Below are 144,179 nucleotides of genomic sequence, written 5' to 3' on the forward strand. Positions count from 1 at the left end.
CAATGCCTTTTGTTCCACATCCTTAATATCTTCCAGCACTTGCCAGGGTATGTTTGCCACCAGATCATCTGGATGGCTGTACAGTCCCTCACCGGCAAGGTGGTTGGTAGTTAATTCTGCCCTTGCCTCATTGCCAGCGTATTCGGTAATTAGATGGTTTACCAGGTGCTTCCATTCCCCCTCTCATAGGGTATATTCAGTGCATGATAGCAGCACTGTCATAAGATGTTTTAAATCATGGGGGGTTAAAACATGTGCAGTAAATGTGGCCCTCACCAAGTTGTTAAAGTAGAGTGAATCCCTCCCATCGTCTCTTGTGGCGTTGTAAAGTTCTTTAATCTCCCTGTAAATCATGGGCTCATACCTGGGATTTGTCCCCCTTCTCTCATAATGCACTAGGGCAATGATAAATTTAGAAACTAACTGCCAATCTCCACTCTGGACTGCATCTCTCCTCATCTTATCCCAGGGGTCTTCTGGAGCCAAGGATGCAACCGGGGAGTGTAAACCCTTTTCAAGGGAGGAAAGGTAACTTGAGGGAAGAGAGTTTGCGTTAGCGATAGGGTAACAGCTGGGCTTGATGTCTTGGACTGTGGGGGCCTGGTTGTTACCAGAGGGTGAGGCCAAGGGCACAACCATTTTGCTGTCAGCTGGAGTGGAAGGGCCTTGATCTAAAATGATGGACATCTGGGGTGGAGTTTCAGAGGTGTGGCCCAGGGCAGAGGTGGAGGTGGACTGGTGAGTATTAGGGGTGTGATCCACAGTTGAGGGGATGGAGTTCAAGGGTTGACAGAGACAGTTGTGGTGGCAGGAACTTGAGAAGCCAAGACGGCAGAAGGATGGCCAGGCTCCTAAGCCACATCAGGGCTCCTTCCATCGTGGGTATCCGGGGCACCGTGCTCAGAGATGGTGTGGCCAGCGCCATCTTGGACCATTGTGGAAGGTTCAGGGAGGTTAGAGTTCAGAAGGTTTCAGGTTAGGGGGACCAATGGATCTTTTTTTTGACGTGGTGCTTACTCGGGAAGGGTCTTGAGGATAACATGGGACAGGGGGAGCAGGTGGGGAGCAATGGGGTCCCTCTTGATCAGGTGTTGGTATAATTTAACTACCACAGAGTCCCAGAATTCAATGTTACAAAATTCATTATCAGAGGCATTGGGAAAATTTTTGGAAATCCACCTCACCAATGATTTAATTTTTTGAAAATTCCTTGTCATGATCATGGAGCTTTAATTTAAAACATCCATATACACTCCTTTCTACTCAGGACCTATGACTGCGAATTTCCTTCTCTCAATGCCTTAGGGGGAATAGCCACTGGAACGCTTCAAATCAATGATGGGACTTGGGCCTGTATTTTAAGAACACAGTGGCAAAAATGGGCTATTAATGTCCTGCACGTCCCCAGCGCACCTGCTTTCTGCTGCAGGTGCACCTGTTGCTGTCTTTGCTGCTCTGGCTGAGGTCCCTCTCCATCGACAACACAATCTGCCAGGCCTGGCACCACAATTCTAGGAAGTGACTGGCCTACCCATTGGCTCACCCAGCTGATGTGACAAGCACAGGAAGCCCTGAATATTAGGCTCCCTCTTTGGGTGCCACATGTCGCAATGAGAGCAGCTGCGACAATCCTTTAAAACCTTAGGGTTCTCTGACTCCAGGGAACCAAGGCCCAAATAAAATGAGTGGGTACAATGGAGTGCATGAAAAAGAAACACTTAAATGAGAAATAAAATAGGGATGATGCCCATAAACTGTGCACAGTATAGGGACAAACTCCAAAGACCAGGACCTGGGGCAGACACAACAATATATAGGGTAGGTCTGAGGGTGGGGTCTGAGGGCATGGGTCCAGTCACAAACTAGGGTTAGAAATATGCAAAACACTGCAACAAATAATGACCGATCAGGGGAGGTAACTGGGAACGTTTTAGAAACGTAACCTTATACAGGGTGACTTAATTAATGTGTTAACTACCGTAAGGCCTTAAAGAAGTGCTTCCCAAGGCGTGAACTTAAAGGCTGGTGATTCAGGGGTGAAGTCTTTCTGGTCCTGTGTCCCAGCAGGGTTGAGTCCCACACTGGTTGCACTGGTTGCCTCTTCCCCAGCACATCTCTGTGCACCTCAGCTGCTCCTCTGGATAATGTACATGCTCATCTTCCTTACCTGTGCTGATACACAACAACTAATCATGGAGTTCTATGACTGCATAGACTTCTCATTCCCACTGTTTGTTTTCCAGATTGCACCCTTAAAACTTGTAATTCTGAAAAGTATCCTAGCTTTAGGTTAACCTAGCTGATGCACTTTAGGAAAAATTACGTACTCTGCATTATCCTAATTTTTTGAAATAACAGTGAGTTTTCTTAATTCAACTAGTAACATACAATAACCTTGTTCATTAATGATTATTGATGACAACGGTAATTTGTTATGACAGTGTGATTGCAGTGTATGAGCACACATGTGCACACACATGTAGGGGACTTAACATACATAGGAAAACTCTAAATACCATTCTTTAAAAATTATTTATTCCTCATAAAGAAAGTAGAAAGAGGATCTTCCATAACCCTCCCATATTTGCAGTAGCCAACACAGATTGCTGTATTCAATCCCCTACATATAGACCACTATAAAATTCATGTGATTAGGAAGAACATCACATACAGCCAGTCACAAAGTATGGAATTTTACTCCAAACACTCATAAATCCATTGTGTCTGCTCCATTTTAAAGGGCAAAACACACATACGCTGTCAAAAAAGGAAAGAAGAAAGAAAAAGGATAAACCACAAAATTTTCATTCTGTATATTCCTTTGGTTTTTCCCTTAAAATTCCCATGTGTTCCTGATTAGGACACATAAAATCTAGAAAAATGAATTAATTGCACACAAGGATAAAAAGAAAGAGAAATACTTTCTAGTTCATTAAAAAAATCCCCAACATCTTTTCAAGTGGAATGTTTCTGACAAGCTGTGTTGATCAAGTATCCCAGACTGAGGGCAGTTACAGCTGTAAGTGTGCCATGCAATCATTATCTAGGTACTGAGAAAAAATTGTGAGACACTTGAATTTCCATGAAGATAGGAGAAAAGAAAAAAAAAGCCCAGAATAAAGCAAATAAATGCCCAGGCAATAAATCCAAATAAAGTTTCAGAACATTAACCCAATAATAAAAACATGAAAAGGTGGAAGACTACGACTATCCCCAAAGACGTCAGTATGGAAAAGACAGTTCCAGCCTTGAAATGTTGCTTTGCATTTCATAAAACTATTTGCAACTGTGTAGAAAATTTCAACACATATGCAAATGGCCACAACTATTTGGAAAACTTGATAGTCTATACATGTAATAATGTCTTGAATGATCCTATTAAACATTTGTTCATGGTATCAGAGGCGTATCCAATTCAAGCTAATGATTTCAGTGCAACAGAAAGCAAAAGATGCTGCAGTCTGTTGTGGCTGGTTAATAAGTCAGATCACAACAAAGAAACAATTTATATGCAGCAGTATTTGCATTTAAGAAATTCAGTCTGGCCTGAAAATCCCCCCACTATTTTTTGTATAGGCATTTTTTTCTAGAAAAATACAGGAGAATTCACTTTTCTGAAATAAAGATTTACTGTCTGTCAATCTACTACTGTACAACCTACAGTATGTTTTCTTTGGTCAGGAAGTGTCCCTGTAAAGATCTCCACTCAATATATTTACTAAATGTGTGATAGGGCTCTGCTGATTAACTAATGTAGTGTTACATATATTTTTACAGAAGATATTAGACCATCAGATATCTTGTAAAAGATTGAACTCTAAAGGCCTCTGGTTGAAAGAAGAGAAAAACAACATAACATTCAGATTGTCCCTCCAAATCACTTCTTCATTGCAGCTGGAATCCAGGCAATCCTACTTGTACTTCTAATTAAGGACTGCAGTTATAAAAATGTTAAGGATTTAAGTATGTGCAGTGAAATATATGTAGTTTTGCCCTTCAATTTTCTCTTCTCACAGTACTCTGGCAAGAGGAACAAGATTCTTACGTCAACTGAAATGGAAAAGGGTTTATACAGTGCAATAATGCCTAATTCTATTCCTAAGCACTTTTACAATTTGCTTCTTCCAAGAGCCACTCAATTCCATTTAGCAATCCATCTAAAGTTGCAGCTACAGTGTCCTGCATCTGTGAAAATTAAAAAAAAAATAAATTAAAAAGTTAATGTGTTAGAGATAACAGCTAACAGGATCCAGCAGTATTTTAATATCACTCTGTGTCTATCTGTTAAAGAAACACTCATATCAAAGCTAAATTTTTATCACTAAGGAAAGTGCCTTTACACAAAAAAAGTTTTATAAAAGTAAGAAAACAAACGAAAAAACCCCCTCACGTTAGGAAAGCTTTCACTCTTGGTATCACAGTGAATTTTTTTTCAATTGTTCCATCAGCTGTTTTGGAACACTACACTTACTTTACAGATGGCAATCCACTTGAAAATTCTTCTTGTAACTCTTAAAGCAAAAATGCTGCTAGCTTTAGACTTCCATGCTCATTATTAACACTCAGATTTTGTAAAATCCCATTCAGTGGCTATTATAAATGGTGTGATTTGTAAAAAACCTATGAACATTTTCCTTATGAAAACAAAGGAATTATCACAAATCAGGATTTTTTTCTGATTTATTCCTCAGCTACACAACATCAACAAAAATTAATTCTGTGTGGCTGAATCATGCTGATAGATACTGTGCTTGACAAGCATAAAATAACAGGTTCAGGACCCCACATACTAGGCAAAAAACTGTCAAAAACTGAAGACATCATGCCAAGTGAGTGACAGTAAACAGTGTTTTTAAAATGTCCCAGAAAACTATCTTCTGTTCAAGGTTGTGACTCAGGAAATTTAGATTTAAATGAACTTAAGCTTCCTTATTCCCTTCAAGACCATCATTAGTCCTTCCTTACATTCTAGTTCCATCTGAAGTCTTTTGTGCACTTTTGGGCAAGTCACTTAGCTCCTTGTGTTCAGACAGGCCAATGATTCATCTCAGTGGATCAGAGGAACAAAATCCTTCACTTAAATGGAAAGCTCACATACTAGTGTTGAAAGCTGCACACTTCCTTTGGTAGGTATAGTTAAGGAACCTGAGAGCCTAAATTAAATTTAAAGCACAGAGAAACAGAAAGTAAAGGTTTAAGAGCAAGTACCATCCAGGGCTGATGCAGCAGATTTAGTTGCAACTGATGTGCCACATAAACACATGGAATTCTTTTCACACCAACATGAGACACGCAGGACAAAACCAACAGAGGTCTGTTCGGAGGCCCAAGAGCTGGATCAATCATTGCCAAAATACGAGCCAGCTCCTCCTGACGATCATGCTCTACGAAACAATTTTTAATATATGAATCCTAAGGATATGCAAATACAATGTGTTTTCGGTTTTGGGTTGGTTTTTTTTGTTGTTGTTCTTGTTTCAGAGGTGATGAGACAGAGGGCTGGAAGGGCCAAATTATCTTGTCCTGTTTATCACAAGACTTACTCATCTCCCTTTATGTTACACAGATACTGATGACATTTAGGTGTTATTTAAATATCTCCATAGATTCTACGGGCAGCCTATTTCAGTCCTAATGTCAGAGTGTTTTCTTAGTACCTCACAGAGACCAAGATTGCAAGCCATTCAGAAATACTTATACATTGTACAGTCAGCAGCTCTTCCCTACTAAATACACTTTTCTCTTAGTGTATCCCTTCAAAGATTTTTGCTGTCTCTTTTCTGAGCTAGCCCTTTTCCTACATTCAAAGCTGATGAATGTAAAGACAATTACCATAATTGTTATTTGGATTATTATCTTAAATAACTAAAGTGATTTAGACTGACTGCATTTGTTACTGTTTTGTGTGGGGAAGGTGGTTTCCAGGCTATTACAGCACAAAGTATTTTCAGTTTTCTCCTATACATACCCAAGATTTTTGTTTGTTTTTTTTTGTTTGTGTTTTAATCCAGGTAATTGTGACTTAGATAAATGACTTAAACATGTGACTTAGATAAATGTGCTATAAACAAAACAAGGGGCTGTAACCCCTAACAGGTTGATGAGAGAGTGTCTAGGATAGGAGACCTCTTCATCACGATAAGCCATGAAGAAATAGCAGATTTGGAAGAGTCAGAACATGAATTCTGATGTATTGCATATTCTTTGAAATCTAACACTCCAGTTATTCACAAAATTTAAATGAAGAGAAACCCTTACCTCTGTGAGCTTCTGCATTAGCAACATAAATGAATCCATCAACTACTTCGCACACCTTCCTCACTTGAGCTATTACACTGTAGTGCATGGCTTGCTGATTCCCTGCTGTGTTGTTCTCTTGGTAAAACATCTTATTCACAGCAACAGCTTGCTCCTCCCTTGCTCTCCTCCTTTCCACACTGGAAGATATTTCGTTACTCAGATTAACTGAGAAAGCCAAAACTGAATCTTGAAAGTCTAGGTGGTGCAGGGAAAGGACAGGAAAATGGGCTGAGCCAGAAAAAGAGTTTGATTTCTCCCTGCCTGTTCCTGCCCTCCTTTCTTTCTGCGTGCACATACAAAGACGGTGAGCAAGATGCTTATGAAAATACAGCCCATAATGAATTTATAGAGTGCTTTAAAAGGGGATTCAACCAAGGTATCGAGATGGATAGAAGCACCTGTAATGTACCTGTTGTACATCTTTTGGTACAGATACTGTTTGGAAGCACTTTATTTTTCCCATGTGAAAATTTAGTGGTTGAAAAAAGAAAGGGAAGGCAAAAGCATGCATTGAAACTTCAATTTATAATGATATCCATGCATGAGAAAGTGCACATGAAAGTCACATGACAAGAATATGAAGAAAAGTCTAAAATAGATGAGAAACTGTACTTTTTGTTTGGTGGAGAATGGCTCTTATCTTACCTTGTGGTGGAATACAGTGTCACAATATTGAATTTTTGATTGTTGCTAAACTGAAAACTGACTCCTGATCCAATTCCTACAGAGACAAAAATGAACCTATGAGATTACATATGAATACAATTAAATGGTAGTTCAAAATATTCCAGTGGTGCCAAAAAATGAATATATTCAAACCTAGATACTGCTGTTAGGGATAGCAGATTTACTATTTTACAATTAAACTTTATACATGCTCCAATTGATCAGACTTTTAATTTCACGAAAATCCAGTCAATGGTATTAAAACCATTTCCATATTTCTGATTATTAGACTTGAACCTAGAAATCTGAATCAGAAATGAGCCAGACTTATTTTTATTAGCTGAAACTGGCATAGAAAAGGCTCCAGTCTGGTTATGACAAGCTGCATTCAAAAGGACATATGAGAGAAATAAAAAACCTACTAAAACAATTGTCACACTTCCTATAAATACAATTTAATTATTCAAATTCTGCTGTGCTGAAATAACTGTTAGTTAAAAGACAACACATTGACTGAAGTAAAATTAGACTTTTAAAGCTACTCTTTTAAACATCAAAAAAAAAATCCCTCACCTGCTCCTGTAACTCTTCTAAATAAAATTTACATCATTTGATATCAGAATACCAAATCATATAAGGATCAGCCTTGAGTTCCTGTGTAAAATCACAAGTTTTTAGCCATTTACTTCAAGCAGTACTAAAAGAAAGGCCTGTCTGCATTTATCACTTACAACAGCAGCAGTAACATGGAGCTTTGGATGAAGATGGAGCAAAATGAGTCTTCTGACAATGTCAGAAATTAATCGTAAATTCACTGGAGCTATTAGTTTGTCCCAAGTGTTCCCTGCATTTATTCTTCTGAACAAATCAGAGAGATAATGGTTTGTTTTTACCATGATTCTACTGGTAAAATAGATAATAGAAAAGGATACAAAAAAAATAATTTTCTTCATTTCTTCCTCTAAGTTTTTTGTGTTATATCTATTTACAAAATAAGAAGGCCAAAAGCCAAAACCATCATTACCATGAATTTGTCTATGAGGTAGGCCAGCTACCAGCAGAATTTCTGGGCATGTCATCATCTTTTGTACTAAAGAGTTGTCCAGCTCTTCCAAACCTGGCCCAAACATAGCAAAGCGAGGTTCTGCCTGAGTGACCAGTGATTGCAAAAAGGAAGTCACAGCCCCATACCGGGGGCGGCTCGATTTCAAACTTCTTCTACCCTGAGGACAGCTCCTTTTATATCTGTGTAAAATAGATGCAACTAGAAATTAAACACAAAATACAAAAGAGGTATTAATCAAATAAATTAATTTAGGTCCCACACTTGTTATGCTTTGCTATGGATACAACTCGAAGCATAAATCAAAAATTATTAAACTGATTGTTTCAAGCACCAGTATAAAGCAGGCAAAGGCACTGGTTCTTTTGAAGTCCAAATACTGACTGTTTGGACCTCAGTGCACTTCCACCTACAGATCTTTCAGTTTATTTAAAAATAAAATTAAAATCGCTAATTCCCCATTCTCACTGAATACACAATATAGGTAAAATAACATTAAATGCAGAAGAGTCACATTAAAAAAAAAAGAAGATTAAAAAATGAGCCTTGTTGAGAACATTTAAAACCTTAATTAGACTGCTTTTGTGTTTATAACAAGTAATCACCTGAAAAGAACCATTTTCCCTGTAGGTACAGAGCATGCAAACTGTAAGGAGACAAGTGTTGTCTGCAAACTTATATGCTTGTTTGGTGCAGATGCTAGAAGGCATGGAAAGACTGGTAATTGAGGAGGAGAGTAACAGTCAGACATCCTAGAACAGCAGCTTCAGTCTGCTCCTGGAGTCATGGTAGGCTGCTGCTGGACAAACCTGTTCAAGGAAATATCAAATGTGGGCTCCTTTGTACCCACACTGAAATGTTTCAGTTGAGATCAGCAAAACTGCTAAGAGCACACAGACACAATGGAAATCAGTGAAAGGTGGCTTCAAATAGGTGATTCAGAACCAAACAGATTTAAATCCTATTTCAAAATCAGTATATATTTTGCACATCAGATTCTGGGTGTACTGTTCCCATCTGTTAAGAGAAGATGAAGGGCATAGAGATAGCAGAAGTTACTGCACTTATTACAAAGCAACATGTTAAAGACTACCTTTGGAATATGTAACTGCAAATAAATCAAAAATCCCAAACAAATCCATAGATCACTACTGCAAATTACGGGAATTGAATGAAGTTTAGAAAAGAAGTCATCACGAAATAATCTACTTATTTCAAGAATTCTTCTCAGTCATCCAAATCCAGTATTTATTGTGTTGCTAGGCTTTTCAACTATACTAGCTGAAACCAGTGTTTGTCTTAAAGCCTTTGACAATCAGAGCTAAAATAATACAACTTGTTGTTCTGTGCACATTCTGTGCACTTTTTTATTATTAGGTCTTCCAAGTAAAGTGAAAAAAATGAAGACTCATTTCACTTGCTGTAGTTTGAAGACTTCTCAGTACTTTCATGAAAATATGTGCCATGACACTAAGACCAAAGAACACTTCTTTATCAAGATCAACAGTGTGCAGTATTTCTGTGCCACATAAGACACACAGTTTACAAAAAGCTTTATTTTTTTATAACATTAGCATTGTCTTTTTTACAATCTTTTACATTCTTGCTGAGTTCCAAACAGAAATAGCTGAGCAGACCATGGAGCGACAGGAAATTGTATTTCCAAAATAAACAATGGATTTGACACACATAAAAATTTAAACAGCAGCTTACAGCAGAGCTTTATTTCTGTAAATATTAAACATGCCTGTGGGCTGAGTATTACTGCTGCAGGCAGACTTGAAGTCATGTAAGAGAATACAGAGATACTTACACTGCCATGTAATCATACAGTGCATTGTCGCTGACCTCTGAAAAGGCTTTATTAAAAATCTCCTCATCTGGAAGTGATTTCCAATCAACAGATGTCCAAGAGGGGAGATCCCGCAGGAGAAAATACCTCCACAACAACGGGTCTTGCACAGCTGCCCTCCAGTAACAACTCGTGCTTCCTAAGCGGCACAAATCTTGGGGCGAGAGGAAGGACATGATGTTCAGCTGCACGTCGATCTGAAAACCATTGAAAGCAGCGGTTTAACGGCTCATGAATTCAGCAGTGAAGAAGGACGGGGTGGGATGCAGCGCTTTGCCACCCCCCCCCCCCCATCCCCGCCCCGTGCGACCGGGCCCCACTCACCGGCAGCGTCTGCAGGGCGCTCGCTCCCTCCGCATCGTCCGGGGGCGCCGGGAGCGGGTCGGGCGCGGTGTCGCCGCGCTCGCGGGTGCCCCGCATCCAGCGCTCCCGGAGGACGCGCAGCCCGCCCCGCACCGCGGCCTCCAGGCCGGCGCCGCGCTGCTCCGCCGCCGCCGCCATGGCGCCGCCCCCGCGCGCCGCCGCGCACGCTCCGCACCGCGCTCCGCCAGCGCCCGGGCGCTGCCGAGGGACGGCTGCCGCACCCAGCACCGCACTTTGCACCGCAGGCCAGGAGTCCTTGGAAGGCGTGTTTTTAATGCAACAGAAGTATACATTTCGGTTGGAAAAAGAAAAGAAGTGAGTCACGGAAGAGTGAGCTCTCATGCCACAGGTTTTCTTCTAGCACAGACAACGCCGCGGATCTTAGTTGTGGGATTTCACAAAGTAATGCAGCATTTGTTTTGCAGTTGTTGTGTTCCACCCTTGCCCTTTTAAGGGTCCCTCACATACGGCCACATACTTTGTTAACATGTTTCTCCCTGTTTCCTGGAAATCCAGCGATATGCTCTGCGATCTGCTGCCCACGTCACCGTTAGACAAAGGATCTATTGACTCGAGGCTTTCCTGCTTCCCTTCTCCACAGTGTTTCAGTCCCCAGTAGCACATTTCTCCACTGTACATCATTGCCAGTAAGTGAGTGTCACTAAATATACCTGCAAAAGTAATTTAGATCAAGTACTTTATTATTCTGCTATAAGGAAATACACAACTTGTTAATTTTTTTTTTCAGTAACGCTGGGGGGAAAAAATTGCCAAAAGACTGTGTACGTATATAATTATATAAAGTTCAGAAGAAAATCTGGATCAAGATCATGCTCATTTCTTTGTCCACTTTGGCCCTCCGTAATGTTAAAACCTTTTAAGACTGCCATATAAATATTATTTCTGTAATTTTGTTTGCCAAATTATCTCATAAAATTTCAGTATTTCTTTACAGCCTCTTTAGCGCAGGCATGGCTGCACACACTTACTTTAGAGTATTTCTGTGCCTTCTACAGTTTAAGCCTAAAACATACTGTTTGAGGTCATCTTAACTCAGGTTAACCAGCAGCAGCTTTAGTACTTGAATTCAAAGGCACATGTGTGTCTTTCATGAAAAGAAAAATCCTGCTAAATAAATCCATACCTTGACTTTGCATTATGGAGCTATATAGCAGCAATGCCACTTTCAGATCAAAAGAAACAAGAAGGTGCTGCATCCTGCTACAGTCAGAGTAGAGCTGTTTTTGAGTGTGCTCAACGTGGACCTCACGTCCTCAGCACCAGCTGTTTTACCTTACAAATCCCCTCCTGCTGTATCACTCTACCTGCATCTCACACATGCAGCCTAAGATCCTCCTGTAAACACTCAGTAAGAATGAAACTTACATAGAGATACATAAAGTGGTGACAGAGAATATTTGCCAAATCTAACCAATTCTGCATATAGTTTTTTATGTGTGTGAAGTCTGTAATTGTGTTTGTACCTGTGCTGTCCTACAGCTAAAAGGGAGGACCAGTAACGTGAACCTCTGGCACCCTCTGCAGTCATATTTGTGCCTTAAATATCTATCAGTTGTGAACTGGATGGTTTTGAAATACTGTGTATAAACACTGCCAGTGTACAACACTACTGTGCATCAAACACTGCCTCAGTTCACCTCCCTCCAGTGCACTCATGAAACAGTGGGAAAATGAGCCCTGGCACCTCCTAGAATTCATCAGTCAAAAAAGAAAGCGGTGGGGTTGCACTGTTGCCTGTTTATTTGCCACATTTATTATCTTCTTGTTCTAAAAAGTGTCAAGTCTTGAATATAAATTAAGTCAAACAATAAAAATATGAAAAAAAAAAGCATATATAAAGCATATATATTTATAAAGTGAAGCAGTTATTAAGTGGAGTTAAAAGGTTTTTTGGAGTTGTTTTTTGAGTTTTTTTACCTTCACTGAGTAATCTAGCTGTGTCTTTATCTTGAAGTGAGATGTCTTCATCTAGCTGAAGAGGGCATCTAAAGCTAAGCATCTTCATCAAGTAATGAACTCCATCATTAAGACACTAAGTACAGTTAAAAATAAGGAAAAAAATAAGTTCTCATTAAATTAATGATACACAGAAATACTTCTTCCTATGAAGTCCCCAAAATCCTAACTAAAGAAAAAACAAAACGAAACAAAAAACCCAGCCGTATTTTAAAACTGAAGAGTCAAACTTTAAAGCTGTATTCACAAGCTCACAGAATATTTTCATCTTCTTTACCTTTTTAAATGTGGCAGTGTTTTCTTGTAGCCATTCACTCCTTTCTTTTGCTGTGTGGCAGTACATGTAAAGCAGGGCTCCTTTTCTCCAGTAAAGACATTCTAACAACTCTACACCAAGGATGTTGATGGGCTGAAATAAAATCCAGCAAACTGGTCTAACACAAAAATAAGTCACCTGAACTACTCATATGCACTGTCACACATGCAAACACTGTGTAAATCTCTTACTTCAGATGTTGATAGCAACACTCATTGAGGTAAGACTAGCCTAACCTAACACTGTAGGTCAAACAGAATTGTTAACTGCCTGTGGAATCACAAAACGTTAGCAAGAGAAATTCTGAGCACACAACAAGGCATTTGAAACAATATTTTCAGGAATCACTATTTAAATGCCAAAAAGACTGGAAAATGTTTCAAAATACTTTCAATACTGCCCATCAAAATACTACTGTCCCATTTCAGATTTTTCGTTTTTAAATAATGAAATAATTCACCCTCTGGCTACTCACTTCTTCTTTTATGCTGCATTCCCTCACTAGGTCTTCTGGTTCTGAAAGAACAGAAATAAGTTCTTTTAGCTTTTGCAAGGAAGATTCTTCTGGAAAATCTTCATCCACAAGCTGGTTTTCCTCAAAATATGTAATGTCTAGGACAGCCTATGAAAACAAGAACATATACAAAGTAGAAATACGACCATCAAAATAATCAAAATAACACAGGAAACTCGTTAGTTTATAAAACATTACAATTTGAAGGTATTTTTTAACATTTAGTTCACTAAAGGTGAAAGAAGTATTGAAGATGACTGATGGTGAATGTAAAACCAAACCCCCTTCTGTCCCTAAAATAACAGCACAAACGACTACACGTTATTCAAGCCAAAAAAAGATCTGTACTTCACAGACACTCACCACACTCCCCCAAGTAATAGAGACGCCTTTCGGCCCCACCCTCTTTTGCACCAAGCCGTCTCCCACTCCCAAAATACATTTTCTTGGAAGGGAGCTTGATGTCCATACCTGGGTGTAGAGCTGAAAAAGCGTGGAAGGATGTTCTTCCTCTTCGTTGCAGAGGTCCATCAACTTGTCCAGATTAGCAGAGCCTTTCGCTAAGAAGGTATCTGAGGAATGAACACAATGCTCCCTTAGCACATATAAGCACTCAGCAGGAGCCTCGCACACCCTCCTTTTCCACATGGCTTTATCATCCATCCTTGGGGCATCTACAAGAGCGGCTGAATAATACACCACTTAAGCAGGCCATTCATCCTGTCAGACCGCACCTTTCATGATTAAATTAAGGCCATCCGCGGCCAGGCTTTGATGCTCCCAAGCACACATGCCGTTTGCCCCCGCCGCCCCCGTCCCCGCCGCGCCGCTCACCGCGGGCCCCGGGCGCCCCGAGCCGCCGGCCCAGCGCTGCCACCCGCGGCCGCAGCGCCGCCACCGCCATGGCCCGTCCGCGCGTGGCCCCGCCGCGCAGGCGCAGCAGCGCGGGGCCGGGGCCGGGGCCGGGGGGCGGCTCCGGGGGAGCAGGAGCGCGGCCTGGCGCTGCCGGCTGCAGCCCGGGACGCCCAGCCCCGCCGGGACGCCCAGCCCCGCCGGGACACCGCCGCCCCGCCCGCACTACGCCCATTGGCTGCTGGGACTGCAGTTCTGGGCTCGTGTGGGCGTGAAAGTTCTTTCATAACAGACGCGTGTGGCGGGTGCAGTGCTTTTTCCGTCCCCGGATAGAGTCCTTAGCGTTACTCTGTGTTTACAGTATTTATAGAATCAATTTACAGGTTGCAAAAGATCTCTGGTTCAATGACCGAATATCACCATGTCGACCAGACTATGGCACTGAGTGCTATGTCCAGTCTTTAACACCTCCACGGGCGGTGACACGCCTCCAAGGGCAGCCCAGTCCAAGATCTAATCGCCCTTTCCATGAAGCAGTTTGAAACAATGTTTTGTGAAATACTTTCTGAAATACTTAGTGAAGCAGTATTATGTCCAACCTAGACCTCCCATGGCACAGTTTTTGAGATTTCCTCTCCTCCTGTCGCTGGTTGCCTGGAGAAGAGGCTGACTTCCACCAGGCCCACAACCTCCTACCAGGTAGTTGTGGAGAATTATAAGGTGTCCCCTGAGCCTCCATTTCTCCAGATTAAATACCCCTCAGCTGCTCCTCACAGGTCTTGTGTTCCAGACCCTTCCCCAACGCCATTGCCCTTCTCTGGACTCACTCCAGCACCTCGATATCTTTCTTGAATTGCAGGGCCTAGAGAAGGGTTTGAGGTGCGGCCTCACCAGGACAGAGAGGGACAATCCCTGCCCTGCTCCTGCTGGCCACACTATTGCTGAGCCAGGCCAGGATGCCATTGGCCTTCTTGGCCACCTGGGCACAGCCTGGCTCATGTTCAGCTCCTGCCACCAGCACCCCCAGGTCCTCTTCCACTGCAAAAATGTGATTGGGGTTTTGGCCCTATCGATTAATGCTTTCCAGCCTGACTACAAAATTGGTGTTGCCCATAAAAGAAAATGAAATTAAGGCAGCATGGATCAAACCCACACTTGTTTTTCAATAAAGGTTTTTTTAAAACCACATTCTAATATTTACTTAAAATGCAGAAGTACAGCTGTGAAAGTACATTAAATCATCCTGAAACTACATACATTTGATTAGAGAAATGAAACACTTGCTTCAACATTTTGTCCAGCTTTAAATAATACCCTTTGTGAATTTCATAAATGATAAAGTTTCCATACATGAGGAGAAAACAGTAAGTTTTCATTTTAACAAAATCATGCTACTGTGTGACATTCAATCATCAAATATTTTGTGTTGTCTATTTATAAAAGTACTACATTTCACTGTATTGTTTCCCTAGCCTTCTCCATATCTTTAGTTGCCTGGAAAAAGCTAATACTTCAGTCCCTATTGTAGTAATGTAAAACAAATTCACACAGTATTCAGAATTTTAGCAACTTGAATATTTTTTAAAAATAATTGACTAAAGACATTTTCCCATTCTGAGGTCATATGCTGTTCATTCTGTCATTGCCTGTGTTCCACCAAAGTACCTAAAAAAAACCCAACCAACCAACAAACCAACTAACCAAGCAAAACTCACCACGCCTCCCCCTCCCTGCTTCCTCCCCCAAAAAAGTGAAAAAAGCTTTTCTCACTTTAGAAGTGAAAAGCTGTCTACTTACAAGCGGAGTTATTTTTGCTGTTGCCTGTCTTCTGCCTTATGAAAGAGTTGCCAAATAGATTAAATACAACAAAAAAAGTAGAACCTAAAAGGAAAAATTGTGGTTTCTTCCCAAAATGGTTTGATTTTAGAAGAAATCAGTGTTTTGATTGAATATGTATTGTTTATCCCTGCATAGTTGATAATCAGATACAATTTTTTATCAAAGGAACTGTTTTAAGAATACCAAAATATTCTGGTAGCTAACCTGTAAGTAGAGGAGACGATGCTTCATGCCTTAAGTACAACACTTTCCATGTTGTCAGCTTTGAGACTGATAAAAGCTTGTGAGATTGAGACATCCCCTTCTTCAGATTTGCCTGATTTGTCCTTACTTCTCTTCAGTCTCCAGCTGTGATTTAAGTGTTGCTTCTTTTCATACCTAGTCAAGTGAGGAGGTGCATCAGCCCTTAATAGTGAATGAGATGTCATGCAGCCTTCAAGATGTCTTATGTAAAAAAAAAAAAACCAACAAAACTTAAAGAGCTGTATCAACCTAAACCAGAGCAAAACACCAAATGGTATGTTGACTCATTTGATAAAGGAAGTGGTGTTTCTTCTTCTTGTTTCTCAGGCACTGCTGCAGCTTACTTTAATTGTATTCATTTTAAAAGCTAGTTGTATATGCAGTGACTGTTTTTTCCCAGAAATTGTTATCCACTCTTTCTGTAAATATCCAGTGAAATTGTTTTGACCTTATCAGTTGCTGAGATCAAAGAGGTGTGTTTCTGTTAATACCAAGCTGGTAAAGTAGAAGGTGCTACAAAGATTTAAAAAAGTGGTGACACATGCTCCTCTTGGAAGATTTTTAGTGTTTGGTTTTTTTATTTCTCCCAACTTGATTTTATAATGAAATATGTGAGGGGGCAGAAGACATCTCTAGTGGCATTTTTTTCTTGGTATTTGTTTCTTTCATATCCTACATTGTCCGGCTGGGAGCTGTTTTGTGAGGAACAGAGATGACAGGATTTCTGGGCAAGTAGCTGAGGGACTGCAGAGCCTGGAAGAGGGTCTTGGCTGAACCAGCATGGAGTTCTGCCTCTTCTCTGCAGTTGGCAAGTCCTCACCCCAGGCAGCCTCTACCTCTCTCCTGCCTGGATTGGGCTCTGAACAGCCTCGTGCCCATCCCTTCCCCAAGCTGTATTCCTGTGGGCACTAAACCCCCAAGCTCTGTTTTGTAGTTCATGGAGCTGCTGTGCTAGCCTTTTCCTCACACTTTGGAAAGTGCTTTGGTTTGAAGACTGGTGAAAGACAAGGTATTTGATTATTTGAGGGAATGGTGACCCCAATTGCCTTATTTTTTGCTTAGAACCTGCTTGGATAAATTCCCTGTGGGATATTTCAAGGACAGTGGACTGGTTTGGGGTTTGCTACCTCTCACCATTCTTCTCAGAGATTGGGAAACATAGCATTCAAGTTTCTAGAGTTTCATGTAAAGGTGCATCAAATATTTTTCTGAATATCCCATGTTTAAAAAGAAATCCTTTCTGAGTGACACTATAAATTATATTGAAGCAAAAAAATGTTTCACTTCATGTTCTAGGGAACAGTTATGATAAAATTATCTCTGGTGAGGGAATTCAGGTGGGATTTGTGCTTTTTCAGTGCCTAGCACTACCTGTTTTTAAGGCTACTGTTATCAATATGGAGGGAGTAAGGTGTTTGCTATTTAGAGGCATGCTCTGTTCCTAAATTGATGGAAGAATAATGGGAATAACATTGTTGTGTGTCAGCAGTGTGGTTAATGGAAGAGGGAAAGTTCATATTATTTTGTCCTTCAGGGGCATTGCCACTACAGTTCTGATATTTTGGGTTTGTGTATAAATATATCTCTGTGTATATGTGCATATATGTATACATGGTGCAAATGTAAAGTAGATTCTGTTGCTTCTTTCCTTCCAAACCACGTGGCCTTATGGAGTCTGTGTGTAAATGTGTGTGCTGTTGGAGAACAGGCTGGTTGTAATTATACACTTGGGAATTATTTTTGTCCTGTAGTATTCCATCAACACTTGCTAACTGCCCTGATATGTGTAACTGTGAAACTGGGCTAGCCTGACATCTCCAAATACCTGAAAACTTGGAACATACTAGCATAAGTAATGTCTTGGATATACATAGTTACTTGGCTTTAGTAGCTCTGGGACATATATTATTTATATTGAAGGCTAAAGAAATAGTGCTTAAACACAAGAGAGTTTTTTCTTTGTGTATTTAATATTATTTAAACCAGGGAAATTACTTTAGCTTTAATCAAAAATACAGTATTGTCTAAGAAATGCAGATTTGCACAGCAGTGGTTGTTAAATTTTTATCATTATTAGGAGCTTCAAGACCTTTAATTGTGCAAATTTTCTTAAACTGTTACACTTAAAATAAATAATATTTATAATAAGCTCATACAAATTCTTGGGGAAAGGAGCCAAGAGAGGAATTTTGGCATGTTCAAGTGAACTGTATTATGTTCACAGAATCACAAAATACCTCAGGCCGGAAGGGACCCATGAGGATCAGCAAGTTCAATTCCCTGATGTCCGACCTGAACTTCCCATGATGCGGTGTCATTCCATTTGCTCATGTCCTGCCGTGGGTCACCCGAGAGGGAAGATCAGTACCTTCCCCTCCTCTGCCTCCCTGTGCCTGGTTAGGAGGGTGCAGATTCCTGTGAGGTCACCCCTCAGCTTTCTGACTGCTAGCCAGTTTGATGTCTAGAAAGAAAGCTAATTTACTTCCAGCAAATTAGTCCTCTGATCAGAGGTTATGAAGCCTGATGATCTCTGGATTTCTTACTGCTTGTTTTGGTTATGAATTGACTCCTAACGTTAAAAGGAAAAAAAAAATAAAATTAAAAGGTTGTGTGGAGGTGGAAGTAGTTAGTAATGGAAAAAAATAATGGAATTACAAAGACAGAAAGATTAGATCAGACCTGATAAGACTCAAAAGCTCTTAGATTTATCCCTTATCTAGCAGATTCCTAACAGTTTTAGAGTCTGTGGTCAAAATTTGTGTTTAAAACTAACAAGGATGGTATCACGGATGTTAATACAGATATATTTGGCTAGTTTGTGTTTGTAGCAAATAAAGCAGTATAGCATGCTTCAAGTGCTGTATGAACTGGTAGAACTTATAAGACTGTATTTGGTACAGCATCTTAGAATGACACTGAATTATTATAATTTAAAAAATAAGTATTTGCCCTTATTTTGCAAGTATGAATAATTAGTTGAGGAATACAAGAAGAGTTGGTTATAAAAATACTTAAGTAAAGATTAATTTATTAAAATGTGTTGCAGAATTTGGTCCTTTCATCACTGAAGCAGACATTTCTGCTCTTGAATATAAACAAAACAAACATTTGTATTTATGCCCATAAAATATGAAACAGGGGTTTTTATTTAATGTATATGTGTTTCATATGTTTGTTGTAGCTAATAATATCTGTAATAAGATCTGGTGGTCAATAGTATGATATGGTAATCACCTTTCAGACACTCTTCAAATTCAAAAAAGGAGATATATGTTCTGTCTCTTTTACTTTGTGGCTTTGCAATTACCAGGGAAGGAGAGTAAAACTAGAATTTATTCAGAATAATTCTAAGGAAGTGGAAAATAATTTCAAATATTTCCTTCATGTTTGTGGGATTAAGGACTATGAAATGATTTCCAGAATCTAGAGTCATATGGAATAATGTCATGGGATTATTCATAATGTCATTATTCATGACATTATAAAGGGCAGTATTAAATTCAGACATCCCTCTTAAAATTAGGCTATGTGTTTAGTCTGAAATTGCTCCATGTGAGAGCATTTGATACTCACATTGTCAATGCCAAATGTAAAATCAGAGAAGGGTGATCTGTAATGGAATTTTACCTTTGAGTCAATAGATGAGAAATATATTTATTTTGGAGAGGCACGTGAATGCTAATGATTAGTAGAAATTGCAGGTGTGTCATATTTCTGTTTGCCTGATCTTATATGGCTGTTCTTTGTTCTACCTGCTTTCTGTTTTGTTTATAGTTCAGGTGGTGCCCTGACAAAATGTGAAACAGCTGCTTTCTTACAGCCTGCTACTGGAACAATGTGGTACTGGATTTGAAATAGGTTCTGAACATCGAAGGTAATTTAGCACTTTGATATCTGGTTGTTAGAGTGGCATGCACTGAACTTTGGTATTGGAACTGCTGTCCTCTAAAGTGACCTCCCTAGAACAGGGGAGCATTAAAGATTAACATATAGGACTTTTTTGCTGTTTGGTGGAGATCTGAAGTAATTTCTTTTCAAAAGAAATTACCTCTATAAGTAATGAAATGGTTTATTTTCAACAGGCAAAAAAACTTGCGTTTTTCTATTACATGATTAATGAACAAAGAATGGTGTGTACACTGTATGCCTTAATGCAGACAAATGCTGCACCTGCCACATCTCATTTATTTCCTTCTGTCAGTGTTGGTCTAGGAGAATTTGCTTATATCAGTCTTCAATCTAGTCTCCAAATGTTGCAGATCACTGTGTTTGTAATTTATGGTATGATTTCACAGTGGACTTACAGCAAACACAGAAGTAATGTTCTTTGGTCAAACAGACTCATCAGTTACTGCATGTTCCCATCTTTAATTGTATTAATTATAGAGTCATGTGATGGTTTGGTTCACAACATCAGCTTTCTTGTTTGACTGAATGATGCCCATTTCTTGTACAGACCTGGTATGCAGCTGAATCATCAAGCTGATGTGAATGTCTGTAAAATGAGACTGTAGCTTCCTTCTGAAACTGTTATGTGTAGTATCCCCAGAGAGAAACTTTATTTGGCTTTTACTGAAGTTTTTTTGCCTCTGTAAGAAGTTTTATACAGTTAATTCCCTTGGATCATAGCAAAATTAAATCCACTAATTGGGGTGTTGTATTAATCTACATAGCACTTAGCACTAAAACTTTTCTTGTTCTTCTGGGATTTGTCTTGAGGGAAAAAATCCCAAACCAGCCAATCAGCTATCCTGAAAGGATAAGAATGCAATGGATAAGAATAAATGTGTGCCTGAGGTATACATGATACAGGTGTCATGTCTTAGTCTGGGAAGCATTACTCTTAGAAGAAAATTAGTTTAATCAGCTACTTTGGTCTCTTGACACTTCTTCCCGCTCTCCATGACACTGACTTTTAAGTGGTGCTTATGTGATTGCACCTTTCAGATGAATGTGGCTGGAAGGCTCATCTGTGTTAAAAGCCTCACAACCTCTTTTCCAGTATTACAGCTGGATGTTCAGCTATGCAGATCGATGCAGTGCCCTTGCTTGAGCAAGAAGTCCATGTTTGTTGTACATTAAGTGTGGAGGAGGATATGAAGTGTCTGTGGTGTTCTGGTTGGCTTGCTGGAAATCTGCTACCTCTGAGTGTGACTGCCAAGAGTACATCCTTGAGCCTATGTTCAACTAAATAACACATCTTTCAACACCATAAGAAAATAAATATAAATATACTGATTTTGATGACCTAATCTTGTCATAGATAATTAATCTGTTACAGTGTGCAACTGTTGAAATGGCAAACTATGATAATGATAATCAAGGTTTTACCCTGTGAAGTAAACAAAAAATTTGAGATTGTTGACAAATTTTCTGATTCCTGTCGTGCATAACTTGTAAGCTAAGCAAATTCTTCAAGTGATTTCTTATATATATAATATATATACTCAATATAATTGTGCTACAAGCAAAAAATATCATGCTTATCACTTGGATAAAAGATCTAGTCATGTGAATTATACATTTTTAAATTATGTGAGAGTCTTGAGACCTTTTTGCCATTCCCATAGCAATTAGTTTCAATCCAGTCTGGTTACCATTACTGGTTACCATTGCTGCTTAATGTTCTCTATGCCAAACTTGCTACAGAAGTAGTGGTCCATTGGTGCCTGCCTACTCTGAAGTGAGGACAGGCATTGGTGCTGAGAAGACGAATGTCTTCTCAGACCTCAAAGCCATTTTCCACGGGGTGTCACCAACATGCTCAGTACAGTCCAGCTTTTAACCAGGACATTTCATGGAAGTGATGTCAATGTGAAATGATTTCATTTACTGGAACTGCAAAACTCCAAAACCAGAGCATGGAAGTCTTCATCAAACTGGCCCGTGAAACAAACTATCAGGATTTCTGATGAAATGGTGGGATAGGCTGAAACTGAGAGCCAGAAACCCAAAGAGCTTTGCAACAAGCAACTGTGTGCTTGTAAATGCAGGGAATTTGCTGCTTAGGCTTAGCAGGCTTCAGAGATCCTTCTGTGTGTGTATTTGTAGAACCAGTTTTAAAATCAGATTTGCTTTACCAAAACCAGGTGACAGCTGAAGGAAAACATAGTGCTCTAAGGCTAATGGATTCTAAGAGGCCATTCAAAAAGATGGAGAAATTAATTGTAGGAGTAATTAGGAGTGTAGGAATGATAGGTGATTTTAAATCATCTTCCAAAATAATTAACAGCAAAAGTTTCATATTTGCCATGTATCTTGTGGGCCAGTTTATATTCCTTACTAATTCTGTTAATTTGCTTGTGACTGAGAAATGAGATGTCACTGTAAAGGACTCTCTGCTTTTAGACATGCAATTTTTGGACTGTTGAGAATACTAACCAAGCCATTGATAAGCTGCCACTGTGAGTGGGAAGCTGTTCTGAACTCCAGGCAACTGCTCATTCTGCAGCTGGATGGACTAGAAGAATTAGGCAAAACAATTAGCATCCAAACCTTTTGGAAGATGGATTGGTACTTGTTTGTGTTTTTTTGGTGCATGCATAGAATTGTCTCCCTTGTCAATAGGTGATAAAGTAATTGCAAGGGCTTAGATTATGTGCATGAGTTTGCGTGCTAGATTCTTGTAGATAAGAAACGGTGCTTTAATTAAGCTCCACACTCATGAAATAGATGGCAAAGTTCAAGTTTCAAAGAGGAAACCACAGTTGCAGGTAAAACCTGCTGACTAGGCAGGTGTTGCCTTTCTTCATTTACAGCTCTGGCAGCTTGGCCCTGTAGCACTAGTAGGTGTAGGATAGGGTGTGTGCATATGGTCTGTTTACTGTGTACAACCTCTGGAAAAGAATACCTGCATAATCTTATTAAGGCTCTGTGTTTGTTTTGTATGTTCTCTATCAAATGGAAGGAGTAAAATTGGTTAGCTAGCAGTTTTACAAAGTCTACCTCGGTTCTGTTTTTATGGTACATTCTGTTGCTCTTCAGGTTTATTTGAATGAACCCTCTGTGGCTTATTAATGTAACATTGCATTGCAAAATCCAGAAAAGCCTGTTACTGTAGTGCTACCAAACATGAACTGACTTGCTGTGTGACAGTTTCTCAGGATTCCTGTTTACAGTTTTTTGTTTCTGTAGCCACTTCTGCTATGTTTACCCTTACAGCACCATTGGTATGGAGTGTAAAAAACCCCATTCTTTCAATTTGACCAGAAGGTGTGCGGGGGAAGACTTTCCAGTTTTGTTGCATTCTTGCAGCAGAAAATTCCTGGCAAACATGAGGAGGCAGAGGGTAGTGGCATTTTCTGAATAGGCATTTATCCCATCCTCCTTAAATATCAATACTCAAACATACAGAACTTGTGTAGTTGATGTCTGCAAAAGTGCTGAACAGACATTTTGGGGTTTCTTCACTCCTGCTGTAAAGGAATGATAAGTCACTTATCCTTTCTCCAGAACTGTTAGACATACTGACTGTCACTGTCAAAGGTTATTGCACTTAGACAGTATTAACACCAGTTACTAAAAGAGCAATATGTAATCATGAATAGAAGTGCCAAGGATCATGCTGAGTAATAGACTCTGTGGTTCTATTTAAAGAAAAATGACACCTTAAGTGCTGTATGATTAAACCTTGTAAATACTGTGCTTTTGAATTGAGATGCAGCATTTGCAGTGGGGAGAAAGTTTGAAGTTCTGTCATTTTTTTAAGACTACCAAACTGCAGTAACTACTTAACTGTCAATTTAACTGATGATATTTCAGTGGCTACTTCTCAAGTGCTGTCAAGGTTAATAATTTGCTTTGGTAACATTAATTCTCAAATTTTGCAGAGCATAAAATAGTCAGTGGCTTCTAAGAAGTTCTGCATAGTTGCTTATCTCAGCTTGTAATAATATTACATTATTGACATATATCTAACAAGATATAAAAGCTTCTGTATAATTTATATGAAAGTAGGGCATTCTACCTAAAATAGAGTCTGGTATAAGGAAAATTAGGCAAGTATGAAATCAACAACAACAACAACAACCTTATGACTGTTTTTCATTGTATGGAACGCCTCCTCCAGTTAGTGGGGGGTTTTGTTTGTTTGGTTTGGATTAATTTATTTTAGTTTTATTTTAATTTTTTAACTTTTAAATATTTTTATTAATTAGATGAGCTCTAGTATTCTGTAATATTCACTGTAACAAAAATATTTGAAAACTTACTACTGTCTGCTCAATAAATCCTTTAGGGGTAAAGAACCGCTCTTGCCAAAGGGTTGTTGGTTCTTCCTTATTATGTAGCTTCACTGTCCTTTCATAGTTTGGTATCCCTCTTTACCTTAAGCTTAGGACTATAAAAGGAAGGTTAGCAAAGAGATTCCTCAACAGGTTCAGGTGTTGTTTCCTTCCAAAACCTTGTCTCTGTGCTTCTCTCATTTGCTTTACATTTCCATAACCATCTAGAAAATGGCTTTTAGGGTTTGGGAGGTTTTGTTATTGTTTGTTTTTCAATTTGATTTTGTCTTTTGTATTTATATTTAATTATGTTTGAATTTTCATTTGTTTAATCCCTATTGACTTTTAACATATATAGTTTTAATCAGACTTGTAAATATTGATTTTTCTTCTTAATGACATTCCTTTCACTGGAATCTTGTTAATAAGTTGAGTATTTAAGTTCCCATGGCTTCCTAGTGTGATCATTAATCATGCAGGTAGCAGCCCTTTTGTCTTCCCCTAGTATCCTGTAATTGCTATGAGTTGATCTTAAAATTGTTGAATGTGTTGCACAGAGCTCATAAGTATTTTCATATTCTCATCATATTTGTAATTATTTAATGCTTTTAGTTCAGTATCACAAGTTTTGTATCTTCTCTTTGTTTTCCCTTTAGCACTCCATTCTCACAGGAATATGAGGATGCCATGAAATAAGGTTTCAATTATCTTTGACTTGCCATCCCACGTCAAGGGAATCAAGTTTGTTGCACTTCTCAAAGATGAATGTTACAAGTGCTCTTGAATGAATCATAAAAATAATACTTTAGTATTTTGAGTAATAATTGAAAGCATTGAAACACCAAACTCTGTTTTTTTATTAGAACTGGGGCTTATTAACATGTTGAAGATAAGTTTAGCTGTTGTCTGTGTCTTTACCTGCTGCATCTTAAATGAGCTTTCCCTTCTCTGTAGCTCCATATGTGGTTTTCATGCCTCACTAACTGAATTTTCCCATCAAGTTCCACTGGGTCTGAAAGAAAGGTAAAATGCTAAATTTTAATTACCCAAACCTGGGTCAAGCATAAATGAATTTATGAAAAAAAATGATTGAGAAACAAAGTCCTTTACCTCAGAATTCCAGTTCTTCCCCCTGTGCAGGTAAATCAAACCTCTGAACTACCTTCTAACTCTTTGATGGCTTCTTCAGACAACATTATTTCACTGTATTGGTGTGCTGACTTTGACATCTTATGCTTGGTAGTAGTATAAGTAAGCTGGTGTTATACAGTGTATATAATGATTAACCTGTGGTAGCTCCAGAATGTCTACCTGCTGACTTGTTCCAGGCACCAAGGGCTCAAAACTCTCCTCATTTGTAAATGCTGTTGAATTTGGAAAATGTTTTGACTCACATTTACTGCTGTCATGTGATTTACTTCACTAAAGAAAATAATGAAAAATTCTTGATCATTTTAGAGACTTGTTTCACAGTGGTTGTTTAGTTGTAGTTCTCATTGTGTGAAAATCTTGCAGACATCTTAAAAAAATTGATGATCTACTGTCCTTTCTAAACTACTCCAGAACAAATTATTTTATTATTATCATTTCTTCCAGTCATATTTGGAGCTTTTCTAAGCCAAAAAAAAAGCTTGCAGTCCAAAGTTTGAACTTTGCAGTTTTTTAAGAATTGCATTAATGTAATGTGTAGTACCTGATAAGGAAAATTTAGTTAATAAACTAATTTATGTAAGTAGAGTAACCAGTTTTGCATAATAGATTTTCCAAGGAGGAATTAATAGTCATTACTATATGTACTGCATGCAATTAGCCCCCTTCCTTCATTTTGCAAGGGAGAACACTGCTGGAATCCAAAATAGTGCAAACTCCATGCAAAATAAATGCTAGCTGGGTATTTAAAAAGTACTCAACACTGAACACTTTGATGGTTCTAGAGTGCACACTGCTGGTTTAAAGGAAGATAGCTTACTGAACTGAAGAGAATAAATTTTCTTTAGGTAAGTTTTTCTATGCTTAGGGAAATTTTGTTATGAAAGGAAACATGACTTAAAGAATTTACTTGTTTATACGAGATCTAGGTAGAACCAAGGTTCAGAAATCCAGTGAAATTTTATACAGGTGCTTAGTCCCAGAAGAATACAAGCTGTGCTGTTTATTTTGGTTTTAGTTCATTATGCCCCTGTAATTTGTAGCTTTTTTCACTTGGAACCATCCTGGACTTAACTGGCTAGCTAAGTACGGTGAATAACTAGAAAACTACTAAAAACCTTCACAATAGTGAAGGTGTCCTCACCACATTTCATTGGTATCTGCAAGGTTTGCCTGTTATGTGAACTATAAGTACAGGAACCAGCGTTTTCAAAATGCTTATATAAGAGAGTGGCATGCCACAGGCCACGGACCACCACCAGCAAGGTGGGACCAGTGTTCTGAATAAAATGGGGGGGTTCTGCAGAAACACTTTGTAGACCAGCAACACACTTTGAAGACATTGTTTTCCTTGTAACTTATTCTTCCGCATGCTGATTAGCACAATGGCAAATTACAGTGAGGCTGGCAGCTGTGTTGGAAACTGCCTGGATACAAGACAAGGGTCAGCATGACCTGCCAGAAAGTGTGACCTCCCGTCATGTGCGTGAGAAGAATTTGTATTTTCCTGCCTTTAAACAGCTTCTCACATTTTTTTTTTTTTTTGTGAATCCTTCTGTTGCATTGGGCATCTTTAGGCATGCACTAATCATTTGGGGTATTTTTAGGAAGTGTAAATAATAGCAGAGGCATACTTTGAGTTTTCCTTCTAGCAGCAGCAAAAGGGCCAGCAGTTCACATCACGTGGCTGCTGCTTCAAGTATACATCTATTCTAGTAACATTTTCCCACCCAAACATAGCATCCCGGCGCCCTGTGGAGACCATGTGCTTTTTGGAGTCTGGGTCACCCTGACACTGAGGCACTGGAAATATAACCACATAGCCTCTGCCCTTTGCTTAATTCTTGTGCTGCTAGTCCTTGGTCACAGTGACAACACAGAAATTTAAGCCACCGTAACTTTACGGGGCGAACAGCTGAGGTGGCACATCCGAGTTGTCCATCTGTGGAAATCGTGGTAAGGGAAACAGGAAAAAGGAAGGAAAACCAGGAAAAACTCTTGTTCTCTGAAGTGATTGTAAGATTTTGACACTGATGTGCCGCTGGTTGACAGTTTGCTCACCTCTGTTTTGCGCGGGTTCTGATGTTTTTTATGAACAAACGGCTGACGATGGAGCGGAGGTATCAGTGGAAACTACAGGAGGGGGGGCTGCTCCCTCCCATGGGACAGCGCTCGGACCGAGTTGCCTGTGCTCGGCAGCCGCGGGGCGGCTGGACAGCTCTCCCGGGTCCCGGACGGAGCCGGCTGCCGAGGGGAGAGCGGAGGCGCTCAACTCTCCGGCCCCCCTCAAGTCAGCAGCCCCGCCTCGGGCGCACCGACGTCAGCGCACGTCAGGGCCGAGCCCCTCGCCTTCCCTCCGCCCGCGGGTTCCGCCGTCCCGCCGCTCCTGTTCCCCGCGCCCCGCGTTGTGCTCCCGCAGCCACCGCCTCAGCCCGGCCCGGCCCCGGACCCCGCTCCTCGACAGCCACGCAGCGCGAAGATGGCGGCTTTCAAATTCCTCCTGCCGCCCCTCGGCCGCCGCATCCTCCTCCCCGCAGCGCGCAGGGCTGAGGTAGGGGCGAGGGGCGGCGGGGAAGGCGGGTCCGAGCCCCTCCGCCTCGTCCTGCCCCCCGGGTGACCTTGGCGGGGACCCGGCTCGCCGGGATCGGCGTGTGTGGCGTGTGTGGCGGGGGGTAGCCGAGCCCCGGGGTGGCGGCCGCCCTACGGCCCCGGAGGAGTCGCTTCCCGCCCCGAGGGAAAGCGATGTCTTTGTTCTTGAGGGGCTTGTCCCGCGGCAGCCCCGCGGGGGGGAGGAGGGAGGGCAGAGCGCGGCCCCGCAGCAGGCCCGGGCCCGGCGGCTGGTGGGGATGCGGTGACCTTGAGAGGCTGGCACAGAGGGTTGGCTTTGAGGTTTTTTAGTCTTGTTTTTATATTTAATTTATTATTATTATTACTGTTCTTATTATTTTAGATGACCATAATTTCAAAAGGCAGCACACTTGCAGTGTGCTACTGTATATTCCCATGTTGCTCTCATCGCCTCCTCTCCCGGAGGTGGGCAGCAGGTGTGCGCGGCTCGCTGGCAGCCCCGCCATCTACTGCTATCCATAAACGGATGCTGTGCAGCCATGCAGCTACCTTCCCATGGGAAGCTTCTGCCAAATCTCACGTATTTAATGGTTTCCAGCCCACATGTAACTACAGCAAAAATATTTTTTTATGTCTTCAGCCAGAAGTGTCATTGTGGCTTTTCTTTATTTTACTTGAAAAAGCTCACCTTCTTATGCCTGTGTTTACTACTACTGATATCTTTATGGTCAAATCTTAGCACTCTCAAATTTTGTTTTACTAAGTAATACTTCTGCTTTTCCAGATAATTAAATTCTGTTGATTATTCTAGGAAGGAGCTCATCTGTGCCCAGGTTACTTTTTCAAACCTGCCAGAATTGCTGCCAGTTCCTGAGGTCTTAGCTTACTGCCTTGGTGTGCAGGGAAGCATGGGTGATCCCTGGTGCTTCAGGTCCCTTAAAGCCCATTGCTCTCAAACAATGGGGTGGGTAGGAAAGAGACTAGGAGAGGAACGTATCTAGGATAGAAGAGCAGATACACTTGTTAGAGACATCCTACCTGCAAATGTACACTTGTGTAACACATACGGCCCTGTTCACCACTGTTGCACGCAGTTGGGAAGATTAAAGAAAAGGTACCACGTGGCCTCGGAAATATTTTCCTATGTGTGGGACACAGCAGAGGCCTGGCCTCCCGCCAGCCCTGGCCCTTGGGCCTTCTTGCAGTCCTGTAGTACTGTGATTCCCAAGGCTGCTTACTACTCCTCTGGACCTGCTCTGACAGGTCCATGTCAGACCTTCCTGTTCAGAGAACGCCAGCTCTGGATGCAGTGCTCCAGGTGGGTCTCAGCAGAGCAGAGGGGCAGAATCCCCTCCCTCCCCTGCTGCCCACGGGGCTCTGATACAGCCCAGGACACGTTTGTCTCTCTTGGCTGTGAGTGCCATGGCCAGGGCATGTCCAACTTCTCACCCACCAGCAGCACCAATTAGTCAACAAGTTCCTCTCCCAGTCTGTACTCTGGCCTTATTTCCCCAATGCAGGTGCAGCACCAGCCTTTGGCCTTGTTGAACCCTATAAGATTCCTATGGGCCAACTTGAGCTAGTCCAGGTCCCTCTGGATAGCATTGCATCCCTCAGAGTTATCAGTTGTACTGGTTAGCTTGGTGTCACCAACAAACTGGCTGAGCATGTAGTTGATCTGTCTTTGTCACTGAGAAATGACAGCCCCTGAGAAGCACCATGCATCACCAATATCCATCAGGACTCTGAGCCATTGGCCACTTCCCTCTGGATGTGGCCATCCAGCCTATTCCTCCACCATCCACCAAATCTATGCAATCAAATCCATCTCTCTCCAAATTAGAGAAAAGCATGTTGTGGGGGACTGTGTCAAAGGCTTTACAGAAGTGTGCAGATGAATCTGTAGCCCTTCCCTTGTCCACAGATGTGGTCACTCTGTCACAGAAGGTCACTGGTATGATCAGGCAGGGATTGCCCTCACTTGCTGTCCTTGTACTGGCTGTCCTGAATCATCTCCCAATCCCTCCTGTGCCTTAGCACAACTTCTAGGAGGCCATGGCCTTCCCAGGCACAGAGGGGAGGTTGGCAGCTTGGTAGTTCCTGGGGTCCTCCTTTTTTACCCTTTTTATAAAGATGGGCACAATGTTTCCCTCAGGGAAGTCTCAAGGGACTGCACCTGACTCCCTGACTTTTCAAGTACCATGGATCAGTGGAGAAACATTCGTGGTATAATTCGGCATGCAGAAGGTTGTTGCAGTTTCTCTCACATGACATTGTTTCTTATGACCCATGTACTGATTTTTTATTGACCCTATCAAAGCAGAGGGACATCAGTGTCTCCACTGGGAAGGAGGTAAGCTTCCGTTCAGAAAGGTTTTCTTAATATTCAGTATAAACTCTTGCAGCTTTAATTATAAATAGAGAACAGCTTGTGTAATATTGAAAGAGAGACAAAATTTGTTGCCCTGGCTATAACTGTAGGTAACTCTTCAGGTAACTCTTCAGGGAAGAATTGGACTATTGTCTTCAAAATGTGTAATTACCTTGTTTATTATTGTTTCTCCCTTTTTCACAATATAATTTTTTTTCACTCTTTCTATCAAGCTAGAATTTGAAAGGCCATTAGGTAGTACTTTAGCTTCCAGATTTTCTGAATTTATTGAGACTGTTTCAATGTAGTGACTTAGGTGTCAATTTTTTCTTCTGGTGCCTGAACGAATATTTGATTATTTGTTGTAATGTGTGGTATTTGTAGTAAATACTTAAAGATAAAAAGATGACCTAGGTACATAACAGTGCATACATAAATTATGATGACTACTGTGTAATGGCTTTGTACTGTGAGGTCCAGGTTTGGGGGTGGGATTTGTATTGATTTCCCTCCATATTTCTTTCATTTCTTGGAGTCTCCTTGATTCTGGGCTGTTCTTCAACAACATGAGTATCTCTAAGACTGCATTTGAAAGCTCCAAGATTGCACAAGGAAACTGGGGGAGGGTTCAGTCTGTGGAAGGGTATCCCTGCTTACCATACTGCCAGCACAGTGCTGTCCTTCCTGTTGTTCTGTGGCTTCCACTAAAATTTTGTGGGGGTGTTACCTTTCTTTCAGCAGTTTCTGTTTATGTTTAGTGTTGGGATGCCATTGAAGCTCATATAACAATATACAGGTTTAAGGAGTCTGTGGATGGCTCCAACTTGTGCTGAGGGATTGCATTTGTAGATATGTTTTCAGAAAGGCACCATTTGTCAGTAATTCAGGATGTAATTCTCTCGTTTTGGAGACCTGCACTGTGCTTCCCCCCCTCCTCCCGCCTTCTCTCTATTCCCCCTCCCTCTTTCCCTCCCCGTTTAGTATTTAAAGTAGCAATATCTTTTTGTATCTGTTTTTCCCCCTATCTAGCCAGAGGCATGGTCTTCATTACAAAACTACTGTATGATGCCTTTTGTTCATTCACTTGTTTCCTTTACTGTTGTTGCAGATTTGTGGATGCTATTTTTCTACCAGCTGTCATCGCAACACCAAATTTTACACTGATCCTGTTGAAGCTGTAAAAGATATACCCAATGGGGCAACTATACTTGTTGGTGGTAAATATTTAAATTCTTTGTGGATGCAATCATGTTATGTTAATGAGATACTTTTTACTCATTTATCTTGTTTTTTTACTGTTAACTGATTTTAGAATCCATGGAATTGAATGATTTTTTAAACAAGTGGTTTCCTACTCTGCTCATGAGAGGCATACTCCTTCAGTATGGAGAAAATCCAGGTTGTGTCATAGGGAAAGAAAAAGAGCCTCAGAAAAATATTTTTTTTTCTTACTAGCAAAAACTGGACTCTGTTTGAATCCAGAAAATGAGCTTGGGAATTTTCAAGATAGCATTCTTATTTCTCATAGTGAACAAATACAATTTGGCTTGATTATTTCTCTATATCCTTTGACTGCTTTGTCTCTGGGCCTCTTTGACCTTGAACAAAGCCTGTTTCTGAGTTAGGAAATGAAGATAATACTTATCTATGTTACACTTAATGCTTATGTGTGGCATTTCCAGAAGAGTCAAGAAGTTGCGTCATACTAACTTTCACTGTGACTTGAGCTTTTGGATATTGTAGATGATAGCTTTCCACAATTTCATCCTGTTCAATTTGCATTTAAAAAAAGTGGTTTATCTATTTCTTAGGTTGTTTTAATATTCCAAAAGAAATGAATGTAACATTGTAAAGCACTTCAATGGAGATATGTAATGAGGCAAAAATCCTCCTGCAGGAATTTTTCGTTGCTGTTGTTGTTGTTATTGTTGTTGCTATTTCATAAAGAAAAGATTTGAGACCAAGATAGGCTGGCCTTGATGATCTCAGTAGGTCTTTTAGAACCTAATTGATTCTGTCATTCTGTGGAAAGGTAATGCTTGTACTGTGATGTGCTATTTCATTTTAGATGTATTTGCGTAGGAGTACGTACTTTTAGGAGTCTTGCATAATAGGTAGGAATGTGAGGCTCTTGTGCCTTGGTAGAGATCTAGATTATTGTGATTCCAGGCAGATATTATCCTGAGTGTGTTCAGACTCCCAGTTGAACAATGTAATTACAGGCTAAGCTGTGGGATGTGCAGCAAAGATAAGAAGGTTAAGTGGGTAGGAAGAGAAGGAGGAAAAATGAGTACAGGGTTGAGGACACACGTAAGGAGAGCTGTGGTCATGGAGCCCTTTCCTAAAGGCCCGCTCTGGTGCGTAAAGAGCTTTCATCCAAACTGGGAAGTGTCTTGTGAGTGGGAGATTCCAGTACTAGAGGGCAACTCTATCTGGAAATGTTGATTTATTTAGCTGACTAAGGAGCTTGTTCTACTCGGAAAAGATTTTTTTATTCCCATAGTTCTGAACATTCTATGTTCTTTCAAACACTTGTTACATAAGCAATTTTCTTTTATTTTGTGTAGGTTTTGGATTGTGTGGGATTCCTGAAAACCTTATTGGGGGTTTACTGAAGACTGGAGTAAAGGGAATAACAGCAGTCAGTAACAATGCAGGGTAGGTATTCCTATGTCTGTGGTTTAATAAGTACAGACTAAAGATTCCAATTACATGAAAATGCTGATATATAAGAAAAAGATCTTTCTTTTCACCATCATAATTTTCATATAAACCAGACAGCTTGGTTTAAAACTGTTATTTTTGGAAGTAGCCCAGGAAGTTCAGTACTATATGTATGCTTGACTTTGTCAGGGACCAGTTGTCATGCCGTAGAGCGTTGCAATTATATTACTATAAATATTTATATTTAATTTTTTGTATATTTAACTGGTTGATTGTAACTGGAAAGTCTAACTTAGAGGCTTTAAATGTAGTATCAGTGATTTTGTGTGTATATGTGTGTTTTTGTGAAGTTCCAAATAGGGATATATTTTTTAAACTCAGTTTGGTGCTTTCTGACCCTCTTACTGTATTTCTGTAACTTTATAAAAACTCCAAGCAACACAAAACCAGCAGAGAATATCTATGAAGAAAGGATGGAGAGTCTGTTTAATGGGTCTTCAGATTTTTGATTTATATTTTTAAATGTTTGCCCTTTAAGAAATTAATGTGGGGCTGAAATTGAGACTACTTCTTTCATGTATGATTTCTCATCTTCTCATTCAGGCTAAATTGTACACAAACTGTTTACTGTAGTAAACTCTACAATATGTAATGATCTCCATATAGAGAGATAACTACAACTGCTTCTGTTGAAGTGCATTGATAAAAATATTAATGAAATCAAATAAAAATAGTAATATGCAAAACACTAATTGCACATTAATTGGATAACGAATTCTTTGTATTGGTATTTGATACATACACAGTCAAACTTAAGCTGTTTAGAATATTGTGGGAAACAATTTCTGATGGATGATGAAAAGAAGACAGAAATAATTTTGTGTGGAAAGATCAAGTATTAGAGTAGACATCATTGATTTTTCTCATAGTCTTATTTCTGAATAACACATATATTCACAGATAGAGATATTGCATAGATGTTTCTGAGGGGGAGGTGATAGTCTGAATATGAGAAAAAGTTGAAAGAGGAGCACTGTGGAATAGGATGAAAAAGGAGACATTTTGTATTGTATTCTGAATATAGTTGCTGATGTTATAGGTTAGAATTATTCTTTGTTGACATAATGTTGACTTTCCTGAAAGTTCTTTGGGTTTTGAGGTGGAAGTGATTTCTGTAAAACTCTTGGTTGCTGGCAGGAAAGCAAAATTTAATCCCTGTTTTCCTGAAACTAGTTTTGTATGAACATTCATAAAAGTCTGGAAAGTTCTTCACAGAACAGTGTAACAATTTGAAAATGCTCAAGGGCATCTAGAGGTTTTTCTAAAAGTCTAGTTTGTAAAAATACAAGTTTTACTGTCCTGTTGAATAGTGTAATTTATTTTGAAATTTAATTAATAATAAAGTAATTGCTTCACCTGTCTTTTTATTTACTGTATTACTAGTGTGTGGAACAGCCTGCTATGGTTTGATAGTGTTTAGGAACAAGGTTGAAACAAGGTGGAAACAAGGCTGAAGGTTTATTTTTTATCAGAAATAAAGTCAGAATTCCCATCACAGCAGTTGATACCATTTCTAATTTTCTAATTAGCCTGTCAAAATGCATACTTTTCTAATGCCATGCATCTTCTTAGCATCTTCTAATACCATGTCCAAAAGTATAATGGTATTACCAAATATTGCAGGACTACTAAATGCCTTTATAACTGAAGTATCACGGCAATCATACACCCTACAGCAGTCAGTATTCAGTACAGTACAGTATTCAAAGGGTGAATTGTTCCTGTAATGTTGAGGTGTCAGGCACCTTCTGGGATGAATAATTTGCCACTTCCAAATTGCCATATGGTTTAGTGTGCTTTTCTTTGGTGACCTTGTGCTGCAGTTGATGCCTGGCTGTGTTTCAGTTTCTTGACTGCAGCTGCTTTCTTTTCTCCAGCTCTTACAGCAAATAGGAGGTAATTGGTCAGGTTTTCTTGTCCTGCAGGGGTTAGCAGGCAGCTTGTAATTGGAGCAGGGAAGGAGCCAAGCACAAAGACAGGCTATTCTGGAGAGCAGTGCAGCTACATGGATTAAATCACATGCCTTTCAGTATACGAGAACCACGGAGTGTTACAGAGCTGTCTGTTTATAACTAAAATAGCAGCAATGGAGACAGCAATTCGCTTACATCTAAGGGAAGGCAGTAATTAGGAAGTCCTGAAACATTCTTGCCAAATTTTCTAGCTGGAAACAAGGCTCAGCAGAGCCTAAAAATGCTTGGCAGTGTCTGGAAATAACTTTAAAGGACTAGGTTGTTCACAAGTTCACATCCTACTTACTGTTCTGTGCTGCAGTGTAATTGGGAGGAGAATCTTTCTGCAAAAACTTGTTCAAATCATGTAATTGCTGTCAGGTGAAGTCCTGGTTTTGTCCCGTTCAAGGCTTTTCAGTGACAGGTTGTACAGTAGTGTATGGGGTGCTCTTTGTCTTTGAGACCCTGCTCAGCTTATTGTCTGCTGCTGCACATTATGCTCATGTTCATGCTGTGTGCTAGCCAGTGAAACAGCACCTTTAACAGCAGTTACTCTTTTGCCAAGCCAAACAAGGCAAAGTGTTTGAAAGTGAAGCAGTTCAAATATCCAGTACCTCTGGTATTTACACAACTTGCTGCAGGGGAAACTGAAGCTTGTGAACCAGGGCAATAGTGCAATATAACTGCAATAGATGGCAGACGACCTCTCATACCTTCTCTTATAACTTGTTTTGTTTATATTGTTCATAGTGTAAATACTTTATTTACACTGTGTTTTTGTAAGCCCTTTAAATTGAGAGTATTCTCAATAGGCTACCAAAAACCATTTTATAACAGATTATCTTCATTCTTGTTTTAATTTGGTTCGTTCCACATTTGCCACATTTATATATAAAAATAATAAATAAATGAAAATTAATGAGTATATAAATAAATAAATAAATAAAATCTTGTTTTAAGCATTGATTCAGTAAATTTCCAATACAGCTGTGATTAGCGTACTGTACCTTTTTGGCTGTTTTCTCATCTCCATGTAATTTCATGTTGTATACTAATTTCAAGTTACTTGGAACCTGGAACTTGTATGGTTTGGCTCAGCCTTTGCTAAGACTTTCCTAATGCAGGCTACCTGTTGTTTCAGGACCTGTGTTGCAACAAAAACTATCAACATAGCCAAATATTTTAAATGAAAATAAAAAATTTGCATTGAATTATTATTTTTAATTAATTGTGCTTAATAAAATGGATAAATAATTTTGGCTATAATTACATACTGAAAACAAAATTTTCATTGTATCTACCACCTGAATAGGCTGAGTTTTGCAGAATGAAAATGAAGCCCACTATTTGTGATAGCTGTGTATGTGGTCTGATTGCTTTTTTGAATTTGGGTTTTGTTTGCTTATGAGACTTACAAATGCATCCTTTTTGAATGCAGTAGTGTTGAACAAAAGGTTTTCACGTACACTAAAATTAGAGAAGTTACAGTTAAGATCTTAATTGCTAATCACCTGGGTGATCATCTGACAGGAGATTGACAGCGTCTGTCAGATTATCACTGATTCAGACTGTGTTCTTATAAGACGTTACCAGCTTTTTGAACCTTTAGTATCTGTATTCTTTTTTAAGGTCTTTTAATGTTACAATGTTACACATTAGGAAGGAAAAGATGGCTTTGAGATAAGCATTTGCACTTTTGAGCATGATGCCCGAATGCCATTACTTAGCTCTTTTAAGCATAATACTCTTGTTTTCCTAGTGGGTTGGGCTGTTTGTGCTTCCCAAATCCCTAGAAGGCAGTACTCTATGGGATCAGATGCAGTAGTAAACTTATTGCACCCCATATTCTAAGGCACAATAGATGTCTATATTCTTTGCAATTAAATAATTTGGATTTAAGACAGGTTTGATAAATATTCTGTAAGTTAAAGGTTATCTCATTTTTCAGTCATTGCTCTGAATAGTATGTTTCTGTTAAAACCAGAATATATCTGCCATCTTTGCCATGGATTCCCTGGTTTTTCTTGCATGTAACTCACGTGTCTTAATTCTACAATTATTGTTACTAAAATATTTGTCTGTCTGTCTTTCTGTCTGTCTGTCTGTCTGTATTTATATTACTCACACTTATTAAAAACCTATTCAAATGTAAATGTGTATATGAAAAAATACCATCATGTGGAAATTGCATTTTAAATTCACAGAAGGTTATGAAGTTCTTCCATATAGTATTATGGAAGTATATTATACTTTTATATATATTCTACTATGTATAGTATCATGGAAGTATATTATAATATTGTTTTAGTGGAACGAATTTGATAATTGTTGGATTCAGAAAGTTAAAATGTAACTGAAAATGTCTGAGGAAACTTGCAAAGAGGCTTGTATGTACACAGAGATGGGATCAAGTGGACCTTCAGAGTATTTTACATTGTGTGTGTCATTTTTGTATATTCATAAGAAATTTTTCAAATATCCCAAATTAAATACTTTAAGAAATGAGAAACAAGGTCACCAGTGACTATGACCTCTCTTGGTATAGAGAGAAGAGTGGAGTTATGTAAAATCCTGCGCATGGCAAGTTGCCAAAATCAGGAGACTATATATTTCAGTGAATTTGAGTATTTCAATTTGATTTTTTTTTTAAAAAAAATCTGCATTCTTTAGAAAGGATTTAATCAGATGCTTTGTTACAGCTGTTAAATTGCTGGCACTGTGTGAACTGCAAATCCCTGAAAATCTGCCTAGGTCATCTAGCTAATTTTAGTGTGGAGGTTATTTAGGATTTTGGCAGGGCAAATGTGTACTAACTTTGTACTACCTGGAACTATGGAGAAATCTGTGGAGATAAATTTCTTGTTGTAATGACAAATGAGAAAAAAATAGATATAGAACTCAGGATTGCTGAAGAATTGGTTATAGAATAGCAACAATGAAAGTTCTCCCTCCCTCCCTCCCTCCCTCCCTCCCTCCCTCCCTCCCTCCCTCCCTCCCTCCCTCCCTCCCTCCCTCCCTCCCTCCCTCCCTCCCTCCCTCCCTCCCTCCCTCCCTCCCTCCCTCCCTCCCTCCCTCCCTCCCTCCCTCCCTCCCTCCTTCAGAGAGCTTCATCCTCTCTTTTTTGCTTTCCAAAATTTCTAGGAAAAGAAGGTACCTGAAGACAGTGACAAGACATTTCGCTAAAGAGAAAAAACAACAAGGCAAATAAGCATTAAACCTCTGAATATCTTACCTTTCTGTGAGCTGAATGTGTTTTTCTCTGTCTTTTAGTTAACTCCTATTCCTCATCTTCTTGTTCTTAGTACCCTTCTGGAAGTGAGGGACAGAGAAGGAGAAAGACAGTATCATCTGAGCTGGCTGTTTAGTAACCTTACAGTGTAAGACATGGGGAAAATATTATGGGACATTGTCTCATTGTTATGAGCCAGCTGTAAGACTGGAGAAGATGAGTTATAAAGAACTGTTATATGACTGATTGTCTAGATTAATTTTTCCCTTGGTGTGCTTGCACTCTTCTTCAGTGTCTTCCAGCAAACACCATCTAGTAGGCATTTACTCATTTTCTGCACAAAGGCTGTTAGGGATCTCTCTGGCGCTGCCAGGATTATAGTTTTTTTTTGTTGACCTTAGAATGTGTGTCCCTAAGAACTCAGGTGGTACCTCTATCCACATAACTTTCATGCTGGTAAAGTTTCCTGCCATAGTCACCCCTGTGAGCCTGAAAGCTTAAGTCTCTGCTACTAAGAAATGCCACACAAGTAGTGATTCCTCTTAGTTGGGAAGCATATCTGGTCTTCCTTAGGAATTGTGGATCTATCAGCAGGCATAATTGCATGTAACTTGTAGCATACCCTTTTGAAGACTGAAAAGCTGATGTTGCAAATGAAATTAGCCTCTCACCTTCTACATGGAGAAGGTGGGGAGGAAATTGTTTCCTTTCCCCACTTCTAGCCTATTGCCAAGAAAATTTCTAGAACAGGTCCATCTGTTATCAAGTTTCATGCTTCATTTTAACTCTTGGAGCTGATGAATGCCTAAAGAGACTCCCTGGTCTATCTCTAGAAGCTGACTGGTGTCTTTACATAAACTGTTTTCCAGGAATAGAACGACCATTTTTGTGCATTTTTCTGCTGCAACAGCTAGTTGCAGAAACTTTAGTTTCACCTGAGATGGAGCCTTGCCCCTGGATTCTTATTGCATGATTTTCCTTCTCAATCTGTAGTCTTCAGGGGTAATTTTTTTTTATCCTGCTATCTTTCCAGTCCCCAAATTATGACAGGAGAAAAATGAGGTGGTGTATCATGTTAGCTTTTTCGCCAACATGTTTTAGTTCTCCAAAACTCAAGGTATTCATGTTCATATTTCATAACTAATGATCTTTGGTCATGTGTAATCTCCCAGGAATATCAGCTTCTGGAGAATCTAAGAAATTCAGAAGGAGGACCTCATTCTAATTGATGCTGCTTTCCATCCAGTAAAGGCAGCCAGTCTGTTTTGACCACACCCACATTTTTAAGTAGCAAGTATTTCTTTACAAAGGGGGAGAGAGAGAGACAGAGAGAGAGAGGGGGGAGGGTTGTAATTGTCTTGTGATGTCTCCTTTTACTCAACCCCCTCCATCAATAAGGCATTGTATGTTTTGTGCCAGAGTGTGTGACATTCCAAGTAGCCTTTTTTTTTTTTGCAAAAGAATGCAAATTTCTATTTTCTGCTTCATCTGGCTGTGTTGGGCTTATTGATGTGTGAGGCTTTTATGCTGGAAACTTAGGTAATCTCTTCTTCCCTGTGATGCTGTAGAATGTGTTATGCTTGAGCCACCAAAGAAGAAGGGCTGGGAGCAGCAGATTATTGTTTAACCCAATCTGGAGTGAAATACCGACATGTTGCCTTTGACTGCTTCCAGTATACTGGAAATGTGTGGGTTAGATCTGTCTGGGAGACATATTTGGCTAATTTTTTTTAATTAGAAAAGGCAGACATACTTTCTGACAGGAGGTTTTTGTAGGTCTGAGAGGGACAAAACAGGAATGAATGTGTTTTTAGACAATCAGAGCTCCTTAATTTTTCTTGTCTGCAGCAATAGTTTGGGGAACTTGGGTCACTGACATCCTGATGAATGCCTAGTTAGATCTCCTTTCCTTTATGTGTTTCATGTATTCTGTTGATTCACTTTTCATCTTAATACAGAAAGGGGAAACTTACAGAAATCCAAACATTTCTGAGGGTAAAAGAATGCATTCAGTGTCTAGCACTAACATGTACTTTCCCTTTTCTGACAGCACACTTGACAATTATGTCAACTTGTACCACGCCTTCTTCCTTCCTATCAAGGGCAGCACATTTTTATTGCATTTACCTTTGTTTAAATTTTTAAAGGACTGAATCCAGCTTTCAAAATAGGGATTTTGAGTGTATTCTTTTCATGCACTCAGTAAATGTTCTTATTTTGTTTTTATGATTGCGGTTTGATAAGCAGAGCATTGCCTGCAAGGCAAATATTTTATAGGTAACATTTTGACGGCAAACATAATTAAAGCTGAAAAGTTCAAAAAGCTCTTGTGCTTAAAACAACACAATCAAGAAAGCAACAAAATACAGAAAGGGAGAACTAATAACTTAAAATTGCCATGGAACTGTTATATTGAAAGAAATTTCCATAAACCAAAGGGCTTTTGAAATTTATAATCTGGGATAAGATGTCACATGAAAATCAAAGGATAGGGAAAATAGGAGTGAGGATAGTGTTTTCTGTGTGAAATATGTGTTTCTTGGGACACTGACATGTAACATAGGAAACATAAAATAGGCTGAAGTGCTCTAAAAGGGTGTTTGGAGGGAGATTAAAACTGATGCATGTGAAAGCAAAAGGATTATTTTAACTGGAAAGCTGAATACAGATTGCATCCTCAAAAGAGATGGATGGCAGTGTATTTTCTTTAAATAAATGTACATCTAAAAAAACCCTTTATGATTAATGGCAACAAGATTTTTGTGATGCTGCTATGAAGATTAAATGCATGTGGGAGTTGAAGTGATTTTGTGTTACCAGGCAGGCAGAGCCTCCTGGTGCATGGCTTTTGAAATATGAAATTCCTGTTCTCATTGTGGTAGGGAAATAATGTACATGACCTGTGTGCTCAGTAATAGACCCTCACAGCAATTCTGTTTTTGAACAAATTTACTACATTTGAGGAGAGGAGAAAGAAAGAGTGACTTAAGAAGTGAAGAGCAACTTGGCATGAATATGACAGAATAACCTTTGTGCAACTTTCTGCGTAATTTCTTCATAACTACTGAATTTTATTTGATAGAAGGTGCCTCACAATAGTAGATCAGGGAGTCCTGTGTTTCCATATGGAATCCTGCAGGATTATATGCAAAATCCTGCTAAGGACAATATGCTACAGTAGCTGCTTCTGAGACTGTAGGAGTAAGGATTGTGGATCTTAGTGAAATGAAGCAGAAATTTCTTTAACCATTACAAATCTGCTCCTGACCCTTCCCTACATAAATGCACACAGTATTTCATTGTCTTCATGCAGAAGTGTTTGTTTCTATTTGGTAACTTCCAAGTTTTGTAAAGATAAACACAGTGTTAACCACCTGAATGATACGCAGAAATAGTGAACTCTGGCTTGCAGGCAGTTCAGGAAGTTCCCCTTGTTCTTGCACCGGAAAGCGCTGCACAGTTTTGTTTAAATTCTGTACTCTTGCCACACAGTGCTGTAGGTACACCAACCAATTTAATTGCCATCACATGTTGGCTGGTCTTTTACATTTGTTTACTACCTTTTATAATGAGAGGTCAGAGTTTGATGGATTTCATGTGAGAGGAATTGTCCTGCTTTGAATTAATCTATATAGGAAATTATGGCTTTTTTATTTTTATTCTTTTTTGTAATCTCGTTTGCCCACAAGACTCCTCTTTCTTTTCTATTCTCAGCTCTTCTAGTTTCAAACTGGAGGGTTTTTTTCTTGTGAGGAGTTAGAAACATGGGTTGTTTCTAGGCAACGCACATTTTAGTCCCAAGGCTTTGGCAGCAGAGCACTTTGGAAGTTGTATCACGGTTAGACTTCTAACTTTTTTTTTAATTGGTCAGAGTTAGGGTGAGCTTTTATAATCAATCAAATTATTTTGTATCTAGAGAACATAGAGTAAATTCAGAGAACCAGATCAGAGAAGCTTGTTTCACTTCCTCTCATCCAGTTTCCAAAATGCTTGAGTATGCACTGAAGTGGGCCATCCCCTTAAAATAGTCCTGACCTTAAAATAGTGCTCGTGATGCATGCAGTTGCGAAGGCATTGGGATTGCATGTCTGTCCATGCAGCTCTCGGAGTACTGTGGTTGGAGATGAAGAGCTGGTGCTGGTCCTACTCCATCAGCCCCTCTCCCTTCCCCTGCAGTACTGCAGCCTGTGCTATGGCAAGCATTACCACTTTTATATTTGAAAATTAATACTGCATAATAGTAAAGTTTTTTAATCTGGTCTTTTTTTGGAGCTCTTCTTCATGAAGGGTGTTTTCAACAGGATTCATATATTGTAAGCACGTGTGTGTTAAGTACAAAGTGCTGAGTAATTGATATCCTAAATGATTATTTTAATATTTTTCTCTATTTCTTATCCTGAAATGTCAAGCCATTTCAGGATAAGAAATGTGGATAATTAAGTCATATTGAATTGAGAACTCATGGCAGATATACATCATTTTTTGTGAGGTAATTTTGGATCATGGTGTCTTTTGTGTAGAGCGACTGGAAGGTCTGAGTTCTCTGCTTATATGATACAGAGACCAACATAAATGTGGAGGAGCTTCACACACATGTACCAGTCTGCTGGAATCTTGCATAATGTGCTGGAAAAGTGAAATAAACATGTCTTTATAATACCATCTATGTTTATTTCCATATTTCTTTGAATTGAAGTAGCATTTTTTATAGAGCAACCTTGGTTGCAGGAACTCCTGAAAAATGTTCCTAATCCAATAGTACACAATATGGCATGATAAACATCATGGAGGATATCAGAATTTTAGAAGCACTGGCACAAGAAAAATGTTTCATACATCATCTCTGGCATTCAATTTCAGATGACATAGACAAAAAAAATCTTATTTCTAGTGCTGAAATCCTTTGTTAGAGTAGGTGATTATTTAGTAAGAGATTAAATTATTTACTATAGTAAGAAAATTTAAATACAAACATTTTCTTACCTCATATAGGAACTAGCATTATAAATGTCAATGTCTTTCTCCTTGGGCTGCTAAGAAATCACTTCTTTTTCCTAGTGAGTAGGAGTGTAAACAAAAATATGACTATTCACTCAAAGCCATGTCTGACTTTTTATTAACTTGGTAAGGCTTTTTAAAGAAGCTGATATGTCAAATAATACCACTTGTCAAGCTGTATATTGTTAACATGTGAAATGACTTTAAACAGAAGTTTTGGATGTATTCTGTGCCTTGGAAGAGATGAAGTCTGAACATTGAGGTCTTAAATTTTAATCCTAGCTTTGATGCTTTACCCTCTAAAAGCTGGAATCTGTTTTTTGTCTTCAAATCCTTATGTGTGGAGGAGATAACTCTATTTTTTCTTATTAAGTCTTTACAGCTTATTAAGTGCTTTGTTTGCATCAAGATACATTGATGTATAATACAAAATTTATATCAAAATATATTGTCTGGCATTTTCTACACAGTGTTGACAATTTTGGGCTCGGTCTTCTGCTTCAGACAAAGCAGATAAAACGCATGGTGTCATCGTATGTTGGAGAGAACGCTGAATTTGAACGCCAGTATTTATCTGGTGAGCTTGAAGTTGAGCTTACACCACAGGTAAGAGAGGGGTGATCTCTTTTCATCTTAAATACTGAGTAGAATAATGCTGACATGTTCTTATAAAATTGTTTTGCAATCCAAATGTTTTGCTTGTGTGCAGAAGGCACTTGCCATCTGTGGTGGCCTGATCATGACTGGACTCCAGATGCTCACTAAAGCCTCACTCTAAACTCCTCTCAGCTGGACAGGGGAGAGAAAATATAACGAAAGACTCATGGGTTGAGATAAATAAAGGGAGAGATCACTCACCAGTTACGATCATGGGCACCATAGACTTAGCTTGGGGAACTTAATTTAGTTTATACCAATCAAATCAGAGTAGGCTGAGAGAAGTAAAACCAAATCTCAACACCCTCTTCCCCTACTCACACTTCACCCCAACCCTCCTTTCTTCCCAGCTGTAACTTAATTCACAATTTACCCACTCCCTGCTAGTAGCACAGGGGGAGGAGGGAATAGGGGGTTGTGGTCAGTTCATCACATGTTGTGCAGCTTCTTCCTGTTCCAGAGGACCCCTCATGCTCTTCTGCCATCCAGTGTGGGTCCCTTACACACGGTGCAGTCCTTCAGGAACAGGCTGCTCCAACATGGATCCCTTGCAGGGTCACAAGTCCTGCCAGCAAACCTCCTCCAGTGTGGGCTGTTCTTTCCATGGGGCCACAGGTCCTGCCAGGAGCCTGCTCCAGCACAGATTTCCCATGGGGTCATAGGCTTCTTTCAGGCATTTACCTGCTTGGGCATGGGGTCCTCCAAGGGCTGCAGATGGATTTATGGTCCCATGTGGCCCACCGTGGGCTGCAGGGTCACAGCTGCCTTACTGTGGTCTTGCCACGGCCTGCAGAGGAATCTCTGCTCTGTCACCTAGAGTACCTCCTAACCTTCCTCCTTCACCTCACCTTAGTGCCTGCAGAGCTGTTCCTCTCACATATTCTCACTCCTCTCTGCTCTGGATGGGTATATATCTGTGCAAGAGGTTCTTCTTCAATGCTCTGTCCCAGAGGCACTACCACTGTTGCTGATGGGCTCAGCCTTGGAACCAGCTGGCACTAATTCTTTGAACACTGAGGGAAGGTTCTGGCATTTTCTCACAGAAATCAGCCCTCTAGCTACCAAAACCTTGCAAAACCAATACACCATTTTAGGGTCATGCATCTGTCAAGAACTGACTGTCTGTTACATGTGTGAATTCCTTCAATGGCATTAATTAATTAATAATAGATTGTATTCATCTGACATATATGTATATATATATATGTATACGTAGATACATATACATACGTAGATTTTTTTTAAGGTTGTAGAAAAAGTCATAAAATGTGCTCAGTGCTGTAGCACCATGTAAAAGGAGTGAAGTCAAGGGGCTACTCTGTTCCCATCTTGGTGACAGGTTTTGGGAATGTTGCCTGTGCAATGCCTGCCATCTAGTGGGCAGGAATCAAATTCAGAGATTTCCTTCATTTTGAGGCAAAACCCTTTTTGGCTTGTTCATTAACTCTTAACAAAATTAACCTGTGCATACTGTTAGGAGTTAATTTAAAAATTGACTTTGTAGCACCGTATTTTTAATTATTTTGCACTGCCAAGTTACCCAAATAGCATGAATGCAATCAGATCCTAAAATCATGGATATCAGTTACGTTCTATTGAGATCAACTTCTGTGAAGTTGGTGCTCTAACTTTAAAGCCTACAGCATGTTAGTGTGTGGCATTTTCAGAGGAGACACATAAAATTTGGGCTTTAAACAGCTATTTATATAAGTTTCTGGGAAAAACAGCTGTGCTAAATTTTTATTAAGAATAGAATCTGGAGCTCCCTCTCTTGTGAATCTCAAGAATCACAGAATGGGTCAGGTTGGAAGGACCCACAGTAGGTAATTTGGTCCAACCTCTTTGCTCAAGCAGGGTCATCCCAGAGCACAAAGCACAGAATTGCATCCAGATGGTGCTTGGTTATCTTAAGTGAGGGAGACTCCACGACCTCTCTGGGCAACTTGTTCCAGTGTGTGGTCAGTGTCACAGTAAAAAAGTTCTTCCTCCTGTTCAGGTGGAACTTCCCATGCATTGTTTCTGCCTGTTGGCTCTTGTCCTGTTGCTCAGGATCCCTGGACAGAGCCTGGCTGCCTCCTCTTGGCACCTCTTCTTCAGATGCTTATAGGCATTGTTGAGGTCCCCTCCCAGTCACCTCTTCTCAAGGCTGAACAGGTTCACTTCCTCAGCCTTTCCTCATAAGAGAGAAGCTACTATCCCTTAAGTATCTTTGTTACCCTTCACTCCAAGACCCACTCCAGGAGTTCCATGTCCAGAACTGGACACAGCACTCCAGACGTGGCCTCACCAGGGCTCAGTAGAGAGGCAGGTCAGCTCCCATGACCTGTTGAAGATGCTCTTCTTGATGCACCGCAGGACACACTGCTGCCTCATGGTCAGCTTGTTGTCCACCAGGACCCCCAGGTTTTTCTCCACTGAGCTGCTTCCCAGCAGGTCAGGCCCTGGCCTGTACAGGTGCATGGGATCATTCCTCCTCAGGTGCAGGACCCTGGATTTTCCCTTGCTGAATTTCCGATTGTTCTTCCCTGCCCATCTCTCCAGCCTGTCGAGGTCCCTCTGAAGGGCTGCACAGCTCTCTGGGGTATCGGCCGCTCCTCCCAGCTTTGTGTCATCAGTGAAAGTGCAGAGGGGGCATCTGCTCCCCACCCCCAAGCCACTGATGAATAAATTAAACAATTCTGGCCCTGGGGGACACCACTAGTGACAGGCCTCCAGCTAGATCCTGTGCCACTCATTGTAATGCTCTGGGATCAGCTGTCCAGCCAGTTCTCAATCCAGCTCACTGCCTTCCCATGCAGTCCACTCTTCCTGAGCTTGCCTATGAGGATGCTGTGAGAGAACGTTTCTTAGAATTGAACATGAGTGGAAAAGTTCATTTTATACCCAGTCAGCAGACCTGAAAATAGCCAGACATTTGTCATGTCTGATGTTTCAAATGTCACAAATCTCAAAATGCATTTTTTCCTATGTAATGTTCGATACTTTCATTGTGAGCTCCTTGGACATGTAGTTGGCTCTGTGGGCTACAGATAAGCTATGCAGATCCAGCATGGAAATAATGGGTCTACAGTATATAATAGGAAACAGTATGGTGAATTAATTACTTGCTAGGAGATGTGGGGATTTGAAATATTTGTGTCAAGAAAAAGAGTCTTTCCTAAAATAGTTTGGTATAACCTTAGGCAAAATGGGAGACTTTTGTGTTACTGTTGCACAATAAGGAAGAGGTCACAGTGAGATCCTGAAATGCTAAGGCTTCTTAGAGCACAGGATTCTGTATTGTTGCATGGTTTGCATCTGCCTCTTGCTACCATTTTGAAAACAACCCAAAAGCCATTGTGCTTCTTGCAGAATAACTGGGGAAAATAAAATCTGTATTGTAGAGGCTGCTAAACTGGATAATTGACCATGATGTTCTTGTCTTGCTTTAAATCCAGGAGAATATTAAAAAAAAAAAAATCCAGGAAATGACACTAATCTAATGAAAAGCAAGCACACATCTTTGGCTGTAATCTCCAGAATTAGGAGAATGAGGAATTTTTGCTGTTAGTGTTCTGTACTATAGCTGGACATAGAGAAGAGTGCAGACAGGGTGGTCAAAGAGACTATAAAACTGCTCTGTTGGCTTTTTGGTATTCTTGGCACAGGCAGCCCAGATCACTGAACTCCCTCTTCCTTTCTCAATCTGCCATACTTGGCTGTTTCAGCTAGGAGTGGGTTCTGAAGTTTTTCTTAGAATGTTGAAGAATGAACATCAATGTTTAAGACTGTTAGAGAAGAAAACCCTTCTAGGGTATGTTGCCAGGTGGGAAAGAGGAACTCTGTACTATTCTCGAGAATAATGGGATGGAAAACAAAGTGAAAGAGAGGAGATACAGCCAAGTGCTGGCCCCTGGTATTTGGCATGTAGTTGTATGACAGTGTTATCTTGAGCAGTTAATGATTGTATGTCAAGCATTTCTTGCCATATCCAGTACTAGTCTCACACAGGAAGCTAAAATGTGAGGAAGGAATAGATGTTCACATGTGTCTACTGTGTCCAGAAGGAAAAGCTACAAATGACAGGATATAAAGTAAAGTTAATGCAAATCATTCATCGAAGTTTGATTTTTTGTTCCCAAATGATGATTTCTTAAATGTATTTTCCCTTAGGGTACACTTGCTGAACGTATTAGAGCAGGAGGAGCAGGAATCCCAGCATTTTACACCAGTACTGGCTATGGGACGCTGGTGCAGGAAGGGGGTGCACCCATCAAGTACAACACAGATGGCACCATTGCTATTGCCAGCCAGCCAAGAGAGGTAAGAGGTCTGATTGCCATTAGGAAGCCTTCAGCATTGAAAAACTAATTTCTAACATATTTATAAGATAAGCAGGAGTTTAAGAAGGAGTTAAGTTTAACCTTATAGTATTCAGTTAACTGGATGTCTGTGGTACCAGACACGTTAGCTTTGCTTCCACTTTCTTACTGCTGTCCTCTGTAACATATTAGAAGTTTTTAGAAGTTCTAGAGTGATTTGGCATCAAGACCTGGTCCAAGTGAAAGCCTACCTTGCTAAGTTACTCTTCACTTGTCCGTTCTCTGACCAGGTTTGCTGTGTATTCAAACAAAATTTTGTTCCATGTGACTGTAGTGCATAGAGCTGTTTGAGAACAATCTCCTGTTAGTGAGGCAGGTGCTCTTTAAATACTGCCCCATGCAGTAAGCAGCCCTGCAGCTGGACACGGAGCTTCAGTCTTATGAAGAAATGGGGGATTCTCATGTTAAACTGGGAAGAGCTCAGTTGACACAAATTTCAGGAAATGCATTTCCCAACATTTGAAATGCAATTTAGTCTCCGTTTTTAAAACCATGAAGAAATAGACTGTGGCTTTCAATGGAGAAACAAGGGTTTCATTTTGAAATCTGATGTAGAATTTGGAGAGGGAAGAGATATCTCAGTGCCACAATTTTTCTTGAAGAAATGGGTGGGGCTAATATTGCGTGGTCCAATTAGGCTGCATACAACATTAAATTTCACCTCAAGAACATTTCTGGGGTAAAGGTAATTCCACCCTAACCCAAGGGTTATTTTATTTTCATGTATAAAATAGATACTGTCTTTTATATTCCCTCAATTTTTTTACTGCACGTATCATTATGATGTTCTACCATTTGGAGGAGTGTTTTGTTCATTAAATAGCTTATCATTTTAATAACATTTTTTTTCATTTGTTTTTCTTTTGACATTTGTGGGAAAATCCCCCTTACTCTCCTCAGTCTAATAACTATGGGGTGCGAATAACGTGACCAGCATGATTTGATCAATTTGATTCTCCATATCCATTTTGTGTGGAAGTGACATTTTATAAAGGCTCAGATCTCATTTTATGGTACTGGCAAACTGATGTCTGATACTTTTCTCATACTTCTTTCCCCTTTCAGCAATTTTAACAAGCTCCAAGTAATATTTTGTGTATACTCTTACCTTATACACTGTTAAGAGAGGTATTCTTTCATATATCCTCTCTATAGGATTAAAAGACCAGCTCTATCCCTGTTCTATACTTTGGCTTTAGGCACAGTATCATTCAATGCAATTATTGCTCATAAATGCAGGGAAAACCAAATGAAACTCAGCCAGTTAGATGACATGATCTGAGTAGTCTATCTCAAATTCATTTTGGATTTGGGATTTCTGATGGTGAGCAGTGCTTATGAACTTTTTCAGTAATTCTGCTTTAGCACTTCAGTTTTTCGTTAGCTGGTAGATGTGCAGGACAAAACATGTCTAATTCCAGTAGATGGAGCAGGAGGAATATGTATTCTCATGATTTCTCTAGAGATACTATGATAAAACTGGGGTTTATAGCCTTTCCATGCCCCTGTGTTATGATACAGTTTTTCAGTTAAAACTTAACAGAGTACAAAAAGAAGTTGAAATATGATAGTCTGCAAAATTAACCCGTTAAACAAATATTATGTGTGAAGTCTGTTGGAAGAAACCTACATCTCAATTTTGTACTTTTCTCTGTAGGTGAGGGAGTTCGATGGCCGGCACTTTATTCTGGAGAAATCGATTACAGGAGATTTTGCTCTTGTGAAGGCATGGAAGGCTGATCGTGCCGGAAACATAATTTTCAGGTAGGACTTGTTTACTGGTGAGAAAAGATTATTTTACCATTTAGATAATGAATGAGAAGGAGAATCCTGTCTGCTGTGTTACAGCAAAATAATGTTTTACTGATTCCACGTTCTTTCATATTGCCTTTCCCTACTGTCAAATTACACTGCTATAAAACACCAAAATATAATTGCTCTTTCTGATTACTTTTGAGACTTCAAACACAGCTATGAAATAAAGCATTCATAGTTAAAAATGAGTCACAGCAGACCGAAGCTATTACGATGACTGTTGCGAAATTTAGTGACATTTTCTTTCAATTTTCATGTTAGTTTGGTTCCCTTTTATTGAGCAATTAAAGGCTAACCCAAGAAGTACCGGTTCATGTACTGATATGTATGTCAGTCTTCTGGCTAGTTAGTGATGGGAAAACTGTTTCTGTCTAAAGAAAACTGTGTTTAAAGTTGATTTCTTCTCAGTGGTGTAGGAAAAGGCATCATATGAATATAAACATCTTTGCAATGAGAAGTTTGATGTTGCATTGCTGAGAAAATCTTTTATATGGTTGGCTCTGTTTGTGTTCTGGTTTGTCCTGATCTAAAGCAGGAGAGAGGTTTGCTTATGTTTAATGCCTGGCTTTTATTTGTTTGTCTTATGGCTATCAGATGAAAAGGTAAGTGTTGTAGTTATCACTTACAGCTTATTACTCAGCACATGCTGATTGAGAGTCTGTCTTTGTATTAGAACAAACAAGGAGTTGGAAAAATAGCTGAAAAAACGTGTATATAAAATAATACATTTTACCCCATGAAGTATTGCTAAGTAATGCTTTTCTTTATGTATATATATGTGTCTATGTGTGTGTATTTATATATCCACATAATTAATACTAAATTAAAATACTTGAAAATTAATAAATAAGTTTTTGTTTTGCCAACTCTTGACATCCTGACTTGCCCACTGGCAAGACAATATGGTTTCTGATTGAAAGCTGAACTCTTCTGTGTGTTTGCAGATGAATTTGATGGCTGCTAAACTGCTCTCCTTAGGCTCTGGTATAGTGAATACAGGAAACACTCTTCCCCCTTTGCCTTGTCTTTCTTTGATCCTGTGCCACTACTCTCTGTGCTTTTATCCTGCATCTTTCTACTGATGCACAGTAGATACCTCTCAAAAGTTCTTTTATTCTCCACAGAAACAGACTGGTTGTGTTCTCCTTTTACCCTCTTCCTTTATGTCCTGTTGCTCTCTGTGACTTTCCTTCTTCCTGTTCCTTTCAGGAGTCTTCATTATGTTTCCCACATGCACACAATACAGCTGATAACAGATACTACTTCCATCTGTAGTGAAGATCTAAAAATCTTCACTCCTCCCTTTAACTGTAACTAATTGAAGATGGAAACTAATCATCATCTGGTGTCCTAGTCCATATAGAATATTGCTAGCTCAGAGGAATCTGCTTATGATAAACAGTGAGGTATTCTGTTTCTGGATGAGACATGATTATGTGATAACATATAACAGAGAAAAGGATCATCTTAAAACTTGCCATCTGCTAACACTTTCACAGCAGTGTGGTACTATCCATAGTGTGTTTCCTCTGACTCTGTGATGCCCATAGCAATGGTGTGTCTGCCAAATTGTTAATCACCTTCAAGCTAAGAGCTTTGATAAATTTAGAGGATGTACTTTAATACATTTACTTGGACCACAGGCTGGCATTAATTTTTTCCTATGCTCATACATCAAACTATTCTGTTTTCTTGAAATTCAGAATGACACCAACTTCTTTAGAAATCTGTTTTTAAAACTGTTTGTTTTGTTTGTTTGTTTGTTTTTTAAAGTTATTTGTTTTTTAAAGTCATACTTCTTGAGCCCCAGATATTTGTTCCATATAGCATGTTGTGGTGGCTTTCAGGTATCTTCTTGCTTAGTGGACTATTCTGCACCACTTAGCAGTGGTTAGCTCTTGTCTAACAAAGGTCTTAACTTCCCTTGGGGCTTTGCTCATTAGGGACAATATCAGAGTGTGCCACTGCTTCTGTGGCTAGTCAGAGAATCCAGAAATGGCCGGGTTTGGAAGGGATCTTATAATCCAGTTCCAGCCTCCAGCTGTGGGCAGGAACACCCTTCACTGGGTCAGGTTGCTTAGAGCTCCGTCAAGCCTGGCCTTGAACATTTCTGGGGATGGGGCATCCACAACTTCTCTGGGCGAACTGTTTCAGTTCCTCATCACCCTCAGTAAAGAATTTCTCCCTGATAACAAATCTAAACCTCCCATCTTTCAATTTGGAGCCATTCTCCCTTGTTTTGTAACTATGTGCACTTGTTACAAGTCCATCTATGTTGAATACTCTCTTCAGGTACCGAAAAGTTGTAATTTGGTCATCCGGAAGCCTCCTCTTTTCCAGGCTTAACAATTCAAATTCCTTCAGCCTTTCCTTGTAGGAGAGGTTATCCAGACCTCTGATCATCTTGATAGCCTCTGGACTGGCTCCAGCAGGTCCATGTCCTTCCTATGCTGGGACCCCAGCTCTGGATGCTCCAGCTGGGTCTCAGCAGAGCAGAGGGGCAGAATCCCCTCCCTCCCCTGCTGCCCACGGGGCTCTGGATGCAGCCCAGGACACGTTTGTCTCTCTGGGCTGTGAGTGCCATGGCCAGGGCATGTCCAGCTCTCACCCACAGCACCCCCAGGTCCTTCTGGGCAGGGCTGCTCTGGGTCTGTTCATGCCCAGCCTGTGCTGACACCAGGGGTGTCCCAAGGTGCAGCACCAGCACTTGGCCTTGTCAAACCTCATCAGATTCCAATGAACCCACTTCTCAAGCTTGTCCAGGTCCCTCTGGATGGCATTCCATCCTTCAGGAGTGTCAACAGCACCACCCAGCTTGGGGTCATCTGCTAATTTGCTGTGGGTGCGCTCGATTTCTTCATCTGTGTCATTATTGAAGATATCAAATAACACTGATCCCAGTACAGACCCCTGATGGACACCACTTGTCACTGATGTCCACTGGGACACTGAGACATTGACCATTAACCTCTGGATATGACTGTTGAACCAATTCCTCATCTACCAAACGGTCTATGCAATCAAACCCATGCCTCTCCAGATGATGTGGTGGGGCTGTAAAGCCATGTCAAAGGCTTTACAGAAGTGTGGAAAATTACGCCCATGGCCATTTCCTATCCATTGATGCAATCACTTCATCATAGAAGACCATTATATTGGTTAGACAGGAGTTACCTAACTAGTGTGAAGTTTTGCTGGCTGTCCTAAATCACCTCCCTGTCCTCCCTGTGACTTAGCACAGCTTCTAGGAGTATGTGCCTTGATCTTCTCAGGCACAGAGGTAAGGCTGACAGGTCAGTAGTTCCTGGTGTCCTCTTTTATATAATTTTTCAAGATGGGAACCAACTTTCCCTTTTTCTATCACCTGGTACTTCATCTGACTACCATGACTTTCAAATATCATGGAGAGTGATTTGTCTGCCTCCTTTGGCTCCCCTCCCTTTTCATCTGGTACCATTCTGCTACTTCTAGCTCAATGTATTTTGACTTTACAAGCAAATATGTGGCTTGTTGGTGATGAAAATAGACTATTAATGAAGAAGCAGAAATGCTGAAGGGTTAACCTGAGTTGGAGCCTCCTCTGTCACAGTCATGTCAGGTAATCTCTTCATGCTTCAGCTGGTTCTACAATATATAAATTCAGGTCATACCTGAGATGTCTCTGCACCTTCATATCATTAGGTATGTAGTGGATATAGTTTGTTGTTTTAGTCTGCTATGAATTAGTTGGCTATGCTTTGCCTCTGAGAGAAAAGATATCATGCCTTTGGGCCAGCTTAGAAATCCAGTGAAACAATGGAACTTTGTAGATGTTGCTGAGGGTAGATGTCCAGAAAATTTTCTTAAGATAAAAAGGCAACTTTTTCTAGTTATTTTTTTTAATTTCCTGCTGCTAACCCCTTAACATTATTCTGTGCTGGAAAATATATGTAGTGCTTCTGGTTTTTTTCCTCCTGGATGATGTGCTCTTTAGAAATAAGGCCTTTGATCCCATAAAAATTCTGGATAGTGTGTTCTTTAGAAATGAAGCCTTTGATCCTGTAAAAGACTGCTGCTTCTGAAACAACTTTACTAACCCAAGGACAGTTTAAATGGCAGAAGCTTTTATATATTATGTCAGATTAGAGACCATTAGCTCTTCTTAATGTCAAATTAACATTGAAATGTTTTCTTGTAGTTCTTCCCCTATGTGAAAATAATTTTATATCAGTTTCTTTTACTGGCAGAGTAGCCACTACAATTTTTAGAAAGTCTTTAGCTCAGAAAAGTAGTTACATTGTGATGAAATTTTCAATTATTAGTTTTGTCATGTTCTTTTCCCCCATCTGTATCCATTTCTCAGCTGTTTTAATACACCTTTTGTAACTCTATTTTTCTTTTCATTTGCTACTTTTCTTAGCTAAGAGTAGTTTTTCCTGGATCACTACTAACTAGTAGTGTATTCATCTCTTGGGGAAGGGTATACATTCATGCTGTGGGTTTTTTTCTTTTTTTATTATTACATCCTTTTGGTTCTGTACAGCCACCAAGAAGACCCATGGGCAGAAGATATTTATAGACTCATAGAATATGTTGAGTTGGAAGGGACCCTCAAGGGACCCTCAAGTCGAACCCCTGGCCCTGCGCAGGACATCCCAAGAGTCACGCCACGTCCCTGAGGGCATTGTCCAAACGCTTCTTGAGCTCTCTCAGGCTGCTGCTGTGACCACAGCCCTGGGGAGCTGTTCCAGTGCCCAAACACCCTCTGGGTGAAAAACTTCTTTCTAATAGCCAACCTTTTTCTAGCCCTCTCCTAACTCAGCTTCAGGCCATCCCTCGGGTGCTGTCACTGGTCACACCGAGCAGGGATCCGTGCCTGCCCCTCCCTTTCCCCTCACAAGAAAACTGTGACTACAGTGAAGTCTCCCCTCAGTCTCCCCCGGGCTGAACAGACCAAGCGACCTCAGCCACTTCTGATTTGGCTTTCTCTTAAGGCCCTTAATCATCCTTGTGACCCTCCTTTGGATAATCTCTAATAGTTTTATACCCTTTTTATGTTGCTGTACCCAGCACTCGAGCTGAGGCCGCCCCAGCGCCGAGCAGAGCGGGACAATCCCCTGCCTTGCCCGGCTGTCGATGCTGTACCTGATGCCCCCAGCACACGCTTGACCTTTTGTTAGAGGCTTCACAGGTTCTGAGTATTGCCAATAAAACGGCGTTTCCCCGAGACACGTGTCTTTGGGTGTAGCTTTGGTGGTGTCGGTGTGCGCGCCGGAGTCCGGCCAGAGGAGCCCGGCCTGAGGAGCCCGTTGCGGTCGGGCCGTGGCGCGTCCCTGCCGTGCTGCCCCGCAGCCAGGCGGTGGCAGCAGCGCCCAGGCTCCGGGCGGCTGCGGCGCCGGCGCGGTCCTGCCCCGGGGCAAGGAGCGAGGGGAGCGCGCCTTGCAGGTCAGCCCTTGGACTCCCTCGTCCGAAGGGCTTTTTCCCAGCTTAAATGATTCTGTGAGTCTGTGAAATAAGGATGGTCGAGGAAAAAAGAATGCTTCCGTGTAAAAACGGTGTGGGAAAGGAGGTTTCATCTTGTTTTGAAACCCGGTTTCATGGATTTGAATGAAAAATTTTAAAGAATTCTGCTTTTTAACAGAGAAAAATGCTGAGAAGGTACCAGTGAAAAACCAGTAAAAACTTCATAGTATTTCTTAATTATTAAATGTGCCACGCAGTTTTGTTTGGTTTCTGAAAAACTCATTGAGTGGCTGACACAGGACACTTGTTTCCCCTATGCCCAGGAGGATCTTGGTGCAGCTCCCAACACAGGTATACAGGTCAAACGTTGCTTTTGTTCTCTAGAGGTTCTTTTTCCTTGGTACAGAAATGCTTTGTGAGAAGGCTTAGGGTGAATGTCAAAGTCTTACAATAAGTGCCAAAACTGACACAAGTTGGTTGGTTTTTTTTGCGTGGGGTGGTTTTGTTTTGTTTTGTTTTGTTTTTTTAATTAAGATAATTGGATTACATTTACTGCTGGGTAAAGTGCTATCTCAAGTCCTAGTCTGAGTTAGGAAAGCATACTTGAGCGATTGTTAGGCCTGGTGCTGGTCCCCTGTGGAGATTAATTTCGTTCTTTGTGCTGTGAAATAATGGCATTGTACAAAGTCCAGCTTGCTGCTGATTTTGGATCCAATAAATGAAGATATCAGTAACATAACCAATTTCAATTAAACAGTGTGCTGAATGAAAGTCAAAAGAGCTGTAATAAATACTTTCTAATGTAGCAAAATATGATTTCATTTCAGATGCATCTTATGCAATTCCATAATACTTTCTTTTCTCCCTTGTACTTTTTTTTTAATTATTATTTCTTCAGCTATTTGGTAAAATTTTTTGTGATGCTTAAAATACAGACATTCCTCTAGTAGTTTATCTCTGAAAAGTCTTACGTTGTACTATTACAGCCTTTAATATTTATTAATTTTCTTTTTTTTTCTTTTCAGGAAAACTGCAAGAAACTTCAACCAACCTATGTGCAAAGCTGCAAAGACAACAGTAGTAGAGGTAGGGAATTGAAACATAGTAAGCCCTATATGGGTATAGTTAACATACCCCTTAATCTTACATGGTATTCTGGAGGCAGGCTGGGGGAATTTCATTCAGATCATTGCAGGATTTCAAATCAGGGACAGCGTTCTAGCCTCTCTCCTTGGGTTGCCTGCTCCTGACATTATGCTCTGCTTTGGTGATTAATTCCTTTGTTGCTGTTCATCTGCTGCTGACCACGACTTTGTGTTCACTGTGATCAGCCTTTGAAAGGGAAACAAAGCAAGAGCCTTCAAATGTCTTAAAGTAATATGTGGATGGAAAAGGAAAAGAGGCTTAGGCTGTGCTTGGGAAGATTCACATAAGACTTTATGCAAAGCTTCTTGAAAATAGAATCAAGTATGTAACAACGTAGATTAGGCAAACCATAGAGCTATCATTGTTGTGGTCTCTAAAATTTAATAAATTACATATATATCAGTCCACAGTGACATACAGGCATTTGGCTGTGTCTTGAGAAAGAGGATGGACTACCTAATCTAGAAGTTTCTTCCAATCTTTTTGCCCTTCTTTATTGAAAATGATATTTGAAAACATGAAGCAGCCTACACTGGAAAAATATTGGTGCCTGGAGAGTTGCTAGGGCATAGCAATAGGTAAAAGGTAGACTGCTCTATTAGTGTTTTCTTCACTCTGGTAAGTTTTTTTGTATGCCTAATAAAAGCTAAATACAGTTTGGCAGTAAGATCAAGACGAACCCTTCTAGATTATTTCTAGTAAATGGTTTATGGAAGAGGCTTTTATTTCTTCAGGGTTTTTTGTTTGTTTTGTTTGGGGATTGGCTTGGATTTTTGTTTGTTTGTTTGTATGTAAGATGTTATTTGGAAAATAGATTTGTTATATAAGCGTCTCTGGATAATACATTTGACAACTTCAGTTATTTCTTTGTGCCTTATAGAACTATCACAAAAAATACCATGGTATTTGCCATATGACTTACAGTGACAATGCAGCAAAACATTTTCATGTTTTGGTTTTTAGAAAGGTTTCAAGCCTTTCTCTATTTAAAAATTAAATAAAGACTCCTTCTTTCTAGACACTTGTCCTTCATACCTTGTTCAGTCTGGCATTTAAAGAATTTAAGTAGATCAAAGCCTTCCACCTACATTACATCTCATTCTCTCTTTCTGCTCTTCTATCCACGTATGATAGCATAGAATTTTCTTGTCAGTGAGCAAGTGATGTGACATCGTTCTTGTTGTAATGCCATTTATCAGTTGTTAGTAGATCTGCTTTGTACTGTGTCCACTTTGAGTCTTATTGCATTTTCAATACCATTTAAAAAACTGTCAATCTTTGTGCAAGATGCGTTATTAATATTACTTTACAATTCTGGTTTTTATGGACAAAATTAGATGAAGATGCAAAACCACGGATTTAGGACAAATAGTTTGAACCATCCTTGACTTAACTTCTAAATACCATTCTTTCAAAGTGAAATTCAGCATGTTGTGTTAGGTTTAAGAGTTAAAACCCAGGGAATCAGAAGAGGTACTGTCTAGTACATCTTCAGTACTGAACACTATAAGCTGTTTTAGCTCATCAATAGGGAACTGAGGCAACTAAAAATTTTAGTTTTGCCTGGCTCCTTTGTTAATGTTGTCCAAGGCTGAAGATTGAAATCTTCAATCCCACTTACAGGGAGAAGAAAAAATTCTGTGTAGGGTAGTAATTCAGGTACTGCCTTGGCAGCATGGTTTTCTAAATTCTGGTGTTTGTTCCCAGCTCGGTTTCTGTTTATCACTGACTGAAAATTTAACTGAATTTAAGCAGACAGTTCTAGTCTCTAGGAGTAGAGACTTGAAGCCAGCCCTTCTCCTTTTCATCAAAATAGCTACAGGTCAGGCTTGTCTTCAAAGATAAAGTGATTAACTGGGGTTTTCAGGATTGTTTCCCACTTTTCTTAGATATACTTTAATTTCTGATCATTGATACAAATCTGGAATAGCATTTGGCATAATAAGATACTAATGAAATATAAACTACTGGAAATCCAATCTCAAGATATCTGTGAACTTGTTGAAAATAGGAAGTTACTATGTCCTGCTAAATCAATCTGAAGAGCTGTGAAATCTGACATGCATACACAGTGGAAGACTTTTTTTTTCTATACTTAATGCTGCTGTTCCCTAGTTTTAGTCTGTGTGGTGTTTTATACACTCTTTTATGAAGTCCAGACAGACACTTAATAATTATAACTATTCAGAGGCAGACAAATTTTGTGGATGTGAAGGATAAGAGAAAAAAAAAAGAGATAAGAGATCAAAACCCCCACTTCTCAAATTCACAGACTGATAGCTATTGTTTGCTTAAAAATTTTCCTGTATTGTGAGAAGAGAGATTGGCTGTGCATAGAGGCATAGGAAGAAGCAGGAAGTCAGACTGTACTATTACCTTTTATGTTTGGGACACACAGTGAAGAATTACTGATTTTTAAAATGTCAGATCAACCTTTCAGCCTTGTTTATTTTGAATAGGGAAATGGTCAGAAGTGGTCATTCATTACTCATTTTGGGATCAGTAATACATTAATTGTAAGCTTCTAATGAAATGCAAGAAGTGCTTACTAATCTGCACAAATTTTTTGAACTGTTGCATGCATCTCTTTTGTTTATCTAAGAAGGAGTAGAATCTTCTATCAAGATAATAAGGATGGGTTATCTGAGGAACAGGTAATTGCCTTTAAAAATCTAACTGTGCCAAGTCCAATGGAATTTCTACTTTAATTTGAAGATGACCCATTATTAAAGGTCAAAAAAAATTTTTCAACTGAATTGCATGATTCCTCTTATTTGGAAGTTAACCTTTACAGAGACAAATGCTAAATAACGTTTGCAGCATCTGTTATTTTGGCTTTATCTATATGTAAAAGTGAAATGATGCAGGGAGTTCATCTGCTTCTCACTTTGGCTTGCAGAACTTGCAGAAGTTAAGCATGCAGTCAGACCTGTAGCTTTGTTTGAACCTGAGGTCTCACACACACACACTCAGCCTGAGGCTTTCAGGTTTTTTTCAGATCTATGAATACTTTCCTGCTCCTGTAGCAAAGATGGGAGAATTGAGAAATTGGCCAATACAAAAGGAACTAAATGGTCAGAAGTTACATACAGGTTACCAGCCCTTGTAAAGATTGAGAGGAAGAGCATGGCATGTCAAGAAAATTGAGAGATTGTGTGGTATCATAGATGTGGTAACACAACAATGTTGAATGAAGGTCAAGCTGAATTGAGGAGGTGCTACTGCTGTCATGACCTTCAACAGAGACATTGAATTTTGTGATGGGAAATGAACTGTGAGGCAGTTTGGAGTTGTGGGGAGGCCTCTTGGATGTGTACCAAGACTCCTAGGGCAAGGGTTGTGATAGCAGGGTGCTTCTTAACATGTGCATTTCCCTGTAGAGACACCTCCGAGCAGAGCCCCACTGGGGCTTTTGGTCATGACTACTCTTTTTTCTAGGGAATAGGGTCTACCCAAAGCCACAGGAGAAAACATGGTGTGACCTTGCCACATGTGGTGTCATGACAGCATGGGAAAAGGGTGATGTAGGCTTGGGCTCTTGCTTTCTTCTGCAGAAGAGTACATAAATGTCTGTAACTGTCCAAAATGACCCTGAGCTCTTATCTGTTTTCTTGTTATTTTCTGCTGTGAGACCTGATGAATATTTTTCCATGGTGAAGTGGTTTGAGATCTTAGCCACTGCCACAGTGAAAGTGTTTGGTTGTGGTAATGGTCAGTATGTTTAGAAATATTTATTGACTGGCTGTTTGAATATCCAGTTTGAATAATTTTCTTGTTCAGATCACAGAAGATGGCTAAATATATCTCCTTGGGTAAATAGCATTTACACCTCAAATAATATCAGGGGAGGGAAAAAAAGAGAGTATACTTTCTCATAAAAATGCATTAAATAAAAATCATTAAGCCCTGCATTTTATCTCTGGTTGCCTAGTAACAACACAGCCACATCAGTGAGCACCATTTTCTCAGGTACAATGAACTGCGTGGCACTAAGGGACAGAATCAGACTGAAATAAGCTATTTGTATCCTGTTATCTGTACTAAATCATGGCATTTGGTTTTATTGAGGAAACTGAAAATGAACCTTTTTTGTATGTCTATTCCTCCAAATGCTTTAACAATGGCAAAACTTTCCTCACATGCACAATTCTGTTCTGAGGAACTCTTCAAGATTTTTGCACAGTGACAGTTTACTATAAAAAGCCTGTAAGTACCACTTTAAAGTGAAACAATCAACTAATAGAATTGTTTTATTACCTGTGTGCTCCAGCTATGGAACTCAAAAGTGAACCCTGGTAGAGGATGGGCTTGGGATGGGCACAGACTTTACATTAGTGTGTGTTTCTGTGAAACCACAGATCAGGATGAAGGACATAGAATTGAAGTCCTTCTGCGCAAATGCTGTAACCACTGAGCTTTTGTGTTGCTGTAGCTTTTGCTGGTATTATTAATTGCTCAATGATGAGTTTGTGTGTGCTTAGGCAATGATTGTGAGGGAGTGTCCCATGGATCTGCAGTGGGGGAAAGGTTTTTTTTGAGAATCCCATTTGTCACAGGATGGACACTGAACTTTTTAGTCCTGCTAAAAAGGACTAAAAACGTTACCAGCTGCTTTTGGCACAAGTGACAGTAGAATTCTAGTTGCCAATAATATGCTCCTATACATTATATGTGTATCTGTATATGTATGTATGTATGTGTATATAAGTATGTATATGCATATGCGTATGTATGTATGTATATATGTATATTATAAATATAGAAAACTTTGTATCTTGAACATGTAGGTAGTTGCTAGCCAGGGCTCTTGACTGCATAAGTGTATTTACATGCCTAGGCCTTGGCTAAATCCTGAGTCAGGGATGCCTGTAGATCTGAATTTAGATAACCCAAATATAATCTATAGACATTACAATAACATTTCCCAGAGGAATCTTTGTGGAAAGAATTGAGTAGACACTTGTGGAAGAGCAATTTTGAAGTACAAGCTCATGATCCTTAGAAAATACAGAATGGAATATAGCAAAATATCAGGACTGTCTCTTAGGGATTCTGATTTCATTAAGCTCAAAGGCTTGGATTGATGAAGCCTTCTTGGAGGTATAGCAAAGAAGAAATGAAGTTAGGGAAAGAGTGTCTTAATGAGCTTGAGAATAAAATTTTCCAACATGGAGGAAGTATTGAAAGAGCAGTAGGATTTTCACCTTGATCACAATCATTGTAATCTCAAACACGATAGAAAGTGAGAGCCAAGATCAGATGTCTGAGATTAAGCATTACAAAGCCAAAGCAAACCAAAAAACTTAAGCTTCTAAGAAATATCATGCCCAGTACAAAACAAAGAATACTTGAGAGTAGCAAGAATACCTACATAGTGCACTGGGAGACCAAGAATACTTCACCATGCAGTGAAGGGACTAAGATTATCAGATTCATAAGATTACAGTGCAGGCTGAAGTGTTTAATGCCATTTCTCCTACAGTATTGAGCAAAGTTAACAACCAGTTTGTTGGCTATAATGATGCCAATCATAAAAAGTTAAAGAGCAAATCAGACAAGGACTGGAGCTGAAATTCAGGGACTACTAGTATTGTTTTGGAAAAGCAGCTCCTAGACACATTTGCACACCCTTGCCACAACAATTTTAGTTTGCCAAAAAGAATCCCACCCCTCAGACTTGAATACTCTTTTGTTGTTTTATTTCCCTTCATTGTATTTGATTCCTTGCTTCTGTGTGTGCATATGCTTATTAAAAACAGAACAGGAAAACAAAACATTTGTACAGCTGTGGTGTCGACCATCTTAGAATGATTAGAAAAGTACTGGAATATAAGTAGTATTGGCCTAGAAGGAAGTTTATATAGTAGTTCTTGTCACATTTAGTTAACATACTTCTGATTCATGGTATGATTTGTTGGTGTGTCCCCTGCCAGGCCAGGAGTTAGACTTGATGATCCTATTGGATTGTTCCCAACACAACATATTCTATTCTGTGACTCTGTTCTATTCTATGATTTCCAGGGAAATAAACTTCTTTAATAGTTAATTTTGATATGTGGGGTTTGTTGATGTTTTTCATTTGGATGGGTTTTTTTATTGTTGTTCTTTTATTTCCTGGTTGTTGTTTTGGGTTTTTTTCCCCCCCTTACAGCTGTTTTTCTTTTATATATAACATCTAATTAAACGGCTTCAGATTTGGCACTTCATTGCTCAAATAGTGAATATTAAGTAGTTAAAATTCATAGCAGATCAAATCGTTGCTGGCTGCTGTTCAGGTAGTTTTACCTACTCATAATATACTGCTGGAAGATCTGAATTCGTTTTTCTTTTATCTGTTTCTTACATTTTATTCCTTTCTAAATGATACTTTCTTGAATGCATATCATGAATTTTCTCAGCGTTCAGCTTCATAAGTTCATTGCAGATGTGAATATAATCTTCAATGCAAAAAAATCCTTTTATCCTTGTCACATATGTTAAGAACAAATATTACATTCAAAAAGAGCAAGAAAAAGCAAGGTCGTGGTTGATCAGTAGATACTGTAGCTTGCCAGGAAGTCAGTGTGCTGGAGAAACTGATGGAAAGCCTCTGTTTGCTTCTAAAGCTAAATCTAGAGGGTTTTTCATAACATTTTATAGAAAGCCTCATACATTGTGCATTTAAAGTATGTTTAATGAACAGTACTCATGTCTTCTATCATGAGAATTTGAAAACTAAATTTACAATACTCTAAATTTAACTTTTCAGCTCTGCTTTGTGTATGAGATGTGTAAATCAATCAATGACTTACCTGTCATTGCATTTAAAATCATGCACTATTATAGCACTGAAAAAATGTGAGAGTTTTAGGCATGATCCAAGGAATTTACAAACATATATCCTGGTATCTTAAAGCATTAATTTATTTTCTATGCTATTAACATCTTTGATGAAGATTTCATGAGTATAGAGTGATTTAACATTTAAAGATTTAACATCCAAAATGAAAATCTTCAAAAAATTGCATTTTGAAGTGAAGAAAATATATCTTTTCAGGTTATCAACATATGAGATTTGAAAAGCTGCACCTCGTAACTATTGCTGGAGTGAAAATTTGTGAATAATTGAATCAGTAGCTCAGATTTTAGCAGCATCCTTTTAGCTCATGCAGCATGCCTCCTTTGCAAATGCTATTGAATTACTCAGTAAAAAAAAGTGGGAATTTGAAGAGAAGTAACAGGTTGAGATAACAAGACTGGCTTAAATCACGCTGATTTTTCAGTCTGCAGACAATGGTAAAAGAATGAACAGGGACAACAGAGTAGTTTTCCATTGTAGTTGTTTTTGTTTCTTCCCCAAAACTTAATAAAGTTCTGTTATAGAGAACTCACACTCAGGGTGTTCAGTGTGTAGAAATGCACTCCCATTTATATTCCCATGAATTAGAGGCTAAGATCCTTAGTTTGCCACTTCTGATTCATCTGGAGAAAGCAATAACTAAACAAATCTTAAAGCCACTTCATGTTTGAACAGGTGTTCCTGGGATTTTATTACAGAGTAGCAAACAGACTCCTCCTTTTTGTTAACCTTTCAAGTAAGTCAAATGCATTTTACCAGTTTTCTTCTTCTTTTTGAAAAAAGTGGAGAAAGGCAAAGACATGAGCAGTCTTTGAGATTACAGAGTGAGCAGAGTGAGTTTACCACAGTTTGTCAGAGCATAGTGCTGGTAATGCCAGATTTGTGGGTTTGATCCCCATATGGGCTATTCACTTACAAGTTTCATTCCATAATTCTTGTGGGTCTGTTCTGACTCAGATGATTCTATGAAATAATCTTGATTAGAATGGGGGAGGTATGTAGCCATTTGGCTATGTAAGCAATGGGATGAGGAGCACTTGTGCTCAAGACAATATTTCACCATTTCTAGTGAAATCAGGATTTTCTTGTTAGGCTATGATAAGCAAAAAATTCCATTTTTATAGTTTGAAGGACTGATTAAAATTTTTGTTTCAGATTCAAATAATAATAAAATGCTTTTATAAAGCACTTTATTCTTGTTTTTTTTTTTTTTTTTGATTTCCATATGTGTCTAGTGCTCTCTTTTCCAGGTAGATTTAAGGAAGGATAATGATTAAGTGCAAAAACTTTGATTCTTAAAATTTTTTATTGACAATCTCTTTATTTCCCACATATCTGTGCTCTGTTCAAAGTGTCTAAACCACATCAATTATTTTCTTTCTCTCAAACTTTTCCTTGAAAGGTACCCTGACTACCTTCTTGCTCAAAACTGCATAGAAGTTTATTTATCTTGAATATTTTATGGGGTTGGGATATCTGATGTGATTCTGAAGGTGAAATGGACCACACTAATTCCTTGTTCAGAAAAAAAGCAGTAGCATGTCAAGTACTTCTCAGAACTCTTTGCAGATCACCACTGTCTCTAATGAACAACTGAAATAAAGAAAACTAATAGATGTGTGCATAGACAATGCCATTTTGGGATGAAGTTACCTTTTTGCTACCTTTATTGAAATATCTGCAGGGTTTCTTTTTCTTACTGGACAGAATAAGCAGCATAATTAACTGCATATCAGCTTATACATTGTTTTAGTGGCATTACCTTGCTATATATCTTCTTCTGAGCATGCTCTGGTCTGATCCTTAGTTAAAGATAGTTATTGAATCTGAGGGGGGCTTAGTTGCACTTAAATAGACTGTAAAGTACAAAAACCACCTTCTGGGAGAGTGCAATTAAATCTCTGATTATTTTTTTTTATTATTTTTATTTTATTTTTCTACATCTTGCCTCAATATTTGAATTCCACTTAGTTCATTTTTGAAAGTGAAGCTTAAATTTATTTCCTGACCTTTAAGTTACGTTTCTTGGAATGTGTAGGATATGAGAGCTCTTCTAGTCTCCTTTCATTTGTCATTTCTCTGATGTAAGTAAGAAAATAAAATCTTTTGTTATGATTATGGTTGGGGTTTTGGGGGGTTCAATTATTGTTGGTCAAATGTGAATAATTTTATCAAAAAATATCAGTTATTTATTTTTACATTCTAGTAAGTTCAAAGGCCGTAAGTCTAAAGCAATTTGAAAATAAGTAACAAAGTACAGCAATAATGTATTTAAAGCAATGTGTGTTTTGTTTGCAAAAGCAAACAGAGTTAATATTGTTAGCAGCTATTCTGTTCTGTAGTGGAAGTACTTGGGATGGGGTCAGTCCCCTTATTCAGCAGAGTATGGATTTAACAGGTTCTTCTGCTGTTAACTGGCCCTTAGCAAATGAACACCATATTCATTGATTGTGGGAGTTTTGTTTGTTGTCTTCTGGGTCTTCTCCCATTATTGAATTCTATGACTGAAGAATAATTACATAATGTAATCTAAAAAGCTATTTTCCAAAATTTCCATCTCCAGATATAAGAAGATTTTGTATATAATCCACATGGATGGTTGTGTTTTATTTTGTGTGAAGAACCTAGGTATTGAATACAAATTGTGTGCTTTGTTACTTCATTTCATCAAGAAAGCAGAAGTCACTAAAGATGATCACAGCCAGCAGGAGTTCAGTGATGACTTACAGCAGAGCAACCACAGGGTTTAGGAAGGAATCACTCCCTGGGTGTGCCTGCTGTAGGAGCCTGGATTGTTTGGTAATGCCGGGGCTGCTGGACTGCTGGATCTTAAAGTAATTTCTCATGCTTTCAATTCCGGTAATTCTACCACAAAATAATAGAATAAAATCCAAAGGAATGGACTTAAGGAGATAAGAAAACAGCTATTTTTGCTTTTACTTCACTTTCTGTATCCACTTTTTGGTGGATACAGAAATATATAGATATACTAGTGCAAGTCATCAAACAAGCAAGCACATCAATTTAATGGAGGAACTTTCTTGAGAAATGTCAGTATCTTCAGATGTTGAACATGTTCTTAAAACTTAAGATTATTGTGTATCCTCACTGGGCTAATATGTGACTGCCTTAAAAATTTCTGAAGTGTAGTTCTAGGTGTAGGGGAGAACCTCTTCAGAGACTGGTGGTTAAATTTCTCATCTTTTCCATGCATGCACATAACTTTACATACACATAACCTTTGCAGGTAATAAAGTATGCTTCCTCTTTTCTTTGTGGTATTTATCCTGCAGCTGCTGTGTATGAGTACCTAGAGCAGGTAATTTACTGCTGTCTGTTTTCTTCTCTGCTGTCAGCAGTACAGCATGGAGGAAGATGTCAAATGCGGGGAATGGAAAGGGGCCGTTGGAGGAAACAGGCAGCAGGTGTGGAGAAGTGTGAGAGGAGATTAAGCCTGAGGCGACTGCAAGTGGAGGTGGTAATTGAGGAGATTTAGAACAGAGAAAACAAAAGTGAATTGAGTATATTCTAGCGGGGGCTCCTGATTTAGGAGGATCTGTAGCCACGTGATGAAAAACCTGGAGACAAATGTAGGAGATTTATGTCAGTTTTGCTTTCCTAATCATCAGAAACAACATACTGGCAACAGCTCTCACTGTTTTTCTCTGTGGTGATTACAGAGGATGAGAGTCTACTAGAAAGAAAGAAAACACATAAAGGTACATAAGTTCTTCAACAGCATGAAACAGACAAATAACGAACTGCTGTGTGCCGTTCCTGTATGGCACAGAGAAGGGAGCACACAGTGAAATTACAAGAGATAATAAGAAATGTTTTTCATAATAGTTAAATTTAAGAAATGCATCAATAGAGTCTCTTGGGTTTTAAGAAAGTAATTAGTTCCTGGCTCATCAGAAGCTATGAAGAAGGTGATGTAGGGCCACCCTCTGACTGAGGGCATCCTGAAATTGACATTGCTAGCAGCTGGGAGAATATAACCAGAAGAACCATACTGCCTTTTAAGATCCTGTTGCTGAGAAGGAGGGCTATTTGGCTAAGTATACCTTCAGTGTGACCCAGTCCAGACTTACTGTGTAAAAGGTTCTCTAACAAATAAGAACTTTACAGATTTTTACTGTGTTCCTGCCCCATGGTATGCTCATGAAAACATTTATTTGAAGTCTGATGTGACCATAATGTGGTAATTGTTGACCAAGATGTTCCTTTATAAGGCTATGTGGTAACTGCTTGAGTTTAAAATTGTAAAAGTCTCTTTTTCAGAATGGATATTGACTGGCTGTCATTCCATTACTGTAGGATTTTGACAGGAGTAGAAATTTCATTGTCTGTATGATCTTACAAAAGGAAAGAGTTGAACTCAGAAGATCCTGTTTCATCTCCCTGCTTGCAGAATTCAGTAAACTGCTTTGCTGTTTCCTGTATTTAAGAAAGTTTGCATAGTGTGTTCTTAATTTCTAGTGAACTGTTTTCAGAGTGTATCTCACACTTTTAAAATATCAAAGCTTTTTGTGAAATTCAGTCTAAACAATTAATAATTACTTTTCCCCCCTCATTTGTCATTAACCATCATGAGTGGTTGATCAGTTTCTGTGGCCTTGAATGCAGACACATAAAATTTATTCTTATAGCCCTTATTATGTACTTTAAGATTTTTTTAATTTTAAGTCTTCATAAATGTTATAATGAATTTAGCAGTGACATCCTGACTCTTCCAGTATTGAACTGATGATTTGTACTGATGAGTTTGTCTTGAGCATCTAAGTGGTTAAATTTTATTTCATTCCTCTTGTTGTTTTGGACATTTAACCAATTGTAATGTTTTAATTTATTAATGTTCTGCTAGGAATGACCATTATTTCATACTTGAAGAACTGAAGAGAACTAAGATAATTAAGGTGTTGATAGAGAGATTTGATAGAGTTAGTATAAAAATAAGCTACTTAAAATTGCATAGGTTTGTTCAGCTCTGATTCTCCCCCATCTCTTTCTTTCACACACAAATGTTTTTGATTTTTTTTCTGTAATAAGGAATTACATTGTAATTTCTGGTTATAGCTTAATTTTATGAAAACTGGGATAAAAACTAAACCAGCTGAAAACATTTAACATATCATAAATTACATAATTAGGCTGCAGATATAGATAAAGGGAACAACGAAGGCCTTTTTATTTTTGAGTATTTTGGCATGAATAGGTTGTTGTTGTTATTTCCCTACCAATTTTTAGTAAGGAATCATCGTTTTTATTTTTCTTACTAGAAGGCCATGACTATCACTGTTCCCTTTTTCTCTCTGGAAGCCTTCAGAAATTCTGAAATAAAACTAGAACAATAGCTGATTTTCTGTAAGGAAAAGGAATTCAAATTGCTTTACAAAGGAGAAATAGATATAAATTACAGAAAGAAGTGATATTGTGAAGCAATTGACCACTGCTTCTGTATGTGCTGATACCAAAAGGAATGACAGAAGGCTCTTGTGCATCATAGTGGAGAACAGCGTTTATGTTCTGGGGGTACTTCCAGATAAACCAGCAATGAGAAAGGACTGAATCCATGCATCCTCCTTCCATTGTCAGCAGTCAGAGATTTGCAAGAACACTATCCACAGGAAGAAACCTCCAATTTGAGTAAAGCATCAGAGCCTTCCCAGAAGACGGAAGTCAACCCTCATGGTCTCCTGGAGTTACTTTTTAGCTCTAACTGTATAGCAAAGATTTAGCATTTTCTGTCTTTTTGCACATTGATGAAATGAAGCTTTAAGATGAATACATGTGATCAAGGCAGTCTAAAAGGTACCAGAGGATTTTGATTTTCTAATTACAAAGAGTGCAGGAGGTGGTCTGCCCTGATTAGTTCCCTCTCTATGCTTTGACAGATTTGGTGTCTCTTGGGTGGGATGACACATAATGATTTTTGATATTTACAAAGATTCTTCTGTATGTTACAAAATAAAGCCTGAGGCAGGGTAGGTACAGAAAAGAACAGAAGCATAGGTAAGATGAGAACAGATCAGGAGAAAAACTCACACACATCCTTTGAATTATTAATACGGATATGCTCCTGCCTTTCTCCTTGAGGCTCCGTCCACAGAGCAGACTTATAAAGAAATATGAAACCTGAAAGGGAAGTGAATATGCCCAGTGATGAGACTATTAAATTTGCAGTATCATTCTTGTCTAGGAAGATACTCGGGCAATGCCTTGTGCTGGCCACAGGCACTAAGGTGCTGATTCCCATAGCCATCAGATTTCCTGATGTCACTTCAGCTGGCACAGCTTCATCTCTGGCAATGCTGATGGCAGGCAGCCCATATACGGTGCCTCATCATCCAGCTCCCTGGGAGAGAGAGCTGGAGCACTCAGATGGCATTTGTACTTCCCCTGTGTAAATTCTCCCTGTTCCATGTAAACGTGCTGATTATTTCACTTGCAGAACTGGAAGACAGTTTTTCATACATCACGTGCAAATTCTTAATTTCTTTTCAAAATTCCTCTTTACTGCTGTGGAGATATTTGAACATATTTAATTTTAGTTACATTTGATGCATATTCCACATAATGGTAGAACATGGGAAGGTGTTCCAGTCATGAGGGATCCTTAGGCTTATCTGAAATCCCTAGGACAAAATACAGTTTGTAGTGTTTCGTTCATTTAGGATAATGCTTGGAAATAATAGAGGAAAAGCTATCAGGCTGACTGCTGTGTCCCAAGAGACAAAATACAAACCAATTAGCAGAATGGCGTGACTGATAACAAAATCCAACAATTTATTGTTGGATGAATAATTTATTCTGTGTATTCTACGGGGGGAGAGGCTCGGTGTGTCAAGTTTTCTGACAGCATAATTCTGTTCAAGCTTGTTGAATTGTGCCAAGATTTTGGTTTTATAATCTCAGCTGCTGCAGCAAATAAATGTAGTTATTCTGTGAGAAAGTTCAAATCAGGAGCAACTGGTATTCCCCAGGCCTAGTTTTTCATCTGATAAGTGAAGACAAATTTAATTAGAAAGGGTGAATTTGGGAATTTTGCTGGTAGCAGATCATCTGCTTGCCTATTGCTTCATTGGAAAGTCTTGTCTCCTGCTTCTCCCTTTTGAGGATGTTCTGACAGTAGTCACTGTATCACAAGTGCAGTGTGCTTCAGCTGTGTGCATCAGGACTTTTTAACTTATCCTATACTTGACTTGGTCTCCATATTAATCTTAAAATAAGTGTAGAAAATTAGAAACATCAAGTGAGATGGATGTACCTTCAGCATTTTTTTATGAATACCCAAATCAGAATTTCCAAGATACTGATTTGAGTGTCTCTCCTTATCTTGTGGATAAGGGTTTTCTGGATGTGGAGCTCTGCTCACCATGAGCACTGGAGATGGTGTTGCTGTAGCTGTTACTGCCTTTTGCTTAGGATGTTTGCCTTGCAGATTTCACATTTCTGTCTCTTTAACCCAGGACTTTTTTTAGGGATCATCTGAACCTGATCCTCTGATCTTTAGTTTTTCAATTTTTCTTCACCTCCTCCTATTTTTAGGGTGGATTGGTTGGTTTCTTTGTTTGTTTATTGTCGCATTTTACTTTGTTATGTGTCACAAGGCACAGTAGGAAGGTAATTGTCTATCAGATGTACTATAGATTTTAGTATTGATCATATTGTCCAGTAGGATGTCAAATTGAGTTTTAAACGCTTTAATGTTGCGTCACTGGTGACAGCTGTTCAGAGATTTACACTTACTATAACCCAGGTCTTGTTTTGGGGGTTATTAGGCTTTGTACATTCCTAAGAGTTTAATGAATCCCTGGTGATAAAGCAGTTTGGAAATTGTCTTTTAATCTTTGAGTACATTGTTATGTCCTGTGTAGTAGATTGTTGTATGTTATCTTTGACTGTTGTTCTAACATTGCATGTTTTCCCGGTGGTTGGATGCAACTGCAAACAACACTTAGTGTCTGTTTTGTGGCAGAGTGAGTGAGTGAGTGAGCTCTATGTACCTCAGACTTGTCAGGGAAAGCACCAGCCATGGCTGAGGGTCTGTGCTGCAGGTATCTGTCTTTCAGCAGGGTCTCCAACTAGATCACCCCCAACTCAGGCATAGAAGGAAGGAAACCCCTTCTGTCTGTGGTGTCCCTGATAGGTGACATTTCAAATCTACTACGTGTGCATGGGTGTAATTTTTGTGCTGAATCTGTTTCACTAACTGTAAAGACTTCTAGATCTTCATCTTTTATCTTCTTTCTTGCAATCCATTATTACAGTTCAAATATTTTCTATTTTTGTTTTGAGTACACCTTGGAAAAAATTTTATTCACCTTCTGTGTTTGTATCATCAAAATTAATAAATCTGCCTTATTATTTTGATATTTTGTTACTACTATATTGTTTTCCTCTGTTTGAGCAGACATCTTTTGTAGTTACGAACAACTCTGATGTAACTGTACACAGTATGTTTCTTCAAGTTTGCCATACAAATGGGCCTATTAAAACATAAATTACCTTCACTTTGTATGAAGAAATGAAAGAAAAGGACAGATAAGCATCTAAGTTAACCTACTTTAAAGATGGTATCCATTTTGTCCTATTCCTTAATTTTCTTGATGTGATCTGCTGTATATTTAATGTTTCATTTCAAAACTTAATTGGTATTAAAACCTCTCATTAAGTAATTTTTTTCTAAATATTTTCCCTTTTCCTTTTCACTCTGTAGGTAGAAGAAATTGTTGACATAGGAGCATTTGCCCCAGAAGATATTCATGTTCCCAAAATCTATGTTGATCGTCTGTTACAAGGAGAGAAGTTTGAGAAAAGAATTGAAGTAAGTAGCTGAGCTTCTCAGTCACAACATATTTTAGCTTGGACTGTATTTAAAATTTACATGGTTTTTAGTCTAGCCACCAAGTCCTAGCACTGAGAAAGTAGTGTGAGAAAGACCCATCAAGTTTTGCTAAAAACTGGAGCTTAGGTACGTACTTACATAGTTAGGTGGGGGCCTGTTGGTTGAGCCTTCTTACACTTCAGACCCTATAGTTCAGTTCCTGAATAATTTAGAGCAATTGCCTGCAGCCCTGAATAACTTTACTGCAGTTGAAAATCTAGTGGAAAATGCTACTAAATTCTCCTTCCCTCTCTCGGTTCACCTGCTGTAGACACAACAGAGGAACACCTAGACAAGGATCTGACTTTGACAAGTAGATACTTTGTTTTCCACTGGATAGCTTTTAATGTGGGCATGCAGGACCAGCCTCAGTTCCTTTTATGCTGTGTACTGAATTATGTTACGTTGCAAAGGTTCTGGAAACCTTTGTTCCCTTTTCTTTAATTGAGAACTTTTTGAACTGGTAGCCTTTCTGTTCTGAGTAAAATATGTCAGTAGCTATTAAAATTGCTGCAATAATGTTCCACCCTGGAAACACCCAAGAAAACTATGATAATGTGGCTGTTCTTTGTTTCTGTAGCTTTGCCACACTCAGGCTATGTCCCTGTATTCATTTGGGTGATGTGACAATGCTCTTACAGTGCAGTTGAAAATTCTGTATTTCTTCTGTCTCCTGATACTCTGGAAGAGGGAATTGCACAAAATGTCATCAGAAAAGCTGGTAGAATGGAAAATATATCACATAAGGAAAAAAAAATTCTGCAAGAAAAAAAGTGCAGAAAGGAATTGTAATAATTAAACTTCTGTTATTAAAATCAAGTCACAAAGTCCTAGGAAGTCATAAAAGACCTTTTCTCCAAGCATTCTCTTTTGTGAATACTAAGGTTAAGAAGCATTTTTTTCATTCCATCTGTTCATTCTGCAAAAGTATATTGCATATTATTGAGTAATTGACTGCAAACAGATGTGTCAAAACTTTTTTTTTGCTTCTGGTTTTGTTTGGTTAGATTGCAATTAATGGCCTGATCTCTTCTTCTGAATGGCTGCATTATCTCCCTGAAAAGCTTTTTATCTTTTATGACAAATATTTTTTTCATTTATTTAATAATTGCTTCTGCTGCATCTTGGCTGCATAAGTGAATACCTCTTTAGTCAATACCTACTGAATACCTGAAGAATACCTACCTAGTCATCTGCCCCCTGCCCTATCTGCTTCAGAAAAAAAGTAGGGCAGGGGTGAGGGAAAAAGCTACTATAAACTGCCAAGCAAAATTGTAACTGAGATTAATTTCACTTATGCAATATTGTAATTCTAGCAGCAGCACCTTTCACTAGGTATAGGTATAGGGAGGAAATGGCAGATTTATTTACTTTTCTGTTAAATTTCATAATTGAACTGGCTGTACTCAGAAAAGCAGTGAGTATAGTAAGTGGTGAGGGAAGATGAGGAATATAAGAAATAAAGAGAAGTTTTACTTACTGGCTTTACTTACTTTCTTACTGGCATTGAATAGCAGTTCCTGCCTAATATGGCTCAGAAGTCGTCTCTCTAGCATCAGCTAGAATTTCTATCCAGCCTTCTCTTTGCTGTGTAGAAACCCTCTGTAATTGTCCTTATTTTATCCATAATCCACAAGTGAAGAAATTCTAGGGAAAATAGCCAAGGCATAAAAATGAAGTTGATGAGAAAGTCAAGAGGATTGATATTGACTGTTTCTGATGGCTAAGGGGAAAGTGACTCTGCAAAAATTCTTTTGTGGTGATGAAAAGTAACAGGATGATTTTTTCTGATGTGTTAATTGTAGCCTCAAGTAGGAGAGGATATGAAGACGTTGCCCAGGGAATTTTATATGCATATGAGAAATGTGCAAAGAACATAACCTGTAGATAATAATTTTAAAAAAAGTTGCCATGAACTTCTTGAATGTCATGGCATTTTCACCTACATGTGATTTACAAAACATGAACTTAAGATGAGAAAATATCAGGAAACAACTTCACGGGCTTTGCAAGATTATAGAAAGTTAAGTTTGAAAATTTTGATTCTTTGCTCCCATTATCTTTAGATGAGTGGCATTTGTCTGTCTCATCCTTACAAATCTAGAATAGCTCATTGAATTAAATGAATGCAGAAAGGGAGCAGTATTTGTATTTTTGGCTGACATTTTACAAATCTATTTAGATATCTCTGGGGTAATTAATCTCAGACTTGCTAGTATTTGCACTAGTGCTTGGTGCCTTCTTCAGCACTTCTCTGTGTATCAGGCTCAGCAATACAAAGAAATAATATTTTGCTCTGTCGTTGGCAATATTTGATGACTCTATTGGCTTAGCTAAGCTTGAATGCATAAAATAAAAGGTCATTTTTTTTGTAGAGGAAGATGAATAAATAACTTTATTCTTAGACCAAACATTTCAGATTTTGTGTCTTGAGAAGCAAGAATCTGTATTCTAATCTTTACTTGGGATTCCTTCTTATTTTGCAGCGCTTATCAATCCGAAAGCCTGAAGACTCAACAGCCAAACAAAAGAAAGGAGACAATGTGAGGGAGAGGATCATCAAACGGGCTGCTTTAGAGTTTGAGGATGGCATGTATGGTATCCTTCAGCTGTGCTATAGGTTAAAGTGATTGTTGACTAGAATAAGAAACCATCTTGTTTGTTTAGAACAAATTGAGTAATGTGCTCATTGTCTTTGCCATACCCTGTGATTTTCTCATTTTATTAATACCCAACTGAAATAGAAGAGATGGTATGGTATAAAATAGGTGGAGTTTTTACGTCTGGTGGCTTTATTTGCAGTTGAACGTGTCACAAGAATTTCTTGAAAAAGTTGGAAAAGAGGCTTTATTTGCACTGTTGACTTTCTTGTCATGTAAAGGATTTGACAGAATGCAATTAGACAGTCCAAATGTGAAAATAATTCATCACAAATATGAGGTATCTAAGTAAAAACGAAAGTGTTTGTCAAAGGAACAGTACTAATCTACTCATAGTACAACAGCAATTTTTGAAAATTTACGGGTTTGCAATAAGTGTTTCTGCCTTAACCACTTCTTTTCAGCTAATCTGGGTATTGGAATCCCACTGTTGGCCAGTAACTTCATTAGTCCAGACATAACTGTTCACTTACAGAGTGAAAATGGAGTCCTGGGTTTGGTAAGAATATATCTTGGTCAGTTATTATAGTGTTTTTATTTTGCTGTACCTGGGTTTTATATTCTGCTCACCTCCAAGTTGATTATTATATTAAAAAAAAAATGCAGTATTATCATAAAAATTCTCATGATTCTCATGTATTATCATAAAATAATTAAAATATTTTATTATTTTAAATATATTATCATATTATTATGTTATTATATTATTATTTTATTATAAAATATGCTGCATGGAAGTTTTTTAGGGAATGCTCATTTTATGATTATGGTGCTACTTTGCTAAGGATGTCCTTAAGTACATATGTTTTCGGACTCAAAACCATCAAGACCAAGCATTGTAAACCTGGGAAAACAGAATTTTAACTAAAGCTTAAAGTGAAAATTATTTTTTTGTCATATGGCTTAATGAAGTTGCAGTTATGACATTTTTCTGAAAAATGTCACTTTAGTTAAGAACAAAAAGAAGCCCAAATGAAACTTCTCGCTTCATGGTTGTTTAATAATTCTAACATCCTTGAACAATATGTCCATCAGCCCTGATATGTTACTTGATATAAACTATGACTTGTAATGTCAGGATTCTTTTCTGACAAAAAAATAAAATTCTGATAAAAAAGATTAAAAAATGCATGTCTGCCGTGATATGGTTTTGGTAATCAGCATTAGAAATACTATGGTAATTATTGATTGTATTTTAAAGGTATTTTATTATAAAGCTTGACATACATCTGTATTGTTTTTAGGGTCCTTATCCACTTGAAAGTGAAGTAGATCCAGATCTGATTAATGCAGGTAAATAATTAAATTTAATTAGTGGGAAATTAATAACCATATTTATTTTAAAATTTTCTTTTGATACCATATTTGAACCTAGAGTCCTGTTTTATTTGATAATAAATATTAATATATTTGTCTTCTTTTAAGTGGCAGTTTTGCTCTATGGAGAGAGACTCTCTTCTAGGATGATGAGTAAAAGTTCAAATCATCCTTTTCAGAAGCAAGATTGTTTTGTGCAGCCTATAAGGGAATATGGATTTGTTTTCCTGCTGCTTTTCACCTTGAGTCTTCTAAAAAATGGTTTTCAATGATTTATGCTTGAGACATGTTTTAAAACATCCTGTGTATAATGGCCTGGTTTATTCTCAGCCTGGAATATAACTCATTTGCATTCAGAGAGGGAGTGGTAGCCAAGGCAGGGGAAAGAGCTGCCCAGATGGGACCTGGCACACCCAGGTCTCTGCTGTGGGCAGCTGCTTTTGCCACTTTTAGCAGGGACTGGCCATTCTCACATACTGTTGTTGCCCAGCTGTTTAGGGGCATTTCACCTCAGAAGATGCTATTCAATGTAAAAATGTAAGTTTCTTATGATTTAGTGCACCTGATTTATATTTTTATCATGGAGTTGTGCCTGTGTGCATTCTGTGTCTCCATGTAAAAATGCACTTAAATATTGCATTGTGACAAACAGAAGTAGGCCTTGTAACTTTGTTGTTGATGTTAATGGTGTATGTTACAGACCTGACATTTTAGACTTATATATACATTTAATATTTTTTGTTCAAAAATACACATGCATACATACATGTATGTATACACATATATGTATATAATGTATATACATATACATGTATGGGTGTCTACATATGTATGTATACTGACAGTACCTTTCTTAATGGCTGTTGGCAAGTACAATTAAACCCTGAAAAGTCAAAGGAATTAAAGCACTGACATAAAATATTTTTAATCTAATTTAATTTTACTTTTATTTAAAATCAGTCAAGCAATTGTTCACTGACTTGGAACATTTGCTGCTTGGCTCAGCTAAATGATACTTTTGTAATGCTATGTAATTGCCTCTGCTACTGTATTTTAAATGTGGAGCTATTTGAGGCCATTTTCTGGTTTGAAGTAAAAAATTAATTAAGAAATTGAGTCCAGCATTTCACCAGTATATATGTAATTGTTTGATAACTACATGAAGGAATGTGTCAGAGGAGTCACTGGAAAGAAAAAAATATTTAGAAGAAAAAAATACTGTGAGTGAAATTATATGCATGCACATTAGAATTTAAGTTTTAATACAGGTGCTTATGAAAAATGAACATATTAACAGAGTGACAGTGAAAGAAATATCCAAGAAGTTCACAAATTCTCTGAAAAAGTTGTGCTTTGAAATCGAGATGATCTTGAATTGTTATTTATAGTTGATAATTATTCTTTGAAAATTAATATGGAAGGGATGAAGCTAACATAACAGGTCAGAATGCAACATGAAAAATTAGATTGTTGTAGTATTGCAAATTTGATGTTAAGGAGCTTAACATGCCCCTCTGAAGTTGCAGTAAACAGGACATGGGATAGACAAACATCAGACCTACCACGAAAATAATTATTCCTGTAATTGCTGAAACAGTCACATGGGTTGGATTAGGACCATTCTAGGTGCTTTTCACTCAAATTTTTAAAACCATGTGAAGAAAACGGAAGCTGAATGGAAGAGGAATAGAAATTAATCTTGCTGTCATTCATTAACTGGAATGATCCAGTATCAGCCCCAAAGTTCAGTTTAAAGTTTTTAAAACATATACCTGATTTCGGCTTTTGCCAAATTTCTTTCTGCAAATGTAATTGTATTACTCTGAAGTATGTATGGGTTTTTCTGTTTGTCCCATTTTTGTAATGATATATGAAGTATATCTTGACTGTAACTGGAAGATTGACCACTGTGTTACAGCAGAAATATTTAAAAGTACTGACCTTCTGAGAACATTTTAAGAAGTGGGTAATGTGGTGCTCTTTTTACATTATTCTGTGCTCCTACACCTGTGTGTCTTTATTCTCATCATTACCTTGTCACTTTATCCCAGACTTCTCTCTCCATGTTTTTGCCTCCAAACCCAGATTGTTTTCTCTCTCACTGCCTTGGGTGGGTGCCCTGTAGGGAAAGATAATTCAGGCAGTCTCAGCAGGTCTGGGTATTAGCATGGTGAATTATTGAGAAGTGCTCACTTTGTATGACCTTAATTCTGTACTATTCTATTTAATTTCCATACAAATGGCATGAAATACAAGTCAGATAAATTCAATAATTAAAGCACATATCTTAGATCTCTATTTTAAAGTTCTATGTGCTGTTCCTTTCCCTTTTCCCATTCTATTTGTTAATCTCACTTTGTTTTCTGGTAACTGTTTAATGATGTATCATTCCCCTTCCCCTTTATTGCCACACTGTTTCTTCACTATGTCACATATTGCTAAAATATTTCGTTTTTTTTTTTTTCTCTCAAGTTTACCATGCTTGTTTTATACTTTTCACCTTCGTTTGTGTTTCTTCTGACTTTTCAGAAGCACCTTGTCTAAATGTTTGTTGCTTAGACTGATTCAAAGAGCAGGCAGAAGAGGAAGTAAAGGGACCTGAACAGAATCAAAATAAGACACTTCCAGGTGTGCTCCATTGCTTGACTCAAGCATTGTTCAGAGAACAGTACAGCACACAGAAGCACATTTTCTTGTGCCCTTTAAAAAAAGCAAGAATAGGCTAGACCTGGCATTCATTTTTTATGTATTTTTCATCATTAGCACTATAAACTGTTCAGTCTGATCTGCTTTCTTTTCTTTGCAGCCTCTCTGTGTCCTGAAGACTTAATCTTTCTCTGTTCCAAGAGACAGTTAGTTCTCACTTTTTCTGTGAATGGAGGAGAAAGCTAAAGTCCATAGATATTTCGTACACTCTGGTGTTCATGCTGGCTTGCCTGGAACTGCTGGTGGTCAAACAGCAGGCAATCTTATCATTAAAAACTTGGAACAGACTCCTTCACAATTCAATAGGATTGATTAGGTTTACATGTGGCATAGTAAGTGTAATCAGGTCTGTAGCTGTACTGAATCTAAAGGAATTTGATAAGAACTTCTTATTTCTTGTTAAATGGCTGTGGCTTCATTTGTCAAAGAAACAAAATACATACTGTAGCTTATTTCTTTTACAGGTAAGGAGACAGTCACTGTTCTTCCAGGTTCTTCCTATTTCTCTAGCGATGAATCATTTGCAATGATAAGAGGGTATGTAACAACACAAACTGATCTTTTTAAAACAGGAAAAGAATAAACTGCGTCAGTGGCTGAGCTCATTAGTATTTCTTCCAAATGTGGTTAGCATTTAACAGCCTGTAAAATTATCATGGACTCAATCAGTGATGGTTTACAGAGAGTTAGATCAAGCTACTGGAAATAAAAAAACACTGAACTAATAGATACCATGGTGATGTTTGTGCCTACCACCACCTGGCCATCTATAAACACATTTATAATAATGTTTTAACAACTATTTTTTGGTCATTTCCAAGTATCTAATCTGTATCTGTACTCAGTATATTTTCTTTGCTCAGCTTGCAACTGTGATCCTCATTCCACCTCCTTAATGGAAATTCAATGTCTGCACCTGTTTTTTGTTTGTTTTTCGGAAAGGAGGTTGGATGCAAACAAACGCTAAATCCTAATGGCTCTGAAAAGATAATGGGTGTTTGTAAATATGTTAAAGAGTGCACTAAAAGGTATGAGTTCAGAGATGATTGACTGTGCATGCAATTAACCAAACCAGACAAAAGTAGGAACATTTTTGAGGCTCAGTAGGCATAAAGAGACATTTGCATCAATGATACATCTAGGGGGAAAAAAACCTCAAGTACATGTACAACAAATAGTTGCTACCTTTGTCGTATGCCACCATTTTTAAATTGATGTAATGCGAATTAACAAAAGCTTGTTAAGATTTGTGGGCTGTTACTTGAACATGATGTGCTAATTACACACTTTCTGTTACCAGAGGTCATGTCGATTTGACAATGCTTGGAGCTATGCAGGTGTCTAAGTACGGTGACCTGGCCAACTGGATGATTCCTGTAAGTAGGTTTTTGAACTACTGTCAGTGTATTGTGTTTAGGATAACATAAACGTAGGACCAGGTAAAGGAGAAAAGGGCAGAAGTAGAATGGGGGTTGTGAAGTGAAAAGTATTAAAAATAGAGGATATGTGTATTTCTCCTGCATACTGCTGGCACCAAGCAATTCCTTATCAGAAGTCAGCCTTCTAAAATTATGCTTGCACATTGTGAAAAGCAAAACATTATTTATGCGAGCCTTTTTTTTTTGCTTTTTATGTCCATGCCTTTCAAATGTCACTTTTTTTTTGCTGAGGACTGATGCTTTTTCTTGACAGTGACAACTCTTGTATGGTTGTACCTGGAGCAGTAAGTTGAAGGAAAGTATAAACCAGCATGTAGTTCATTATAAATTATTAAAAAAGCCTACATTATTTTTCTGTGTTTCTGTCAAAAGATTGCAGCATTGCCCTTTCAAATGCATTAAGAAAAGAGCAATAATACTGTATTTAGCCAAACAGACCTTTAGATTTCAATGATAGAAATATAAACTAATTCCAGCATTATTTAAGCAGCTGATAACATTAAACCATTCTTTGAACTTTATGTTCTAACATTAAACAACATTAGTGACTTTCATACTGTTGACAAGTTTGATATTTTCAATGACTTTCAATATGGAATTTTCAGATATACTTTGTATCAGAGATGTCTAGGAGCAAATTTTCTTATTAGCCTTGTTTAAAGTAATGAGATGTATTTCTATCTGTCTGAGCAGTGTTAAAGGCATTGGGAAACAGAAAGATGATTAGAGGAGGACAAAAACCCCAAATGAATGTCCTTGTCTCTTTGAGAAGCATTAGTTGAGCCCAGCAGTCTTTGAGCAGACCTTTGAGCATGGAAGTCATGGAGCCGTGGCTGGAGCATAAGACACTTTTATTGGGAGGGGACAGAGTCTGACATGGGAACCATACAAGCAGATGTGGCAGAAAGGGTTATGTGAAGGGCTAGTCCAGGTGTCTGTGTGGGGAATTGCAGGGAGTAAGAAGGATTATGGCTAGGTCGAAATGTGCCTTTCAAGATCTGAACTATCAAGATGAAGATGGCATTTTGTAATAATAAAAACATTCATTTATATGTGCATTTCTTGAAGTGTTGAAGCTAAGATTGACTGTAATCTCTCTCAAAATGGTACAGATTTACATGTTCTTCCCTCAGTGCTTTATGTTCTCTTAAAAGATAGTGATTTTAGATTTTCATTCATATATATTGAGAAGATTATTTTTTTTATATCTGGTATTGCTGATTTTACCTATGAAGTTGCCTCTCTGTTCCGTTCTACCCCAAATTTATGAATAACAGGTATGTTTTCAAAACAGGAAAGTATAAAATACAACTTTCAATACCGTTTGACTTTTTGTTACCTTTGAGATGTACCTTGTTACTACATACTATAGTATACATCAGATGGATCCTCATGACTTTTTGCTGTCATCATTTTCCACTCTTACTGGTCTTTGGCTGTTTGCAAATTTCCTCTGCAGTGAGTTTGTATTTACTTGTGAGTATATATGCCAATGACACTTCATATATACAACCAGGAGCCTTTCCAAGCAGCAATGATTTCTCTTTGGTTACTTTTATGGAGATCTGTTGGATGGATGATTCTTAATCTACTTTATTGATGTGTTGCTACTATTCTACAGTACAGATTTTTCAAATGGGATTAACCAGCCCATAGATGTACATATCTCCCTGCTTTTCCTGTAAATAAGATGATATACTCTTGTCAGTTAAATATAATTATAAGCAAGATGTGTTTCTTTTTCAGTCACAAGATCTGTGTGTGGGTGATACAAAGATTGACTTAGCTGAAAACTCATAGTGTAAGGAAACCACAAGCTATATTTTGTTCAAACATTTTTCACTTTTCATGTAGTATTGGTTAAATATTTCTTACACACTGTAGCTTTTGGATTCTTGTATTGATGATATTTGCAGTATTTCAGAGGCAAGTAATGGCTCTATATATTTTGAGTAAGTACCATTATGAAGCAGTCCTTTCTGTCCCCATAAGAGCTTGATGACACTAGAGCCCTAGTGTGTGCATGTGTGTGTTTACTTGCACTTATTATTAGGAACTGAGCTGAGGAAGTCTCATTGCAGTAATTACAGCCCTTTCTTTGCTCTTATCTGCTGACTTTTAATGGAGAGAAAAATCCCATGAGTAAAGGAAGGAGAGGGTGTGAATATTTTAAGCACATGCAGTAAACAATGCTGTTTCCTTAGGCAGAAGTTACTTCCTAAACACTGGCATTTATTGGTAATTTTGTTCCATTAAGCACTACTACTTAATGGCTTTTTGTCTTCCTCACTTTGGTATTTCTCCAATTAACAAGAGGGCTTCTGAGGAGGGAAAGGAGAAGGAGGCAAATTTCTGTGAATCCCCTGGGAACAGAATGCAGTTGTGAGAAGTTAGGCAAAAGAGGCTGAAGGGAAACACAGAGGTCATGATCATGGAGTAAGGCAGATTGCCTAGAACAGATAGCCCATAGCTGCTGGTTGCTACTGGAGCCACTCTTCATTTCATGAGCACAGGACACTTGTGAGACAGCACAGGGCAGCTTCCTGGCATGTACAGAGCAGCAGCATTAGTTGTCTCACATGTATTTTTAGAAGTTGTATGACTGACTGCACTTATCCCTGCATGTATTTGCTTTGTTTCAGTTACTTTCAACTAGTGTATTTTTTAAACCCTAAGAATAGATACATTTATGAAACAGTTTCTGCTGCCCTTCTGCCCAGGCCAAGTTTAGTACAAACTACTACACCTGCAGCTTGCACAAAGCAGTGCTTTATTTTCCCAGTCCTTCCTAAGAGAAGGCACGTAACTATAACTGTTGTTGTGACGTGTATCAGAGGCTGGGCATAGGTCAAAACAAAACACCAGAACTTCTGCCATGTTCCCTTGTGACATCAAGGCGTCTGTCTTTTTCTGAACAACCCATAATATTAAACAACCCTGATATGACTACTGATACAGCTGACTCTCTGTACCAGCAGAAAAAGCACAGAAACAATAGTGGAGGGTCCCTGCAGCTGGAAGTTGATGAATCTGAAAGCACAGAATGGATGAAATCTCTTTATGACATCAGATATATCAAAATATATCTAATACATCAAAAATATAATTGTAGTAAATCATTAGTGAGAAGGTAGTGTACTCAGGTGGACTGCAAGGATGTCATGAGGTTATTTAGGGAGAATATCAGAAGAGTCAAAGTCCAACTTCATTTGGCTACTGCCATAGAAGACAGTAAAAAGTGCTTCTATAAATACGTCAATAACAAAAGAAGGGCTAATGTAGTTCTCCATCCTTCATTGGAGGCAGGGGGAGACATAGTGACAAAACACATGGAAAAGGCTGAAGTACCTTCTGTTGTCTTAGTCTTTTATGGTAAGACCAGTTGTCCCCCAGGTACTGAGCCCTCTGAGCTGGAAAACAGGGACAGGCAGCAGAATTAAGTCTTCGCACTTCAGGGGAACTGGTCACTGACCTGCCACACTACTAAGACACAGTCTACGGGACCAGGTGGGAGCCACCCTAAGGTACTGAGGGAACTGGTGAATGTGCTCACTGAGACACTTTCCATCATTTTCCAGCAGATCTGGTTAACCTGGGAAGTCCCAGGTGGCTGGGGATTGGCAGGTGTGATGACTGTGTACAGAAGGGCCAGAAGGAGGATACAGGGAATTCCAGGTCTGTCAGCCTGTCAGTGTTAGGGAAGATCATGGAATAGATCATCATGAGTGCCAACATGCAGGGCCTACAGCACAACCAGGGGATCAGACAGATGTGTTTAGGAAATGCAGTTCTTGCTTGAGAACCTGACGATCTTCTATGATAGGGTGTCTGGAATGGCTCTGTATGTTGTCTACCTGGACTTCAGTAAAGCTTTTGAAATCATTTCCCACAACATTCTTCAGGACAAACAGGCTGCTCATAGCTTGTATGGGGGGACAGTTGGCTGGGTAAAGAACTGTGGATGGCTTACTCCAGGGAGTGGCACTGAATGGAGTTCATCATTCTGGGGCTGATCACTGGTAAAGTTCCTCAGGGCTCAGTATTGGCACCAACCCTGATTAATATCTTTATTGATGATCTGGACAAGGGCATTGAGTGCACCCTCAGTCAGTTTGCAGCTGACACCAAGCTGGGGGGGACTGTTGATCTGCTGGAGGGCAGGAAGGCTCTGCAGAGGGATCTGGACAGGCTGGATTGATGGGCTAGAGCCAATGGTGTGAAGTTCAACAAGGTCAAGGGTTGGGCCCTGTTCTTGGGCCACAACTGGCAGGGCCACAGGCTGGGGCAGAATGGCTGGAAAGCTGTCCAGTTCTGGAATGACTTTGAGGTGCTGGAGCACATCCTCAAAAGAGCAACAAAATTGGTGAAGAGTTTGGAGCACAAATCTTGTGAGGAGCAGCTGAGGGAGCTGGGGGTATTTAGCTTCGTAAAAAGGAGGCTCAATGAACACCTTACCACTCTACAATTCCCTGAAAAGAGGTTGTAGCCAGGTGGGCTCAGCCTATTCTCCCAACAACTGATAGTACAAGATGTAACAGCCTCAAGTTTTTTCAGGAGATTGGATATTAGGAACACTTTCCTTACAAAAAAGGTTGTCAAGCACTAGACCAGGTTCTCCAGGGAAGCGGTGGAGTCAGCATACCTGGAGGTATTTAGAAGATGTGTCGATATAGCATTTAATACCCACCATCAAAGGGGACTGAGAACTGGTTAATATACTGGATTTGTGTGAGTTCCCAAGGGCAGACAGGGTATATCCAAAGGTGCAAAAGAAGCTGCCCATCTCCTAAGGCAGGAGGCTCAAAGCCTAGTGTCCAGAAGTTAACAAGCAGCAGCCACAGAGGTGGTACAGGACCTGACACTATTTAGCATCACTATTCTCTACAAAAAATACAAAAAGAGAAAATAAACTTTTTATGTTCTTCTACTGGATTCTAAACTCATGTTTAGATTGCTAAGGTAGTGCAGTTAGTTAGCACTAAGAAAAGAAGAGAATGATGTAGTTTGCACAGGAGGTGCAGTTTGGATACATAAATCTGTATCATTCTTTGGAAAAAAAATCCTTAAATTCTAGATTCAGCAGCCCGAGATTTTAATGCTCTAACTTGGACTAGCCCAACCTAAAGGATTAAAACGTTAAGAATTAAATGAAACTACAAAAAAATTCTAAGCTTTATCAAAGAAGATTATCTGAAAAGAAAAAAATGAGGAAACCCATTCAAATTCAATAATAAATCTTTTAATTTACAGTCTGTAGAGATTAGTATAACTTAAGGTATTAAGAATATAATTTTATACATTGTTGGTAGTTTTTCTACAGAGCTTCAAAGTACGTATTTTGCACCTCATTAGTTAAGACATTTTTAATGTAAAGGTAAATTGGCAGAGACAGCCTACTCTCTGTGTACATGAGGGTCTTTTGGTTTTAGTTTTGCATTTAGATGTTTGTAGTGCCAAACCTGGAAACAGAGGGCTCCACACTAAGAGTTTTTCTTTTACAAAATTACCATTTTTAATGATGGAAGAAAGGACACATATTGCTGAATGCATCCCTGAATGCCTGAGAGCACTGTAGATCTTCTCTGAGGAGCCCTACTGCAGCCTATTTGTCACTTTGCTTGGATAGGAGTGTTTTTGCACAAGGCATATTTTCATTTTAAATCCCATTGTCTAGTTACTCTCCTAGTTCTCCTTGTGTATCTGTGGCACTGACTGCATAAAACAGTTCTTTGTTTCAAGCTGTACAGCATTGAAAGAAAAGTATTTTACCTATTAACTATAAAATGTGTGAATGACTGCAGATGGGCTAGAATCTGTATGAATAGAAAATATGTAAGTTAAATATGCTCAATGATTTGGTTTCTCTCAGTAATATCAAGTTGTCTGATGTCTAGGACTACATAAGTGGGGCTATGTAGTTCAGCAGAGGAGAAGGATGGGACATGCAGTTACCCAGAGTCTTCTTGGAAATCTACTTTTCAATGGGACATGGTTTAGTATGAAGATGTATTAGGTTTTTGCAGACACACATCTTGAAATTATACCTACAGTAATATATCAGCTTACTGCTTATCTCCCAACAAACATGTGCCTGAAAGCCCTGCAGAGCCTTTGCAACACAAAATTATCACTATTGCAGAAGTCCTGCAGCCAGAGAGGAGAAACTGAATGTATTATGTTGGCTCTACTTCTTCCACCTTTTTGAGGGCTTTTTCTATCAATTTTTTTCATATTTATTTCTCTCCAGACTGCATGGAAGGAATATAGGAGCTCACTATTGGTATTTTATTCATACTCTTAAATTTTAAGAGTGGGAAGTGGCAGCTTTGCTTTCTCTATAATGAGAGCAGCTGAAGAAATTCTGCCTGTCTCAAAAATACAAGCATATGTCAAAGGACTTCTGATCTGTGGGTTAGTGGTGAGAACTGTTACTATGATATGGAACCATCACTTTCAAGTGAGACTAGTATTATGTTGGCAGTAAAATTTAATTACTGCATGCTATGCTGTGTGTTTTGGAAATGGTATGCAAAGGTAAATGGACAGCTTAATTGTCCCATTACACTGAAAAGCAAATCATCAAAATTCATCACTGTAAAGCAAATCCATTTCAATGAAGCGTGTCACAGACTGTTTTGCATTGCTCCTGAGATGCAGCTTCTCAGTGTATTCATTTGAATTTTACTCTGTCGTTCAAACCTGTTGCCAATGGTTATTTCAAGTTAGGTTCATGGGAGAAAAAAGGAATGAAATTTTCCCAAGTTTCTTTGCACTTGTTTCATGCAGCCTTAATTTTCTGATTATGGAAAATAAAAATATAAATATAGTTAGTGCACATATTTGTGTATGTTAAATTTTAGGGAAGAGTTATTATTATAGTTTGCCAAAAAAAGAAGTAATTCAAGAACTTATACTCCATTCTTTCAGAAATTAGACTTACTTTTTATTTTTGCTTTTCACTATGTGTTTGTGTGTGTCTTAGGAGATAAGATTCTTCAAAACCAGGCCGTTTCTTGTATGGCTAAACCATACAACTAGGGCTTTTTAGTATCTTTAAAAAAAAAACAAAACCATTTACCCTGTTGTGCATGTAGAGTGTGCTTAGTTTTGTTGTATTCTGCCAGTATTAACTTTTTGTTGTGTTGTTGCATTACCAATTCCTCTGATTGAAAAATCCTGTTTATGACTTCCCAGGTTTTTTTCTCAGAGTGAAATCTAATCTAGCTGTGCTAGTTGACAGTATAAATACAATAATTCTGTAAGTGGGACATATGTAAGGACATAAAATCAGTGTAAAATAGAACAAGGAGGTATAGTTCAGAATACTTGAGCTTTATCCATCTTTTTTGATACAATCTTCATCCTGTCATTTTCACTGGAGAATTGGAAAGTGAAATCTGGAAGAGTTGCGACTTTCACTTTAGAATCAACTACAAATATACCTGTCCTTTAAATACAGGACAGGATTGTTAGAAATGGGCAAAGGATACATCTACATTTTTATGAAGGTAGAGTGGATTTATGAATCTGCATTTTTTTAATATTTCCTTCTGCTTGTTTGGGTTTTTTTTTTTCCTAAAACAAAGTTTTGAGCTAATATGCACTTTCCCAAACCATCCAGGTGTAACCCCACAAACTGATGAGATTATTATGTGTGGACCTGATGACCTCCTTTGCTGTTCTGTGCTGTTTGATGCTGACACATCTCTGCTGACAGACAGTGTCTACACAGAGAGGGAGAGCTGTGTGACTGATGTGTGATAGCAGTACTGCAGAGAGGGGCAGAGCCGAGATCTTTGAAGGGGCCTTCAGTTTATCCTTCTGACTGCAGCATTAGCACAGCTGATGGATGTGATGGCAGTACCTTGTATCCACTGCATTACCGTAGCTCCTGCTTTTCTCTGTGAAGCTCATACTGTTCCAGTTGCTCTGAATTTTAGTGTCTGTCCCTGGCATGATATAATAATTTTCTTTCATAAGGACACTTTTCATACCTTTTTTCCTTTCATACCTGACACCTCATCTGTGTCTGTGGCCATGAGAGACAATGCTGACATCTTGAAATTCTTTCCTCACTCATCTTAGGCATCTTGTTCATGGTCTGAAGGGAGATGCCTGAAAATTGAAGTTGAATGGAAAGCTTGCAGTTTAAAGTAGAAGCACTTGTTATCCTCTGTAAGACTTTTTGAAACAGCAGTTTCACTAACTTTGAACATAGTGTGAGGCATGTGTATTCTTTTATCTAATGGAAGGAAAGAAAAATTTCAGACTGAATGGTCTTTGTTTAATATAGTATTAGGGCAGCTGGGAACATGGGAAGCACTCTTAGGAGGGAGGTGGCTTGATTCCTTTCCAGGAAAGTGTACATTTTCACCTTGCCTGTGCTTTGATATTCAGTTTTAAATGGAATTATTCCAGATGCATTTACCACTTACAAGTTTTCACTGTTTCTTGAACTCATCATTAGCATCTCCTCTGCTGTACTGTTGATGCAATACCTGTTTGTCGCAAAAGATCATGTTAATTTAACTTAAGCAAAACAGTTCATGTGCTTTTTTTTGTATGATGTTTGGAGTAGTTATAAAATTCAGTTACAGAAGAAAAGCCCTCCCTGGGAATATAGAGGAAGATTTTAAGGCACCAGCATGGATTCAAGACCTTAATAGTGTTAGAAAGCTCCTGAATTTTTCTCTTTTTTCGCAGCTATCTCTGCTTTATCTGTTTATCTGCTTGGATTTTCTCATAAATTGTTTTCTGCTTGCTATAGCACCTTTCTAGCTTGCTCGAAATACCATTTAGGCAAAATGTCACATTATCTTGAAAAATATCTTGATTGTCTGACCCACATTGGAGTATTCACAAGTTTTCACTGTAATGCCAGGTTGTCTTGGGTGCCACGTGTGACCAAACAAACACAAAGGTTCCTGTTCAGAAATTACTGTTAGGCTAAATTAATTCTTCAGGCTCTTTCATGTTATATTTTGACCACTCAAATAATGTTCAGATATAAATGCTTTAAGTGAGAAAATATATACCCTTCTCTCATATTTTCTTAAAGGTACCCCATTACCAAAATAACAAAACAATTCATTTTGCAATAAGTAGGAATTATAAGAAATTCCACTAGTACTGTGTAGATTTATGACCTACACAAAGAAGCAGGAGAGCTGATGATCTCAATTAAAAACCACAAAGTATCAGGTCCAAAATTTGCATGTCTTGCACTCCAGAATTATTTGGAGTGAGACTTAGAAAAAACTCCTGATGAAAGCACAATGGGAAAAGGAGAATTCCCACCTTATATTGTAACTGAGAAGCTGCAAGGAAATTGTCAGCTTGTGTCTGTTCTATACCTAATTCTCTGTGTAAATAACTGCCAACAGTGGACTTCCCAGAAATGCACAGCTAATTCAAAAATCTTTTATTCTTACTTCAGGCTCTGTCTGATGAAATGGGTTTTATAACAGTGCTTCAGATTACCAGTGCTCTACCACCACACTAAGTCTTTTCTTCTGAAAGGTTTCTTAAGCTAGCAGCACCACTGAAATTAAGAGCTAAAAAAATCATCTTAAATAAATAAATGGAGGGAGCAGGGTAGGGCAAAAATGAGTGAAGTGTCTTTTTGGAAGGTTGTGGTTTTAAAGCATTAGCTAAAAAAAGAATCACTAGAAAACCTACTCATTTCTTGCTGTGAGATATGGATTAGGAGAAGGGCAAAACAGGCATAAAGCTTAAAAGGAATAAAGAAAGTTTATTAACAAAACTACAAGATTAAGAAACCAGAATAAAACCTCCAGAAACCCTTTTTCCCCACAACCCAACCATTCCCGTGTTTAATTGACAACATAGAGACAAAACCTGGTGGTTAAAACAGTCCCAACTTTGCTATAGTTTTTTCATCAGTCTTTGTAGATAAAAGGAAGTTCTCTTTTGTCACTCTATGGAGTTTTTCACAAGAAAACCATTTTCTCATGGCTTTCCATTTTTCTGATGCCAGCCACCTGGAAAACTCTGCCATCAGTTCTTTCCTCCCATTTCACACCACTCTGAGGTGTGTTCGTGGGCCATGATTCAAGGGGTGTCATTTTAAGGTTCAGTTATTCAGAGTTATAAAATTCTCTTCATCTGTCTCTGTGATCATCTCTGGAAACAGAAGTTTTCTCTTGGTCTCTTAAGGGCCACAAATCTTCAACAACTCTCACTTCATTTTTCTGTTCCAGCATCTCATAAGATCACAACTACTTCACCATTTGCTTAGATCCACACTTTGAAATACCCTATTCCCCCAAAATACTCTGTCATGAATTAAAGGAGTTTTTTCAGAACACTATTGTCCATCTCCATAGCTTTAACAAAAGAATATTTCAGCTTATTAGTGCATCTCCTTATTCTGTCCCCATCTGAGGCTTAATTCCTTTCTTCACTGTCTTTGGTAGTTTATGTTGTCTCTCTACATGTTGATCACTCTCTCTTCCCCTCTCTCTGGAGAAAGGATTAATCTGCAAGTCTCATCTGGGTAGTGAAAGGGTTAAACTCTTGCCCAACTTTTGTGGATGCTCTGTGATCTGTGCCAGGGCAGCGGCTGGGGCTGTTTGCAATGGAAGATTTTTTGCTGGCTGTGCTGGGGGAGTGTGGCCAGCATCTCAGCAGCCAGGCCAGCACTCAGAGGCAGCACGCTGCGAGCCAGTGGCTTCCCTCCCCTTACTCGGCAGTCTCTGGTGAAACCCAGCAGCAGCAGAAATTCAGCTGAGCCAGGAATCGGTCTGGCCTGGCAGAGCTGCTGTACAGGGCTCAGTGAGCTCCCCGAGGGGGCTCAGCCCTTCTGGGAAAGGGCTCCTGCCACTTCACAGTCTCCATCCTCCCCAGGAACCCGCAGATCTCTGGCCAGCCCTGCTCCCTCTATGGTCTTGTCCAGCCTGGAGGAGCCTTGTTACCTCTTCAAAGCTGGAAATCAAAGAGAAAGAGAAATTCCAAGGCTTAGAGTTTAAAGGGGGGTGTTCACAGGTTGATCTCACTTTCCAAAACTACTGTCAATTCTCAGAAATGGCCAGTTATTGGCCAGGAGAAAAAACTCCCATCAGCATTCAGCAGTCTTAACTTCCTTAAGCTGTTTCCCTTTGTTTCTTAAATGCCAATCTATCACATGGAATCATCTTAGTCTTGAATATTTCAATTCAAATTTAGCATGCAGCTGCCCCCAGTGTGGTGTGGAGGAAAATGCAAGTTGTGGTAGTCTGTTAGGTGCATTGAGAACAATGTAAGTTTTTGATGCTTTGGCTATTCCTCAAAATAAAAGCATGTAATTACTTGGCTAGTTGCATTTGATGCTGCACTGATTTGCTTTACCAGGCACCACCCTATAGTGATGAATATGTTTTCCTAAAGAGGAGGAGCAGATGAAGCAATTTAAGATCCCAAAGTCCTTCCCTTCAGCGTGAATTTTCCTCTTTCTTCACACATAAAGGGATAATGTCTCTTCTCTCAGTTCTGTATGACAGCCTCTTTAGCAGTACATTTGTTGTTGACCTTCATCAGCACTTAGTTCCTCAGGAATTTACTCGTTGCTGTAGGTCTTTTGTAGTTAATAGAACGAAAAGGCCTGGAAAATGAGCAAATGGCTTTATCAGGATAGATGTATTGATAGCTTGATCCTCAATGCAAACGTATTCTGAGTTACTCTGGAGATAATATGTCATCTTCAGCTTCTCTGCATTATCTTGTCATGGAATTTCTGGCGGGCAGGTTAGAGGTCACTGCAGTCTCTGTGAGAGCTGTGTTTTTCCAGGCAGGATGGAGAATGATCTTAGCAGTGCCAGGAAGTTAAGGACAGAGATAAATCCTTTTCACATTTGTATTTGCAAAGAATTTAGTAGTAATGATAATTTATGTGATAAATATTAAATATTAGTCTGACTGAACAATGCCAAAGGGTTTGTTTACAGACTTAGGAAGATGTGATTTATTCTTCACTATGCCAGCAGTAGGAATATAAGAATATATTTGTTTGTGTGCATACAGGTGTTGTGGTTTGACATTGGCCAAACACCAGGCACCCACAAGAGTTGCTCATTCAGCTTCCCCTGCCACAGCTGGGCAGAGGAGAAAAAAGGGGAAAAAAATGAATGAGGGGTTCATGAGTGAGATAAGGACCAGGAGAAAACATTTCAAGGGTGAAATGGCTTAATGTTAAGTTGCAAAGTGGAATTTATTACTAGCAGAGTCAGAGGAGGATAGTGAGAAGTAAAATAAGCCCTTCAAACACCATTTCCCCCCAGCCCCTCTGTCTTTCCCAACAGTGCAGAGAAAATACAGGCATGGGAGTTTTGGTCAGTTCATCACCAAGATTTTCTTTGGCTGCTCCGGGAGAGGAGTCCTTCCTGTGAGGCTGTGGGGTCCCTCCCACAGGAGACAGTTCTCTGTGAACTTCCCTGGTGTGGGTCCACTCTCACGAGCAGCAGCCAAGCCTCACCTGCTGCAAACATGAGTCCCTCCCATGGTCAGACAGTCCTCCCAAAACTGCTGTGATGTGGCTCTCTTCCCATGGGGTGCAGTCTCTTCCACGGACAGGCTGGCTCTTCCCACTGGGTCTTCCACTGGGTGTTCCACTGGATCACAGCCTCCTCCAGGCATCCACCTGCTCCAGTGTGGGCACCTCCCCCAGGGCTGCAGGTGGATCTCTGCAGCTCCCATGGATCCCTATGGGCTGTGGGTGAATCTCTGCATCCCCTGTGGTTCCCCATGGGCTGTGGGTGGATCTCTGCATCCCCTGTGGTTTGCCATGGGCTGCAGGTGGATCTCTGCATTCCCCTTGGATCCCCAGAGACTGCAGGGGCACAGCTGCTTCACCATGGTCTCACCACAGCTGCAGAGGAATCTCAGCTCCAGTGCCTGGAGCACCCCCTGCCCTTCCTTCTTCATTGACCTTGGTATCTCCATGTTGTTTTCCTCACATGTTCTCATCTCCTCCTCTCTGACTAGAAGCAGAAACCTTGTGCCTTTGTTTTGATTTTCTTAAATGTCATCACAGAGATGTTACTAGCCTCTCTCATTGGCCCAGCTTTGTCCAGCAGCATGTCCTTCTTCAGAGCCATCAGGGTTTGACTCTGCTGGACATGGTGGAAGCTTCCAGCAGCTTCTCACTGGAAGCATCTTCGTGGCCTCCCTGCTACCAAAAACCAGGCCATGGCAGACCAATATAACTGCCTTCATTACATAAGAGACCATAATGATCTAGAGACTTAACAAGTAGCTGGCCTGGCAGTTTAATGAGATAAGTCTCTTCCATATGTTTTTTGTCATAGACCATAGGTACTGATACTTGTAAATTATTGAATCACATAGCTGATAAAAGGAAGCACAAGAGAAAAGCTTTGTACTAGGAAATTTTCCAGGAATTTAAACATAAACTTTTGGGTTTTATATCTCTAACGCTAAATATATTACTGCCCACATAACCACTCAAAGGCAAGTGCAAGCCATGTGAAGCAGAAATTAATTTATTTTAGTCTGTAAAATTGACAGAATCACAGAATCGGGATATTCTGAGGGACTCACAAAGATCATCAAAATCTAACTCCTGGCCCTGTGCAGCACCATGCCCAGGAGTCACACCATGTGCCTGGAGCATTGTCCAAAAGCTACTTGAGCTCTTTCAAGCTGGTGCTGTGACTGCTTCTTTGGGAGTCTGTTCCAGTGCCCTGAGTGAAAACCACCTTCTGAGTGAAAAACCCTTTTCTGATAGCCAACCTAAACCTCCCTGGCACAACTTCAGGCCATTCCCTTGGGTCCTGTCACTTGTCACCCCAGAGAAGAGATCTGTGCCTGCCTCTCCTCTTCCCCTATGGAGGAAGTTGTAACTGCAATAAGGTCTCCCCTCCTATTCTCCAGGCTGACCTGATCTCAGCCACTCCTCATATGGCCTCCCCTCAAGGCCCTTCACCATCCTCATTACCCTCCTTGTATCATGCTTCCTACTAACCTCTCTTCCACTCTGCTTTCTTTCCTTCTTGGCAACTCTGGATTGGTATGTGAGGCTGTTGCCATCTTTGGTTATTGGAGTCCAGTGCTTGTTCAAAAATGATTGCTCTGCTAATACTCATAGAACTACCTGTCAGTAGTGTGTCGTGTCTGGACCTCTTTATCTTCCAAGATCAGAGGCATCCAGTTTAAGGTAATGGAAGCAGGCAGGATTGAATGCCATAGCACTACGGAAAGTAAAAATAGAGGTAGCTGAACACCAAGCCACAAGACACCTGCTTTGATAACATCTTCAATTGTAACACACTTTAATAGAAGAATGAGTCCAGAGGCTGAAAGCATTGCTTGTTTTGAGGGACAAACAGAAGTGAATACTGAGCCATATTTATATATTTGCCCATACTCTGAAATGACCTCTGCAGACATCTGGGATAGAACAAAAACAATTGGTTTATGCTGATAAAGTGATAAAAGAGATTTTTCTAAACTGTCAGGTGGATTATACAGTGTTCAGATGTTCTTGTTGCTGAATTTCATAAGTAGAGATGTCTGTTGAGGAAGCAGTGACATTTCCATCAACAGGAAGATGTACACTTTGCTTTTCAAGGGACCAAATCATTGGAACTAAATTCATTGCTCCTCATGTCAGTGCTTCCACTAAGCCAATGATACTACTAAGATTTCAGTTACACCCCAGGGTAACAGCCCTGGCAGTGGCTATCCTCATTCTACTCATCACTCTTCTCCTGTTTGCATCTGTCGTGGTTTTAAACCAATAACTAAGAAAATTACTTATTTCTTGCTGTGAGATATGGATTAGAACAAGAGCAAAACAGGCATAAAACTTAAAAGGAAAAAAAAAAAGTTTATTGACAAACTACAATAATAAGAACACCAGAATAAACTTCCAGAAAAACCTTTTCATCCCCTATCTACCCACTATTCCTTTGTTCACATGACAACAGAGACAAAAACTTTGGAACTTCGATGGTTAAAACAGTCCCAATTCTTGCTACAGTCTTTTCACCAGTCTTTGTAGAGAAACAGAAGTTTCTTCCTGTTAATTTATGGAGTTTCTCACAAGAAAACTATTTTTGTTATAGTTTTCCATTGCCCTAATGTTAGCTGCCCAGAGCTGCTATTATTAGAGCCTGCCCCTCCCATTTTCACATCACTCTGAAGTGTGTATGGGCCATGAGTCTAGGGATGGCATTTTTAAGGCTAAGTTATTCAAAGGCAAAAAGTCTTCTTCATCTGTTTCTGTGAGCTTCACTAGAAAACAGTTTTCTCATTGCCTCTCAAGGCTTCAAGTCTCCCAGCACTTCACTATACCATAATTACTCTACTTTTTACTCAAATTTACACTTTGAACACTTTATTCCTCCCTAGGTACTGTATCATGAATTAAAGGAGTTCTTTTCAGGACTTTATTGTCCATCTCCATAGTTTTAACAGAAAGATATTTCAGCTTAATTAAAGCATCTTCTTAATTCTTTACCTCTTCTGAAGCTTCTTTTCTTTCCTGTTACTGGTAGTTTATAAAGTCTCTTTTCATGTTGATCACTCTCTTTTTCTCTCTCTGGATAAAAAGATTAATCCGCAAGTCTCATCTGGGTAATGAAAGAGTTAAAATCTTGCCCAGGCTTCTGTAGATGGTTCTGTGATCTCTGCGGAACAGGAGCTGGAGCCGTCTGTGATGGAAGGTTCTTCATAGCTGCTCTGGAGAGTGTGGCTGTCTCTGCTTGCTGCAGGTCCAGAGCCTCTCTCCTTCTTCACTTGGCAGTTTCTAGTGAATTAGTTACGGCAAAACCTGCAGCCGAGCCAGAGATCGGCCCGGCCCGGGCCCGGGGAAAACCTTCCCCAGGCCCCCCCATCTCCAGGCCTGGAGACGGGGCAGGCCCGGCCCCATCCCCGCCCGGCCGCATGGCCTGGGCAGGGACGGGAGGCCTGGAGCTCTGCCACCCTCCACAGCCAGAAAACAAAGAGAACCCAGAGAGCTCTGCTTTTACACTTTAAGGTAGGGTTCACAAGTTGATCCCACTTTTCAATGGCCTAAACTGCTGTCAATTCCCAGCAATGACCGATAATTGGTCAGGAGAAAATACTCCAGGCAGTTCCCAGCAACTCCAACTCCCTTAAAGGTAAAGTAACTCCATGACAGCATCACATAGAGCCAAGAATGAGACAGCTCTTTTCATTCTGTTGGTGTTTGAATACTGTGGTCATGAAATAAGTGAGTTTTCAAAACAGGAAAAGTTGGTTATCTAGTGCTGTCGCTTGCAGCCACAGTATTATATTTTAAATTATTTATAGTAATAGTAATAGTAATAATAATAATAATAAATATTACATTTCCATTAAAAATTTCATTGTAGGGTAAGATGGTGAAAGGAATGGGGGGTGCCATGGACCTGGTATCCAGTGCACAGACCAAAGTGGTTGTCACCATGGAACACTCAGCAAAGGTAAGGCTCTTCCACTCTTTCTAAATCATATTTTGCGCTGCACAGAAGACAGAAGATAACAGGGAAAAAAGGAATATTTATTCTGCTACTTTGTGAGGATTGGACAGCTTTGCTGTTAGTTATTATGGTGATGCAACTGGAGGCTAGGTTAATATGGTTCCTTTCCTCTTGTAAGTGGATCATTCACCATGGGTAAAAAAATGAAACATTCACTTCATGTTTAAAAGCTGCACACATTTTTGTAGCTACTCCATGCAAATTTGATGGGGGTGGCCATTGCCAAAGCCATAGTAGATGCTACTCTACTCTTTGCCTCAGAATAATTTAAAAAATGTGGTTTCTCATGGTTAAATACTTGTTATGATGAAAAGATATTTAGCTTTGAAGTTGCCAGTCAAATTGGTACTGACAGCTTAATAGAATATGTTTTTTGGCATGATGAGATGCAGGCTTCCTTACATCACAATGTGTGAGTGGTTAATCTAGAGACGACTTTGTGGGGGCAGTGATATAGGTATATGCTCTAGATAGAAATTCACCCAAAATATCACAGGAAGCTTTTCATTTGAAACTTCTAACACAGGAGAAAAAAATGTACTGAAGGACAAAAATCTCTATCCTGAATGTTTAAAAATTTACTTTTTGTTTAACTTTTGTGTTTCTATTATTCCAAATTTATTATGTCTGCAACAATAATTAATTTTGTATTCTTTGAAGTAATATCTCTTGTCAGAATTTGCATGGTAAACTATAGTAAATATGTAAATATGAGAGTAAATCTATTAACAGTTGTGCATTTTTTTAATGATTTAATTAATTCAATTTTGATTTTAATTTGAAGAATTAATTTTCACTTGAAAATAAAAACAAACATATATTGAAAAAGATAGTAGTTTCACAATTTATACTAATCTGTGATCTCAAGGGGCACATTTTGAGTAGCAAGGCTGAGTTTAACATGACAGTTTTCATATTCATATGCATAAATAAATAAATGAAAGTATAAAATGAATTCTGTAGGAATCTTCATGACTTGCATCACTATCACACAGTCCCCCAAAAACTGTAGTAACATAGGGAGTTATCCATTTGCTCAGACATATACTTCAGGTATTAATGTGATCTGAATAAATATTTATTAATAAGTAGACTAAATGTCTACTTATTGTGGAATTAGGTTGAGGCTTAGAGTCCACACACAATATAATTATTCAAACCAGTTTTTCTTATAAAGCTACTATTGCTAAAATATTTTTCCAAAACAGTGTTTGGAAATTGTTTGCTGGGTAGTTTTTGTTCTGTCTGTAGGAGTACTGAAACAGGAAAAGAATGAAGACAGAGATAGGTTCACTGTTTTGAACTGGTCAGGCAGAGAATTATTTATTTTGGCAGATGTATACCTACTTTGGGTACTTCCGTGCATGGTGTGCCGGCATGCACTTCTGGAGAGCCAGTTACAGGTTTTCATTAATTATTTCTTCTGGTTTTGTATGAAGGCACTGCCAAATTAACAATATGCAATATTTTTATTTTATTCTTCTTTTAAAATGACACCTTTTCCTCTTACCTAGGCTTTTTTCTGGGGTCTTCATAGCAATGCTTCTTGCTTGGTCAGATGTGAAGATGATGTCATGTAGAAATCTAGTGCTTAGAGATCAAAAATGCTGTTAGAGTTTTCAGGTGCTCTTCCTTTATTTTGTTTTTAAATAGCCAAGTAAATATAGCACCCATGAGGCCACTTCTGAAAGTGAGAAGCCTTTTGCTGGGCATGACTATATCTTCCAGAGCTGATTTTCTATTCATGGCTTTTCAATTCTTTACACCGCGTATTTTATTGAAAACTTACTGCATCTGAATGTCTGATCAGAGGAGCAATCCTTCATCCTGCTCGAAGTCCAGTGTGCTATTGAGTGAAAGAGCAAGGCTGCACATACTGAGACAGTCTCTTGTGTTTGCTGTCTCTTTAGTAAAGGGAAGTTTCTGTAATCTTATTCTCCAAATAAACAGGAAATCTACCATCAGACATGAAAATTTCCTGTAAATCAACAGCAGTCAGGATTTGATGAATGGAAGTACAGTGGAAGACATAGGGTATGGGCAATGCCTTCAACAGACATGTTCAAGAGGTGCTGCAAGTGGTAGTTCTTGTGCTAGTTTTGTATGATTTATGATCTTCTGAAGGATCTTCTAATCCTTTTCAAGTTTGGTTGCTTGTTTTCTTTTAACAATAGGAATGGCTGGTGAAACATTAAAGTAAATTTTCTTTTAAGAGTTTAATAGCCCTTCTTTCAGTACATATACTGCAGTTTTTTAACATAGAAATAGGCTGAGTCCTTGCAGCATAGGCAGAATATAATTTACACTAAATTATGATGGTGGAACTAGTAGCTGTTTTACCACTCAAATAAATACTCAAGGAATTCTGCTATATTAAAATTCTGATATGAAGTATGTTACAAATATAAACAAATGTGCTCAGTCCCAAGTTAATTACATTTTAAATTACTTAAGTCTTTACATGTAATGAAAACCAAGATGTACAGAAGATACATGAGAAAACGTGAAAGAAGAATTTTATAGAAGTTTATAGAAGAATTTTCAGTTTAAGAACTGCTTTTGAGGGAGGGTAACAGACAAGTACACAAAATGATGAGGGAATGGAGAAGGTGGATGCAGAATTGCCACTGCCTCATGAATGAAGTAGGGATAACTGACTGAGAAGTTGAAACAAGAATACTTTCCACAGCCAGCTAATGAAGTTGTGGTTGATAGCAGAATGATGCAAAAATCTCAAGGAATTAAGTCTATATAGAAGGAACTAAACTATTTTATGAGGATGAGTTCATCAATGACAAATTAAATACCTCTGCCTGGTAGCAGTCTCTGCCTCAGAAAATCTGTGCATTATAGCATATCAGGAACCAAGAGGGCATATCTGCAGAAGAATATTTCAATTTTTACTCTAAATGTTTAGGCCACTGAAAGACACTTGGCAAATGGACCTTACATCAAATTCATTAGTTTTTCTTAATGTTTTTTTTTGCTAAATTACTTCTTCTTTCATAGGCATGAAGAAAAGAATAATAGAATATAAGCTTGTTATTTAACATCTGAACAGTCCCTGTGCATTTGTGTCTAATTTGCTAAGTACTGCCTGAGAGAATTAGAAGTCAAGTTCTTACCCCCATACCACCACTGACATGTTTTGCAAAACACAGTAAAGGGCTGGTAATTGTTCCATTTGGGAACAATTGTCTGGTTATTGTTGTGAAATGAGTTGTCTACACTGTTCAGAAAAACAGGATGGAGACTGGTTTTAAGCACTTGATTTGGATATGACTGAAACATGGAGCTCTGAATTGAAAACTCCTTTCTCATACTGTGAAAAGTTCTGATTTTAAAGTGTTGTGGAAGACTAAGGACATTTTTGTTCTTCAACAACAGGAGTTTTTACTTAAAGCAGACTGGAACACCTAAGGTTTTATGTATCCACACAATAGTATTTTACTTTTTCTGAACAAATCCTGAATAAATCTGAATAAATTCAGATGGTAAAAATCATGCAGCTCCATTTAAATCCCTCTTCTTACAGTGCCCCGATGTATATCTTTCAAAAGTTACAGAATCATTTAGGTTGAAAAAGGCCTCTAAGATCATTGAATCCAACCTTTGAAAAGATCAGGAAATGCATTTCATCTTTAAGGCAAGCTGGTAATACAATAATCTTCAGCTCAAGTGTAAAGAAGCTCAAATGTATCAGTTCTCAGGGTCACAGGAGCCATTCAAGCTGTCACCTCTGTTAAATCCATACATTTCAACCTCAGTTAGGTACCATGAAGAGACACTTCATTTCACAGGACTGAAAAGTGTATCCAATGTGTTACTGAAGATATTACAAATAGCACAGATTAATCTTGGCCCAGGCAAATTGCACAAGGACGTTCTCAAGATGAACAGGATTTAAGTAGATCAATTGAAAGTAACTAGAATGAAGAAATAGTTCCTCACAGAAAAAGATAAATTCAATATCACATGGATTGCTCATTGTGTTATCACTCAACTGATATCACAATATTAGGAGTCAAACTGGCTATAAGATGGCCCCTGATATTCTACATAGTGAAATGAGACATGTTATACTCTGAGAGTTTTGAAATGCATAACTGAAAATTGATAATTAGACAGAATAATGAAAGCATGGGGTAACAGTAGGAGTGTGCACTTAATGCTATATCTGTAAAACACTTACAGATACTGACCAAAAAAAAGTAATAATCCATCTGTCTTATACCTATTCAGAATTCTTCCAGCCTACATTAACTTAGTATAATCTAGAGCCATTTTTGAGCTATTATTTTTACGAAATGAAGAAAAAGAAAGGAAAAAAAGACAAGGACTTTCCCAGAGACAATATGGATAAATAAACTGGATTTACTGTTTTGAGAGAGTGACTGTGCACCTGAACTCTGGGGATTTGAAGTTCCTCTGTCTGTGGCTGATGTGCACATACTGTTTGTGATAAAGGATGAGATAGGAAAATATGTTGCCCATAATGTTGTTCCCTAATTGTAGTCCTTCATGTGTCATCAGTGAGGTTCCATGTTTCTCTTGTCCTCACACTGTAGCAGGAAGGGCAGATTATTAAGCAGCATTGTGCAGGACTTCTAAACTCAGGAGTCCACTCAGTGGCACAGTAAGAGTCTTACCAGTCAGCCATAGAAGTGAGTTTGAAGAGTGTCCTGAGCACATTGAATGTTTAAATAACACTGAAAGATTACAGCTGTGATTTTCATAAACATATTTGAATTTTTTTACAAACTAATATTTTTATATTGTAAAACACAGGGCAATGTCCATAAAATCTTGGAAAAATGCAGTTTACCACTTACTGGAAAACAATGTGTTGACCGCATCATTACAGAAAAGGTAAAGTACTTTTCTTGGTTCCTTGTTAATAATTTCTTCCTCTCTCCTTAATAACAGTAGCAAAGCTTAGCAAAAGTGAAGAATGTGTTCAGTATCTGTTGCCACCAAAAGGAAAATATGGCCTTGGAGCTCAGGTCCTGAGGTCTTGGAGCTCATACTTTCCCTTTAAAAGTTTTGACATCTAGCATACTGAACTGTACCCTTAGATGCCTTCAGAACAAAGATGTCATATATAACAGGCATGAAAAGTCTGATTTTCCTTTATTTTCAGGAATGCTTTTCACCCAAAGTATTTCTGAAAATTTGCTTTGACTTGCAGATTTTTAAATATGGCTGTAATCACAGCTAGGGAGGCGAAGGGGCATTGTTAGGTTTTGGTAGGGTTTTTTTTTTGTTGTTTTTGTCCTTCTGTTTTGTTTGTTTGTTGTTTTTTTTTTTCTTTTCAGCAGAGCACACATATGTGAGCACCCAATTGGCATCTTCTTTCGTGTATATTACACACTGTTTCAGAGAAACCTATGGCTGTAGCAGAGCTTTAGTTCTTTTGTCCTTACTTGATTCCATTTGTGAAGCAATTTATTCTCCAGTGGAAGTACACATGAGCAGTTATACTGCTGCTGCTCAAAGTACATCAGTGAATTTTTTCAGCAAAGAAGAAGTGACTTAAGGTTTTTTGCTGTAATCATACTCCTTTTATTTTTGGTGTTTACATTTTCCAGGACATAGAGTAGTCCCTCTGTGAGCCATCTATCATGCCAAGTAGAATGCATCAACGTGCTGATGAAGAATTTGCTTTCTCATGGTGTGATATTGCTAATTCTAAATTATTTTTCTTCACAAAGTAAGGGAAAATATGTCAAAATGTGGAAATAATATGTTAAAATATGATATTTGTTTTTAAGTATGGAATTGTTTTAATTAGTCTTCTACCAATTGAACACATACAAATGTAAGGTACAAAGAACATGAGAGGGAACAAGGACTAATAGAAAACAAACAAGTAGAAATGTCTCTAATATTCATCAATTACCAAATCTTGTGCCTTTACTAGGAAATTATACAAATGTGCAACAACATGGTGTTGCAAATTCTATTTCCACACTGGCATCCTGGAATGTTATTTATGCCCAGCTTCTCTTTTAAGACTTAAAGAAGTTTTCCTTTTCCAGCCTCATAAAAAGCAGTTTCATGTGCCTAGACTTCAGGACACTTCTGTGATAAGCTCAGGACTTTACTTTCATTTCAAGTTCAAGCTTTTGCCAGTCTTTTGCTACTAAACTTTTATTTTTAGGGAAAATTACTTTAGACCTTATGGTTTCCCTAGCAACTAGCTTGCAACCTGTGTATCTCCCTCTGGTAGACACTATTTAAGTGCATATTGTTTTACAGGTATTTTTGTTCGATGTAAGTCTCAGAGGTGGAGTGCATATCTTATGAAGACATCAGACAGAATAACCTTTGCTCCTTCAGCCTATACTCTCTTTCTTTTAAAAATACTGCAAGGAATCTTGTCTTTCACTGCTAGCTTCTAAAAATTCTAGCATTTGCATGGGGTATGCAATAGCTGTTGGAGAAACTTATAGTCAGCCAAGGATGATCTCTCTGCTGGCCATGAAATGAAATTAAAAAATGAGGGAGACATTCTCCTCCCCTGTTTATTTTGTGGTTTCTTGGTTCTTCAATGTCTTGCAAGACACATTGTCTTGCAGAAAAGAACATCTCAGTGCTTTCCTTTGAACCTCCCATTCTCACCAGATTGGCACAGCAGGCATGGTCCTCATTTGCTGCAGTGATCAACAGTTGTACTTTGTCCCCATAGAACTAACACATACTAAATTCTAGATACTCAAACACATTCTAGATTCTCTTTCTTGGTACAAATAAATGTAGCAGAAGTCTTTATTGGTCAGTCATGAAAGTGAAAAGTGGCATGTTACCAAAGGAGTACTATCTACTTCAGCACACCATTTTGTACAATGTTACAGCATTTACAGCCTCATCTTCTCTTTAAATAATAAAAAATAATTTTGTGCTTTTTGAACTTAATAGGCAGTGTTTGATGTGGACAAGAAGAAGGGATTGACCCTCATAGAAATCTGGGAAGGACTGACAGTAGATGACATCAAGAAAAGCACTGGCTGTGACTTTACAGTAAGTAATTTTACAAACCAGTACAGTTTTGAGTCAGAACAAACATTCTCCACAAATACTTATCACATGAAGGTTTGTAGTTGAAGTTTCATATTTATAGGTGAGGACTGAATAGATTATCTTTGGGTTTTACAATGAAAGATAATGTGGGGCTAATATAATGTGATTATGTCAGAAACATCAGAAGCTTGGAAAAACAGGAGAGATGGCGAAATAACCAAGAGTAAAAAGACAAGCAGGAGGGAAACTTCTATGCTTTGAAGATGGGAGCTGATTAATTTCTGAGAGATGGATAAATATTTATTTTCTCACCATATAAGTTAGTTTACCTAACTATTTGTAGATAAGTTTCCATGCTATCTTTAGGTGGAGTTATGAGTCTTCTTGACAGGAGTGACTTCAGTTGTCCCCTCTGTGTTGGTAGTACCCATGAACTACTGCTGTAAGACTGCCTTGTACAAATGAAACTTATGCTCTGCATTAATCCAGAAAGCCCCTGCCTTTTGACATTCACGTTCATTCTTAAGTCTCATGCAGTGCAAACACAAAACTGCCTTACTAATGGAAAGCTGTAGCACTCTAGAGTGTAACTGATTGCATGCACAGTTGATAATACAGTTTCTTCTTGGCCTGTCCCTACATCAACATTTCAAAATCTTCAGAAAAGATTGAAGCAGTTCAAGCCTCCTTTGGCAAGGGCAGCAAGTATGACAGTGTACAAATTGTGCTGCAAAAATAGTTCTGGTATATTTAGTAATGAAGTAAAATACTCCTTTTTGCAGAGTTTCATTGCATGGCTATGGCACCTAATTGACATACTGCAGAGCATTTAGTATGTGCAAGGGTTTTTTATTAAGGCTTTGAGCATATTTTTGGTAGTAAGAAAACTTTCTAAGCAATAAACCTGTGAAATTTCATATATTTCCTGTGTCCATAAGAGACCATTTCTGATAACTATATATGATTGTGTATGTTTCTCCTTAGGTATTTTAAATAAAGGTCTGTTCACTGCTGAAAGTACCTTTAATTATCTAAGAAAAAGATGTTGGATTAAAGACTAGTGGCCTGCAAATACAGAGTGCTGGAAGCTGCTACAGAATCACTTTGTTGAACCTAACTATGTTGGGTTATTAACTTTCCATGTAGTATTTTAGGAATGTCATTATTATTTTTCAATTTAAAGTGGAAGCAACCTTCCACATACAGCAGTTCTGCGTGGAAATGAAATGATTCATTCAGCTTCTGACTTTGATCTAGTAAAAAATTACCAATTTTTTAGAACTTTGATAATGTCAGGACTACTTTTTCTTAGGCTGATCTGCCTGTCAAGCAGCTAGCATCCAGAAGTAAAACATAAAAATTTACCTTTTAGGTTTATATCTATTGCAGTCACTTTGTTTTGTTCTTTTGGATTTAATTTGGGGAGTAACATCCTGATGAATTTGAAAGTGCAATATTTAGTAACCATTTAAATAGATATAAACTACAGGAAAGGACTGCTGTTTTCAGAAGACACTGAAAACACTCCTTACTCGTTCCAAACCTGCCTGTTTGAAAGGATCTGGGGGTTTTTTGGGTGAGATGAACAAGAGATACCTATTCAGTTAATAAGTGTTTTCCGAAGTAAAGGCCAGCTGCCTATGCTCAAGGCAGTGAAAGCAGAAGCAAACAAAAAATTCAGAGAAATGATAAGGTTAAAATGATAGGCTATGAGATTAGGCTTTGCAGCAGGTATGATAGGGCAAGACAATTAGGTCCAAAGAAAAGATTAACACCACCCACTGTTCCTTGGTGCTTTCCTGGAAATGTTACAAAGGAGTGATATAAACTTCAAATCTTTAGTGTAGCCTGCAGTTAGGAGTTGATGAGAGGTATTGGAACAATGCACTGTCTGGCTCCCTGGGATATGTTGCTCTAGGATCAGGAGGGAACCCTTCACAAGCACCATTTCCTAGTTCTTCAGAAAGCAAACTCCAGCACAATCTGCTTTGTTCAGCTGCTGCAGTCATGCATGAAATCACGAGCTGTGGGCATGAAAAATGTAGATGCTTTTTGGTTTATGCATTTACACCTACTTACCTTGAAAGCAGTGGCTTGCATAAATGCTTGCACAGCAATGCTTGTTTGCAAAGCGTGTACCTGTGCCAGAGCACATGCAGGTGTCAGGATGATGTACTGATGGCTCCTTACAAGAGTGCCCACAGTCCCTACAGCACTGCAGATTGAAAGCATGACATGAACCTCATTTATTTGTTTATTAAACCTCTGGCATGGAAGCTCACTATTCATTTCTTTCTTTTTCCCCCCACTCATCCTGTAAAGAGTGCTTCCAGGCCCTGGTGTCCCAGTCCTGCTGTCACTGAAATCATTACCAGATCTTCTGTTGAAATCTTTGACAACAAAGCTGGGTTGCTGTTATGTAATATTGGACCCTTGGTGGCCTGAATTTCATATATAGCAAACAACTACAGGTTCTTTGCTTAGTTTTGAATTTCAAAAAATAGGGATTTGAGCATAGTGATAGGCGGTTATTTAGACTGCAGCATTCTTGGTCCTTTCTTTTCACATTTCAAAACTCTGCCTCAGGCTTTCTTGCAAGAGTAACAGTTGTGCTTGTGATTATTTATGTTCACTGAATGAGACATCTTGGGTTTATTTATATTGGTGACAGGAGCTTTAGTGATATTGTATTGCCACTGTAAAAGCAGGATCATATCTTTTTCCAGTTTAACTCAGAACTAATCAGGGGAAAATGAAGAGCTGACCCCTTTTTCTAGTGGCTTTTTTCCCAGTAGAGGCAGTGTATGATCTGAAATAAAACAGATATCTCTCTAAGTTCACTAAAAATGAGATTCTCAGAGATGGCTGTATCTTTGTATATAACTGCCTCACCCCTTGTAGACTACTCCTGTTTGGAGAGGAGAACTTCATGCTCTATATGGCCATATTTGAGACACGTTTGACTATACAATTCCATTTCACAGCCTGCTTACTTACTTGGAAAAACATCTCCCAAAGAACATTTGCAAAACAAAATGTCAAAAGAAACATGATTTAGAGTCAACAATCTTCATTATAGACTGGCATAATTTAAAAAATAAACAATCCGCCCTCGATTTTACTGTGCTGTGAAGACAAAATGTTGGCTTATCTTGCATGCTTAAATAAGATTTGCTGTAGCCTAGCATATAGATCACCTTGGCAGGCAATCTGTTTGGACTTGTACTGCCTTTTACCATTGATGAGACCGTGACAGAACATACTTTTGCAGATGTATTTAATTATAAAAATAATCAGGATAAGTCACAAATCCCCACCACAATCTTTTTTTCCCCTTAATCTTAAAGCTTGTTTTTTCAAAATGTTCTTCAAAGATAACATGGAGTATAGAAAAAACATCTGCCAAGACTAATGTATGTTTAATAAGGAATTGTCTGTCCAGGTTCAACCACTGAGTTCAAAATGATACAGAATATAGATTTTATTTTCTGGAAATATATTTTCCTTTGAGGAACATTTTCTTTTGAGGCTGTTGCAAGATTGAGTTGATTTTTAAATGGAGGTTTGTGGGATTTTTTTCCTGATCAATAACCCCTGCTGCAAAAACCTGTAAGAAGAGATTTTTATATAATATATATATATATATATATATATATATGATGTTTGAGTTGGGGTTTGCATTTCTCTGAAATGAAAAAGTAGGTGTTAATAAGAGATAAGCAAGTTTTATTAATTTAACAAATATGCTTTTTTTTTTTTTTAGGGGCTCATTTTAAATTTTTGAACAGTAACTTGCTGTTGCTTACTTGTTAAGGTCAATGGAACTTACCAGGATTCAGCCTTATTCAGAATCAGAACCTTAAAGAATGCTCACTTCATAGATATTCAATGAAATAAGCACAGGGCTGTTTGTGTAGCTGAAAAGGGTACTTTGGGTTGGGAATCAGAGATTCAACAGGCTTGAACTGCAGCAATCCCCAGAGCCCAGGTGCCTTCTTACCAGTTGAGAGGCCATGTACTGGACTGCAAAGGCAAGCTCCTCCCAGAGCATTAGGTAAATTTAGACATTACCTGTCTAGCATTAGCAAAGTATTCGAAACTTCCAAGGTGTTCTTCCTGTAAGTAAAATTATTTCAAGAATATGTTGCTTAGGAGGTACCATAAGAAAGTAGCAACTCTGAAGCTCTGCACTGTGAATATAGTTTGTGTTAAGCCCTTTCAGCCCTTAATGCTGTGCTCTTAGCACAGGGTGATACTCGACTGACTGTCTCTAGTGGGATTTAAAGCAGGGGACTCAGGGAGTCCTGAAATGCTTTCTGTATTTCAGACTTGATTACTCCTTGTTTTCCAAGCACAAGCCATTTTGTTACATTGGCATTTTTCTGCTTATTTAATCTCATTTTAGTTAGAGCAAAAGTTGCGTTTGGGTCCAGTTCTGTGTGGCGTTGGGCTCTCACTACCTCCATTATCTTGAGCAGACATTATGGCACATCAGACTCATGGGCATCAGACCTGTCTGAAGTGGATAGTGGTACACACAAATGACAGCTGTTAGCATCAGATGTGCAGACACCACATTTAATGTAATATGCTCATCAAATGTAAAATGCTTGAGGTTTTGATGGTAATGAAATCTACAACATCAGAAAAAATAGAAATTTCTCCAATAATTGCCTTTGTCGTTGTTTGCAGAATACAAATTTTAGTGCTTCTATCTTCATCCTCCAGTGTTTAGCTTTATTTCAATGGAACCATCCCTGGCTGTGGCAGAAATAAGCCCAAATAAAGTGAGGCACATAGAAACATGGACTTTGAAATGTTGAAACATTTATGGAACTAATCCAGGAATGCTGATAAATAATGTATTTATTATTTTAGTTCACACACAACTTTGAAAAAAAATCAATGAATTGTTGCCATCCACTGAAAATGTTTCATTACCATTTGATAAAGTAAACACATTCTTCATGAACTAAGTTTTCCTCTGTGGCTATTCTCATAAGGTTGTAAATGATGATACATAGCGGCTGGAGGAAAGATCAGGTAGAAATCTAAGTGGTAGAGAAAATACAGCCCCGTACCTCTAAAAGAAAGAGGCATTAATGCTTGAAAAGGTGCTTGTATAATGCTCTTTCATTAATAGCTTCTTCAGTACTATTAACTGAAAAAGATGGGTTATGGAGGCAGGAGGATGCAGTAGGTGATGCTTCTGTGGGGCACATTAATCAACTAGGAGTCAGATTAGCCACAGAACTGTTTTTCATTCTGAAAAAGTAAGATCACATGAGTTATTACTGATCTGGGGCACTGGGCTGGGAACAGGATGTAATGAAAGAGGCTTGGATCTTCTGTGGAGACCTGTTCTTCAGGGGTTTCGTGTAGACCTGGAGTGAGAGTTCAAGCAAATGTTAACTACTGCTGGTCTATAAAGTCTTCTCTGTATTGTTCCTACTTACACTTTCTTCCATCATCTACCTTCCCATTTAGGCTTACTGTGTTTCATTTTTTGTCTGCTGTACACCTTATAATATCACTTACTTAATTTTGTGAGTGAATGAATTAAAACAATAGAATACATAAATGCATCCTTATAAAAAAATAAATGGAAATGGGAAAATGCAAAGTTTTTTCAAAAAAATCAAAATTGGAATTCATTAACTATATGATCATTAAACAGATAAAATTGAGTGTGAATGGAAGAAAGGCATTTAAAAAAAGGAAATATAAATTTGATATTGTATGATATCATCAAACAAATAATCCTATCAAATGTATCCACATACAGTAGTTTCAGAGTGTTTATTGTATATGTATACCTTTGCATATCCCCTGCTAATATGTATGCTATAAAACTCAGTTGTTTCTGTACAGAAGACTGTGCAGGGTGCAAGTACAGGTTCCTTTGCCCAACTTGAGTATGCTTGCATTCTTACACCAATAACCTATCTCAAAATAAATGAAATTGGGAGTCTGGATACTAGCACCACACATATCTTTTATTCTTGCATCAGAAAATTTAATTGTGATAGTGTTTATCTCTGACATACTGCAAATATGGCAGGTTAAATAAGTATAGTGTGTAGTCTTCAGTGGTACATAGCTGATACAGGTGGGAGTGAATGGTGGGTTGGGCTGCTAGATCTTTATCTGTATGACAACTGTTGTTGGTTTTTTTCCCTCCTTTTTGCTAGGTTTCACCGAAACTAATACCAATGAGGCAGATTTAAATGCGAATTACAGACTGGGCTTAATTCCTAAGAAGGCTTGTTTCCAAATGGAAGAAACTGATGACTGTCTTGCAATTTTACTTTTTTTTTTTTCCTTTTCTTATTTTTAAGGGCTCTCTAAGTAGTTTCCAGATAGTTAAACTCAGGCTGTGACTATAAGCCTAATTGTATTCTGCATTCATAACATTAGCAACTTTATTAGGTTGGTGAATATATTCTCTAAGTTTTGAATCATATTATAGTAAAATGTTAATGGTCATTGTAAAAAAGAAAAAAAAATGCCTTGTAGTGTCTCTGCCAAATACTAGGTATTTTTACATAGAATTAGAAAAAAACATGTAAAACTTATGATTGCCTCTGTGTTTCCTGATATCTGTTGCTCTGGAACTGCAGCACTTATCATGTCCATTCTCCTGTAAAGGTGTGGGTTTTTGTTTTCTGGAGTGATCTATAACAAATATATGTATCCTGTAGAGAGATACTTGGAATATGGATGTTCCTTTTCCTGAACCTTTTCATCAGTCTGTAACAAAATTGTTTAAACCAGTGGAAGTAATTGGGACCTAAATATATCTGCTGTTACCACAGTGTGTGGCTGTTGGTATTGAGAGGCCTACACCTCCCAAGGTCCAACTATGACCCTTCATGTTTCAGTCATACAAGCTAGAATGGGGCTAGTGTGAAGAAGGAAGATGAAAAAGTGTCTGTCCTCATGCAGACAACTGGTAGCTGCACAATTTCCTGTGTGAACTGCTCTTATTCTCCAGATGTAATGCTCCTCCCCAGCTCCCAAATGAATATTGTTTCTGGGGTCAGGTCTGTCTTTCTCACAGAGAAACAGGGGAAGAGAAGGTTGTGGACACTTTGAAGATTCTTCTGAAGGGAATACAGATGGTTAAGGGTAAAAGCAATATGCACCACTTGTCAGTCAAGGCACCAGCAAAATCTAAACAGTTTGGAATGCAATTTCATTATAACTTGAGACAATCAAAGCAAAAAGACATTATCTCAGAGTAATTTTGATGAAGGCCTTCTTTTCCCTGTTAATTACAAAATCATTTTTATAGTTTGTTACTTTTGCAAACAGCTTTGGATCTCACATACCAAATCAGTACAATATGTCCTTATTATACAGAGCACGAATTGACTGGAAATCGACATTTACTAAAATACAGTGTTCTCTGCAATATAATGGTTTCTGTCATTTCTGTCATTTGTATAAATAGGAGCATGTAAAACACTTCAGTTAAAATAATTCCTGACATAATGTGTGACATCAGGACTGGAGCATATTAAGTTACTGAAAAACAAGTAAAATGTAGATGCACAAGGAAACATTTACATAATGCCTATCATACATGTAATAAGCATGTTAAGCACATGACATAGAAAGGCATTCTAATACTAAGTGAATAAGGGATTCACCCTAGTCAATGTGTGTTGTGGAATGAATGTGACATATTTCTTGGGCAACCAGACAGAAAACTTGTGCAATATTTAGCTCTTGTACTAGCCTTTGTACAGCATTTCTCCATTCTAAAACACTAAATGCTTCTCTTTCATGGAACAGTAACAAAATTTGACTTGATCCACACATAGGTTTTACAGCAGTAAAATTGCTTTGATTGGAGGTATTATATTGTATAGTTGCACTTACCCTAAACAATTCTTTGATAATCTCTTGTCAATATCATAACAGGCTACCCTTCATCCCAGAAAGAAATAAACAAAATGCCTTTGTAAACACCATTATGCCAGTACAAAAGTATTCCCATAGTACTAAGCTGTGACTTGAACTCGTGGCTGGTAGTGGGTTGTAGGCCATTGTGTAGCCTGAATCTATAGTCAAGACCTGATGCTGTGGGCAAGAAATGTGTTGTACACTGAAAGACCAGTGCTAATTTCATGATTAACATATACAGGTGATTTGATTGATATGTAATTTGCATCGAAGACTTGAAACTGCATTTACTGTAGTGCTCCAGGATATCTTAACACAGCATGTTAGTTTTCACATGTTTTCTCTATTTAGGCTATTTAGATGTAGTCCCTGTGTTACTCACTCATTCCATACAAGTTTGACCATTTATTTTGCTGTGAAAGCAGACTCAAGTTCTGCATACAGAGGTTTTGGAGATTAAAAATCCGTATATAATAAAACCTGACTATTTTAGCTCACTGTAAACACTGTAAAGTTTTATTTTTGAATAGAGCGGCCCAGAGGCCTCTTCCCTAATCCGTGAAGAAACTTCAGTGGCAATTCTGACCCTTGTGTTGCTGTACACAGCAAAATGTGCCTGTCTTTGTCTTCAGGGCCAGAGATAGGTGAAGAGCTACTCTGAGGGGATGGGTGTAATCCCTGAAAGCATTTAGGTCATCTTCACTCAAAGCTCTTGTATAGAGTACCCAAAATGAATGATGGTTTTAGGGGAGATTTACAAAAACTATTATACAGGGGGAGGCAGTTACTGTTAACTTATCCAGAGGGGAAAAAACCCCACAAAAACAAAAAGACCAAAGAACACAAACATTTAAATAGATGGGCAAGTCTTAAAGAAATCTATAAATGAAAATGCTGATCTGTTGTAATTACCTATGCTACATTAGTTGTAGGACTGATTAGTTAATTACAGTGAACATTTACACATCGGTGAAGTACAGGAGAAGTGTCTGAGGGTAGGAGCAGGTGTATACTGCTTCTGCCATAGAGCTTTGCTTTGCTGGTACGCGCACAGCAGCCATTGTTGCCATTAATACATGGCTATAAAAAGACTAATGACCTGGTAATGTTTGGGAGTTTAGCACTTTGGTTTCTGAATCAAAGAATTAGGACCCAAGAACTCCTGATTTCCAGTTTTCTGGTTCTCCACTTACTGCCTTGTGGAATGACAGCTGTGTTCTCTGCCTTGTCTCCTGTTGCTGGAAAAGGGGATGTTTTTCTTCCTACCTCACAGGGATGTTGTGAGGAAAAAGAAGCTAAGGTCTGTGCAAGAGGTTATTTGTTTTTCTTCAACTTGGGGATCACACTTGATCAAGAGTGTGGAAGAGTACTTGAAGACTGTCATACGTGCTGTGCATTTGAGTTCTGTGTCTTATTTGTGCCAGTGTTAATGCCAGAGAGCAAAAGTCCATGGTGCTGAAAATTGGGGATAAAAGGAGAACAGGCTCTCTCCATACACAGCAATGATGCTGTTGCAACAGGAGACAAGATATGTATGTCACATGTGACTTTTTTTACCTTGAGGACAAAAGATTGTGGTAAAATATTGGTATTGTTATGAAAATGTCATGAGTCCGCACAAGCTAATTGCAACAAGCTTTGAATCCACTTTTAAAATTCATTTGTTAAGCAAAATAAAAATTAAAGCACTCCTAAGTATTTCCCTCTCTGTGGACACAGGTGTCGTTCACAGGTAAGGTATACTCTGAGCAGTAGTTGCAATAGTCAGTATTGTGGGGATGAAGGTTTATGGGACTGAAATCATTCCCTGCTTGACAGCACTTCACAAGACAAGGACAGTTGATACTCTGTCCTGAAGAAGATGATGATTCTACTATATTATTACATTGGACTTCACTTTATATTTTATTGACTTTTTGTCCCTGAAAAAAGAAAAAAAAACATAGAAAACATAGCTGTGCTGTAAACTCTGCAAACTAAACATCAAAGTACTTCCTATGTATTTGCAAAACAATAAATAAAGGTTTGAAATGGCAGATTTTGTCTGTTAATTTGTCTGTTACCATTTTTTTGTGGTGTTCTGTTCTGCTTTTGGGAGAAGTGAAAGTTTAGCTTGTGTTCACACCAGTATGTCACACCTCAGCACACAGCAAAAACTCAAGGTCTTGTCTGAATGTAGATGGGTTTGATAAACAGAAATAATGAAGCTCAAAAATCAGTTAACAGCTGGATTCTGCATGTTCTCTCTTCTCACTGATGTCTCTGTTGGGTCAATCTCAAACATAATTATCACATTCATTTTCGAAATGACTTGTTTTTCAGTCAAGTTAAATAATGGACTGCATATGTAGTCCTTAGAGAAGGGATTTTTTACCTTTTGATTAAAACTGCTGTAGAACTGATCACATTTGAGATGTTAATCATCGATGTTAGCGTGTGGCTGCACTCTGAAAATTGTACTAGATGACACATGAAGACAAATTCCATTAACCACCCACTGAATGATAAAGTAGATGATTGCAAAGGGATGAAACTGTCTGTGTGTAGTGGGGTCATCCTTCTATACCTGTCATAAGGTCATTCATAAATGTGTCACAGAATCATTTTCTCTTCAGTATCATCAGAAAGCAGGTTGATAAATGTGAAGAAAAATGTTTAGAGTCATTAAAAAATACCCAGTGTTTTTCTCAGAAATGAAACTCTTCAATAATTATATGCGTGGTCAAAATCCAACATCTCTGTGAAGGGGGCTACAAGGTAAGTGCCAAACCCCAAGAGATAATACAGCAGTCTTGCAGCTCTGAAATCCACTCATACAGATATGGAAGGTTATGTTTTCCTCTGACAAGAGGGGAAAGTTGGTTACAGGCATATCTGAGAAGTCTTGTGGTACCTTGTATGTCTTCCATTTTGCCTGTTGTGCTGGTTTGGGTTTGGGTTTGGTTTGGGTTAGGTAGAGTTAATTTCCTCCCAGTAGCTGGTATGGAGCTGTGTTTTGCATTTGTGCTGATCTCAGGGTTGATAACTCAGGGACGTCTCCCTTAACCTGAGCAGTGCTTTTGCAGAGCCAATGCCTTTTTTGCTCTTCATCCCATCCCACCAGAGAGAAGGCTGGGATCAGAGGAGATGGGAGGGGATTCGACCAGGACATCATTTCTGTGCTGCACAACGGTAGTCTTCTGAGAGCAGAACCCCTCTTCTGCGCATAGCCATCTGCTCCTGGAGACCAGGGATCTTAACATATCCATACCACAGTGTGTTTGGCAGATTTAAATGGAGAAATTTCAGAGAACACCAGCATGGGGAAGAAATTCCTTTTCTGAATGCTTTTACATGACATCAGGTTTTGAGGCTCCAGCAAAGATAAAAGTAGCTACTGTGTTATGAAAAATTGCTGTGTCTGGTTCACATGTTTATGTACACATTTAGAAGTAAGGGCATGGGAGAAATCCTTGCCTTCAAGGTGACTGGGTTCTCCATCTGCCTCCCATGATACTTTCTATTGATTATATTTTATTGGTGTAATGGCTTGCAGAAGCAAGCAGAACATTTCTTATTAGTGGGAGCAGTAGAGTCTAAAACTAGAATTTTTATTTCCATGTTCCTAAAACTGTCCCCTGAGCATGCAATCCAGAGAAAAACTGTTTAATTTGTGTAAATCCTTGATAGATTATTAGACTGTAGCTGCTGTAGTGCTTTCGGGCATTGCCCCTGCTACTATTGCACAGGTGGGAAATGCTGCCTTTGGTGCAGTGCAGATCGTCATGCTTCTCTCCAACCTGTGCCTGTATGAGGTTCACAAGCTGGTGCCCACCCACCTGGCTGCTAAAGGATGTCACCATGAATGTAGGTTTGTGCTGTTTTCAACATAGAAGTGGCATAGCCCCACTGCCTTTGAAAAATTGTGATGATGATTCTTTCCCTGTATTATCAGCAGGGAGAGATTTTGCAAAGGTTCAGCTCCTAACCCTGTCCAGTAGGATTCAAAGTACATCTTTCTAGTCACAGGAAAACACCTAACCAATCCTGCTGCCCAGGGAGCTGGGTGAGAGAGCTACCTTCTCCAGGGAGTCTTCTTTTGCAGAAAGGATGAAAAAGCCACAAGGCTGTGAATGAAGTCAAGAAGAAGCAAGAAATGTTCATGTAGTGTGCAAGTCATTTGCCCAGCAGTGGCAAGGCTTGAATTATCCTTCAGAGGATGAATCTTCTTTTATTAACATACACTTTCAAATGTGTAAGCAGCTTGCTTCCCCTCCTTTCTGGCTGCCCCATGTGTAGACACCTGCCTGCAAGGTGTTTCAGGGCAAGCAAAAAAACTGTGAAGTCTCTTAAAGAACTGGCAGGTCAAGCAATATACTGCTGTGACACCTCAGCACAGTACACACAGGGATTTTCCATTTTAAGATTGGATTGTCTAAATTACTCAAATTTGTTTGTAGATGCCAATTCCAATTACTTATAGTATTTGGATAAATTCCTAAATATTTCCTTTGGTTCTGTAGCTGGAAAGTACATAATACGGAGGTAGAAAAGGTAACTGAAAACTAAGTGCAGGGAAAACCTGTTTCAAGAAAAGCAAAAACTGCAGCCAGGAGAATTAGTTTGCAGAAACTGAACAAAAACAACATGAAAAGCAAACTTACATGTTATCACCCAAAACACAAAGACAAGCCATGGAAGCAACACATTCATGCCACTTAAGAATATATAAATTAATTTAATACAAATTCCATCTCATCTGTTCAAGCAATGAGTAAATAAAGACTATGAATTGGATCTGATACATATATCCTGCAAAATCATGTTTCCACTACCTGTTTGGAAAATTTGGCTGTATGAGCTATAAGATTTCACTAAGATTTGTCCAAAAACAAGCAAGCTATGTGATGCTATAGCATGCAAGGCTGTCTTGTCCAATAATACCCTAAAAATACAAACTTTAGTTAGACACTCTGACTGGACACTCACTTTTGTCTAATTCCATCTTGCATTTGCTCCAATAAAACCCATCACCCATGCTTTCCTTTTTCTGGCACCCTACTAATCCTAAACAAGTAGCTCCCTCTGCTCAAGGAAGACTGCCCAAATTTCATCAGTTTTCCTGCTTGCCTGGGCTTGTTCTTAGGGGGAGGAGAGGGAGTAGAAGTGTGTGTGCCCATGTTCTGCTGAGCCACGCCAGCAGGGGAAGTGAGACCAGAATAGCAGAGCAGACATCACAGCAGAGATGGTGCTGGGGAATGGTGTTAGAGAGCCACTGCTGAGCATCAGCACCTCTGGTGTTCTGGCCAGTTTCTAATGCACTGCCAATCACACATCTCCTGTCAGAAAAAAAAACAGATTCACAGTATGTTCTTCTCTCTGTTTTAATTCTATTTCAACTTGAAGATCACATGGCTGCTCTGTTTGAAAAATTAAAATAATGAACTCCAGTGAAGAGGATGAATCTGAGCAAAGAGACAGGGGCTTGAGTACCCGAGCCCTGGGCATTTTCCTGACTGCAGTGCCCAGTGGGGCGAGAAGGAAAACATCAGGCTTGGAAAACATCATAGATGCTTGTCTTGTGGACTGTTTATACACTGGTGGGGGAACAGAGCTGAGAATGGCTCAGGACTTCTTTGGAACAGAAGGCAGGAGCTGAGATCTGAGACTAAATTGGCACAAACCCATTTTTCTGTCCTGTGTGGCAGAACCACTGCTGAAACTCTCAGTTCCACCAGGAGATGCTCCTCATTGTAGTGCTAATACTTCTTCAGGATTACAGGCTGGTATTGCTGATTTTCTGCTTCTGTATTGATTAATACCAGCATTTTCAGGTTCTTGTCTTCAGGCAACCTTTGGCCTGGAAAAAGAGAAAAATAAACCCAGCTGCATAAATCTGCTAGCTATAAAACTGAAGGATGGTGAAATTATTCTGCAACAGCATATCCATGTTCTCATTAAGAGCAATTCAGCATTTTTAGGACATGTTAACTGCTGCAGCAAGAAGAAGAAGCTGCAGATCAATATAAAATAAACCACAGCTTCACAAAAGTCAATTTATAATTTCCAAAGTACTTTTCCTCAGTTGTGCAGGAAAGTCATCAGTGGTACATCAGTGGGACAAAGTTACAGTGAAAGCCTCAGACCTCTTTGGATGTGGAGCTGCAAAACTCATCCAGTCTGAAAAAAGCATTGCCATATTATAATGACAAAAGCCTGGAGGTAACCCGTCACAGAGAAACTGGGAAAGGGGAATGATCACCGATAACTCCAAAAGTGGAGAGGTCATGGCTAGTAATTAATTATCCAAATCACCCCTGAGTATATCTCTACCAAACAAGCTATCTGACCTATTGCAAAACAATCCCTCTGAGAAAGCAATAACAAATGACTTTTTTTCCATGAAGATTTTAACTGTGCAGCAGATTATTTTCACAGTGGAGCTGAAAGGGGTAGAGAGACCAGGGAGCAGCACCATCACATCATGGCACTGCTGATCCTGGGGCAGCAAACCTACCCACCAAGGTCATGAATCCTGGCTCTTGATTTGGATGGGATCCTCTTTGGGGTGATCTCTACAAGCGCACATGTTGTCTTCAAATTTAATCAGATTTTAGTGTATGCTTGGGGACCTTGAGGAGCACCTCAAGGAGCCTGGGCTTAGAGGTGAAGGTCAGAGGAAGTCAGACAACAGGCATTGTGACCTGAGAGGGCTTTTTGGCTCCAGCAGAGCTTGGCCAGGCAGGACCCACCAGCAGGTGGGGAATCTGCAGTGTGTGAGGACACCCTGCTCTCCCGGGGATGGTGGGATGGGAAAGCTGGGAAGTGCTGTGCAGTGCAGATCTCCCCGTGCTGCCAGTTCCCATCTCTGAGTCTGGTCGAGGCCGTGCACAGCTGCATGATAAGGGCAGACCCTTCAGCCTGCTTTGCAGAGATTTCACATCTTTTCCCAGAGACACTGAGTGCTGAACCCTGGCGTGGATGGGCATGTCTGAAGGCTTTCTGTGTATAGAATAGCACTTCTGACATGACAAATTTTGGCACTACCTGACAACTTCACCCCAAAGGGAGCCCAGTTCTTAGTACAAGACAATATGCACAGCATGATGCTTTAGCTGGGGCAGGTGCATGGGGAAGTGCAGGTTGCCCAGAGCAATTTTAGCTACTTAAGCATTAACTACTAAATGTGTATTAATTTAGTGAGATTGTGGCCTAAGGATCCCAGGATTACTGCTCCCCAGTGTGGGCTTTCATCTTTGAGTACACAGTAAATGTTTTAAGTACTTGGCTTTCAAATATTAGGAAGGGTTGCACTAAAATCTAGAAATAATGTAATAATAATATAATCTGAAATAATATAATAACAATATAATATAAAACTAGATTTAATGTAAAAGTTTCTGTAAAGATCTAGTAAATTAAGAGGGTAGGAAGAGAACAGATTTCCTGTGAATTTCTTGCCACTTATCACTCCAAATTTTGTATATTCACAGAGTACCTCACAGTTTAAGAGAACTTTGTCAAATCAAACGCAGCAGCAGACATTCATCTTCATAACTACTGAGGCCAGAGACAAGGGAGCAAGCTCTAATTTTACCACCACTATTCGCAGGTGAAGCCTTCAGTAATAAAAATGAATACAGCTGGAGTCCCACTACTTAGACAAAATCTTTAAGGTGGGAAATGAAAAAAGATAACTGGGTTTGCTGAATAAATCAGCCCTGCCATCCCTGCTGGGGAATGTGGTTAAGTGTGTCGCAGCAGGAGGAGGTCAGCGTCCTGTGCTCAGGCGCTGTGCAATTACCCAAGGGAGAGGTGGGGATGCAGCTGGAAATGGTGCACTCAGCACATCCTCATCCACAGAAGGATAATACCCAAATGCACTGAAATGGCAGAAGGAAAGGTCAGTTCTTAACTGTTTTCCGGCACTAAAGCCAGGACTGCAGAGAAGGAAAGCTGCTGTGTTCTCATAGGTGAATTAAGTTGGTGGTCTAACATGAGCATTAATTCCTCCCCAAAGCATCATTTTCTGGGCTGGTGTGAGCCCCAGGTTTTGGGCACTGCTGCCTCAGCTCTGAGGCTCTGGGTGGCAGGGTGCCAGCCAGCCCCCACTAGCACCTTCTACCAGCTTTGTTGCTGTTACTAATTTTTAAGGCAGCACAAAACATTAGAGGTTCTTAAGCATGACATGGAGCTGTGGCTGAGATATTATTCAAAGAAGAGGGCTCTTACTGCTTTTTGAGTGTTCACAGTAAAATTGCAGAGGTGTTTGCTAATCCTAGTAAACAAAAAAATCCCTGCAGCTAAGAACCGTCTCCAGAAAGCACAGGCAGGGTTGGCTCTCCCACGTTGTTCTTCCACTGATTTTTTTTTTCCCCCCCAGTCATGTACACAGTATTTTTTCACTCTTTTCCCTGTATGGGGGAATGAAATGGTTTTTTTCCTTATAACAAGAGTTTTTTAAATACCGCTTATCCCACATGATCCTAACAGGATCCTCAGCATATGAACATCTGTATGAGTGTAAGATAAAGGGGAAGAAAACGGTGGGCAAACATGTTACAGTGATATTAAGTGGCATGGGACTAGAAATGCCACAGAATCATTTAAGGATAATTTAAAATCTCTTTGGCCAAGTCACTGTCTTGTTGCCTGTCCTGGTAAAGTCACTGTGCATCTTATTAAAAGCTGTAGTCCCTGAAAATCCTGTGACCACTTAAAAAGAGGAAAGTGAGACAACAAGTAGTGAAAGTTCAGCTTTCAGAGCCTGAGAGTTTTTTAGATCAGAGAAGAGCATAAAGTTCACCAATTTGTATTTTGGACAGTGTTAGAACTGACAAATCACATGAAGGGCTGGCAGGACAAGATCTGACCTCAGCAGTGGAGATGTGCATTACTTCCCATTATTATTCTTGGACAGGTGAAAATAAATATCTCTGATTAAAAAATGGTGAATGTGTGTGATGGCAGACCCAGGGTACTGCTGTGAGCCTGAGGTCACTGCTGCCCTTGGGGCTGCTGAGGCTCCAGGCAAGGACCTGCCAGGGCTTGGGATAAGGGTGTTCTGTGTGTGCTCAGTTTGGAGTCTGCCTTTTATTCAGGCTCTAGAATAGTCCCCAGAGGATCTTGGTACAATGAAAGACAAAGGAAAATATAATACTATCTAGAGGAACCAGCTCATTTTAAAATTCACATGTTTTGGAGAGGAGCAGTTGCTGTACTCTCAAACACAGGGGAATAATTTGTTCCTTGCCTATGCCCATGGCTGGGAAAAGTCTTGTGAAACCTGTGTTAAACAGAAACTTTTGGCCAATAGCAGTAGTTTTCCTCTTACCAGGAAAGTTTTTAATTTTCCTGCCATCTGACAGCATCATTAGAAGCTCATCCTTGCCCTGAACATGCACGTCAGCTGTTACCGAGTGTAAAGCAGGTTTGACCATCTGTATGTGCCCCTGTTAAAGGTCCTTTTCATAATTAAATATACAGTCAATCTCACAGGGTGGTAAGTCTGGAAAACTGTGGTGTATAACAATGCAAACATTCTTTTGATGAGGGTAAGCCTGCTCCAAGAGAGCAGGCACAAGGGACAGTGCAAGCTTCACCCATGCCCCTACATCGGGGTCATTTCCCTGACGTTTGTGGCTAAAGGGACTTAGAGGATACTGTTGCTCAAGGAAGTTTCCTAGGTTGCTCACAATGGAAGTCCTCAAGTAACCCTAGAAAAAGATGAGGATATGACATGACTATTTTTTGGGATTTATCATGCTGTGTAGAGTACTGCGGGGCCAGAGGGAAGTCCTGCATGGAACATGGGGAGAGGCGCGTGTTCCTGAATTACCAGCAGGGCAGGTTTCCTGCTCTGCCACAAGATAACACGAGAGGAAAGTGCGTTTGTCTGGCAAGTGAGACTGCTCTCAGCAGGAAATGGAAAAAAAAAAAAAACCAAAATCATGATTTTTTAGCTTTTATCAAAGCTGAAAGCTTTGCTGCAGAAGCTGTACTGCCTGGTTTTGGGTACCCACCCACCTCAGGATGCCTGAGGCCCCTCCACCCTGGCATGTCACACCACTCCAGGCAACACTTCAGCAAAAGAAATGTTCCCCCTCAGGGAAACTGCAACACTGGCAAAAGCCTGGGAACAAGAACTGAAGGAAAACAAATGGGATTTCAGACCATTTTTTTTCCCTTTAAGTAAGGGTCACTGGAGTGGCTAAGCACCCTCCCACCAGCTTTCAGAGCAGCTGGTCCAGGACCCTCCTCCATCACCCTCAGCAGGGCTTCACCCCTGTTCACTTCTGCCGTCGTGCCGCAATGGTGCTGGTTTCAATTTTTTATCTTGGCAGCCTTTCATGAAATTATATTATATATAGTCCTGTGTCCATTCACATCATCATTACTCTCTAACAATAAACTTAATAATGCCTTTGCAAGCCTTTGTTATTTGCTGAATGCTGTGGGGTGCTGTGTTTCAGAGCTATCATGCACTTTACAGAGCCTATGATTTGTCTCTCGGGTATGTTATCTTGCTATTAGCTGTAAATAGGGATCTAGATAATGTTTTACATCTGTACCATTAAGAAGCAACAAATTAGACTCTTCCCTAGCCTCTTCTGCTAGCTCACTAATCTTTGTTAAGTTCAGGAAAAACGGGGGGGAAAAAAAAAAAATCACTGTTTGTAAAGATATTAAGAAAACTCTGCAATTCATATGCTTGAGACTATAACAATTGAGATTTTTTAACCAGATCTGGTTGAAATTCAATATTCCTTTTTGTGGGAAAGCCACAGATTGTTGCTATTTGTTTTCACAGCAAAATGAAAAGGAAGCTCAAAGCGTTAAATTTCCTTTACAAAATGAGATAAATATTAATTTCAAATCCACTATTTAGAACATTTTGTTCCAATGAAATGCAAAATAAAACAGTTCAGAATAAAATTACACTTAAAACAGAAAAATATAAAAATATTCCTTAGTGCAACAGAAGCATTTATTTTCAATGTATTTGCAAAATAAAATAAGCAGCTTCTAGATGTTCTCTGGGAAGTTGTTTTCAAAGGCTGACCAGAAAGCAGCTTTCAAGATTCACATAACTCGGCAAAAAATGCTGAAGTTTTCCATCTCCAGTGCTGGTGAGGTTTTGATCAACTCTTACAAGGCAGGGGAACAAATGCTTTTAAGAAGTTTCTTTTCACATTGACAAAGAACCAGCCTTTTGGGTTTTTGAAAGTAGCTGATTCAGAAAGTAGCTGGTTTTGGAGCTTGAAAAGCAACTTAGCTCTGGACAGTGGGGCTTTCCAGATGGACAGCCTGTGCTGGACAGCATGCTGAGGTGGTAGGACAGAAAAACTGCTTGGGTACCTGCTGGCCCCTTGCCCTCCTGCCTGCTTTGCCTTGACTCTCTTTGAAGTGTGCATCCCATTCAGTAAAACATTCCCAAAAGTGATGTGTTCTGAGGTTTGGGGTCTTGGCTGAACACTCTGAAATGGGTTTCAACACTTTGGATAGTGTTTAGACACCCAAAGGGGTCAACATCACACCATTACCTGGACACCCCACAGGCAGTTTTTTGCCTTTTTCTTGCAGGCTTGATTTTTCATCTTGAGTTTTTCCTTCCTGGGAGCACTGTCAGCACCCTAATGGAATAGAACTCAGAAATTCACTGCCAAACCCAGATGTGTGAGGAGACCATTGGAGTGTACAAGATAATGCTATTTCTTCACCAAACTCATATTTTTCCACCTCTTAACATATTAACCAGCCCCACAAGCCAGCATCTCTGCTTACAGAGTGATTTGTTTTGTTGGAAACCATCACCAGGGTGGAGAGTGGACTTGTCCAAGCTGAGCAGACAATGATGCCTGTGGCATTCATTTGTGGGTAGAGTCAAGGGAAATCTTTTTATCACAGGATCAGTGAAGTAATATGAAAAGGGCCGTGATTGCCTGATGAAGCTTAATGCACTTTCACAATATCAAAGTAGCACAGCTTAACACTTGGGGAAGATGGAGTTTGGAGGGATGTAGCTGCTGATGGGCACCACAGGATGTAAAACTCCATAAAACACTGTTCTCCTGTGAAGGTATATGGAGTTCAACACAGCTTATCAGCACCTCACAGTGGTAGGCACTGTCCTGCAGTAATGCATATTACAGCCAGAGCACAAAAAATGTCATCTGGTGACGTGTAGGATGGCATCCGCTGTAACAATGACTGATGGAAGTTAATCAAAGCTTTATGGAATATTCATGGCTTTCTTAGCTGCTCCCTTCCTATCTTGATCTCTTGACACACCAGGCTGATTTTGCAGTGTTAGTTTCACTCCCTTCCAGATCTCACCTGAATTTCACCTGATCTTATCTCTGACTCCACAGCTGGGTAGTGATCATGGGCCCAGGACACAAAATCCCAGGCACCTGGTGAAGGTAACTGGCTGCTTCTCACTGAATACCTGCTAAAGGAGACTCAGCCCCTCTTCTTTACATTCTCAATCTTCATTTATCTCTGGGGTCATGGATGATTTTTACTACTTTTTTTTCAGTTCATAAAAGCCAGCAATCAGAAGGGTTATCTGTGATTTCATGCCCTTCGTGGGCTCAGAAATGTTTCTAGGAGAAGCAAGCACAGTAAGACACTTGTGGAACCAGCTTTGCAAATGTGGAAACTGAAACCGTAAGTTTTAAATCCTAGAGGAATTCAAGCCCAGCTCTGGATGTCAGCCTGTAATTGCTGGATGAGAAAGAGCAGGAGGGACTGGGCAAATGCTTCCTTTATTTTAATACATCCAAATAGCCTTCTTCAAAGGGATGCCATAGAACATCCCTGAGGGAAACAGGACAGGTGCATGAATAACTTGAGGGTCAGGTACCAGGCATTGTCCTGGTATCTTCAAATTAAAGAGACAGAAATTTTTTCTGTCCTTTGTCTCTTTGTGTGTTGCCTCCTGCCACTTTTACTCATCTCTGCACCTGGTAAGGAATTAAAACATCTCTGGAACATCAGGCGAGCAAGTAAAACCACAGCAAAGGTTAGGCATCAGAGGGAGGCTGAACTGTGCTGGGATCTAATGGAGGTGCTGGGCTTGCCTCAGCCTTAGTGGCCTGTAAAGAGAGAAGCAAACTGTCCCAGATTTTACTGCTCCCCACCAGCCTCTACCCCCCCAGTCCCTGAAAGGGACTGCTTGGCAAGCCAAAACAGCAGGAGCTGCCCCAGGGAAACTGATAATTCCAGGTCTTGCAGGGGTCCCTTGCAGAAGGCATCTGCTGTCCTCTGTGTCAGGCAGAAAAAAGATCCTTCTTTAAACTTTGACCTAAACCTCAGCAACTTTTTTCTCCAAATCAGGAGTTGCACACTCCTGCACATCCAGGAATGGTGAAACAGCAAGGAGATGGTGCTGTTCCCTGGTGTACTCCTAAAGGGGCTCACAGGTGCACTCAGGAGGTTAGACAGTGTTATCAGTGAAATAAATGAATGCCGAAGAGGATTTCAAGCAGACCAGCTGTATAACATGAGGGTGGTGATGACACTGAGTGGGTGCAGTAGGGCTGATTTGGAATGGCCCCAGGGTGAGGTATAGAAAGATGAATGGGTCAGGCCCTGCTGTACTTCCTGCAAGCATCCCTTCCTCTGCAGGTGAAAAAGCCAAGGAGAGGGAAGTAAGGATTAACCTAAACTCAGCATCTGAGGGGCTTGCCTTCACTGGGCAGCACACTTTGCCAGGGCCATGACCAGACTCTGCACTGACATCCAGGCTGCAAATGACTTCCCACTGACTTCCCAGACTGCATGGTCCAAGCAGCTGCTCCCAAGCGCTGAACAGACTGGTGAGGATGGGGCACAATGGCAGGCACCTGCTGGGAACACTGTTAGATGCCTTTGCCAGTGTTTGGGGAGTGTTGCTGCAGCAAACTGTGAAACCTCAGCCAGTGGTTCCCCATGGGGCTGCTCTGTGTGGCTGTTTTAGGTTACAATGCAAGATGTAACCAAAAGTATGTGTTCTATTACCATCTGTTAAAAACAGGTGGGGCAGTGTTCTTTATCTCTTCCATCCTCCCTCCAGAAGGATTTCTTCTGTTAATGGGCCATTGAGTCTCATTGCATGACTGATAAAATTACATCATCCCATTGCCAGATGCTCCACCCAGGGGGAGGAGCCAAGCATTCCTACCTGGATGTAATCTGAAACCTGGAACAACATAGGCAGTTTTTCTCCACTGGCTTCCCAAAGGAAACACTGGATCCATCTACACCACCACTGCATCTTCAGAGGAAAACTACAGCATTTCTACAGGATCACTGCTTCAACAGAACCACATCTGTCACTCCAGGAGCACTGCAGCCACCCTGGTGCTACCAACACCCTGACCAACAGGGTGTCAGGTTGTATTCTGACTCTGTCAGTAGGTTGTTTATTTGGTTGTTTTGGGGCTTTTTTTGTACTACTGCATTTTTATTTTAGTTTTCCAAGTAAATAACAGTTATTCCTATTCCCATATCTTTGCCTGAAAGCCCCTTGATTCCAAGATTATAATAATTCAGAAGAGGTGGGGGGTTGTTTACATTTTTCTATTTCAAAGGAGGTTTCTGCCTTCCTTAGCAGACACCTATCTTTTCAAACCAAGACAGTGGCACCAGGGACAGTGGGGTGCTGTGGGGAAGCTGACAGGCTCTGTTCCACTGCAGGCACAGATTTATTGGGGAGAACAATGAGGCTGCAGCCACCAAGCACACTGCCAGCAGTGGCAATGGTATGGAACAGTGCTTGAGTGTTCCTGTTAGTCCCTGGGGTGGAAAGGAACCCTGTAGTGGAGGTTAGCTGGTTAGCTGGTTCTCTGTGCTTGGTATCATGACAAGTGTTTGCTGGCTTTGAAGTCTCATTGTAAGATAATTCACAGAGGCATTCATATTTGGAAAGAGCAAGTCTGAGCAAAAGACAAGGTGTTGTGTATATGGTCTGCTAATAAACCTACAACCAGAATATCAACTGGTCAGGATGACATGCTCAGGCACTGCAAAGCCTGCACAGGCAAAACCAGCCTTCCCTTCTTGCTCTGGGGCCTGGCAAAGGAGTCAAACGCTGCTGAAAGTACCTTCACACCAGAGGAATTGTGAATTGCTCACAGCAACAGGCATTTCTATTTCTTTGTTGTCTTTCATCCATGCCTCTTACAGTTGGACTTGATTTTAAAGGTCTTTTCTAAGCTAAAAATTTCTCTGATTCACTAGTTTAGTGGGAAATATATTTTACTGGACACATCAGAAGTTGGTGGAAGCTGACTTCTTTAGTTGTGCTAAGCATGAGTTGAGAGAGAGAGAAATTACTTTCTACATTGCCACATGTTAGAAAAGCTGAAAATGAAATACTTCTGGTGATATCATGCCTATCAGCTCCTTCCTCATGTCTTGGGCAGTCCAGAGAGGGTGTGCAGCCTCCATCCATGAGTGGATGCTGCTCTGAGCAACCTGCCCTGGGCGACCTGCTTGAGCAGAGCATTTAGACAAGCTGACCTCCAAAGATGCCTTTCCAAGTCACACAGCCTGTAATATTACAAATAATGAGCTTTTAGAACCTTTTGCATTCTTTCTATTTCATATTGCCTTTGAATGAAAATGGAATGGTCCATAGATAGATCCCCCTTTCTTGATGGGCCTCCAGCCAGTGCCAGCTCTGAGGGCAGCTGCAGCACCACTCCCTTGCCACAGTTTACAGGGATGCCAAAATGTTTTGAACCCCAGGGCCTGAGCAGAAAACAGAAAGATTGATGAAAAACCTCAAAGTGAGACAGAATAGAAATGAGGGCTAAAAGAAAAAAACAACCAAACAAAACCTCCACCAAAATCCTTTTAGTCCCTGCTGTACCCTGCAGTCTGGTTCTTCCTTCCAAGGCTCTGCTCTCTCTGTAGTGGCTTCAGTGGCATCCCCCAAAAGTGGCCTGACCTCCCCTTTGGTGGGATGTCATCAGCTTGACAAGAACTTTTCTACTGAGGACAGGACTGTCTGCAGATAAACTCAGGTTTTTGGAATTGGGCAAAACTGGAGCTGTATTTCTGTCTGGCAGGATGTCTGCCTTTGCACATGGAATACAGGAAAACTGTTTCCATTAATCACATTGCTGTCTCTCAGCCACAGCCTGCAGGCATGTTCGTGGGCAGGTGCTGCAGGAGGGTGCTCATGACAGGAGACCTACAGAAACAGGGGAAAGGGGCAAAGGACACCTGCTTTCTGAAGCATTAGCTGCAAAAATCATGCTATCCTATCTAAGGGATTAACTGATTTAAAAAGAAAACAAAAATCTTAAGAAAATAAATACATTAAAAACTAAAATATTGACAGTAGGGAAGATTGACCTTCAGTCCTTCAGAGGAAAGAAATGTAAAAATTTGGCTCTGTCTTGCTTTAATATTGTTTTAAATCACCTACTTGGAAAATAAATTCATGCATTGCAATTTTCCCACAGTGTAGGGCACTGCTGGAAAAATTCTTTGCTGAAGGAAAGGATGTCATTAATGTGTAGAGAGAAAACAGTTTGATTGATTTTTTTTTCTAGAGCCTGTTTAAACATGTCTAAATTACAGTGTTTTCTGGTAGTTTCTGTTATTTCTTAAATGACGACCATCAACTGACATTTTTAATCATTGATTTTTCACCTAAGCTGCCTGCTTATGAGAACCCTGCTTTTAACAGGAATTCACTTTGAATAATGTGGAGTTTTGGCCTGTTTTCTCTAAATTATCTATCAAAATTTTTCTTGGCATCATCACATGAGGGAATTCCTCTGTTGTAGCACCTCTCTCAGATAAATCCCTTTGTGGCTGAATAAAAGGCAGATAATCTTTTTGCTACTCCAGGACGTTTCCTCAGGGATTCAGGAGATGCATAAAATTAAAAGCTCCTCCAGCTGCAAGGTCTTGGTTGGCCTTTCTTACTGCTGTTGGGTTCTTTTTCAGCAGGAGTGAAGGAAGGGAATAAGAATCGTCCTCAGCTACACAGTAAATGGTGCATATGAAACTCTTGCACATGTTCTTGTGCTGTGTCTGGCAGGCTCAGGCTGCTCCTGTTGTGATGAGGTGCTGGGAGGCTGCACAGAGCTGTGATCATGACCTGGGGACCTGGTGGTGTTCAGTGGTTGGAGCTACGCATGCTGATGAAACCTCGGTCCACATTTAAAAACCCTGAAATGGAAAATATCATTCAATGCCAACAGTAGAATTGAGGCAAAAGGAAGAAAGAGGTTGTTCCCTTTTAGAAAACTGTTTATATTCTTCGTTTATGAGTTTATCCCTGATTTGCCATTTGACTTTTTAATGCATTAATTGTGCGGTGTATATTGTTAAAGACTTCTAAAAATGTCAGTGAAATTAGATTATGATTTGAGTAGAACATAAAGGCTAATTTAATTTAAAGTCATATCGTCTTCAAACTGAAGTCCTGTGACCAGATTATATCCTGTTACTACTCATTGCTTATACTGTCAAGGTGCCTTGGTGCCCAAATCTTTACTGTGTGAAGGACTTTGGGAAAAGGGTCCTCTCTGCCCATTTCTTCCTCAAGGACCTGTGTTTTCTTTTGCCTATGTGTGATTTGTGTGCCAGACAGATATCATATCAACTGGAGCAGGATTAATCCAGTGAGGAAAGAGCTGCAGGAATGTATCCCACAACATAGGCCAAAGAGGCTGAAAAAGTTGGGGGTTTTCAGCCTGGAGTAGAAAAGGCTCTGAGGGTACTGTAGAACATCTTCCAGTATCTGTGGAGGTCATCTACAAGAAAGCTGGAGAGGGACTTTAACAAGGGCATGTAAAAAGAGAATCAAGGGAATGGCTTTGAACTCAAAGGAGCTAAATTTAGATTAGATACTAGGAAGAATTCCTTCACTGTGGGGTTGGTGAGTCACTGGAACAAGTTGCCCAGAGAAGCTCTGAGTGTTCCATCCCTCAAAATCAGAATCAGTCCAAATCATGCTGGATGGGACTCTGAGAAACCTGGCCAAGTAGAAGGTTCCCTGGCCATGGCAAGAGGGTTGCAAGTAGACAATCTTTAAGGTCTCCTAGCAAACCAAACTATTCAGTGAGTGTATGATGAATGACCAAAGCCTGGTCTTGGCATGTCCTCCTGGGCAGCTCTAGTACAAATTTCCTGGGGTGTCCCCTTCCCAGGAGCAATGGTGCACATCAGCTTGGGCAGCATGCTACAGTGAGCCACCTCCACTTATCTGCACAGCACCCTTCAGCCATCTGGTGACATTTGCATCTTCATCTATCTCTCACTAAATGAAAATACTGCATTTGTTTTGCTGCAACACTTCTCTTCCATGAATGTCTTGACATTTATATACCACCAAGAGACATTATGTTATGTCAGGATTTTATTCTTGTGGCATTATCTACACCATCTAAAGCTGTCCCTACACAGCTGAAGCAGGTAGGAAAGTAATGAAGTTGCTTGAATTTCTGATTCTATTGCAGTTGCAATGAAGGAGGCAGCTGATGCCATGGGGATGGGCACCACATCCCTGCAGTCTGCCTGGAATCCTGCACGATGCTTCAGCACGCAGCCAAGTGCTCCACTGCTTGTTCAGACCAAATCTGTGTCCTCAGCTCTGGCTGCCACCAAGGCTGTGTCCAGAAGCTCCAGCACTGGAACAGGCACTATCCCTGAGCACATATGCATCTCTTTCATAGACCATTAATCAAAAGAATCATGCTTTCTGGAAAGCTAGGAAAGACTAGGCTTAAATCATCCTGAGCAACAGGAGAAGCACTTGCCACACATATGAATGCAGGCAGTATCCATGAGTACACATGCCTTTTTTTATTTCCCTATCTCCCTTTTTTTGGAGTGCAGTCTGGGCAGGAAGTGGGGCAAGTAATCAATGAGTCAGCTCTGTGGTGATGCCCTAGGCTCCTGTGTGATTCAAGTGTCTCAGTACCTCCTGCAGACAGCCTAATTGTCATCTGGAGCCATTCACTCACCTCCAGCTTCTGCCAGGAACTCTAAGCTGTGTCCTTTCTCATAACCTCCCTGAGATGTACCAGGACTAGGCCAAAGGCCCATAAGGCCATGTAACAGTTTGGGAAAAATTAAGTACAGATGGGGAAGAGAAGTAATCTCCTACAGCTTTTACAAGCTTTATCAGACTGCAGGGCAAAGATATTTTTCTTCCTCTATGCAAATGGAAGCAGTTTCTCTAGCATTTATAGAAGAAACTTTGTCCTGGCTTTAACTGGGATAATTCCTTCTTCGTTGGTACAGTGCTGTGTTTTGGATTCAGTATGAGAATAATGTTAGAGGCACAGTGCTGTATTGATTGTTGTAATTAATGCTCACCCAGTGTCAAGGACATTTCAGTGTCCTGTGCTCTGCAGTGATCAGGTGCCCAAGAGCCTGGGGGAGCACGGCCAGGAGAGCTGACCCGACCTGGCCAGAGGGATATTCCACACACAGACCAACATGGCCAGCACATAAACACTGGGAATTACCTGAAAAAGTGTCAGGCAGGTATTGGGGACAGGGCTTGGCATTGGTCAGCAGGTGGTGAGCAATTTATTGTGCATCACTTATTCTCTTCTTGAGTTATATCTCATTTTATTATTGTTGTTTTATTTTGCTCCTTTTTAGTTATCTCAACCTACAAGTTTTACTTTTGATTCTACTTCTCATTCCACCAGGGAGGGGCTGGGGTGTGGAGGGTGAGCAAGTGGCTGAGTGGTGCATAGTTGCCAGGTGGGCTTAACCCAAGACATGGTTTCACACATTTTATCTATCTACATATAATACATTTATTGGACACATGGAGATGTTCCATGATTTAAGCACAGTGAGACAGAGGGTAGAGGGCTCAGCAGCTGATAAATCCTTCTTGCTGGAGTAGGTTTGTATTAGTGATGTGCTCACCACCTCTGCAGAACTCTAATTTGAACAAGGAGGCAAATGTCTCCAGGGTGTCCTTCCAGAGCGCCTTTTCCCAGACATTGGTGAGCAGTGTCATGCCCCAGGCACAGCTTCAAGTCCAGTTAGTTCAGCCACCGACCTCTTGGAGAAGACTGTCATTTAATTCAGAAACTTTTTTCCTGCTGTTCTTTCTTGGAAATGGAGTGTTTGGCATATGGACTGCATCTGGTTTAATGACAGGCCCCTTCCCCAGTGTGGGGGCAGATTTCCCAGCTAATTTTTAGCTGCCATACAACTTCTGACATGTCAAAGTGAAAATATAAGTGTTTTAAAATCACAGCTTGGATAAAGAAAATAAATTGGGAGTTGATTTTTCTTTCAAAAAAGATTGAAAAGATACTTGATTGGACCTAAAGCCAAGTGGGTCTAGTGGTCTGTGTCAGTGGAAAACAAATTCACTAATAACCAGTGGAACAGGGCTCCTTGGCACTGCCAATATTCTGCCTCCTGCCACAGTTCATGCATTCACTGCCTGCCCCATGGCTGGAGACACCTCCTGAGATCCAGACTGGCAAAGACCAGAAGATGTGCAAAGAGTTGTTCCAGCTGGAGGCTGGCTGGATGCTGGACAGGTTTCATACTGTGAAGTGTAAAGTGAATTATCCTTATCTTTAGCAGAAGACTTATTCATTTCTGTGTCTCATGGGGAAACATGTATTTGGGAAATTAATGATTGTCTCCAGCTAAAACCTCTAAGGCACCTTCCCATTTTAATTGTTATTACTGAAATCCCATAACTTTGTAGTCACTCTATTCTCTCTTGTTAGCAGAACTGGTAATTGTATTTTGAAATAATGACAACATTTCCTCTGATGAGCTTAGCTCCTTTAGCCAGGTCAAACAAAGGTCAGAGGAGATATAATATCTCTTAATAAATATACTGGGTGGTAAATGCTGAGGAGAGGAAAAAGGCTTTCTGGGCTGACACATATTATTAACTCAGGATCAAATGACTATGTGTTGGTTATGGATAAATTTATACTTTCATACACAGTTTCTGGGTATCTGAAGAGGCAAGTTGTGAGGTGCTCATTTGGTCACAGAAGTGGAGGGCTTGGGCCTGTTATAAGATGGAGCATCACAGTCCCATGTGAGGGGCAGAACAGGTGAAGGGAGGAGCTCTCAGAGAAAAGGGATGAGGTTTGTGCCACTGCTGACACAGTTTTTGTAATGTCATTACTAATGTTTGAGCTCTCTGGGGTTCTGAAAAGTAATTTCTCTTTGGCTTTGCCCAAGACAGTGACTGGAGAACCAGGGCACTGGTAACATGCACTGCTGCTGCTGGGCCATTCAATGAGTCTCAGTGCAGGTTTCCTTATCTTGCTCTGCTTAAAATTCTGTGGTGGTTTAAACAACAGCAGGAAATAGGAACAGCTTCAATAGCACAGCAGTTTGCAGTTACTGGAGGGCCCCCTATGCCCCCTTGTTTCTTGTTCTCTTCCTATGGGTGAATCTTGGTTTATCATTATAGGGTCTGAGGTTGTGGCCTGAGAAAATCTTGGCAGGTGGGTGGATGTCCTGGGTTTGGGTGTCCTCTAAGTTTGACACTTGCTGCCTCGCCCTTCATCATCATGACAGTTCCCCTGGCTTGGCATTCCTGTCTGAACTGAGTACCACTCTCCATTGCCCTGCTGATACCCCTGAAAAGCAGGAGATGATACTTTGTGAGGTTTTTATTCCAGGCTGAATCTTCACATAAAATTACCCTCCTGTATCCATCTGCTGTGCACTTTTTTCCAGCCTTCCTTCATGAAACCACAAAGTTCTATATAAATGAAGTTTTTTTGCTTAGGAAGAACTTTCTCTTCAAATATGCTAACTCTTATCAACCAGGCCTGTGATAGCTCAAAATATAACATCCACCAAGTGGGAATTGTTTGCAAAAAAGCTTCTTGTTTAACTGTCTCTCTTATGTTCAGCAGGGTGTTGTCCTTGCCTGGGACAGAATTCTGGATTTTAGACTGCTCCCACAGTAAGTCATAGGAGCTGCTGGGTGCAGTGTGTGTAGCATTAACTAGTGGAAGTTAAAAATTCCATAGAAAGTGGAAGCTCAGTCCTTGGGAACAGACAAACAAGTTTTAGCCATCTTCTTCTGTTATATTCTTCAAGGGTAGGCAAATGCAACTGAATAAATGATTTTGCCAAAAATAAAAAAAAAAAATAATTGGGAATTTTGAGAAGAATGTGTACACACTGAAACAATGCTGAATTTTTTGATTGTTAAGGGTTTCTGTGAGAATGTGAGGCAGCATTGTCTGAGAGTATGGTCCGTTCTAAAAAAACATGTTCTTTCTGTTTACTTCTGCACTAACTGTTTGAATGTCTTCTGAAAACTTCATAAATAATCCACTACAGCCTGAGAGTAAAATCTCAACAGGATGCAGCACCTACAACTTCTAGAACTATGAAGGAATGTTAAATGAGGCAGCATGTCCATTTTCCTACTACTCATGGTGCTACTGTATATGATTTGCTTGCTCTGCATGGAAAGCAGACACAGGGAAGCTGTGAAGCTTGCCATGTGGCATTAGGAGCATGAAACCCTGCTTTTTTTGTTGTTGTTTTTTTGTTTTTTCTTTTGTGCATGGCAGGAGGGTGAAAAGAAAAGCTTAGCTGTGAGGAAAAATATTGTGAAAGCATTGATTCAGTATCTGAATATCAGGTCAGTCAATAGGTCTTCAGCTCTTCACTGCCTAGCTCTTTCCTCCTCTGTTGCAGCAGGGCACTCAAGTGACCAGTTTTGGCTAACAGAAGATAAAAGACCAAACCAGTTCATCTGTCAGGGAGATTTCTTTTGGAAATGCCAGCAGGGTCAGACAGAAAGTGAGAGCAATGGCCCAGCAAGGATGCAAGTCTCTGGGAAATTCCAAAGGCTGGAACTGAACAGGCATGTCTGTGTACATGCAGGCAGCTAGATGTAGTGTGTCAGGGGCAGCAGTTGTCCTTTTTTCACAACTTACTGACATTTTTATCTTTCAGTAGGGAATCCTTGTTTTTGTTTGAAAAACACAGTTTGGAAAGAAATGTATTTACTTAACATTACATTTTTGATTTTAAGCACTTTACCATGGCTAAGCTAGTAAAATAATCATAGCTAACTTAATAAACAAATCCAAAAGGTCAATAAATTCTTCATAACTATGGCTAATAATTACCTATAATTGTAGATGTCCATAGGACCATCTCTAACAGTAGCCATGGGAGTCTGGCACATGGTTTAGGGATGCTTTACAAAGACTCTGCATAGAAATTGCGACCAAGGATTATTAAAAGCTTCCCATCTAACAACCTGCCATTTCCCTAAATGAGAAGAATGTGGATCTGTAATGTCAGCATCTTCTTCAGGGTGTACCACACTTTCATGTGTGCATGCAACTCTTGTGTCTTGAAACAGCAGGAGTTGCTGTTTTAGGTGAGATTTTTGGGACAGCTGTGTCATTGTCCATAAACAAAATCAAATCAGTCTGAATTGTTAGGAACATTATTGTCATGCTTCCCAGTTTGCAGAAATCATGCACATTCACTCCCTGGAAAAGGAATAATTGCCTTGTCCTTTGAGGGCAGCCTTTCATTACACAGGAACTAAGGTATGTATGCTAGTAACCCCTAAGATGCAATTCCCTCTTTCTACTCAGAACATGACCAGTGCCGTCACTCAAAGTGAAAAACGAAGGCTTCTCTGGACTATCCAGGCAGTGAAATCACCCAATGTTAATTGTTTATTCTTCAAAATCATGCAGTGTTCATGGATGTTTAGTCTCACACACTAGTCATGCATGAACGCATGCACTCTCTGCTGCTGATGCTTTCAAGCCTTGGAGACTGTGGCTGGGCAGCAGCCTTCTGCCTTGTTATAAAGACACAGGTTTTGCATTGAACACCCTGACTCTTTGTGGACACCAATGCAGCAAAATCTGCACAGTGCCCAGTGCTGGGCCAAAGCAGGCTGTGGAGAGAGTGCTAGGAGACACCACCAGGCTCTTCCAGTGATGTGGCTGCAAGGATATTTCAAAAAGCCCTTGAGACTGGAGAGTTGGACTGCTTTGTACAAGAAACAGTGGGCTTGTAATTCATTCTTTTATAATATTAATTATATTAACATATAATATTTTCCAAGATGATCTGGACAGAGATTGTTTTTTCTTTCACCAGATTTAGATTTACACCAAAGAGTAAACTTCAGAAAGCACTTCACAAAGCAATTCACAGTGTATCCCTGCAGAGACTCTAATGCACAGCATTACCATCTCCCTTCTGCGTACGCATTTCTAAACAGGATTGTGCAGATTTTACATAGGCATTTACAGAACCCCCACCAGTGTAGTGTTTGAAGAGTTTCCATGGTGCTTCACCCAGGTATGGGTCATTCTGTAGTGTGTCATCAGAGAGAAAAATGCAGTTGCAGAAAAGCATTTTGCTTTGTTTAGACATGAACCATTTTGAGTTATGGGTTCTATTAATGGCTACAGTTCTGGTGGCTTTAATAAAAAGCTGTGAAGCTGAGGCTGAGTTGCATGTGATGATGAGAATGAACCTCTTGCAGAGACAACAAGGATAAAAGCACTGTCCTTTTGTGCCACTCAGCATCAGCACCATGAAAAACAAGGCAAAGTTCAGACTGAACTTTGTCTGCCTGCAGATGCGCAAATAGAAATCAAGCCTTCCTGAGCTATTAAATAAAGTCTCCCACTATCCCTGTCTGTCACTTCTTGTTTTCCTATTCACATGTCTACCAAGCCCACTTCTGCATGTCATCTTGCCCGTTGTCCAGGCTGAGAGACTGCTCCAGAGACTCTTGTGGCTGACCACTGTCTTCCTGACACTATTATGGCAGTTTTCACCTTTTGCTGTAGTGCCAAACACACACCTCTTAGCCTTAAAAATTCTTCTTTCTGTTATTCAGTTTGTCTGTATTTCAAGAGAAAAATTCCACTGCTCTTTGCCAATAGTTTCCAATGGCTAACTGCTCCAGGATGTTTCATGTCCTCACAGGGACCAGACACCCATTTTGATGTATGCCTACTCTAATCCACATCAATTCATACTGCAGGCAAATTGCTTTTGTTGTAATCTAAAACAAACAAACAAAAAAATCCCCAGAAATATCTCCCCCCCCAAAAAAAAAAAAAAAAACCAAGAAAGCAAAACAAAACAAAATTCTAAAAAAAAAAATAAAATTAATTCAAAGTATGTTAGCAACAGCTTTTTCTCTTTTGTAATAATACTGTTTAATATGAGCCCCTGGATGAGGTAAGACCATAGCCCAATGGATGTTAGCTCCAACCACAATTCTGAAGCATGGTTATACTCCCCTTCTCTCCAGTCTCAGGAGTATTTCATTATTCTTTATAAAAATTATGTTCCAGGATAGTCCTTAGCTAGTGGCTTGGGCACTCAGGCAGGTGCTCACACCCTTCTAGGTGAGGTTTCCTAGTGCTATGGGGATCTGGGCAGGCCCCTGGGGTCCACAGGGTCTTTCCAGCTGAGAGCAGGGACACAGAGTCCCTGAGATGACTGAATATGGCAGGTGAGGAGGGAATCACAGGGTTTAAACAGGTGACTGCATCCTGGAGTGACAACTGGGAAGTTTTAGGGCTCCAGTGATGCAGAGATGCCTTGAGCCATTCCTGGGGCTCACGGACACCAGGCCAGCCATAGTGACCTAGGCACCATCACCCACTTCTTCTGCAAAATGGCAGAGTGCAGGGAGCTCAGCCTGTGGCTTCCTGACATGGAATGGACAATCTCCAGTTGAAAGGCATGAATGCTAGGGCAAGGATTTTTGTTGCACCATTACCATCATGAGGGGGAATATTACTGAAAGAAGATGAGCAGGTGGTTTGGTGTTACCTGGAATATTTTTGTAGAAACCATGGAAACAGACTTTCTCAAAATTAACAGCAGCTTTGCTGTCTGGGAGCTCGTTCTGCACCTGCTTAAGCAGTTACTGGTTGCTAATCCCTTTCCTGTGGTAAAGCTGCCTGAGCAGGTGAAGCCAAACATCTGAGTACTTGTCTGGGTTTGGTCATTCCACCACTATGGTTTCAGAGGAATAGCAATTTTGTCAGTGAAATCTCTGTGTATACTATGAGTGTGTGTGTATTTCCAACCAGATAATTTTAATTTCTTCATGTATAAAAGCTCTCACAGTTTGCTGTTTGTCCTGCATTGTTCTTGTACATGGACAAATCACTCTTCAGTGCTGTGTCAGAAACAATTATTTATGGCCTGGTGAAGGTCTCATTTTTCATTATATTTTATCATTCTGCTTCATGCTAATTACAAACTGGAACTGTTTATTTACTCAAACCACAGGGGCTCAGCAGTATTGCTAGGTACTCTGCATGGCAATGTGAAATGCAAAGAAGAGAGCTGCTCTCTGAGTGGGCTCGTTGCACAGGCTGCCAGCATTACAGATGCGTAGTGGAACCCACACTTCACTTATTCTGCCAACTTGTGTGTATTAGTGCTATTTAATATTCACTGTGAGGAGGATATTTTGGAGGACTTCTAGGGATCAGTTTAGTCTCAGAGCTGTTTTATTTGATGAGGTCTGGTCTGTTGTGTTTTTTTTTCTGATGGGGTTGGTAAATAGCATCTTATCAGAAGCTTGTTCAAGAGCTTCTCTTGTTGTACCCCGGGGCTGTTTTGTACCTTGTGGGCTGTGGCAGAGCATATGCTGCTGCGTGGTGCTGCCAGGCAGATGTGTGAGGGGAGCTGGGCAGTGCTGTGACAGCTCCTGTTTTGTCACCTAGCTTGCACAGCAGCACCAAGGGCAAGTGGAAGGCACTGGGTAAGAGGCTACGATGCTTCCTCCTTACTTTGCTGCAACTTCCCAAACAGCTGATCTGCTCTGCTAACCTGAGGGTGAATAACAGTAATTGTCATAATATGACATTTTTTCCAGAGATTTCTGAACTGTAGTATCATAATCAAATGGGAGAATAATTAATTAAAAAAAAAAATAAAAATCCAAGCTTTGAAGGCTTATACTTCTTGAGAATCTTTTTATTAACATGAATCACTGAACACTGTTATTAAAATAAAAACCATTGTCCAAGTTGCTGCAAACAGAGCCAATGTTTTATGGTAGAAGTTCTTTTAGCTGCAGCTGTGTAGAGCCTGATGCTTTTTATTGAGTCAGAGAGAGCAAGAATTTGAACAATACATTAGAGAAAAAGGAAAATCTCATAATTTTGTGGCTTGATATGTTGATCCATCTGTAATTCAATATCAGTCATATATCAGATGGTAATAAAATCACTGTGAAACAAGGTACAAATCTGATGGTTATTTTTTTAAAACTGAATGGAGGCCTTTTCAGCCTTTTTTAAGGGACTCTCTCTGCTAAGAGTACAGAAATTGCTTTTACTTGATCCAATTTCACATTACTACAAAAAGTAAATTTCATGCTACATTTCATTTTCAGATGTAGGATATAAAATCATGAGCTGCAAAAGAAAGTCGCGTACTGCTCCTATCCTTTGTCTCATAATGAAACAAATAAACAAACAAAAAGCATGGAGAAAAACAGAGAGTTTCCTAAGGAGAAAAGCCCTACCACGGGGGGTGAAATCAGGATCCTGTGTACCTTTCTATATAAAATGTTATGGCTTTACTTGTTTAAGGGGCAGTGATTTGCACAGTGGAAGGTCAGAGTTCATTCGCCCTGCCTGCCTTGGTTCCTGCCTGTGGTTCCCACTGAACACATGATCTGTCATTCACTCCTCTGGTCAGCTGACTGATAAATAAAAATGCTGGAGGACACCTTTAGCTACTTAGTCCAACCCATATGCCACATGCTACAAAGCTTCACCCTGACTCATTGATCTGTAAATGATTTATCTTCCAGAAGAATACCCAGTCTTGATTTAGAGAGACCAAGTGACGGCTGAATATCAGTGTCTCTTGGTGCTTTGTTCCAGCTGTCAGCATCCTCACCTGCCAGGCTTGGTGCTCTCATCACTCTAAGGTAGAGATGTCTGACAACCATTCCTATTTTACTCTTGTCTGTGACTGAGATGGCTCTTCCTTACTGATGGTTGTATTTCAGCAGGTGGCAAAGGGGCCCAAAAATATGCAGCAATTTTAAAATAATATAATGAATATATTATGCTAAGACAATCTAGCTGCAATCAGAAGTTTACCCCTTATTTTTGGCGGAAGATTAAACCTCAGAAGCAGATCTGTCACCTAGTAAAGGACAAATCAGATAATTGACCTTTATTTGAAAGTCTTGAGACAGTGCTTTGCAGGAAAAACATAATCTGAGAATAATTCAAACAACACAGGAGAAAATTCACTACCAGAGGGATGAACATGTTGATACACCGAAGAAATACCACAGAACTTGACCATGTCAGACCAAACCCAGCTGCATTTCTTCATGTATTGGTTTTGCACAGCTTTGTTTTGAGGAGGTGGGGGGGAGGGTGTGGGGTGGCGGGGGGGGGGGGGAAGGGGGAAACAGAGGTGGCTTCTGTGAGAAGTTGCCAGAAGTTTCCACTATGTCCAGCAGAGCCAAGCTCTGGTGGCTTCAATGATGGAGGTGCCACTGGCCAAGGCTGGTCCAATCAGAGATGGTGGTAACACCTCTGTGAGAATGTATTTAAGAAGAAATCAATTCAAAAAGTTGTGCAGGTTTAATTTCAGTGAGAGCAGAGTGGGGTGAGAACACATGAGAGGAACATCCCTGCAGACACAGGGTCAGTGAAGGAGGAGGGGCAGGAGGTGCTCCAGGCACCAGAGCAGAGATTCCCCTGCAGCCCCTGCTGCAGCCCCTGCTGCAGCCCCTGCTGCAGCCCCTGCCCCTGCAGCACAGGGAGGTCCACAGGGATGCAGAGATCCACCTGCAGCCCCTGGAGGAGCCCACACCAGAGCAGGTGGGTGCCTGAGAGGAGCCTGGGAGCCTGTGGGAGACCTGTGGGAAGAGGGCCCTGCTCCCAGGCTGGAGCAGCCTGTCCTTGAAGGACTGCACCTCACGGAAGAGTGACCCACTACTGCAGCGGTTTGAGGGGTGCTGGTGCCTATAGGATGGACTCACATTGCAGCAGTTTGCAGGGAGCTGGTGCCCATGGGATGGACTCACATTGGAGAAGTTCATGGAGAACTGTCTCCTGTGGGAGGGACTCTACAGTGCAGCAGGTGAATGACTCCTCTCCCTCAGCAGTGAGAGAAGCACCAGGTGATGAACTGCCCACAACCCCCACTGCCTGTCTCCTTGTGCTGCTGAGAAAAGAGGGAATAGGATGGGGGAAGGTGTTTCTAAGGACCTATTTTACTTCTCATTAACCTGCTCTGATTTTGTTAGTGATAAATTCACTTCAAGTCTCTAAGTTGAGCCTGTTTTGTCAGGTATTTGGTGAGTGATCTCTCCCAGTTCTTATCTCAACCCATGAACTCTTAATTAAATTTTCTCTCCCCTGTTCAGCTGGAGAGGGGAGTGAGTGAGCAGCTTAGGTGGGGGCCTGGCATCTGGCCCAGGTTAACCCACTACACTTCAATGGCCCCACAATTCTTCATTGTTTTGTCATAAGTATATTAAAAGTAGGGGGCAAAAAACATGAAGATCAGCATCTCTGAAAAAAACTCATTCTGTCTCAAAATAAGCACAGTTGAAAACTCTTGATGTCTTTCTGTGTTGCCATTCCAACAGGTATATGAATAATTTCTCTCTCAGGCACAACTATCAGGGAAATTCTAACTACTCTAACAGCTCTGTGTGGCACACAGGTGATCAGTCCTGCCTGACAGTTATACTGTCAGGGTTCTCTTCCTGTTTCTAAGGCAAAACTACAATAATTTTTGCTTAGATGTAACAAACTCAAGAAATAGCCTTATTAAAACTTAGATCTGTCCTCTCCCAACAGAAATGCAGAAGGCTGTTCATGGTCTGCTGAATCTCTGTTCACAGCACAGGAGATCAGGAGTACCTACGCATCTGTGGAAAGCTGTGCCTCACCTCCTTCAGTGAACCTGTAATATCAAGGTGTGTAATAGACCGTAAGTGAGGACTTGAAGATCTCCATGCACAGAGAGAAAACTTTCTGGATCCTCATTAGACAGACACTTCTGTTTATACAGGTCTGTATATTCGTTGAGTCACCCAGGCTCTATTTTCCCTACTCTGTTCCCTCCCTCCCACCGTGCCTCCTCAGGGATGTGAAGCAAGACATTTATGTCATACTTCTGTAGAGATTACAAATAGTTTTCTATCCTTTCCTTTTGGCAGAAACCCCAGCAATTGGAAATTATAAACCTATGGGCAGAGAGCAGTTGATGGAGTTTTTACCTAGCCAAGACATACACAAGCATTAGTAGTTTTGTACCAGTGTTAGGAAACACTTAGGGACCCAAATTCATCTTTTTGTCTCACTCACTTGTTTTGAGCACCTCAAACCAGGCTAGCAAAGTAAGTATAGCATTGTGTTCATGTTTTGGTCAGAAAGTTTTCAAATAGTCCAGAAACTTCTTATTTTGTTTTTCCAGCAAAGAAACACCTCTATTGATCCTTATTCCTGTCACATCTAGTATAGGTTCTCACAACTCCTTTTTCCTCTTCTTAATATGAATGCTATGAGAAGCCATGATTGTATAGCATACAGCTAATGTGTCTCAAAAACAATGGTATATGAGGTGTGCAATTCACAATTCACAATTTCATTTCAGAGTTCAAAAATCCTCATCTTCATTGGCAAAATCACTACCAGAATAATCATAAGCTTTCTGCTTGAGGGACTTCTCTGTCATCCAGAGAATTCCATGCCCCAGGCAAGATGATACTTCTGGGACAGGTTCTTGAGGTGCACAGGGAATCTTCAGTTGAGTATCCCTGTAGAAGAGGGAGGAGTGAGCTGAGCATGAGCCTTGCTCGTGAAGTGTATAGCACATTCTTCTTTAAAACCAGGGATTGGTATTAAAACCAATACTATGGTAAAAGGGTTGGAACTACATGATCTCTAACGCTGCTTCCAACCCAAACCATTCTGTGGTTATAACACATGAAAAAAAAAACCAAAACAAAAAACAACAACAAAAAAAAGCCAAGACACCAAACCTCCTTTTATCTATATTCACACCCTGCTGTAGGGAAGGAAACAGGCCAGGCAAGCAGGAAGCAGATATTGTGATCAAGTTGCTGTCCCCAGGCTTTTCTTGTCCATTTTTAAAAATCTGTCTGGACCTTGCTACCTCATTTGTAAAATTACAGCTTGAAATATTGCTTTTGTCTTTTATTCACAGGAAATTAAATTATGTCAATGAATGATTCTTAGGGACTGGGATAACATAATGATGGGAAAAATACTAATAGCTTTTGAATCTATAGGCTACTCAGATAAAATCAAACTTAATACATGAATATCAAAGATTGTTTTCTAAAATTACAAATGTTGGACAAGTAAAGAATTCAAGATATGTTTAATTAAACCCCTTGGAGCACCTTGGCTGAATGTCACTGTAGAATTGTTCATTTTCATATTTCTGTACTAGACTAGGGAGTAACAGCTATCCCATTTTTCTCATTCAGCCTGTCTTTCTCAAGAAGGCACGTTCAATGCTTAGATACTGTTTCTTTCATAAACAATAAGACCATCTTTTCTAAAAAATGGCACAAGTCCAGAGCATATGTTCCACTTGTGTTTGTCTAAAAGGTTACCACAATTGTGTGTGTCACACTGTGCTGACAAATGTGACCAAGCCATTGCTGCCAGTAACATTCCCTGCCTTGGTTAAACCGCCAGTAATAACTGCTGCTGAAAAATGCAGAGCTGAAGAAACCACATGCTAAAGCTGCTTCTCACAAAACAAGCCATTAGATCGAGTTTTAGATGCAATAGCACTAGCAATGTATTTCAAGTCTGGGAATATGTTCAGCTCCTTTTATTTTGTCTTAGAAAACCATGTTGCAAGAAATTACTTAGTCTAGCTGAGGTTTAACAAAGCAGTTCTATTATATTTTATGTTGTGGAAAATCATGTTGAAGGAAAAACATATTCAGCAGGAAAGAGACCGTGCCCTTGCCTAATGGTTATTTCCCTCAGGAAAGAGGCTGTTTTCTGCAAGGACCTGCCATTCCACAGCTCTCCAGGAACTTTGGATCATGGTTCTAATTGCTGTTAATTAATGGGAGACGGTCCTCTGTGAGAGCAAGTCCTACTAGCAGGAGGAAAAATTCAGAAAATTCCCTTTTTGCTCTTTCCTTCTTCGAAGTTTTGTAATTTCATGAATGGCTGCAATTACTATTTTGAGATCAGTAAGCACCAAAGATTTCAGGTTTCATATAGACCACTGTTATTAAAAAAAACAAAAAACAACCCTACTGTAATAAGTACAGTGGGGTGCAATGAAATCAGTTGTGTT

The 144,179-nt window shown here is 39.6% G+C and overlaps 3 protein-coding genes and 2 long non-coding RNA genes across 9 annotated transcripts; 1 reads left to right on the forward strand and 4 right to left on the reverse strand.

The window, feature by feature from the left end:
* Positions 1-2,513: 2,513 nt before the first annotated feature.
* On the reverse strand, positions 2,514-10,586 carry FBXO4 (F-box protein 4). Of its 2 annotated transcripts, none has more exons than XR_015281165.1 (7): positions 10,206-10,586; positions 9,843-10,078; positions 7,991-8,211; positions 6,946-7,021; positions 6,259-6,437; positions 4,966-5,153; positions 2,514-4,185 (listed from the first exon to the last, which is right to left on the reverse strand). XR_015281165.1 is itself a non-coding variant. In XM_086869848.1 (7 exons), the coding sequence occupies exons 1-7, from the start codon at positions 10,584-10,586 to the stop codon at positions 4,099-4,101; spliced, it is 1,356 nt and encodes a 451-aa protein (XP_086725974.1). In that variant the 3' UTR covers positions 2,514-4,098. The 2 variants fall into 2 exon arrangements, 1 of the variants encoding a protein (XP_086725974.1); XM_086869848.1 differs by lacking the exon at positions 4,966-5,153 and adding an exon at positions 5,209-5,384.
* RIMOC1 (RAB7A interacting MON1-CCZ1 complex subunit 1) lies at positions 10,498-13,987 on the reverse strand. 3 transcript variants are annotated; one of them, XM_086869849.1, is made up of 6 exons: positions 13,886-13,987; positions 13,523-13,623; positions 13,013-13,159; positions 12,499-12,630; positions 12,183-12,297; positions 10,498-10,915 (listed from the first exon to the last, which is right to left on the reverse strand). In XM_086869849.1, the coding sequence occupies exons 1-6, from the start codon at positions 13,953-13,955 to the stop codon at positions 10,626-10,628; spliced, it is 855 nt and encodes a 284-aa protein (XP_086725975.1). In that variant the 5' UTR covers positions 13,956-13,987; the 3' UTR covers positions 10,498-10,625. The 3 variants fall into 3 exon arrangements, with proteins under 3 accessions (XP_086725975.1, XP_023804320.1, XP_086725976.1); XM_023948552.2 differs by lacking the exon at positions 13,886-13,987 and adding an exon at positions 13,786-13,862; XM_086869850.1 differs by lacking the exon at positions 12,499-12,630.
* Positions 13,988-18,222: 4,235 nt separating this feature from the next.
* LOC147648540 (uncharacterized) lies at positions 18,223-27,501 on the reverse strand. Its single transcript, XR_015281168.1, has 3 exons — positions 27,418-27,501; positions 25,126-25,219; positions 18,223-18,554 (listed from the first exon to the last, which is right to left on the reverse strand). It is a non-coding gene; the product is annotated as an uncharacterized LOC147648540 (long non-coding RNA).
* Positions 27,498-113,929, forward strand: OXCT1 (3-oxoacid CoA-transferase 1). 2 transcript variants are annotated; one of them, XM_086869846.1, is made up of 18 exons: positions 27,525-27,907; positions 31,404-31,512; positions 32,863-32,953; positions 43,669-43,804; positions 48,008-48,157; positions 49,874-49,980; positions 56,499-56,559; positions 72,177-72,284; positions 74,831-74,942; positions 75,409-75,503; positions 76,249-76,297; positions 79,492-79,564; positions 80,328-80,403; positions 96,819-96,908; positions 101,754-101,834; positions 103,884-103,985; positions 110,177-112,809; positions 112,874-113,929. In XM_086869846.1, the coding sequence occupies exons 1-17, from the start codon at positions 27,836-27,838 to the stop codon at positions 110,210-110,212; spliced, it is 1,548 nt and encodes a 515-aa protein (XP_086725972.1). In that variant the 5' UTR covers positions 27,525-27,835; the 3' UTR covers positions 110,213-112,809; positions 112,874-113,929. The 2 variants fall into 2 exon arrangements, with proteins under 2 accessions (XP_086725971.1, XP_086725972.1); XM_086869845.1 differs by having other exon boundaries at positions 27,498-27,907; positions 110,177-113,929.
* Positions 34,459-55,401, reverse strand: LOC111941533 (uncharacterized). Its single transcript, XR_015281166.1, has 6 exons — positions 55,156-55,401; positions 43,184-43,254; positions 41,290-41,393; positions 38,204-38,280; positions 35,979-36,115; positions 34,459-35,654 (listed from the first exon to the last, which is right to left on the reverse strand). It is a non-coding gene; the product is annotated as an uncharacterized LOC111941533 (long non-coding RNA).
* Positions 113,930-144,179: the final 30,250 nt, after the last annotated feature.

This window comes from Cyanistes caeruleus, chromosome Z (genome assembly GCF_971803275.1).
Source record: "Cyanistes caeruleus chromosome Z, bCyaCae1.hap1.1, whole genome shotgun sequence".
NCBI classification, from domain to species: Eukaryota; Metazoa; Chordata; class Aves; order Passeriformes; family Paridae; genus Cyanistes; species Cyanistes caeruleus.

Coding starts and splice junctions, on each gene's coding strand:
- FBXO4 (XM_086869848.1), bottom strand. CDS start 10,586: ATGAGAGCTCACTCTTCCGTGACTCACTTCTTTTCTTTTTCCAACCGA. Junction 8,212..9,842: donor CTGTATGATTACATGGCAGT/GTAAGTATCTCT, acceptor TATTTTACACAG/ATATAAAAGGAGCTGTCCTC. Junction 7,022..7,990: donor ACCTCATAGACAAATTCATG/GTAATGATGGTT, acceptor TTGTCTCTGTAG/GAATTGGATCAGGAGTCAGT.
- RIMOC1 (XM_086869849.1), bottom strand. CDS start 13,955: ATGGCGGTGGCGGCGCTGCGGCCGCGGGTGGCAGCGCTGGGCCGGCGG. Junction 13,624..13,885: donor CGGGGCGCCCGGGGCCCGCG/GTGAGCGGCGCG, acceptor TTCATTCCTCAG/ATACCTTCTTAGCGAAAGGC. Junction 12,298..12,498: donor ACACTGCCACATTTAAAAAG/GTAAAGAAGATG, acceptor AACTGTACTTAG/TGTCTTAATGATGGAGTTCA.
- OXCT1 (XM_086869845.1), top strand. CDS start 27,836: ATGGCGGCTTTCAAATTCCTCCTGCCGCCCCTCGGCCGCCGCATCCTC. Junction 43,805..48,007: donor AAGTTGAGCTTACACCACAG/GTAAGAGAGGGG, acceptor ATTTTCCCTTAG/GGTACACTTGCTGAACGTAT. Junction 79,565..80,327: donor TCATTTGCAATGATAAGAGG/GTATGTAACAAC, acceptor TTCTGTTACCAG/AGGTCATGTCGATTTGACAA.